The sequence below is a fragment of the Zonotrichia leucophrys genome, chromosome 1 (genome assembly GCF_028769735.1).
Source record: "Zonotrichia leucophrys gambelii isolate GWCS_2022_RI chromosome 1, RI_Zleu_2.0, whole genome shotgun sequence".
Classification (NCBI taxonomy): Eukaryota; Metazoa; Chordata; class Aves; order Passeriformes; family Passerellidae; genus Zonotrichia; species Zonotrichia leucophrys.
In genome coordinates, this window is record NC_088169.1 from 16,757,378 (window position 1) to 16,858,420 (window position 101,043).

Below are 101,043 nucleotides of genomic sequence, written 5' to 3' on the forward strand. Positions count from 1 at the left end.
GGAGATCTGCCTCATTTGCTGGCAGAGCTTTGTGGTCTGTAGCTGCCTCATCCAGATACTTCCATCTCTTTCTTCCAGGGAACTGGATTATGGGATCTAATCTTCTTGCCGTTGGCAGCAGTGTGTGGAGGTCTCTGAATGAGATTCATGCCTGCACTTCCATCCCTCAGAAGCAGACAACATCTTATCATTTTAGTTGCAAGATCCTCCTTGAAGGGATACCTCCAAGCAGAAGAAATCTCACCACTGTATGCATATGACAAACTATCAATGAACGATGAAAAAAAAAAGCATAATGTAGCAATGCAAAATACTGTTTGATTGAGATTACTGTTGTTTAAAAAAGCCCTGAAAATACCAGCAGGAAGGGTTTATGATTCTGCTCCCTTCTGCATTTTTTTTCTGGTCTTTCATCATGCAACACTTACAGCCTATAATTAAACCAGCTTGCTGCTATTTGCATTTTCATGAAAGGAGCCTCTCCTAACATACCTCTCTTAAATCTCCTATTTGATATCGAGCGAAATTTAATTTCAAGGCTTTACTCTTTGCAGATCATTTAACTCTTAATGGCTTTTCATCCTAAATCTATCTCTGCTTCTGTCTGAGCATATGTGTCTCCCTCCTCATCTCTCTTCCTCATTATTTGTTCACCTTTAAGCCATTCCAGAGCTATTGGAAAGACAGATTGCAAAGACAGAAGCCTGAATTTTGCTATTATGCTCTACAACTCTGGCATAAGTTCCTACACATTCCTATCAGAAATATTTCTGGAACTGAAAATCCAGCAAGGGAAAAAATGAGCTCTAGGCTGCTTATTAGTTAAATAGTTCTGTATGGCACTATTTGCATATGGGAGTCATATTTATGGATTTAGCTGAACAGTCAAAGAATAGTGCTTTGCACAATATTCTTGGAAGTGCTTAACTTAAGGTCATACATAAAACTAAAATACAGTTTATATGCTCAGTTCTAGGTCCTTTGTGTAAGGCATCCCTTAGAAAAGTAATAGTCAGCAGCAAAGCATGTCTAGCAAGTGGAATTTTCTGTTGATTCTCTCATTCCCTTCCCTATCTTTCCTTTTCCTGACAGAAACAGATGGAATTTTATTTTCTCACAATTACTATGAACTGAGACTAACAGCTCTTAAATTAGCAGTGAGGGGGTGGAAAGGTGTGGAAAGCAATAAAAACATGCAAACCCTCTGTAACAGTCTGAACAGTGAAATGTGGAAATAAATCTTGTCAATCAATAAACCATAACTGCCCTGTTGTGTGTGGATTACACCCAATACATGTAATAATTCCTCAATCCTTCATGTAATTTGTGTATATTAAATAATTAAAAAATTATCTTGATTAGACCTTCCAAGCTTCTGTGCAAATGAGGAGGACTGACATTTTATTTACCTGCTGATAAAGTCTGCAAAGGATTTTTTTTCAGCTTGGAAGTTGTTGTTTAAGCATGGAAGCCTTTGACTTTCTGAGAACATTTCCTTTAGGTTCTTCTTTGCCCTTTTAAATCTTATCTTTTTGCTCAGTTTCCTCTCTTCCAAAATTTGGTATTTTCTTTTTGTGACCGTTATCTCATTTTTAAAAATGGTAGTATTTAATCACAAGAGATGCCTCAATGGTTATAAGCTCAATTTAAAACCTACTCCAGTTATAACATGGACATCTTCTGAGAAAGCAGCCACTTGACTTTCTTGTAGGCTGGTTCTGGAGTGGGTCTGGATGTGTGTGGGATCTCAGGATCTGAGTCCTGAGATGCCGAGCCACCGAGACCACCCTTGGGGGGCTCGGGAGTCCTGGAATGTTGCCAGAAGTGTCTGGTGGCAGGACTTTGACCCTACACGGGAGACGACACCTGTATGAGGATAGGAGGACTTCACCGGGGTGAATGGTGAAGGGATTAGTTAATTAGAGGTGAGACACAGGGTTTAGGATTTCTGTACAGGGGGGTTTAGAGAAGTAAGATGGAGGAATTGGGGCGTGTCCTGTCCTTCTTCTTCTTCTTCTTCCCCTCCATCTTCTTTGGTGATGGTGGCACTTTTGGATTGGTTATTACTAAAAGTGCACCGGGCAATAAGAATAAATGGTATTGGGGAAAAATGATAAATATTGTACACGTAACAATGGGTATAAAGATAGGTGGCTGCCCGGAGGGCAGCACAGTGTGCTCATGGCTGACTGCTGAGCAGATCTCTGTCGGGCTGAAAGAACATCTTTTAGATAAACAATTAATAAACATAAAAACCGAAAGAAGAACTGAAGCCTCTTCTCGTCCTTCGATACGCGGGCTGTCCCAAGGCCACTCCGGGCCTTTCCAGGCCCTTCAAACAGACCAGAAAAACCGACAGATGTGCTGCAGGTACTGGCCACAATCTGATTGTCTGTTACATGCTCCAGGAGTCACAAAGACTTCCTGTGCTACAGCCATGTTTAATTTTGAGAAAGAAGACTTTCTAAATTGAACAGCTTAAATCACTTACCCTCTAAGCAGGCTCTATGGAAAGATGAGGAAATGAACATTCAGAGAAGTAGGTGCTGCTGAGATGTCATTTTCTAAACCCTGGCTGAGGTGTGCAGGAGGAAGGCCTGCTGCAATGCTCAGTTTTGTTCCTGATGAGGATCTCCTGGTGGAAAATACACATCACCTGAGCTGGAGTGAGGGCTCTCCTTCAGCACCAACAAGGTGGGGATGTCCTTTCAGGTATAGAAGTAAAGGAAGTAAAGGAAGAAATTCTCTGTGAGGGAAAGAAAACAGCTAAAAGTGAGGTATATTTCAAGCTCAGTTTTGTCTTTGCTACAGAACTAAGATCATGCTGGTCCTGAGTACTGGTTGTGGGCTGCTCTAAGATCAGTAAATTCATTTTGGCTACGAAGGACTTTGCCATACTGACCTGATATTGCTGATATTGACCTGTTAGTTCAAGAACAGGAGGTCACTGCATTCTTGGTAGTGTTTGTATTGACCATAACCCTTTCTAGAATTGATTTCCAGTGCCAGGTGATGAGGATTGCTGCCTCTGGTCTGCAATATGTGTGTCCCTTCTTCTCTGCTCCCACACATACATGATTGAGGCTGCACTGTAAAACAATAGCCCAGAGGCTGTCAGGGATTCCTTCCTATCCCTGAGGAAGCTGAAACACAGAGGTTCCTCCTGGTTACACCCCTGCAGCTTAAGCAGAGTTTCCATGAAGATGACTCTGATGCATGGGATGAAAGATGTTCAGCACACTAAAATTATTCAGCTACATATTTTCTGCCAAGCAGACCCTGAAAGTTCTGGGAGAAATGCCAAAGCAATGCTGGTAGATGAATGCTTCTGAGCCATCATGTCCTTGACTGCAGAAGACAGAAAAGTTCAATCAGGACTTTTTTTAAGGTTACTCTCTCTTTGTTTTGTTTTTCTTTGTATGGACCAGCTAAATACCAGCTAAAAAATGGTATACTCACTTGATGATGCCCTTCTCATGGAAAACCATAAGTTAATATAGCATTTAACAATGCAGCTTCCATAGATTGCACTTTATTTATAGTTACCTCCTACCAGTATCCTACGCATTTTGCTAGGTTTTCCGGGTTTGCATTGTTTTGCTGATTCACTGCATACAGCACACTGAAAATTCTTGGTAATCTTGCAAACACAATCACCCTGATGTAAATTCCTTATACTGTGTGCTCATTTCATGGAAGGTCCAACTTCACTCTCCCTCAGCATATATAGCTGGGAAAGATTTTACTTAAGTCAGATCTAAAATCTCCTTCTTGAACATTTGTTTAACAGGATTCTGCACTGTAGGTTGTTCTGTATTTTAGACTTTTTTACCTGTGCCTAGAGGCAGTGGCTATTGACATTTCTGCCATAGTGGCCCATTCATACAGAACTTTTCTCTGAAATGTGGCTTGGTTAGTTCACTGAACTACTTTTCTTTATCTGCAAAAAAATTCAAAAATTACTGCCATAGGTATATCAATATTTTTAAATTAAATTCTTTGCTTCTGCAAATTTTCATGAGGTTGAAGTGTTTCTAGATAATGATGTATGTTTACTAAGCCTTTTCAGCACCTTAAATCCCTAGTATTATTTAACAATATAAGTATTACTACAGTTCTAGGGCTTTCTTTTCTGTTTAGCACAACCAATATGGAGAAATTTTCATTTTTTGGTCTGACAGTTTTCCAATATTGTAACAGGAAGATATCTTTCTGTTTTACTTCAGTCATACACCAATTGATGTTTCGGATGCTGTCTTTCATGCCTAGTTTTTAGTAATTTTGCTTGTGCCTTCAATGTAACATTCATTTCACATTAGCTTCTTGTACTCTGGAGGGATTTTGTAGTGATGTAGAAAAATAGTCTAGAAGCTTTTAAAGAAAGATTGTAAAAAATTAATTTTTTAAAATGCAATTTTTAAGCATTTTCTTATTTTTGACTCCTGTGAGAAATAAAGTAGCCAAATCCAGTATATACTAAAATAATAAGCATTTTTATTCTGTAATATATTGCTATGTGAACAGAGGGAAGAAAGAGCTGAGCACATAAGTGTTCAGGAGGTTCCGGATACATAAGGGTCAGTCAGCCTGTAGCAATAAATGTCCCATTTAATCTGCACAGTGCTGGATTTAAAGGCATGGTTAAGAATTCTGGATTACAAAGGATATGAACAGCTCTGAACAGGTATATCTTTGTCTGGGGTTTGGAGATTTATTTGATTATGCTGCATATGGTCATATGTTCATGGCAACAGGGATGTGCAAAGAGCCTCTGTAAACCAGAAGAGACACAAATACTCCTGTAATCAATGACTGGTGTAATTAGCTTTCTTACCAGTGGAAATAGCCAACAAAGTTCCAAGGAAGTCATGAAGCATCTCAATAAATATAATAAAAGTATCAATATGTACAAAAATCTACTGTAGCACATAAACTTCAAATGCAGCTAAAGATAAATAAAAAGAAAAATAAAACAAAACCACATATAAAGGTATCTTTTTCTTTTTGGGCTTAGAATGAAGGTAGACTAAAGGTGGTGTCATCCAGACCTGTAGCACCACGCATGCCAGAAATAACATTATGTGGAAGTTGTTCAGAGCAATGTAATTCAGATTCAGTGTTATTTTAGGCAATGTTAACATAGTCCTGACTCACAAGAGAGAGAAAACTAATTTGGTCTGGATCCCATTATTCTCCCTGTGAATATATCTTAGTTGAAATATTTTTATTTATCAAATTCAGTATCTGATTTTCAGAAGCTACTTTACTGTCAGATTTACAGATTTGCAGTCCTAGTTTGCCTCCTATTTTTATCAAAACTAGGGCTTTGGAGGGGCTAAGCTAAAGCTGGGGGGCTTTCCAAAGTTGCAAAACAAAAACAACTGTTCCTTTTTTTTTCTGTTCAGTCTGCTGCTTTTTCCATGTGCTGGAGCACTGACCATCTACGAGAGCTTGTAGCCCAATCTTTGGATTTGTCTTTACCTTCTTGTTTCCTGCAAAACTACTTTGCCTTTTTGAAGTAAGGCAGTTTTATGTCCTATTGCTATATTTTCTTTAGATCATTGTTTCCTAAAGTTATTGAAGCCCTGAAAATGCCCACAAGGATAGATTTCATTAAAGGGAAGTACATGGGTTTAATTGTAACTAAAAAAAGAGAATTTGACCATTCTTTTCTCATCTCTATGCAGTAGTCATTTCTCCAAATGCCTTGGGCATCCTGAAATGTCAGTTTGTTCAACTTGACTCAACAAAGACTTCTAAGGCACTGTTTTGCAAATGATGTTTTATTAGTGAGTTGGCATCAAGAATCATAAAATTTAAAGGTTCCCAGCTTTGTGTATTAAAATCAACTGAATTTACAGGTTCTTCAGTCGTGAAAATTTCCTATTTTCAAAAGGAGTTTCCTATGATCAGGATTGGATAGAGTAGTGATAGAGATGGATGGGGATAGTGCAATGGCATTTCTGTTTTCTCTTCCCAAGATCTCAGAAGCACTATTTGGGTGTTACAGCTCTCTCCTTGTCCTTCAACATCCCTACATTGGATCAGAAAAGTCAACCAGACAAATCACAACCATTTGCTATTCCATGGTGAGCACTTTGAGCTGGAGGCATAAAATACCTCAAAGTGTTCATGGCTCTGGTCAACAAGAAAAATTGGTTATAGTCCCCATGGCTTCTAGGGCTTAATGTCCTGGCACGATTCCAGCATGTGTGGGATTTTACAAATGTATTTAAGGAACAGCTTTCAGTCAAAGGTTATGAAGTAAGAGGTTCCTGTAACTTCTCTGCTGCCATGGTGTGTCTGAACAGAGCATCACCACAGCCAGCTGGCCACAGCCAAGAGAGGCAGATGGAATGGATATAGCAATTCTGTCATGAAATGCAGTGATGAACACAGATCAGGGGCATAGAAGGCCCTATTCTGCACATGGAACCAGGCCATTTTGTAAATTAAAAACAAATAAAAAGTTGTGATTTTCTAATCTTCAAATTATTTAGGTGATCATGCACATTCACTAATTATCACATGACTGGTTGTAGGGCACTAGGATGAAGTAGAGAGGTTTAAAAGTAACAATATGTTAAAATAATAATCTGTCTTTTAAATAATAATAAATAATCTTTATGTTAAATAATAATTTTTTCAAAATAAAAAATAACTAGGGTTTTTCCTTGTTGCTAAGTAATTGTAAGCAGGACATTAGTAACTTGCTGTTTGTTTGCAATAGTAGTCTGATAGAAAAATAACTTTAAGATAAAGCTCAACTAAGAGAATACAAAAACCTCCCAAAACCAATCCTTAAGTACTCTGTCCATACAATGGTATGACATTAGCTAAATAATCCATGTCCTCCCAGTGCTTTACCTCAACCTGTTCTTCACTTGTCACAGGCAGTAAAACAGGTCTTTGTCTTGTGCAAATAAAAAGACATTTGAGCATTTCTAAGTAAAACTTTGAGAGAAAAAATATTTGCTTAAGACAAACAACTGTTTCATGACAGACCTATTTTGGGTGAAAAGAATGTAAAAATCTTAGCAATGTGTCTCTGGTGTATAAATAAATGCCCTGTAATTGTCTTTGCTAAAAGTGGAGGTAATGGTGTTGAAACAATGGACTCCATTGAAAAAATGAAATCCTGTAAAGTGATAAATGTGTAAGGTCAGCAGAACTATTTGAAGGTAAATCACTTTTTTTTCCTTAGCTTCTGACATCTTTAATCTGAGAAAGAAGATGTCCAGAAGTTAACTCTGTGTGTTCCACAGAGGTAGGAAAAGACCTATAACAGGTATAGGATCACACCTGCCACTTCACTTACAGGAACCCCTCCATTACCCTGCCTCTTCCCTGGACTAGACAATTCCTAGCACAAAAATCTCCAGACTGTGTTCAGACATGCTCAACTCCTGCTCAGACTGTTTTACACAGATTGCTGGCAAGACTGATGAGGCTGATGCATTTCTGGCCAGCCTGTGGCCAAGGGGCTAATGCTTCACATTCCTCCTGGGGTCCTTTAAACAGGTAATGGGCAAAACTCCACCTGTATACACAAAGAATTGCCATATCAGTGGGCCCAAATCATGCTTGGAAGTTCCATCTGGAGAGAAGAGGGCAGCCCAGAAGGTAGTGACAGTTAAGGGGTGCTTTGACTACTTGTACAGCTCACACAGATTTGCCATAGCAGGCAAAAATGGCCAGCATCCTTCAATGGGCTGCACACATCAGGTAAATCACCAGGAGTGGAGCAGATTTAGCACTGCAGAAACTAGTACCTTATTTCATACCAGTTTACACAATGTGCTCATGTCACACTTTCTCCATTTCTCAGTTTCCATTTTACCTTCCATCCATTCCTAATTCGGATCTCTTGCAGCTCCCTCCAGTTTTAGATGTACTTTACATATTGTTATATTGTGTGTGTGTATATATATATATGTCTTATATTGTGTGTATATATAGCTGGTACGTACATATCTATACAGCACTGCTGCTGTCCCAGACAGCAGCAGTATCCTGCTGTAAAGAATTCTCTCAAGGAGAGGAGAATGCACTTAAGTCAGCAGCTCAAGGATCCTTATTGCATGAGTAGAAACAATGTGTTTGTGATAGGAGCATCAACCTCTGCACTAGCGACTGGCTGCAAGCATAGAGGGTTTAGTTTGAGAGGGTTTTGACTCTGTGCTCATATCCTCTTTTCTTTGAAGGCATGAGAATTTTTCCATTAGAGCCTACTTTGTGGAGTTACTTTGGGAATAACCTCACAAGAAGCTGAACAACAATAAATGTATAAACATTAGAGTAAAGAAAAAGCTTTTAATGCCAAGTGTTTAAGAACTTACATCCCTGGCAAAAAAAAAAAGAACTACTAGAATAAAAAACCATTATGTTCTGATAATTCCCATATTTGATGTCTTACTTCTTATGCAATGCATTTTCTTTACATCTCTGGTGTTTCCATTAGAAACATGATTCTTCTTCCCTGTGTCCTGCTCAGCTGGTATTTTGGTCATGACAGATTTTCATTTTTAAGAACAAAGGAATTTTTGGAAAGGAAACAGAGATTTATGAAGTCCCATTATTTTTCTCTGAAACTGACAACATAAATGATTGTATAAAAAGTACAAGCAATTGTTACAAGCAAAAAAAAAAGAGTTTTCTGTCTTACCCTCAGCATCTGTCAGCTACAAAAGCAAAACCCAAAGGGATGCTCTCTATTTAAAATTATCTCTATTATTATCATCATAAGACAGTCAGAAGTACTTTAACCTTTACAGTTCTATCTCTTTGTGATATCCTGTTAGCTGTTGGTAACAGCAATGTTATATTGTGTTAAGGAGTTTCACAGGTTTTTCTATTTTAGCTCATCACATTTTCTGACATTCAAGTTAAGTGCACATTCTTATGTTTGTCTGTGAGTTTACATTATTTCTATTTTTCTTTTTTGAAAGTATTTATTTATTGCCCTTCACTCATGTCTACATTAAACAGCCCCATATATAGTCTCTCCTTGCATAAAAGTCTCAAGAGAATTTCTAATTTGTTTCATCATCCATTTTTGTAATAATTTTGTTTGCATTTTTTGAGATGGAGAGAACAAAATAAAACACAATAGAAAATATAACTCTGATTTAAATAGTGCTTGAATATTATAAGAATTATTTTCAGTGTTGTTTACAGACACCTTTCTTGATAAAGATCCTTCTATGCAGATGCTTCCTAAGTGTGGCCTTAGGATTTGCCTTAGGGACCATGAGCATCTTTGACCCTTTGTTGTGGTTGAGGCAGAGAAAGTATTCCTAACAAGTTCCTGAGAAGTATCTCTTTGTCTGCCTGAGTGTGTATTATTTCAGCAGTTCCATGATTTATTTTAAAACTCTCTGAATGTACTGTTTAACCTGAGGACTTGTCCTTCACCTCATCCTTGTTTCAACAACTCTCCCTCTGATTCCTCAACCTACAATCTGGAGGTAGAACAGAAATGGTGTATAGGGCTTTTCTGGCATTTTCTTGCTGTTTCTACCCTCTTCTTTTATCTTCATATTTTTAATAAAGAACATTTATATACTTTTTCAAAAAAGTAACATATACAAAAATGCTGTTAAAATTGAAAGCTAACAAAGAGTTGAAATGCTTCATTTTTTCACCTAAAGATTGAAAGCTGAAGGTAAGGTGGTATTTCTATGAGAAAGGAAAAGTACATTATTTTTGTATCTTTGTATAAAATATTTCAACTGCCATAACATCATTTATTAGACTAAAAACCTATGTATTTGTTCTAAATAGTTAAAGGTAATGTTTTGACACAGAGAAAATAAAATCCCATTAGCTCTATTTAGTGTTGATCTGGGGTCATCTATTATTAGGACAGGGATGGGTGACAGGAGATGACCACTCTTTCCTTGCAGAAAGGCAAAGACAGAGGTGTTAGCAGCTGCTGCTCGTGGCCTTTGTCCGACCCCCTTTCTCTGGCCACCGGCCCCCCTCTCCCTCCCTTAACACTCTCCAGCAGCAAGGCTCCTCCTGGGGTCTTCTGCACTTGGTGGAAAGCTGAGAAAAGTTGTGCTTGGCAGAGACCCCTGCATACTACCAGTGCTCATGTTGCTCTGAAGGTGGATGTTGAGGGGAAGAAGCATCTATTCTTAATAAAGCCAAGTACACTCTGCCATAAATAAATGAAGAAATAAATTATTAGAAGCTGAATAAATGAAATAGCAATTTAAGTACCTATTTAAACCAAGGTATTCTGTTCACAAGGAATAGTGTTTTAAGGAAAGCAGAAGTCGCTGGCATTTGTGAGCTTGCAAGCTGAGAGCTGCAAGAAAACTGCCTCTGTCATCATTTGAAAACATAATGCTGACAGATCCCTGACTTGGCAGTAGCACTAAACAGGATTAACCACTCTGGCATCTCAGGTTTCATTGCACTGAAATGGAAATAAGTGCTGTTCACACAAAGCATGGCATTTGTCATATTATTCATGCCTGTGGTGGCCTCTCAGGGAGTACATGGTTGGTCACATCAAGCCAAACAATGCATGACTTGAAATTAAACTTTCAAGAATGTTTTAATGGTGTTTTTATTAGTTAATTCTTCTTTTGGTTTTAGTGTACTAATTGAAAGAGATAGCAACCTGGCTCAAACATCCTGATACTCTTGGCTTCAAAGAAAGCACCTTTATGGTTTGATTCTTATGCAGCACATTCATTTAGCAGTTAGCCCTTTGCCCACGCATGGCACTCCCTGTCACCTCCATTTCTCCCAGGGCACGCTCAGCACAGGGTGTAGCCCAAGCAAGGATTTACACACCCATCACTCAGAGAGCTGATTCATTTGATTGTGGATTTGAGATCCTGTTCCAAGCAGGGCAGTGGCTCCAGCAGGTCACAGCTGCCACCCTGCCCCAAAGGCAGCCCAAGTGGTGGCCAGCCAGTGCTAAATCCAGCTGATAGCCCACTCCCTCCTCTCACTAGCCAGCTGGGCTCCACCTTGCTGCCCTGCTTGCTCCTGGCCTCCTCCTGCCTGCCCCACCATCCACAGAGCCAAGGGGCACAGCATGGGCTGGCAGCATGCGCTGGCAGGGAGCTGACAGCAGTAACTGGCAAATCCATGGCAGAAGTGCTTGGTTCAGTAGCATCACAGAAACTGGACTGGATTTGGAAGTTGTGGCACCATGGGGTCCAGAGGCTACATTTGAGAGAAACCCCTGCCTTATGTGTATCTGTATGCCTCTGCCAGGTTACCTAAAAATATTGGGAGACAACAATGCATTTGCCTAAATGTTTCATTTTCTCAAACTTTCTCACAGCCAGAAGAGCTGGAATTTTTTTTTGTGCGGGACTGAGTGGGGCAGTGATGTCCCCAGACAGCTGGATAAGCCCCAGCAGCAGGGAGATGGCAGGCTTTGCAGCAGCTGCTGAATTCACGGGTAGGGATTATTAGCACTTCATCTTGTTTGCTCTCACTCTTAGTGATGAGGGTGCTCTATTTTAATTGAATTTCCTTTCTACTTTCAAAGAGCATCCAAAGGAGAAATGTCAGCACATTAAAGGAGACTTTGCTTTTGTTTGCCAAAATATGAACCTGGAGCCAGAATAGTTCCTCTCTGGTAATTATAAAAGCTCAAACATTTATTACTCTCCTGTTGGATGACACTTGTAGTACACCTTGGAGAAATTAATTCTTACCTAGGCATCCAGAGAAATCAATGGCATTAAGATAAAACTTATGCTACCTTCTATGCTGTTCTGTGGAGTGTGCCAACTGAATGACAATAATTAATCATTAATTTTTACTATTGCAAAATAAATTGGAATTTGAGTCAAGTGCATTGCAAAAATATTTGATGACATATCAGGATTGGTGGCAGAATGTTTATTAGAGCTTTTGCATTTGGACCTCTAATACAAATCACTGACCTGGGTTATTATGACCCAGAAGTAACAGTTTTGTTCCCTAGTGCTGTTGCTTTATTTGAAATCCCATGTTTAAATCTATTTCATAAAATGCTTTCTCCTTTTTTATTAATTTCTTTAAGCCTAGCTGGGAAGATTCCTACTACATTTACACAAGTAGTTTGGATTCACTGAAATTGTCTCCAGTAGAGGGATTCTTTTTCTGCCTTTCCTGGATTAAAAAAACCAAACCACAATACAAGGTTGGTATTTTAACTCTCAAAATGAGATAGCTAGAACTAGAAGTACTGAAAACATTGGATTTGCATAATTTTAATTCAAACACAATGCAATTTATATCAAAGCAAAGAAAGGGTCAAATGAGGTATTTAGAAATACTGAAACAAATAATTTCCATGTAAAAACTGGTTTTACTTTGTCAGTTTATGAACATGTTCAGGATTCTTATATTTCAGCTATAGAAAAAAACCTACTGCTTAAAATTTTGTCTTTTTTGGTATTACAAATCTATTACATGGTTTTGCCCACAAGATTTTGGGAGTAAACATTTTTTTCTTGTTGTTTGTCATTGTGCAGGAAGCACTCACTTAAAATAATACAGAAAAAAAAATCTGTTTTCCCTTGCTGGGGCAATTTTAATCACTATTCATTCAGTGGCAAAAGATTAGCCATAGTTTAGGTCTCTCTTACAGGAAATTGGTTTCTCACTGCTTTTCCTTTAAAAATCAATTTTTAACTAACACAGTCAAATATTTTAACAAGTTGTGTGGTGAATATTCCATTCCCACTTATTTCTGTGAACTTCTTGTACCTCAGAGAAGTTATTTTCAGGTTTGCAGCTATGCAAATGAAAGTAACATTACTCCTTTTCTTTCGGGGCTACCAGTTCGTACATGCATGTCTAAACACCTCATGTATATACTGTAATATTATAGCATTAAATGAAACTGCTTTAGAAGGCCTGAATGTTTTTACTTACTCTAGTCACAGTGAGCGTTCTTTACACTTGTCATCTGAAATTATTCCCGCTCTTAATCTACACAGTTTAAAAATTGTGAAGGAGGTGATGGCATTTTCTATAAGCCAGCAGAAAAGGAAAAGAAACATTAAAGAAGATGTTATTAAAAGCATATGTCATTGTCACACTTCAGGCCCTGAAGGACTTCTGAGGCTGTTCTGGAAAAGGCAAACTTCGTTCTTGAGAAAGAACAAAATGTTAATTTGCTGTAGGATAAAAATCTACAGTATCTGTTGAATTCACACAACTGAATGCTAAGGCAGACCTCTTTAGGTCTAAATTGCAGCTTTCTTCAGCTAGCGAAAGTGTATATCCTCTCAGATATCTTTGATACACTTAGTCACATAATCATATTGTGACAGCTTGAAAGGAGGAGGACTCAGAAAATAGAAAAGCAGTTTAAAATTCTTATAGAAATAATTTATTTTTGGAAGACAGTGGCATGCATTTTGCAGAAACAATAAAATCCCTTCTCTGAGGAAGCTGATATTTTCAGTGGCCTTCAAGAAAGCTTACATTCATTGAATCATGTTGTTATCAGGTACCATGGAAGGTGGCTGAGTCCACTCTCTGCCTGAGGGCCAATCTGCCCGTGCCAGTTCTGAACGGTGGCGCAAGCTCTTCTCATAAAGTCTGAGGTTGGTGGCTGCACAAACACCCAGCCAATCTTCTTGCTATCCTTATAATTTTTATTTTTTAATCTTGCTTTGTTTTAAACCTTGATCCATCCACTATGGAACTGGAAAGTGAATTAATCCTTTTATCTTTACAGCACTTGCATATATCAGTACTGCAAAGATATGTATGTTTCTCCTCCTTTTACTTTCTCCCTTCAACGTAAATTCCACGTTGTGGGTTTTTTTAAAAATTTTCTTCTAAGTAATGTTTATAGATACCTGATAATTCAGATTGTTTTTTCTGCTCTTTCTATGAGCCACATATTTACTGAACCAAACAGATCATGGCTACTAAGTTTTCCTAGGGCCATGTAAATAAGGGTGTTTCACAAAGAGTCCATCCTTTTTCTGTATTGTTTTATGTGGTTTAACTTTCTCATTGCAGCTCTGTGACATTATCCCTTTTTCATAGATTGTGATTCACATAAAAACAGAACTTTTTTTGGGTTTTTGGTCACATAATTGCAGCTTTTTTCCCTGCAGAACACCCAGTAGTTCCGCCTTTCCTGTTTGTATAGCTGATCGCACCTGCTGCCACCCAGTAGCAGGCACTTATCCCCGTTGAATAGAACCCTCCTTTTCCCAAACCAAACCACTAGTGTGCGAAAATCCTTCTAAACCCAACATCTGTCCTCCAGCATTCGAAGGACTCTCAGTTTGGTATAATCTCTAGTAATGTAAACATGTTTTCTGAACCATCACTGAGTTCATTAACATCCTTCTGATAACGAGCCGCTTGTATGAGCTCCCTAAATAACTTCTTCTACATTGTTTTCCTTGCTTGCTGGAAGAATATCATATGAAACCATGTCAAAAATCTTACTAAAGTGACATTCAACATGACCTTCAATGTTTCTCCTCTGCTGATGATCCCTCTTACTTTGTTGCAGGAGAGATTAGATTTGACATCTTTTGTTCTTGACAAAGCTGTGTTGGCTGTTACTTGTTGTGTTACAACTGCTTAAAGATAGCTTGTTTACTTGCTCCAGTATCTTTGCTGTGTACTGAGGTCAAACAGATTGGTATGTAATAACTCACTCTTTCTTTCTTTCTTTCTTTCTTTCTTTCTTTCTTTCTTTCTTTCTTTCTTTCTTTCTTTCTTTCTTTCTTTCTTTCTTTCTTTCTTTCTTTCTTTCTTTCTTTCTTTCTTTCTTTCTTTTCTTCTTTCTTTCTTTCTTTCTCTCTTTCTCTCTTTCTTTCTTTCCTTCTTTCTTTCTTTCTTTCTTTCTTTCTTTCTTTCTTTCTTTCTTTCTTTCTTTCTTTCTTTCTTTCTTTCTTTCTTTCTTTCTTTCTTTCTTTCTTTCTTTCTTTCTTTCTTTCTTTCTTTCTTTCTTTCTTTCTTTCTTTCTTTCTTTCTTTCTGTCTCTCTCTCTCTCTCAACAATACAGTTTCTCCCCTTCTGTCCTGTAATATTCATTCACTCTAAATTATCAATGATAACCATTAGTTTTCATCATGCAGCCCTTTAAATTCAGGTGATGGAAAAGCAGCAAATTGTGTTTGAATAATTTTTCACTTGGTTCTTTGATTGTCAAATTTGAAATGTCTTTTTTCCCAATTATCAATAATGCCTGAGAGATATATATATATATGTATAAAAGCAAAAATTAGATACAAAAATATTAAAAAGCTTGACTTTCCCAGTGTTGTCTATTAAAAACTTACCAGTTCTGCCTGATAGGGGCATAATCATTTGCTTGATTCTTTTCCATGCCTGGTAGCATACTTAAAATTATTTCATGTTACCCCAAATGTCCCTTACTAGTTGTGTCTCATTTTCTGCTGCCTTTTCTTACTTTATCCCTGCATGATCAGGCTATGCTTTTGTAGCTCCTCCAAGTAATCTGACCCAAATTCTCTTTTCTGGAGCTTCATTCCTATCTGAGAAATGCTCAGGAGGAGCTTGTGACAGCCAGGCATATTTTACTCTGCCGGGTGCATTTTCTTCATGGAGAGTTCATTTACTTATACTCCTAGTGTTATTTCTTTGGGGAAGTGCCAGTTCTTAAACTTCTTTTTTTTTGCCTGCATCAACTTCCCAGAACATCATGTTGGATTTTAACTTGTAGGAGTTCACTTGTAGGAGTTCATGGGAACCCGCCTCCATATAATGTATTTTTTGGTGTCTTTTGATGTTTTTGCTTTCTTCTAAAATCACAGAATCTCCCTGCAAAAAACTGTGAAGCCATACATTTATATATGTATACATATACAGACATATGTACACATACATATGTACACATACATACTTATATGTACATACAGATGAATGTGTTATCTCCCTCTTTGTGAAGAACACTGAGAACTTTAAAAAAATGACTGCTTTTTTCTGACCCAAGTATTTCAGTCAAGTACCTACAAAAGAAAATGAAAGATGATGGGCGAGTCACCAGAAAACAAGGTCATCATTCTACTGGAAAATAGAAGCAGTCAGGATTTCTTCTTCCTTTTCCAATAATCCTGTAAAGAATTTTTTTGTTTTACATCAGCTATAGCTTGGAGGTGAAGGACACATGTGAAGGCATTATAAATCCATTCCTGGATTAGAAGAAGGAGTTAAAAGTTTTCTTCTATTCTGCTCTTTTCATTGATGATGTATCTTGTAGACATTTATTCTTATGACTATTGTTTATTCTGCTTCATCACATCAGGGATCTAAGAAGCAGGATTATTGTTGGCTGGGCTTCCTGATTTCAGCCTCCAGGGACAATTACGAGCTGGTATAGGACTGCACCAGTTCATGTTGTTCTGCAACAACAGCTGTAGAAACCGAGATACGGTGTCCCACTGCCTCCCAGGGAACAGATCCCTCAGATGTTGTATCTAGCACTGGCTTGGCTTTAAAGAATAGCTTTAAAATATGTTTTCATTTCCTCTGTGTCTCACAGGGACTTATTCTTTGACACTTGGCATGTTTTTGTGTCCATCATTACAATGAACATAATCTCTCATTTTCCTGCAAAAGTCCAATATTACAAAAAGGGGAAAATATTTCGAATTAAAAGCAGCATTCATCTGCATTGGTGATGAGCATAACACATTTCACTATAAAGGCTTTCTGTAAGCGTCTTTCAGTATTTCTTACTCTTGTGTATTTTAATTACTTGGATTAGCATATTTTTACTTCTTTCTTTAATGTTGTCTTAATATTAAATATTTATAATTATGTCAAGGACTCATTTTCCTTGTTTCTAAAGATCCATTTACTGCTTATGAGAGTGCTTAAAATAGTTAGTAATAACTTGCAGTATATGCAGGATACTAAAGCGGGCTGTATTAATTTCATTGTCATACAGAAGAGTGTGAGGAGGGTTGGGTAAATATTTGGGGTTTCTTTTCTGTGGTTTGGTTTTTTTTTTCATTAAAAGAACTCATAGAATCTCACTCTGATGACTTTTGCATAACTTCGCATTTAAAATTTCACTTCCAAGTGATGTTGAACACCGAAGATGAAAATTGGGCACAAACTCCTCTGGATGCCGGTAGCATTTAAAGTATGATTTTTTACCAGCTATGCTTATGCCTACTCGCCTCTTGGGGTCTGAATTAAAACACCCAAAGCTTATAAAATCGGAATGCATGCTCCCAAAAAGCCAAGGAAAAGCTCTTCCCATTATACAGTACTTATAAGCTTAGATGTCTGTAAAATAATTATGCGATATTTCCCAAGTGGCTATGCACCGATTATAACATTCATTATTACCCGTTATAAGCGGTGATATATAATTATATTCCGTGATCACTCTTGCACGTTCAATGCAGGGCACGATTCACCACGTGTACGCTGGCGGTGCCGGCACCACCGCGCCGCAGCTGCCGCGCTCGGCACCGGCCGCCTCAGTTTCCCTCAGAGCCTCCGCCGCCTCAGGCTCCCCTCAGAGTCCCCGCCGCCTCAGCTTCCCTCAGAGCCCCCGCCGCCTCAGACTTCCCTCAGAGCCCCCGCCCGCCTCAGACTTCCCTCAGAGCCCCCGCCCGCCTCAGACTTCCCTCAGAGCCCCTGCCGCCCCAGCTTCCCTCAGAGCCCCTGCCGCCTCAGTTTCCCCTCAGAGCCCCTGCCACCGATCCCTCACCCCTTCTCCAGGCGTTCACTGCTCACACCCGTGTCTCCTACAAAAACACCTGCCAAGGGCTCCTTTCACCCCTCGCAAGGGGCTCCCGTTCCCCGGGCGCAGCAGCCCCCGCCAACCCCTCCCGCCGCAGGTCCGGGCACAGCGCGGGATTCTGACGGCGCGGGGATGCCGGGTGTGAGGGGATGCCGGGCGTGCGGGGATGCCAGGGGGTTGCGGGGATGGCGGCCATGAGGAGATGCAGGCGGGGATGGCGGGCAGTGCGGGGATTGGGGATTCCGGCCGTCAGGGGATGCCGGTGTCTCGGGATGCCCGCGGGTCGCGCAGCCCCGAGCGGAGCCGCCCCCGCCGCGGCGGGCGGAAGGGGGACGGCGGGGGGAGAGGCCCCGCGCCCCCGGTGCCGCTGCCGGGCATGCGCGGTGCCCCCGGAACATGGCGGCGGCGTGAGGCGGGCGGCGGCAGGAGCTGCTTGACAGGACGCCGCGGACCCGCGTCCCGCCCGCCCGGTGAGTGGCGGCCGCGGCGTTTCCCGCTCCCCGCGGTGGCGGGCAGGGGGAGGGAGAAGCGGAGAGAGAAAGGGAAGCGAGGCGGACGTCGCGCCCCCTCCTAGGGCTCGCGCCGCAGCCTCCGCCCGCCGTGGCCGCCGGGCGCCCCGGTCCCGGGTTCCCCTCCTCGGCAACAACATTGCGCTGGAGGCGGCACCGGGTCTGACCGGGGCTGCCCCATGCCCCAGCGCCGCTCCCCTCCTTCTGCGGGCTGAACTAAGAGTGCGGCGGGTCCTGCCGACCCCGCCCGCGGGGACCCGCGGGTGGCCGAGTCCGAGCGCAGCTGCAAGGGTGAGAGGAGCGAGCGGCTCTGTCTGCCGGCGCTAACAGCGTGCCTCTCTCTGTCCGGGGGTGGCCGCGACTCCCGGTAGCAGCAGCTCCGGTGGGCAAGGGCGGCACGGGAGGTCCCCGAGCCGCCGGTGCCTCCGGGACGAACAGCGGGGCCGGCGGCGTTTGACAGGAGCCCGAGCAGGACACGCCTCCCCTGGCCGGGGCGGCCCCGCTGCCTCCCCCGCGGTGGCGGCGGGGGCTCCCCGTCTTCCCGGTGGGGGCTGCGCCCGATCGTCCCTGCCCGACCGCCGAGGCTGCGAGGGACTGGGGAACGGGCGTGGACCAGAACAGCCGGGTTCCTGTTAAAAATCATTGAATTCCGATCGCTCGCTTGTGTTGGGTAAGGCGGCTGGGGGTGCCGCTTGAGGACTGCGCGGTGCCAGACGTGGCCTGTTGTGGGGCACTTGTCGGGTTGCGATGCACTGCGGCACTGTTCCCGTTTGCTTTACAGTTAAACTGCGTGTGTGGCATATATTGATTGTCGACTTAGAGAGGGTATCTTGCACGGGGAGTCATAATTTTTGATGGTTCAAAGAAAGTAGTTCAAGTATGGAAAGTTCTATTGCCGTATTGTGTGTCATTGTTCTCGTTAGCTAGGCTCACCTACAAACACGTTACAGTGCTGTAGTGTGTATCAATATTCAAGTTGGATTTTATGCTGAATTATTCTTTAGGTGTGAAAGCATGCTTTAACTGTTAATAAAATTTAAAGTTGAAGTCTTTTCCTGCAGTAATTTGCTGTTTCTCACTGATGAGTTAGACTATAAGAGATAGCAAAAAATAATTCTAAGACCTAAAAAGTTTAATGAAAATGGGAAATACTGATATTTTATTGGGTTCTGGTAATGTAAACTTTTCTTGTGACTCATGCATATCCTAACTAACGTAGACAAGGTGATTAAAATTTAAAAAACATAGATTCTGTAGATATGACAGTAGGTTTTCAGAGCATGCTGTGTCTGACTTGTAAACAGCTCTTCAAGTTTGGTTTTGAATTTTTTATAATACAGACTAACAATCTTAAACCTTTGGATTTTAAGATCATTCCTGCTTGACCTTACACTTTGGAAGCGGCAGAGCAAAGCAGTTGGTGAGGCAGTCGTGCAGGGTCAGTAATGACTGCAGCCCTGGTGCAGATGGGAGCGGTGCTGCAGGGAGGTGTTTGCTGTGTTACCCTTGGGGTTTGGGCTGTCCCGTTAACGTTACAGAGCAAATAGGGGAGGGAATGCATTGTGCTCTACCAGCTCTCCACGGGCCACCATCCCGTGCTGCTCAGGCCACAGCAACCCACAGCTCATGTGAGCCTTTGCACTTACAGTGTGTCCACAGAAACTCTTTGTACAGCCAGGCTGTGCTTTGGGGGCAGGGGCAGCTGATTTTCTCCCTTAGGGTACCATAAAATGTAAGTACTATTTAAGGATGATATTGCTTGATCTGATGTAAAGAAGTGCATTGGAGACCCTTCTGTTAGCATTTATTTGGGAAGTTGTGCAGTGATGCAAGTGGGAAGCTGCAGGAAACAGTGCATGGTGAAACAGAGGTTGAGACCGGGAAGTGTTTAGATGGCTTTTAACTTTAACATGGTCTGGTATTGAATGTGAAAATAGAGTTTACTAATTTTGTTTGAAACTCAGTTGATGGAGTCGATGCTCTGTTTTTCTATTTGATGTAAATAAGTAGCAGTATTTGTGTGATATCTTTCAAGTTGCTTGGTATTTTATATTCTTGTGGTAATGTTCAGATTCAGCGAAAACAAATGTTGGCTTTTCATGATGTACTGTAGTAAAAGCATAAATGCTTTCACAACAATTAGAGGCCATGTAGATATGAGATCATAACTAGATTGTTCTCAACATTCAGACATATGTAAGTCTTGATGTAGGAATTTTAGGAAACAAGTAATGGCAGTAGTTTAACATGTTTTTCTCTTGACTTTGTGTGTTCTACATTAAATGTACAGATGCTTTTTCCCCCTTTGCTGTGAGTGCTGTTGTTGTGACCAGACAGTGTGCTCGTAAGGCAGCGGCATTGTTTTCTGAATAGCTGCTCGAGTTCAAAAGAGGCATTTTGCTAGTGTGAAATTTTTACTACTGGGAAAGTTTTGATTCCATTACCTGTCTAAAATTTGTGCTAAAGTGCAGCTTTACTTGAGAGAATGTGAGGAAACACTAAGCAAACAAAGCTGCTTGTGCCTGTGGCATAGGTGTCTATTTCTGTTTTCTTGATATTCCAGTGGGATCGTGAGTTGTGAGTGAGTCCTGTTTACTCCCTTTGCTGAGTGAATGTGCAGGGACAAATGAAGTCTTCAGCAATTGTCCACTGCCACTAAACAGTGTCACTAACAGGAAATGACATTTGTCATTAACTGTTCAGGACACTGCAGCTGGCTTTCTTATTTGTCTGGATACATCTGCCTCAAACAAGAGTGAGTGAAATACATAGGTATTCTTTTCATGTTTTAAGGAAATCTTTAGAAATACCATTTGACAGTCTATTGTGATATTTTTAAGTGTAAATATAGAAGAAATTACAGGTAGGGACTGGGACACTGCTTCAAGGAGTCTAGACAAGGGAGGTTGTTAACTAATTTTGTGAGCTCCACATCTACAGGGAATTTAAAGTTCTGTTCATTCCCATTTGAAAGAAATAGCCTTAGGCACCCAGCCTTAGTGCTGATTGCTTTTTTCAGAGATTAAAATCTTAAATGTAAAGGACTATACCGTTTGTATTCTTGAAAGTGTAAGACATGCAACATAAATTGCTCAGAATGAGATTTTTCTGGCGTGTGGGAAGGGCCAGAAAAGCCCATATAAAATTGTCAAAGTGTAATAGAGCAGTGGGTAAATAAGGAGCAATGGAAATGTTAAATTTAAAGTTCCAGAACATTTGTGAATAAATACAATTTGATGAATAATCCTTTTTTACTGTGATTTGTGCTTTTGGTATATGAGGGTGCTTTTCCTAGAAAATTTGTACATCTTCTTTGGAGATTTCTTGTAAGGTCCAACTGCTCTATAATTAAGTGTTAGGAAGCTTTAATATTAGTTATATGCAGTTAAGTTTATTTTTGCATTGTAATGATGACTGATCACGTGTGTGTAAGCAGCTTTCCCTTACAGTGTCCATGTGGAGGGGCAATTAATTTGTTTGAGGTAAAGTCACTGAGAAGTGAGGCAGTTGAGTACTTAAGTGAACTGTAGGGCTTTTTAAGAGTATGCTTCTTTGTACTTTTTTTGTACCCTCATGCACCTGCTGGCTGGCTTGCTGTGTGTGGGCAGTGAGGGCTGAGGGTGTGCCCCCAGCTCCTGCTGCAGTGCTGGCCGTGGAGCAGCAATGCTGCCTCGCTCCTGGGAGCAGCAAAGATCATTTGGTGAGTCCCCTGCTCAGTCCAGGTGTGTTTCTGTAAACTGAGCACATTGCCAAAAACTTGTGTTCTGTATCTGTGATCTCTTCAAGTAGGTTGCTGTCATTTGGGATGGGAAGGGTGGCTTCAGGTACCTGAGCCAACAGTGAGCAGGCTCCCCTTTTATCTGTGGCAGATCTCTACACAAAGAGTGAGTGGTGCATAAATGGTGCTGACCATCAGAGGTGCTTTTATCTCGTCCTTATTAGTCCCCCTGCTTGGTCAGTAATGGTGTGGGTCTGGAGGAAGGTCAGGAGCTGCCTCATAACCATTCAGGAAGCAGCAGCTGTCTCTGTTACCCAAGTTATAACATTTATTTATTTGGGCTTGCTCTGATAGTTTCTTTTGTATACAATGGACATTTGGCATAAGTGCACACAATGAAGCCATTTGTAAAGGGTCTGTAATGTGTTACACCCTTAGCACTGTGTGTCTGCAGGGATGTGCTGGGGACGTGCCCTTAGCAGCTCTCTGCCCAAGATCCCTGTCAGAAAAAGTAAGAGCTTTAGTTTCTATGTCTTTTGGATAGGAACAAAAATTCATTATTTTCTTATCTTGGATCTAAATGAAGTACGGATTTCTTCTTTGTGATGTTAAGTTCCATGTCTCTTTTGTTTCAGCAGTCTTCTTTCAAGACTGGTTCATACTTCAACCACAGTGCTTGCTTTCTGGGCAGTGGTTGAGCAGTTTGGATCCGAGCTGCTGCAATACTGATGCTGTGCTTGTCGTGATTCTTATGTGTGCTCTCTTCCTGCTCTTCTGAATTTCTTGCAGAGCCTAATATCAAAGTATTTCTGAAATACTACACCTTTAGCAGAATTTTAGTGCTCTTTCATGTGTTATAGCAGGGTGATAGCCTTTCTGCTTCTCAGGTAGGATACTGTTTAGATATCCTATGTCCAGACTAATCCTAAAGTACATTTTCTTTTGTGGCTTTTTAAGAATAATGTTGTATCCAGTTTAAGCATGAGCAGTGTTTTGGACTGATTACTGTTTGTTGGTTTTTTTTAACCCATAAGTGGTTTATAGTCTTAATATTTGTATGTTGTCATCTAAACCCAAGTAAAATATTGTATTAAAGGTAGATGTGCTGTTTAGATAATTTTATTCTTGGCCTTCCACTTCACAAATCAGGTCAAATTCTATTTAAGATACCGAGGGAATTCCATCATTTTCCTTTCCATCAATTTTCATAAAAGGGATGAACTTTGATGGAAATCTAAGTCAGTTGTCTTCTCAAGGTAACACGAGACTCCTTTTAGCAGGGCGAAGAGGAGGTTGAGCCTTTCATCCTCTACCATACATTAGTGCAGGGAGCAGCTGAAGTTTATAAAGCCTGTAAGAGAGTAGCACCATTTTAATGAGGTGCATGCCTAAAATGGAGCATGTACCATTATTTATGTACTGTGTGGAATCTAGCAGAGATTAATACAGGCAGGTTCAGTGGAAGGAGTGCAGTTTGTGGGGCACTTTTAAAAGCCCACTTAAAAAGGGCAGTTTGTAAAAGTGAGTCTTGTGCATGGAGGAATGTGAAAGGGTATCAGAGCTGCTAAATTTGGTGGAACTCTTTATTGTCACTAATGTCTGTCAGGGGCTCAGAGATTAAAAGGGCTGCTGCATGTTTGATGGCACTTCCCCTACCAAATCTCTTGTGTGTGCACCCTGCACTGGAGCACTGTAAAGAGGCAGACAATGTTTCTTTGGGAAGGTCAGATGATATGAACTGGTTTTAATCCCAAAATAAGCAGTGTTATGGTTAGATGGAAAACTCTGAATATGGTTTGTAATTATTTTTCAGCTTGTAGGAAAATACTGTGTAGTCTGAATATTTCTAGTTCTCAATGGTGTAAGCCCTAAGTGGAGGAAAGAGGGGGGATTGCCTTCAGAAAGGGGCAAGAAGGGGAGATATTCTGCCACTGTCCTGGGCCTGAGCCACATACAACCAGTGACAGATGTGCTGCCACGCTGAGGAAGAGGTGGAGGAGATTGCCCTGTTGTGGCTTGCTTCACCTCTGTGTTGTTTTTTTTAATACAATTGGAAAGTTGTCATAGAAAGTGGGAAGAAAGATACAGATTTGCTGCAAAATTTCCTGATGCTTTTAGTCTTTAGTTGTCTTCTGTGTTTGAAGAGTGAAGCAAATAGTACAGCCAAGTATTTGCAGCTGTCTAGTCCTTTGAGCGTTTAGGAGTTGTTATGTCTTTTATGACCTGTTAGTGCTTTGTTAGCTGCAGAAATGTCTAGCAGCACTGAATGGTCCTTTGGAATGGCATTTGGTGTGATTCTTGGGGTTGTCCTGTCCAGGGACAGGAGTTGGACCTTGATGATCCTTGTGGGTCCATTTCACCTCACAATATTCTGTGATTCAGTAATCATGTTTGTTCAATAGATGGACAAATATTTTTGGTGGCATTTGCACGAAGATCCCGTGTGTGAGGGGACTTTTGAGTTGGGGAGATAGCACAGCTATGAGCACCAGCAACAGGTGAGTCCAGTGTGTGTGCCTGGAAACTGCAAGCAGCTCTCTGGGTTTTTTTTCTGCAGAAGCATTGTCTCAACAGAGGAGCTATCAGGAAATTGCTGGAGGGTTGTTTAGTTCTGGTTGGTTTGGTTTTATTCCCTAACTGGATACCAGTGTGTGGGATCAGTGTAGTTATTCCATTCCATGAGCCAGGCTACACCATGGAGTGTTGCAGCAGCAGAAAAATGAGTTGAGGCAAATTGTGTCTTTGTTAATATATAGTGGCAGGGAGTCCCAGTCAGCATTATGTTGTTTGGATTCTCAAGAGGGAGACAGAAACAGGTATTTTATGCACTAGAAGAGGATAATAGCAGAAGTGTGTTGCTGCTGTGTTAAGTAGAAGCGAGAGGAGAGAAATGCTTTGTTCTGAAGCTTCACCTGGGGTGCTGACAGCAGTCAGATCCTGTGCAGAAATGTCCCAAGGCTCTTCTCCATGCCTTCCATGAAAAAAAAAATTGTGTATGCTATTTGACTTCTGTATAAAAAAAATTGTGTATGCTATTTGACTTCTGTATATTTCTTCATCAGACTAAGAGTAGATGTGTTTATCTGGATACTCCGTTGTAAATAAAAAATCTGGACTTAGGGGATGAATTTGCTGGCTGTGTGCTGTGTGGACAGAGCTCTGTTGGATCATAGCTGAACCAAGCTTTTACAGTCCTTTTCCAGTGTGAAGGCAGTGTAGAAGGGAGGAAGCCAAAGTTGCCTAAAAGGGTAAAAAATTCCCTTTCTGCCATTGGGCCTCTGTTTGTCTTTTTCTCCCTAGTTCCATTATGCATTGCACACTCTGACTGCTGCTGGTGCTGTTGCTTCTTGTCTGCTGAAGACAAGTGCAGAAAAGCTGTGTAGAGTTCTTTAGCACTTGCTAGGTTTGCAGCAGCAATTTCTTTTCTCCTTTGCCTGCTGTATTTACAGTGTGCTAAAAGTAAGCTCAGTGCCTTGCAGAAGGAATAGTTTGAGACCTCTCTTCTGTAAGGGAGGCTGAGCTGAAGACAGGAGATGTATCTGAGTGTAGAGACAATTTCATGCAGGTATGTAGCTCTTAGTGCTAATCACACAGATTTGGCTGGGTTTTTTTCCACAATTTAATTAGTTTACTTTATGAAAAAAAAAATTGAGTTAGGTATTTTAACAAAGCCAGGTTGAATAATGATGATGAATGTTTTCAGGAAGAGGACTCCAGGCTTGAAGGGGGAAGTAGAAAATAGCACAGAGGTTTCAGTGTGCTGAGTTCACCAAAATGCTTAAACAAATTGTCAAAATCTTGTGCTACTGTAAATATGTACTAATAAACTACTAAAACTGGCAGGTTTGTTTAAGATAGAAACGTAAGTTATGTTTTAAAATTTATTTTAATAAATAAAATTTCTATTTATTTTAATATAGTGTTAAAATACCCTTTCATGTGGGAAGATTGGCATTTTAGGAATATTTAAAGCTGTTAATGGCCAGCCGCTTTGCTGAACTGCTGACTTCACACATACCGTTTCCTTTTTCAGGTTTTTACAACCCCACATCTTCTGACTTTTAAAGCAGGATGGGGAGGGAGGGAAGGAGGAGAAAAGCTTTTTCATTTTTTCTTGGTAGCCATAGAGCAGCTCTAAACTGCAATTTTAAAAATTACTGTCAATTTAGTAAATGTTGTATCTGCATGACATTAATTGTTTCTGTTGTGCATTAATACAAGCTGTGCTGATTAATTTGGAGACCTTACTTCTCTCATGTTCTCATGTATAAGTAGTATTTCTTGTTTCAGGATTTTTTGGGACAAATCTTTGGTCTAGACCATGTTAATGTTTCTTTTTAAAATATGCAATTCTTTACTCTGCTGAATAACACACTTAATAGTGTTTGAGAGCTTAGAGGGAGTTTTGCATTCTTGAAATGTATGACTTACTGTAATTGCAGTTGCTCATATTCTAAAGCAGGTCGTAAACTTACCTGGAGAGAGAGCAGAACATTTACAGGCAATATTTTACTGCTGACAGCTTAAAAGTTTGTTTATGCTAATCACTTCATAAATAGTGAGCAGTACACCACTGCTGACTTACCGAGCAGTTTTGCAAGTGCAGAGAATTTCTGCTTGATGTTAAAGAAAATGACATTACAAAAATATATTTGTAAAGCACTAAGTACCCACTGGCTTTCTTTAACAACTTAAAAAATACTCAAGCTTAGTTGTTGTAATGATATATATGGCTAGTTAATATTTGCTGGGTTGAAAGCCTGTGAATTTCATTAAAGTCTATCTGTCTAGCTTTGCTTTTAGTGACTAGAGGAGGTATTCAGATATATCACTTTATTGGAAGTTGAGCTGTATGAAAATGTAGAAGTTTAATTTCCTTTCCTTGAAAGAATTTAACTTTTTTGGTTGCTTTTTTTTAAATACAAAGAATGTGTACTAAAATGGATTCCAACTCGGATCAAATTTCTTGTCAGAACACTGACTGATTATGTATTTGTGTGCATAAATGAAAGAATACCTGATTTTTAATGTTTGGTTCAAAGTAATAAATGTGTAATGCTAAATAATACTGAGTTTATAAATAGGAGGATTTTGTTACATTTTCTGAAGTTGTGATAGATTTGTGCAATTTTTTCTTCCTTTAGCCTTTGAGACCTTACTTTTCCATAATGATGCACAGTGTGCACTGAGAGGTAAACTAACTATCTTTATTACAGAAATAAGGAAGTTTGCTGTTGTGTCTTCAGGTATACTGGATGAGTCTATATGCTGGGCAGTTTGCTGGAAATGATTTTTAAGTATTGCAAATTTTATTTAATACTGTATATTATTTTAAAAATCCTTTTAAGTTTTACTCTGCTTGTTTGCCTCTTTTCAGCCCCTTAAAGACTTTTAGAAATGGTATGAAGCAGGGTTTTATTTAAGAGACAACAGATGAGTAGACAGATGATTAGGTTTAAGGAAAAGATGTTCCAGATTCATGAAGGATGGCTTTGAAGTAATGCAGTTGGGTCACACTGGTTTGGGAGGTGACTGGAGCCTGCAGGTGCTCGTTCCCCGTGTGTGGAGCCCGGAGTGGGGGCTGTGGCTGCTGGGCTGTGTCTGTGGGGAGGCTGCACATGGGGAGGGCTTTCCTTTCCTTGGGGGCTCTGCAGCGCTGGCAGTGGCAGACAGCAGGGAGGAGAGGAGCAGGGTCTCCTGCTCCTGATGTCTCATGTGGTTCTAAATGTAATAGTGCATGAATGCTAATGGGGACAGCAAATGTAAGACTTGTACAAATGACAGCATTGGCAGGGGAGGTATTTCTTAGCTTACACTGTACCTATTTTCTGTCTATAACTGGTTTTGCTGTTCGAACTGTGTGTTATTCTTTTTCACCCTTGCATATGGAATTTTAATCTTGAAGCATTTGTAGAATAAAAAAGGGGCAAATACAACCCCTCGTTCACATTAAGCCTGAAAAATGTCTGCCTTTATTTCAAGCTAAAACTGAGAACTTCATTGGTGCTTCCAAGTGGCTGTTTTGTTAGATTCCTCCCCAGTGCAGTGTATCTGTGTAAAAGAATAGTCTCAGTGCTTATCCAGCAGAGATTGCCCATTGATGACTGTCCCACCCATGAAGATGCCAATGGTGAGGTCTAAGTTACTGCATTTGTACCACTGGTAGGGTCAAAAAAGCTAATGGGCTCTAAAATTGCTGGCTCTTGTCCTGCCTTAGATGTAGAGTCATTGAGAAAAAAACCCGAATCTTCTTTATGCAGGCTGAACCCACAGTCTCCCTTTGCATAGGCTTCTTTTAAATGTTACATTTATCTCCATAGTTCTGTTGTGTGTTTTTATGAGCAGGCATGCTGTCAAGATAAACCAGCACTGGGAAGCCCTAGATATGCAAACATTTTTTTTCAGGACATTTGGCTTACTTGGATGCCTGGCAAACAGAAGGATAATGGAGATGCATGGCAGGCAAAAGAAGGAACAATTTTGACATTTGCTGTAGAATGCTTCCTTCTTGGAAATGCAGCAATGCATGCCCTTTGAATAATTCTTCCAAAATAGAAAGAGAAAAGTGAGGCAGGAAAAATGTTTTCCACCCTGTTTTTTGACACCTGGTATTATGTACTAGCAATACAGAAAGGTAAAGACTTAGGCTTGTCTACTAATATAATGCTTTCTGACAAAGGGCTTGCACAGTGGGAGGTGCCTAGTACAAGTGATTTGGGGATTAACAATAAAAACTTCTGTAAGGAATTAAAGGCAGATAAATGCTTTCTGTCAGATTTTTTTAAAAGGAATTCAAGTAAGGGATGCAAATCAGATAAGACTAAAACTCAGTTTACAGGATGAATTGAGATGTAAGGGATGTAAATAATACATTTCAGGAGTATGGATATCCTTTGAGTGCTCTTTGGATTGAAGATATTTTGATGATTAATCCAATAGTATCCTAGGTTTGTGGATTTTTTTCCCCTATTGCTTTTTCCTTAATTTGCAGCAAATGGTTTCTCACTGGATTCTGTACTGACAGTCCTTTAAATACTTTGTTCATTTTCTGTCTGTGACTGACAACCTCTGTGCTCATCTCAGTCTTTATAACTTTGGTTTTCATTCTGTTGTTTTGTGCACTCTAATGCCTTTGCATTTCAGCCTTGCCATTGCATTTCTTTGTTTGTTCATATATTCCTGACCTTGTTTTGTTTCATTTTTCCCTTTATTTCTAGAAGGTGCTCTATTAATTTCTTAGCCCCATCTTTCTTACTCAGCTTGCTTGCCAAGGCACGTGTACAAGAATCTTGAGATGTGTCCTTGCTGTGTAATTTTACCAGAATGTGCCTGGAGGTGTTTTCCCTGTGTTTGCTGGTGGTTTTCTTCTTTTCTGTGTTGGGTGTGCTGTGGGTTGAGCCAGGCTGGGGACGGTGAGTGTGACACAAGGGACTCTGCCTTGGTTAGCAAAGGACACAACTGCCTTGCTTAGGGTTTGCCACTTAAGTATGTGAGGTGATGCAAAATAGTTCCTACATCTGCCCCTGCAGAAGAAGTTGCACTTTGTTTCAGGTTGACCCTGCCCTGTGTTTGAGGTAATTGGTTTAAAGTTTGCTGTGGTTCAGCAACATGTAGTGGTTGTTAGATAGGGGCTCAGAAATGCTGTTCTTGAATGTTTTCTGTGACAAACAGTACAATCAATGGGCTAATTTAATAGCAGCTTTAAATTGAATCCTTAGGTGTAACTGAGTTCTAAGTAGCACCTCTTCGAAACAGTAATATATTGTGTTCCTGCAGTGGGATTTGCCTCATTTCAAACAGCTCTTTCAGAACTTTCAGTTGTCTTATATTTTTAACAGGCTGGTGGGCATGCTGTAAAACAGCCTATCTGGTACAACACAAGCTAATGAAAAGCTGGAATCCTTTTTATGTTCTCACAGACGCTCCGGTTGTGCTAAACTTGATGACTATCACTGCAGGGTTGGAATCTTTATTACTGCACCAAGTGCAATCTGGTACTTGGAACAAAAAGATAAAAACCATTCGCTGTTCTAAAGTAATCTGTAAAAACAGTTACTTTGACTCTGCATCACCTTCCCTGATTTATTACTTGCAGTGGAAAAGCTTTGAATTTTTGGGGGAGTCTGGGAAAGTATAAAGTATTTCAAATTTATTTGATGGCTTAAAAGGATTTCTATTCTTAATCTTGATGATCACTTATGCTATGAATGCTATTGTGTAGCAAAACCTGCTTATTTTATGGTGGTACTCAAGTTTTATTTATAACTCCTTTCAAGTCTCAGTCTTGAGTTTTTGTAATAACTGTCCAACATGTTCACAGAAACACACACGTGAAATAAACTCATCAGTCACTGGCATTTAAAAAACCTTTTAATTAGCTTTAGCCATGTTCTTGCACTGTATAAAGTTTTCATCATCCAGTCCATCATCATAGTGCTTTGAAGTTTCAGAAAAGGATCACAGTTTCAGGAAAATACTCAGCTGTATGATACTTCTCTCTTTATATGTGATATATGAGTATTTTAATTTTTTTCTTTTTGCATGTGAGCAGAAGAGTCAAGAAATTCCAAATAGATAACCTGCTTTTCAACTGTTACTTCTTTTATGTCACAATGGAAAGATGTAGCTTCTAAAAATGTTACCTTTGACAAAATTATTCATGGCAGGAGTATGCACATATTTAAATTCAAAAAACTCCTCAAGTTTTCAGTGATGTCAGCTTTAAACCTCATGGAAGTTGCTTGAAAGGAAATTATCCAAGAACATAATTCAGAAATTTGAATGTATTTACCCATTTTTACTTGAAAAGTTAATGGAGAAGGATAATAAACTTGCTGGCTTTGTTGCTTTAAGGCTAGATGCTAGAAATGAGTTTGACTTGAACACAGTCTAAGTTCAAAATACTAGATGCTGGAGTAGAAAATCACAGTTAACACACACAAAAAAGAAAGCTTGTTTTTGCTGTTTTACACTAGTTTAACCAATCTGTCCCTTCCAGTTTCCAAACCCTACAAGAATGTGGCTCAGTGCTTTTATCTGCAGTTAGCATTTCCCTAACACTTCTCTGTGTGCTGTTACAAGTCTGTTACAAATCATAGGGCTGGGCTATCACTGAGCACTGGGGCCTTGTACAGATTTTTCACATTAGTGTTTTCTTCCCTCTTCAGCTATAGTTGTGCAACATAATGTGTTTTACCCAGAGGTATTGAAGTTGGTGATTGTTTAACTCTGTGCAAGTGAGGCAGGTTGAGTAGGTTATGTATGAAGAGTCTTCCATTTTTCAGTAATATTTCTTGGGGATGGAAAGGAATAAAGCACATTTTATATCTTTCTTTGTTTTAGAAATCCACAGAAAATGCAAATCATTAGAGAATGAACTGTCTAAAACAAGGAAATGAAAGTTTGCATTTGGTATTTTTGCTACTTTTAACTATTGTTTCCACACTACTCTCCTACAGATAATTTGTTAAATACTTGCAATTTAAAACCAGCAAGATAATTATATACCATACAAAAAAAATCATCCTTTCCAAAAAAAGAAAACCCAAATGCCAACAACAACCTCCCCCCCTAACTTGTTGTATTATTGCTCCACAGGAAACTGTTGTGCTGAAAGGAAGAATTAACTGGTCTTTCAACTTCAGCCTTTTTATTGTGAGAGGGGAGATCACAGAAGTGTTACCATGGGGAGAACAGCAGCGAAAGGTAAGGCCTGGTAGCTTTAATCCAAGAGGAAAGAAAGTGGGGAACCTGTTAAATTCTCTTTTTGGATCTGGTGGAATACAACATGACAATTTGCCATACTGTTAGTTTATGATATCTTCTGAATACAGGTAAGTTCAAACTTCACATTGTTTTGGAATACATATGCTGAATTTGGCTGTCTTGAGTTCCACAAGTTTAATGAAAAGAATTCTGTCCTGTGACAGCCTTGAAATCATTACTGCACTCTGAAATTGAGGAATGTGTCTAGATGTGCTATTAAATAAAATGTAGGGCTTTATTCTGGAGTTGCCTATAATTTAGCAGGACAATAACTAAGTAGTACAAAGAATCAAATTTTATCACAATGAATGGCATTAGCAACTGTCTTTGAAGATAAAATGAACATTTTAAAAGAAATTCATCCACAAGTACACGGTGTACCACAAAGGTGTGATTTCTGCTGTGTCATGTTTGCAGATGTTAATTGTGAGCTCAGAGCTAAAATAGAGAGTGAGACTTAAGAAGAAACAAGAGTGTTTGGGCTGATGAAACAAAAAAAAAATATGAAGAGCAAAAGATTCACTCTCTGAAACCATGTTGTGGCTGCATTGGAAGCTTCCAGATTGGTAGTCGTCCTCCATAAAAGGCTGCTAGCACTTTTGTACTTTCCTTGAGCTTACCACCTTCACCCCAAGCTGCTTTATGTGCTTGTGTGTTCCCTTGGTAAATAATTGTCTTTTGCTGGAACAGATTTTCAGTAATGGCAGGAGTCATCCATTTAATTGTTGCACCAGGAGTTTATGGAGGAAGTCTGACCCCTTCTCTTGTAGGTTTTCTGCATGGCTGTTGTCTAAATATAGGCAAAGAGACTGTCTGTTCCAAGTAGATAAGGTAAGAATCCCGCTAGGGAAGCACAAAAAGAAAGGAGAGGAGAAATGTTCATATTCACTCTGTCTGGATATCCTCAACTGTGTGCACTGAGGCTTGGGGAAAGGTGCTCACAAGCCTGTGTAGTGGGGAGTGAGAAGAAGGCCCCTTCCTGAGCAATGGTAAGTCTTGGGCTTGTTTCAGTAAACTTCATTTCAGGGTGAGTAACTGCATGGCATGGGAAGAGCAAAAGTTTTTGTCACCCAAAGGTATTTCACATACATCAGGAAAAGACAAGGGGCTTGTTTGAGAGGAGTGGTATCCTGCCATGTTCCGAAGACCCAGAAGAGTTGAAGACATCAAGATGGCTGAGGGATAGCTGCAGGAGGCTTGAAAGCATGACTGTGAACTTCACTTTCCCCACACTGCACAACGAGCAAATAACAAGTCTTAGAAGACAGGACATGCATGTAGCCCACTATTCTGGGATGAAAATTATTGCTGTTAAAAGACATGATGTTTGCCATCCCTACATAAAACAATCATCTAGTTTGCTGAAAGGTTAAATCTTCTAGAAAGAAGTTGCAAGGTTTTAAAGCTTCTCAGGCAAGAAACAGGAGTTCAGTATGGGAGCTTTTAAGAGCAAGTACACATTGGTCACCAGGATTATCTTTGCCCAGAGCTTTCTCTTGCCTTCTCTGATTATTTTTTTTATTTGGTATTCACAAGTCAGTCAGGATAGCTTTGTCCTTTTTTTTCCCCTTTGTCTCTAATTTCTTAAGTGATAGATGTGGTTGCTCTTGCCTGTCTTCTGTTGAGTAATCTTATCAGCAAAATTCTGTGGTTACAGATAGGGTGGGAGTAATGTAAACACATGGAGTTTTGAATCAGTAAGCAGAAAGCACTATGTTAAATAATCTTACTCTAATCTTGGCTTGTATCTAAACCTTTAGCTTATGAAGTGCACTCTAGAAAAGAAATTGTTGGTGAACAATAGAATATGTTGCTTTTAAAATTTTAATGTATGCTGTACTCTTATCTTGCTGCTCTAAAAGAAGGAAATTTTTCATAGGGTATATAGGCTAAATATGTATAGATACATAGCAAATATATAAATACTATGTACTTATCTGTAATACTTTATTTTCAAAACTTTTTTTTGAAATAGTTATCCTGTTCTTCACTGTTCTTTTAGAGAACTTAGTAGCATTTGATTAAGTCCATTTGATAAAGCAAAATTTCATTCTAGCTCTTGTTTTGGCCAATGATCTAACACATACTGTGTTTTACATTGAGAAACAAACTGAAACTTCTCCCTTTAGAAATGGACAGGGGAAGATAGATGATGAATTAAGTAGACCTATTTTTTTTGTTACCATGAGCTTCAAGACTGTAGGACTAATAAGTCTCTTCTGTCTCCAACATAAAATAGAGTTCCTATTTTCAAGTTCCTATTTTCAATTTTTCAGGTTTCAAGGAATTAGCCATTGAATGTGGCTAGGAGCTGAATGTGCAACGGAATGAAAAGAAAATACTCTTTGTACATGTACATTTATTTAGTGGTACATATTATGCCATTCATTGCCTCATTTTTTGAGGTTTGACTTCAAAGTTTGACCAAGCTGAGGATCATGTGCAGAGAGAATCATCTTCTTTTCCACCCAGTGATTTGAATAATAGCCTTCTGTCTAAATTTTTTTCTGTGACCTTTGGAAACTAAATTTATTAAAATAGAGAATATTAAAATTTCAAATATAGATTGGCATGCATTAAAAAACTCCATGTGTTTATAAAAGATTTAATATTTAGAAAATTGGTTTTTAATAAAATATTACTTTCTTTATAGTTTTTTTGAAAATAAACCATAATTTTTTATCCAGCCTAACTGCCAACATTGGAAAAAACACACCTGAACAAGGCTGGAAAGTATAGACTGTGAATAGTGACTGTGAAATACAGACTGGGGAAAGTTTTCTGGGGTGGCAGTAGATAGATACAGGGTTTCTGATGTGGAAACAGTTTGGAAATTCTTCCTGTTAGTAGCTGTGCATCTGTTTAGACTAAACACTCCAGCTTTGTAATGGTATTCCCAGCTTCCCACTGATGAAGGTTGGAATGCATAAAAGGAAGGAGATCCTTTGAAAGCAATCTTGCTTTTATTCAGCCTTATTCTTGGATGCTTCTGCATATGCTGGGTGAGATTTATTTGTGCATTTTAAAGAGGAGATTTCCTACCATCAGAAACAAGTGGTAGTGACAGTGCTTTGTGTTTCCTGTGAATGAAAATGCCTCCACCTCAAATGAAATAGTTGTTTAAAATGCTATTGAGAAATCTACTTATTAATATAATAATCTCTTCTTGTAGTTTTCTAATGACTGATAAGAAAAATACATTGCTGAGAGTGTTTTGTTTCAACTTTCATATTTGCTGTGATATTTTTGAAAGAGGCACTAAAGCTGGCTGGTATAGGGAATAAATAATTCATGTAGTGATTGTCAGCAAGATCACATGTGGTGTCCAGGCTGCAGTTTTTCACATTCTTTCACCTGTTCTTGATGTCTCTCATCATGAAAAGCTGTCATCTTGTTTTTAATCTGACACTGTTTGGTAGATACTCTTTCATGACTCTCTCCTTTCAAGCTCTGGGTGTTTGCAGGAAGCAGTTATTAGTTCTCTTCTTTCAGTGGAGCTCCACATAAGAGACTTATTGATTTCCTTTTTGGACATAGTCAGATTGGGAAGTTACTTGTTCTGCAAGCTGACAGCCTGATGTCTGCCTTAGTACCATGACTGTTTGTGGGAAATACTGACTAAGGTTATAGAATGTGGCAAAAAGTCCTGCCAGTAGAAAATTATCTGGATTCAGCTCAAGCCCAAAGAAGCTGGATGAAATATATTTTCATAGGATGTAGGCTGGAGAAGGTGAACATTAGCCTTGCATCTTTTCAGTGTTACTGAACTAGTTTTAGCATTATCCCTTCTGAGATTCCCTCAGGTAGTTGTAGGGTATCCACTTATATGGGTTAAAGCCCTACTGCTGAGGAGATACTGGGGTTAGAGTTCTGTAGGCCCTGTCCCAAATAATTTCAGCAGTTCCAACTGAAGTTGATCTTCATTAGCATTTTTTTCAGGGATCCATGTAATAGAAAATTTTCCAAAGCAAACTTCTTCCAAAAGAAAGAGCATGTAAGTCAAGAAAGAAGATAAGGGCAAGATGCAAACATAGCATTTTTTTTCTTTTTCAAAGGACTTGGAGTTCTGCCTGTGTCTGCTTTAGGAGAAAAGGGTGGTATTTTTGCAGTGTATTTTGAGCAGTTATGTAAGCTGTGCATTGATTTTGTAGGACTGTGAAGTCTGGATTATTCTTGGAAGGTGTTATGGTCCTGAGTACACTCATAGGCTTTAATGACCCTGACTCCCCTGGGGCCTCCACCTGCCCTGCCCAGGACCCCATGTCAGCCCCTGCCCCAGTGGTGCTGCAGCAGGGCCAGTCTCCAGATCACCACAGCCCTGGCCCCATGCCCCATGCCAGCCTGTCTCCTGGGATGGCCCCCAGTGCTGGGGTTGCCCCCAGGAGCTCCTGGACAGGGTGATGGGGTGGCTCTGGATGCTGAGACCCTGCCTGTCCACCCCCAAGGGTGCCCTGGCCATTGTTGTGCTCTGACCAAGCAGCATCACATCCTGCCGAGCACAGGGCCATGTGGATGGCTTAGCCTCTCCTCGCTGAATAGTAGGGCAGGATTTTGGGTCTGGTGGCAGAGGCTTGTCATGACTCAGCTCTTGCATTATGTGGCAATTTCCTGATAATGAAAGATGTGAGATGGAAGTGCTGAACACCACACGTTGCTTGTCAGTATGTTTCATGAAATGCTTCACTTACAGAAAAGGAACACTGTTAGGGCTTAGTCTTTTCTGCAGAACAACTCGTTTTATTTCAAGTGTTTCTGTCACCAAATGCTTCACATTCTAGGTCAGGAGTGCTTTGTTTTCAAGAGCAAGCCAATCAGTAGCTGTAGACTTAAAAGCAAGTGAATACAGCTACTAATAATTGACTACTAATGCAATCTTCAGTAAAAGTGAGCCTTCCATTCACCTGTACCAGTCCAGGCTCAGTGGGATAACCCAAGGTGTGAGCTAGGCACAAGCCTAACTAGAGGAGCAGCCCCATTCCCAGTAGTGAGGCATTTGCAGACCAAGAGAGTTATTCTCCTATGCAGATCTTGGTAAAAACAAAAAAGATTTTTAGATCTGAGAATGTGCTTGCATTTTTGTTGTGAGGTCAATATTGTGTTTGAATTGCACTCAAGTCCAGGAGTGTCAAAAGCAGGTCACCAAACAATGTATTTTAAAAGGAATGAGTGGAACTGTCTCTCTCAGTCTTCTGCATTATAGCTGCCCAGCTCTCCTGCATCTCTCATGCTTGCTGAAATCCATCAAAAATGAAATATGGCAGACCCCTGAGTGTGTGCCAAGATTAATGACAGAGAAGGTAGATTCTTCTGAGTGATTCTTTAAAATAACTGATGAGTGCTGAGATAGCTGCTTTGAGTATTTGAGAATTTTATACTGAGAATATTGAGTATTAAAGAATCTCAATATAGGATGAAATCTTTAACTCAGAAATATGGTTTTAGGATGGGTTTGGTTTTTTTACTTGTTTCTTAGTTCACAGTGATCTGTCTATAACCAGATGTATAAAGATATACAGGATCTCAAATTTTGTGTAGGTTGAAGTAAAACTGTTTAAAAATAGGACAGCATTGCTGTCTGTGGAGTTGATATTCTATATTCTGCAACTAGATTTATTCTAACAATTGATATAAAGTAGTCAAAAGCTCTGCTTTTTCATGCTGTACTTTTCAATATACTTTGAAGGGAAAATAGTGTGGTGATTAAATTTACATACCTTTTTGATTATGTACTGAAATGAATAAAATAAAGTCAACATGATATTCTGTATTGTTTGAAAGCATTCTGTGCTATGCTGCACATAGTTATGATGTGAATATTACATTTATTATGTAATGGAATCTTGTCTTTTAGATTCAAAGAATATTAGAAAAGAGAAAGATGGAAAGAATCAGCAGGCAAACAACCCATCTTTAAAAAGTGGTAGGTATTGCAGCTGTCAGGTTCTTAGTTAAGGAGCTCTAAAACAAAAAGTGTCTGTTTGGATTGCACTATTTTCTGACTTCTTTTCCTTTTTGGAATCTCTTGGGTTATTATGGTGGGTAGTTAAAACATACCTTTGCTTTTGTCTATTAGGAAAGTATGTTTTGATATAGAAAGTGATGGTTGAAGCTGCTTGAGTTGAACCTGCTAGTTTTACTGGCCAAATAAGAACTCTTTGTATGTATAAACAAAGATGCTGTGTAAACTTTATTATTTTTAAACTGTTACAGAGTTGTTTGTTCTTCTCCTCATTTATTTCTCAGTCTCATGTGTTTTCTGCTGCAGTTACCTTCTATTTCCTTAATGTGTTTCCTGGTGCCAAAAGAAGGATTTTCAGTTTAATAGTCTTGAGTTTTTGGGATTGCAAACTGGATTAAATTGCCTGGGATTCTACTTTTACTTTAAATAATTGATGTGCCAGCAGAATTTGTGGGTTTTTTTTTAGAGAACAGTGGAAAAGTACACACTTACCAGAAATGATCCAGATTTTTGGCTAACTTAGCCTCTCCTGTGCACAGCAGGTGCCATATGGCAGTGTACACATGAGATTGCTGTCAGGGTAGCTTCTGTGGTGGGCTGCAGTGAGACAACAGCAACATCCTTCAATATGCTTTGCATGTTGTTTGTTTGAATTTGGACAGTAAGAAATGTCATGAGTAGTATTGACTAAAGTACAAAATCTTTTCAGGAGTTCTTGAAAAAATGACGCTGAATTATTTAAACTCTACTCTGCTCGCCTTTCTGTGCTTTCTGACTCCTGGTAGATGATCTGGTTCTTCTTGGCTGCCAGTGGAGACAAGTAGCATAGTCAGTGATCAAACATGCCAGGATACTGACACATTGGCTGGATAATTGAGGTAGTGACTTTGCATAAAAGATACAATACCACTCATATGCAGCCTTCAGCTGTTACATTTGCCAGAGCAAATTTTTTAATTTTTTGGGATTTTGGCCATCACAGAATGGGTGAGGTTGGAAGCAACCACTGGAAGTCATCTTGGTCCAACCTGCTGCTCAAGCAGGATTCCCTAGAGCACATTACTTGGGATTGTGTCCAGAAAACTTAAGAGTATCTCCAGAGGAGGAGAATCCACAACCTGTACAGGCAGCCTGTCATCTTTATTTGTCCCTGCTACTTTGAACTAGAAAAGGAAGCATATTTGTCTTTTTCCTTCTTCTGCAGTGTAAAAGGAGCTCCAGTCAAACTGGACTCTGTGTCTGTTTTGAATAATGTTGTCTGACATGACAGAGTGCTGTAGCCACCCCTCACCAGCAAAGTGCTCTTCATATGTGGATAAGATAACAATATTTCATGAGTCACTGGAAAATGTCCCTGCCTCCTCCTGCAGCTGAGAGCAAGGTGTTGAAAAAGCTTTGTGGAGAAGCAATGCTAAGCAGACAAGTCTTGTTCTGTGTTCTGGGCTTGGTCTGTGCTGTTAGCCTAGTGTCTGGGAACTGAACTGCCTCATGAAATCTAGGCTCAGCTTTGTCAGACAGAGAGGAGTTTCTTGTAAGATCTCTGATTTTCTACAGATGAAATAATTTTTATTCTGTGTTGTTGCTTGTTGGTGGCAAAGGAACAGAAGGAGCCTCTTGATGCTAGATGAAGACACCATACAATGCTTTGGGTTAGCAGCTAGGAAGTCTCCAGAGTTTCCAGAGCAATGTGCGATAGGAAAAGTCAAAGAGGAGATAGAGAGGTGTGAGAAGAACGGGTTAAAAAAAAAATAGACTGAAGCGAGTAGAGAAAGATCTGAGGAGGAGGAAAATTTTAATTGAAGGATCACAACATATAGAAAGAGGTACAAGGTATAAAACGGAATATGAAATACCTTACACATAAACTGCTGCATTTTCAAGAGTATGTGAACAAAAATTATAAGGAAATCCCATCTTTGAAGAAGAACGATGATGAGATGAAGACTAGAAAAGAGGCATCTCCATGTCCCAAGTCTCAGATGGGTGCCAAGGGAACCTAGGGGTGATCTAAGAAGACACGTGTTCAATCTGCCCAAACAGTGTTTAGGCTATGGTGATACTGTATTATATTAACCTGAAAAAAACCAGGACCTTAAATGCTACCAATCTGCAAGTGACAACTTATAGTTTACATTGTCAATTAAAATTTTGTAAAACTTTTGACTGTCACTAAACTGAAGAATTACGTATGGTGAAAAAAGATAGGGAGCACTTCAACAAACCAGGCATTCGCTTATTCATGACAGCAGATGTGACACCTCCAGGGGTGCTGAGGCAGGGGACTGATGTCACAAGGAGGCTTCTCACTTCTCTTGGAGAACTTGTAGTGATTGAGGAAGTTTCACCATGGCTGGAAAAGGTCAAATAGTGCACACTGTCAAGAAGGATGAGATGGGAGCACCTGGGGAATTACAGGCTGGCCTGCCCAATCTAAGTCTTCAGGAAGACTATGAAGAAAATATTTCTGGAAACCATTTCCAAGCAAATAAAGGACAGCAATGAGGTTAGGAACAGAGGAGGTAGATTTGTCAAGTGTGTGAACTGTGCATGAGTGATTGCCTTTTGTGCTTAGTTACTCTGGAAACAAGGAAAAGCAATGGATGTTGTTCGTGTCTACTTTAGCAGAGGTTTCTGTACAGTTTCTGTAGCGTCCTTTCAGCCAAACTGGTGAGATGTGGTTTGGATATATGGATGAAAAACTGTCAAGCTGTGCAAGGACCACTTGTCAGAGGGTAGCTAGTGGCATTTCTTAGAGGTCAGTATTTGGGCTGATGCTGTTTAAGGCCTTACTGTCAGATGGGGACGATTGTACAGAACACACTGCCAGAGCAGTTTGTGGGTAACATCCGATGGGGAGGAGTAGGCAGTAGGCTGGAAGGCAGGACTGCCTTCAGATGGACTTGCCGGTGCTCGGGAAATGGAATGGCAGGACCGGTGAATGCACAGTCCTCGGCCGCGGGCACAGCGGAGCCCTGAGGCAGCCCGGGCGGGCAGGAATCAGCGGGAGAGGCCCCGAGCCCTGAGGCAGCCCGGGCGGGCAGGAACCAGCGGGAGAGCCCCTGAGCCCGCGGGCACAGCGGAGCGTGGGTCAGCAGCGAGCTCGTGTGGCCAAAGAGCTCCACTGCAAAGGGATCCTGCCGGAAGAGGCGTTCGCTGCTGCGGGGAATTTGGGAGGCTCTCTCTGGAGAGCTGTGCTCAGTTTTGAGCTGTGCAGTACAAGGAAGGCACTGCTGTACTGAAGTAGGCTGGCTTGAATTCCTGCAAAAAAAATGAAGGAGCCAGAACGCAAAAAACTGGTACTGAAACCAGGAGAAATGATTTTTTTTCAGCTAAAAGAAAAGAAAGCTTATGGTCTCGAGAGGATCATGGAAAGGGGACAGAACCAGGCTTCTGTCAGAGCCACTGTGGAAGGAAAAGTGACAAATACTGGCTGAAACATAAGAAATTCCTCCTTGATGAGGAAATCTTCACACTGAGTCTGATGGAACCCTGAAGAAGCAGGAAGCTGAGCTGGAGACCTCCTGAGGTCCCTTCTAGCTTGAGTAAATTTGGGATTGGCAGGTTTGACAAGAAGTGATAGGGTATTGATACAGCATTGAAGAGAGCATCAGGGGTCATTGACCCATGGGTCAGTGCCAGTAATGCAGGCAACTGTGAGATGGACTCAGTCCCTCCATTTTTAAATTAGTCAGGCTTTTTGCCATTGCTGCTTCTTTTGAATCACTATTTAAGAGCCTCCCTCCTACACAGGTTTTAAACTAATAGTTTTTTTCATTTACAAAAGGCTCTAGTTACCTTCTGGTTTGGGTTTTGTTTCGTTCCATTTCCAGTATATGCTGGTTTGCTCTTCAGCATAAAATTTTCTTTTTCTCTCTAGTTTTCACTTTCCTGGTGGGTTTTTAAAGTTGTGGTTGTTGCATAACAGTCTTTTCTTAAGCTGTTTTATTCAGCCTGCAGATTTGAGTGTGAAGAGAAATGCACATTAAATTATTTAGTATGAGCTAATTTTCTTAAGGATTTCTAGGTGTCAGAAGCTGCATATTTTCAGGGTCTTGAGAATCAGAAATATGTATAACACAATTGCTTCTTTACCTGTGTACACTAAGAAAACAGAGAAGCTTTCATGTAGATATTTTTCAATGTGCTTATCTTTCTGGAGATGCGTCTTACATGTTGCAAACATACATGTGTCTCCTGATTCTATAACTGCAGTAATTAAATGGTAATTAGCACCACCTCTGAGAGCTTGGCTCTAATTTAATACAGTGTATCTTCACAGGTGGAGAGCTTCTAATTTTAACTCCAGGACATTTCTGCTTGCTGCAAGAGCTCTTGATAGCCAGGATTTAAAGCAAAGAGCTAGGCAATGTTGTTTTGCTCTTGGCTTTATCTGTAGCTGTCTGTTTACCTTCTCTGTCTTTCTAGTAAATGTTCTGTTACCTTTTCTGTCTTTCTAGTAAATATTCTGTTACCTTCTGTGTCTTTCTAGTAAATGTCCCCTTGAAAAAAACAAAACTGTTTCTTTCTCTGTCACCCTGTTTTTGGTCACCCCATGAAATCTACCATCCTGTTATTAAGATTCAGATCATTTGGGAAATGTTACTGTATAATTTTTTGGAGGAAGTGAATGACTGTCCCGGTAAATGCAGTGTCACTGAAGTGTCTGTAACTGTACAGTCCTTAACACAATGAGGCTATGCATGACTACAGCTTTTACATCATGTTAGATCTGAGGCAGCTGGGACACAGCTAATATTTTCTTTTGACTAGATTTAATTATGTAGAATTAGGTACTTTACTAAGGTAAACTCTGGGGTTTTTTTGATTTTTTTTTTTTTTTTTTTTAATCAGAAGGCAACCTGAAGTGGCAACTTTATTATTGGAGTCCAAGAAGAATTTTTATAAGATAAAACCTTGCTATCAGTTCATAGTATTTAATTTTTGCACCCTCCTTGGCTTGTTAATGAAAAGAGCAACAAATCTGGGGGCTGCTTTCTGGGGAATGTTCTGAAGAGCTATTTCTGCCTTCCTGAAATACAAATATATGCTTAAGTTAATGTATCCTGCCTTTCGTAAGGAATACAAAATCAGTTTTACTGTATAAATGTGTGAATAAAATTTTCATTCCAAAATAGGTTGAATTCCAAGATGATGTGTAAAACTGTCTTTGTTACCAGCCTGCATATATTCCAGAGCACCAAATTAACAGCTTTTGATATGTTACTGACTTCTCACATTGCTGACAAGCACATGGCATCTGCAGTGGCAAGGACAAAGGACTTGTACACTTCTGAGTCTGTTTGACCAAAAGCCAGGACCTCAGCAGGCTGAGGGGATGGTTCCCTTTTGCTTGAGGCACTCGATAATGTCAGCTGAATGCTGTCCTACTGCAGGAAGACTCTGGGTTTGAGCCACCACACATCCTTCAGAGAAGGTGTCTGCAAGTGCTGGAAAATGCTGCCATTTTCAGATTGTTTCTTTGCTTCTCCTCTCTCCTGAAAACTGCAGACCTGTATTTAAGTGTCTGTGCCCAGTGGTGTTTTTGGAAGAATTACTGGCACACCTGGAGCAAGCTCTCCATCATCCCCAAGGATTTTGCATTAGGCCTTGTGAGTGGCTGTTGCTGAGCCACTGGGTGGCATCACTGCATCATTTTGGGTTCATCAGTGCTTTATTCTTCAGGAACATCAGAAAGATGCCAGCTGCCCAAACAAGAAAAATAAGTAAACAGCTCACTCAGATAATTTTGTAACAAAAATATTAGCTGTGACATTGTACCTTTTCCACTTTAGATTAAAATAATTAATATGCTTGCTTGTATCTTTGATGTTAAGTACTTCGTAGTTTCCCATTCATGCAAAACTGGTAACACTAATTAAATCAAATGCAGAATCCACTTGCCCATACACATAAACAGTGACACTACTAACACTGGAAAAAATACCATGATTTTGTTACTTAACATTGTCATAATGTTTACCTATCTATGCCATATTACATGATATTCTACAAAATGAAACCTTTATGTGACTTCAGGTAAAAAGAGACAAAGATGCAGTTGGAAGGCTGTGCTGTCTTCTTGCTTTCTAGTGGATAATGTTCATGACATATATTTCAACAGTATCCCTGTGTCTGTGTTTTTCAATGGATATCATCTCAGTACTCATATGAGGTTATCCTATCAACCCTGCTGTTAGGGGGACTATAATATAGCAGGCTAATGTGATTCATATAAGAATACTTGGGAGGTCCTTCTGCAGAGAATTCAGTCTAGATATTCCTAGATAATTTTGCACGTGGAGCACAAGAAAAAAAAAGGAAGTTTTATATTGATTTTGCCTATTGTGTGTTCACCCCTGTAAATTAACATTATTTTTGAAGCTCCTTCAAGGTCTGTATGTATTTCAAAGGTAGAGTTTTCATTTGAGAATGATTCTGCTCTTGAAAAAAAATGTATTCTACAAGATAGTTGGGTTTTCTGTCCCTTTCTTTCGTCAAATTTTCACTTAATGTAAATTCTTTTTTTTTTTTTTGTAAGTGTGTATATGTATTTTTTTTATCTTGTGTCTTCCAGAACAGTTTAATTGGGATGATTATCTGAAAGAAACTGAATCAGTAGCTGCCCCTCTGCATTGTTTCAGACAGGTATGCCAGATACTATTTTGCAAGTGTGTGTCTATTGTATGCCTGCTACAGGGTGATCCTAGAAAAACTTTTACATTTAGACTGCTTGCAGACTTCCCATTTGACTGCTTTTGATCTGTAGTTATCAGTAGCTTACAGTTTTGGCAGTTACTAGCTACGGAAGTTTTTTCATTCTTGGTTTCTGCCTCAAGCCAAATTTTGAGGGTTTCATTAAAATTGTTTCTTTGAACTCTGTTTTCCTTTAAAAAAAAAGACTAGCTAATGAAAACAGATAGCCTTGTCAGTGTTTAAAAACGTTTTCTACTTTTTGATATTTGTGCTAGCAGAGCTTTAGTGAGATCAAACATATTGGTTGGTCAAGGCTTTGCTCGACATCAGAAAGCTGCCATGTCCAATCAAGCAAAAATTCGTTAGTCAGTTAGTCACACTTTTTGTCACAAATTATTAGCTGTTAATTTTGTACCTTTCATGAGTGCTTTCACTTAGGGAACAGATAATATAAAACAAACAAACAGTGGATATATAAATAATAAAATGCTTGCTGTATCTTTGATGTTAATGTACTTCGTATTATTATTGCAAAACTGGTAACACTAAATTTTCATGCGAATCCCTTGGCCACAACAACAGTGACCCCTATAAAACTCAAAAAGTCCTGATTTGTGACTACAAATAAGCAAAATTACACTTCCATATTACATGAAATTCTATCAAATTAAACCTTACAGGACATTCAGGAAAAAGGACAAAGCAGTTGGAAAGTGTGATCTCCTTTCAAGAGGATCAATTTTCATGACACAATTCCACGTATCCCATCTATACATCTCAAACGTTATTCAATGAATCACTCAGACTCAAGAGGTTACCACAACTTTAGTTTAGGGGACATAATATAAGCAGGTAAGTGATTCATATAGATCTTGGGAGGTCCTTCTGCAGAAATCAACTAATACCTGGATATTTTGCACTGTGGAGCACGCACGGGAAATTTTAATGATTTTGCCATTGTGGTCACCCCTTAATACCATTTTGCAAGCTCTTCAAGGTTGTAGATGCTTTTGTTCAGTATTTCATGAGAACTGATTCTGCTCTCAAAAAAAATGTTCTCATTTTGGTTTTCTGTCCCCCTATTTTTCCAAACTTCACTTAAGGAATGTCCTTCTACATTTTCTCTGTGTGTTATATGATTTCTTTACTGCTTCTCCAGAACAGTTGTAATTGGAATGATTCCTGGAAAGAAAATGAACATAGGCCCCTCCAATATTTCATGCCAGTATCCAATACTATCTTCAATTTTCTATGGAGCAAGCTCTGGGTTCATCCTAAATAAACTCCCTTCTATTCAGCTTGCAGACTTCGCATTTTTGCAGGCTTCCAATCGTAGTTGTAAGAACAGGTTAAAGTTTTCAGTCAGTCTTGTTGGCATATTGGTTTCCTACGCTGCCATTGAGGGTTTCTAATTGTTCTGAACCGTCTTCCCTTAGAAAGAAGGGGGGGGGCTGATGGAAAAGATGAGCCTTGTCGTGTCACGACTGTCACTCTTGGCACCAACTCTTAGTTCCATTTAAGATTAACAAATCTTTGTCAGGCGTGCCTTCCATTTGGACCTTCCTTTCCCAATGTCTAGCATAAGATTCGGGGTAGTAGATTGACACACTTTTTCCGGGTTCTAAAAGAAGAAGTAGTGGTCTCTTTCTAACGTGCTTCTTGTATTAGCGGAAGAGTGTCAAATTAAAAAACAACAAGGATTTGGGAATACAAAGAAAATACTGCTTATGTATGAAGGGTGTTTAGCTGTACCATTTTCCTACCCCTTCCTCAAACCTTGAAATTTCCCTCCGATGGTTTAGATGATTTGTAGATGATTTAAATATCATCTTTGCAATCTAGTGACTCAAGTTGTAGCCCAGTTGAGCCTGAGGATCGTCTTAGGCATCTCTGTGTATCCCTAAGCTGGTTTTTCTAGTCTGGTAATATGATTTGTAAGTTATAGGTTCTTTGGTCTGTGTGCCTGCTGTGTAGGAATAGTTGCTAAGGAATTGGATTGTTCAGGTTCATAGAAGTGTAATAGGTGTGACAGGCAGTGCATGTCTAGTTGAGTGGCTTGGGCATGTTCTGAAATTGTTTTCTAGGGTCTGTTGGTGGTCTGATTGTACTGTAAGTGATACTGGCCTCCAGTGGGGACCCAAATAAAAAGCAGCACGAATTGGATGTCTGAGAAGGAGAGGAACCATCACTCAGTGAGTCTGAAGCAGTTGCAGGAATGGAGAATTAGGAGAGAGAAACACAGGTGGTAGCATTTCCTCATGCTAGATCTTGAATCTCAGCTTGCTCTTTGCAGATGAGGATGAAGGGCAAAGAGCCCCTCTCATGCTGCTTTCAGTGAGAGGTGGCTAAAAACACTGCCATCCATAGCTCTGAGTGGAGCTGCAGAAATTAATTTCACAGTATGTGTTTTTCACAAGGCAGACACCTCAGACTCCTCCTGGGTAGAGGCAGAGGGTGGTGTGTTGTCCCTGGATCTTTCTGAAGTTAATGCCACACTCACAGACCATAAACCTCCATGACCAGAGTCTGTGCTCCCAAGAAGTGTAACTACTGCACAAAGCTGCTCAAAAGCCTTTCCATGTGCCTTTCTTACATCTTCCTCTCCCCTAGTAATGCTCAAGAAGTCTGAACTGAGCAACCAATGCCTTGAATAGAGGTGCTTAGGTGAAATGCATTGACAGAGATAAATCCATGTGACCTGGATTGCTTAACTACTGTGTGAGTTGAAAAGAAGAGCTTTAATTTATGTGCACAGCAAATTTCAAAACAATTTGCATATGCAGATTTTCATTTTTTCTAAGAGTCGATCTTTAGGTAGAAAGTGACATGCAGTGGTGATAGGTCAGAGCTAGATCCTCTCACTACATAATGTTTGCAGATTTTAGAACCTAAAGTGCTTGTGCTTTCCCTATGACTAATTTGACTTTTATTGGGTTACACATGAATTGTGCATGTCATTCTTACTCTGTGTAATGCAAAGAAATACACTGCTGTGGCTAGCCAGAAAATAAAGTGCAGTGAGAAAATTAATTTGACAGTTACATCCAAAATTTGTGACCTGTGGGAATTTTAAAAGTTTAACTTTTGTAGTAATTAAAAATTACCTGGGGAACAATAAATTAAAGCCTCTACCATAAATTAAGACACAGACAGATAATGGAAATTGATTGAAGTATTTATCTTAATTTAGGAGGTATTTTATCTGTTGCTTTAAGTTGTTTTTAATAACTACTTAAAATTTCAATGCACTTCATATTCCTTTTTCTTGCCCTAAAACTTTTTCCCAAGCAGTTGAAAATTTTCATTGTAAAAGCTCAATCCCTTGTGGTTTCAGCAGAACTTAAAGGAAAGCTCTTACTGATTGAGGTTTTGTAATTTTATTTAAAGACAAGCTAGCATGGAGGACTTACCTTTTTAGTAGAATGAGTTGTTGGTATTTCAACAAGCTCACCTTTTCCACAAACAAAGAAACAAACTCCCCACTTTCTCAATGTCTGTTGCTTTTCCTGCTTGTACAAAATAACAGCTTGCCAGGCCATATCCTGAAATTGAATTGCCCTTTAAATTTAATGTGCTCGGGTTCCCCTTGCAGCCAGCCTGCTGTCTGAGTTCAACACTGGCAGATGCTCACTGAATTCTGCTCACCTCTTTGGCTTTTGGGCTCAGGCTCCTCCAGGGCTCCTGCTGTTGATCTAGGGTGTGTTAGAAATAGTGCACCTGCACAATATAGCAAGTACAGCAAGATGTATTTTAGGCATTTAAATGTGGTGGAGAAAAAATATCGCTAACACTTGTTGCAGGAGCAGATTTCTCCTGTCTTTTCCTGTGCCCACAGACAGGCAAGTGCACTTTGTCTGCCTGCTGTGGGATCCCCACGTGGCCTGGTCAGGCAGGCACAAGGGGACAGAGGAGTCCTGGGAGTGTGAGTGCCCATGGTTTTGGGTATTTAACGTGCCTCCTGTATTAGAAGTCAGACTGTGTTAGTCTGGATAGGGTAGCTGAGTTTAAATGTCGTGGGGAAGCCTGCTTACAGTAAACAGCTTTGTACTGAAGAGTTGCAGAAAAGAGTTTCCAGGGTGATAGAGAATAGTCATCATCTCCTAAGAGAAATTTCAGTGCTTTACTTATTTACATTGTTGAAAAGGTACTGAAAAAGGATCAGTTGTAGCTTTTGGTTTTATTTACTAAAGTGCAAAAATAAGTTAAATTATAATGTTGGCCAAAAATTCCATTAATAAAATTTAGGCTGGAAATGAGGAGACAAGTAAAGAGAATAGTGAGAGTCATTCCATCCCAGTGAGTGTTCATACAAAGTTTTAAATATCATTACATGTCATTTGCCTGCAATATGACAGAAGGCAAGTAATCAGACTGCAGTCCAGTCAATCTCTGCCTGTAGTGTGTTGATGCATGAGTAAAAAATACCCTCTTTTGTTCATCTTTAGCATGTGACAAAAAGTTCTTCTTAACAACCAAATTGCATTTGTCAAATTTCTTTTCCCTGTGCTAATTAAATTGGCATTGCATTGTATGTTTGTGATTGTATTCAGTTTTCTGCAAATAAGCACAAGCTACAGTTTTTGTCTTAGCACGGAAGTTTTATGCATCTTTAGGACTGTTTTCTTTCTTAAAAATGTTAACACTAACTCCTTTTTCTGTCTGATTTCTTTGTAATGTAAGCTTTTTATTTTATACAGAAGGGTCCAAATTTTGTTTAGATTTACGAAGTATTAAAATGAGGGTAATTATTTCTTTTGTATTGGAAGTTAATAAACCTTGTGGTTGGGATTTTCTTTTGCATGTGTCTGTTGGTTTGTGTTTTGGCTTTTTGGGCTTTTTTGAGTTGAATGTCATGTTTCCTAATGTCTTTGTATTCCATTCATTTTGCTCTTGTGTTCATATCTTTTATAAAGATTCCCTTGTTACCCTACTTAGCATCCTTATATTTTTAGAAATCAATCATGCTTATGCAGTTGGTAGGTTATCCAGCTGCCTTTTCTGACTTGCTGCTAGACACTCAAAAGTTTAAAAGCTTCTTCATATTTATCATTTTTATGCTAAGTTTGGGGGAAATAAAGCTACCTATTGATCTGGCTGGTAAATTCAGCAGTATTAACAACTACAAGAAAAAGTCCTTTACCTTTTATTGTAGTCTAGAATTCCACCTACGAACGATTTCAAAGTCGGCATGAAGCTGGAAGCGCGCGATCCTCGCAACGTCACCTCGGTTTGTATCGCCACGGTCATTGGGATCACTGGTGCCAGGCTAAGGCTGCGCCTCGATGGGAGTGACAACAAAAACGATTTCTGGAGGCTCGTGGATTCCTCAGACATACAGCCCATTGGGACCTGTGAAAAGAAAGGGGGCATGCTCCAGCCTCCACTTGGTAAGTAACAAAGCTGCTGAACAAAAGTGTGTGGAGTATTTCTTTCAGAAAGTCAAATTTACCCTTTCATCTTGGCAAATTCAATGGTATGAACGGCTCACCAAACCATTATTTAATTGAAAAAGAGGTAAGTAGACTAATTCTGGTGAAGTGAATTGTGGCTTTTTCTTATTTTTTCGTTTTTCTGGCATAAAAATGAGCAGTTTTGTTTGTTGTTAGTTTTTCTTAATAGGCCCTTAATATTAAATGTGCCCATTCTGTAAATGTTCCCTCACACACCGCCTGCCTTGTGTGTGTGTATACAGTGTTTTGTTGCATGATACCATGCATGCTCCTTTTGGGTGCCCTTGGAAAGAACTGGAGAAAGCCAAACTGGCCCTTTACTCTTCATCAGTGCATCCAAGCAGCTCACAAGAGGGCACTGGCTACTGCAGGCCTGGGAAGCTTCAGCAGGGCTGCTGAAAGCACACCCCTGCAGGGCAGTCAGAATGTTTTTTTGAGCACCAAGCAAATTGATTTGTGTTCTAGGACAGGCAGCATAAGGTGGGTTAGTGCAGAATTGCAACATTCTGCTCTGAATTTTTACTCTGAGGTAGTAAAAGCAGCACTCCAGAGCTCTAGCAAACTGCAGGCTTGGACTGCCTGAAATTCTTATTGCCTCAGATCAATATATGTTCAGGAATGTCAGATCAGTGTGTCATGGCTGGTTTGTGAGCACAGCAAATGCTTGTGAACAAAGTATAGCTTTCTTAGGTTTAGAAATATCATGCAGAACTCCTTTTGCCTTCCATGAGCAATATGAGTGACAACATTGTATTTCCCCAAACTGAGAAATAGTGCTTGGGTTTAGACTTACTGAGGAAGTTTATTAAATTGGGAATTCTACAAAGCAATTCCTTTTTACCTGGTGAATGGTCAGAGGTAACCTTAACTAAACTGCTAGAGGTAGTAAAAATGTGACATTGCCTTTCTTTGCTGTGATTAACTTGTATGTTTAGATCTACATTCTTATACCATATTTGTCAATAGCTTAAATTTCTATGTATGGAAATATTTAAAGATTTCACTATGATCTGCAAATAGTTTTGCTTTTAAAAAAAGAGGAAGAATAAGGACCAAAATTTACATGAACACTCTCTCCCCTTTTATCTTACTATATTCTGTGACTTTTAGAAGGTGCAAGAAATAATAAAAGTAATAAAGTGTAAAATAAATAACGACCTGTATACAGAAATTGGTTGCTGCTACTTTTCCATCTTGTGCTTATGAACCTGCTTCTGGTTTGGTGCCATCAGTAATTCTCAGAGAATTCTTATTGGAGATTTAGTGAGGATGGGTATGCTTTCTCTCAGTAGCCTCTCAAAAAGCTTGTCATCCTGCTTTGGAAGCAACTTCCAGTTTTTCTGTTTGAAAGATGAAAAGTATAATTTCACTACAATATGAATCTTGATTTGCTTGTGGAGAGACAGACACAGGAACAGTTGACATAGCCATTAAGACACTTCACATAGATTATAAGGGCAGATTTTTGTGCCATTGTGGTCCTTCAGGAGCACAAGAAAATTAATGCAACCACTGCCAGTCTAGAAAAATATTATCTATAATAGATACCATTTGTGCCAGAAGGGCTTTTTTTTCCCTTTCTTTCAATGAATATTTAGAGGTTTTGGTTGAAGACACTAGAAATTTCTGACATCAGGGAAAAATTGGGGTTTTTTCTTTTTTTCTAAGAAATTTCTCAGTTTAACCTCTCTGAAGTTCTTGATATAACCTTCTAGAAAGAATGAAGTGATACCAGAATAAAAAAATGGAAGAATATGGTGGTTCCTTCAGCTGCAAACATGTACAGTGTTAAAAAACACAGCTTCAGGAACACAGCAGTTTCTAAAATGTGTTTCTAAGCCAGAGTGATGAATGGAACAACGCTGGTTATGTGTGATGGGGGCAGTGGATTGGTTAAGAGGAGAACCTTTCCATGGCCATCAGTAGCAAGGTTGATGCCTTCTCCTCAGATACAGCTTCTTACTCTGATGTGGTCAGGCTGCCTGCAGTGCAGTTCCTAACAAGCAGCTGTTTCCCTGTGTTCAGGCATGAAAGTTTACCTGCCCTCTGAACAATTGCTGATTATTCAGAAAAGAATGTGAGTGCCACTATTTTGGCCCTCCTGCCCTAGATTTTTCCAGAGATAGGCTGAATTCCAGCAATCAAACATTCAGGCATACCTAGATAAATTTTTGAAAAAGCCTTTTTGGCAGTTTTACAGCATCCTGTTCCTGGGTAAAGCTGGGAGCTAATTGGGTGTATAATTACCTCCTGTTAGACATTTCACCAACACATTTTTTTTCCTTAGTAGTAGGGAACCTTCTGGATACTAATGTTCCACTCCTATCATAATAACTAACTAAAGTAGTCCCTCCTACCTGATTTTTACATGGCTTTAATTATGCATGTTACATAAGGGTTTTGAGAAAGTGATTATTGCAGCAAAGTGTTCCTGTTCCAGCCTCTGTTTTCCATAGCTTTTCCATAGCTTTTTGTTGTTGAGAGTTTAATTTTCTGAGCAAATTACGTTGCAGATAACATTTTCTCTGGTTTTGCCAGGACAACTTAAAGGCCAAATGAAGTGAATTGAAACTGTTGTTTAGTTGTCACTCCTCTGTCTTGCTTGTATATATTTTCTGAACTACTGAGTTGGGAATGTGGTGTTTCAGTAACCACACGTGTTCAGGTTTTATGAAGACTCTGGTATGAAACCAGTCCTGACAATCAGCTCAGTGGTCCCTGAATTATGACACCATTTATCATATAGGAGCTCTGCATTAATTTAGGTGTTGAATAGGTAGTTCTGGCTTGAAAACTGTTTATTCTACTGAAGATAGCTTAAAGCTATGAGCTCAAGAACCACTACAGCATATAATCTAATTTTAAATAAGTGAATTATTTAACTGATCAAGAATTGCAGATATGGTCCACCTTTCTAGTTACAGATTTTTAGGACAATTCTTGAAGATCAGTTGTGAGGGAACTCATGAGCTCTTGGCAGATTATGGTACTATTTGCTTTGTGGAAAAAATTCCGATTTGCTGTATTGTGTCTGTTTTTCTGCAGAACTGTTCCAGACATCTAACTGCTAAAGAAGCAGAAAAAAATGTCCAGTATGTCTGTTATCTTACTCATTACTGTAAAACATTCATTTGGAAAGCAAAGAAAGCAAAAAGATTTTTTGTTTGCTTTGCTTTATCTTTTAACTGTAAAGTGGATGATTGTGAGGGAGGATTATCTGGAATAAGAAGGTTTTCAGCCAAATCTTTGTTCTGTTTGAGCAAGGTAGTTAATCTAAAAAATTTTGATTGTTGTTTATGATTTTTATTCACTTGTTAATGAAGAAAAATGAAATAGAAAGACCATCTGGTTTATGTTTTTCAATATGATACATGATTTATTACAGGGTTTTTTTTTGTTCACTCTTAGGTATGCTTTGTTTTTATGGCTACTTATGTATTTCTTTTAATGAGAGAGAGAGAGAAAAACCAATTGCACTGTTTTTTGTCTGCAGTTTGGTGAAACAATAACAAGATTCTCAAAAATAAAAAAGTATCTTCTCAATAAATGAGCTAGAACCTGAAGAGGAAGCTTGTGCCAGGGAAGTTCCACTGCATCAGAGACTCTGGGACAACCTAATGGTCTCCTGTACTAGGACTTGCATATCATTGAATCTTAGAAATGAATCTCTAATGCCTGACGTTATGATGAGTGGTTTTCCAGGCAAGTCACTCCGAATGGAAATGAATTGCGCAGCTTTCTGCAGTGACAGTGACCGTTTTCATTTCTTCTTAGCTGCTTCTGTTTTGGCCAAGCCTGAAAAAGAGGGAACGGGGCATTAGTGAAACAGACTTTTTCTCCTATTGTGCTTTACAAACTGAAAGTAGGGCTGTTTGTTTGGTTTTTTGTTTGTCCTCAGGGTTCCAGATGAATGCATCCTCTTGGCCAATGTTTCTCTTAAGAACTCTCAATGGAGCTGAAATGGCACCTGCAGCATTCTTTAAAAAGGTAAGAAGAAAGGCTTTTCTAGTAAACAGCTTCATATCAATTGGTCCATGGTTACATTTTTTAATGAGGATGCTAAGATATTACCCTGTTGTCTGCAGCAAAGACAGGGAAGGCAAGACTATTATTTAAAATTACTTTGAACTGGATTGACATGCTATGGAACTAGACAGAAAGGAATCTGCTTCTAGTCCTTAGAGAGGGCCATTTCTTTTCCTGAGCTGAGACTTCAAAGTATGGTGTGTTATTTAGAAAAATCGTGTTTGCTCATTTTTTGTCTCATGGATTTTAGATAAAATGCATATCACATTTCTTAACAGCACTGTAGTTGTGTGAATGTGCACTGGAGTAAAAAAAATTAATGGGGAATGAGACCCATTGGAATACAGTAGTGCTTGGAAAGGTTTTGTTAAACATTTTCATTGGGCACACACTCATCATTTAAAATGCAGTGAGAAAGTAGTTGAAAATAGCAGAAAAAGCCATTCAGTTCTTTAAACATGACTCTTGAGTAAGTTACTTTGAAATATGGAAAATTATATAAAAATAACAGTAATATTAAAATGGCTTGGCTCAGTTTTTTGTTGAGGAGATAAAACCCTGTTGTCATAGTGAGTGTGTTCTTTTTGGATACTGAGAGTGATACTGAGAAGTACGTCAGCAAATCCAACAGTTGGGTTTAGGCCTGCAATCACATCATTTGCTCTTAACTTCATATAATTATAATTTTTTTTAGATAAGATAATATAAATTTTCTGAGGCATGATGAGCCATGCTTCTCTGTGCTAGCCTGCAGCACATCTGAGATGGGCTTGGATAATAAGGTTCTTGAGGCTGAGGTGGTAATTTGTGTTCTGTCAGATCACAACTCCTGCTGTGGAGGTACACCTACACCAGTCACATTCACTTGATTTTTGTTTTTCTTTTGTCCACTTGGAATTGGTCTAAGGCCAAGTGAGTTAACAGAGGCCTATAAATAATGTCCAATGCTAATGAATTTTTCATGGATTAATTGAGAGGTAAAGCTTTTACCAGACAGTTATCAGTCCCCAGAAATATCCGTGCTCTGCAAACCACTTCTTTATTAGCATGTAATAATTTCATTTTAGTGTCTTGGCTGTCTTGCTGCCCAGACATAATGTATTGTTTGCAACCTATTGCTTATGTAAATACTTTTATCAGAGTGTTTCTGTCATGGAGAATTTTGCTAATTATCCCAGCTGTGTTTTGGGGGAATAGAATGAAGATTTTTGTTGTGCAGAAGAGCAAAGGCAAATTTAAAATTCCACTGAGTTTCCTTGAATATGTTTCTATAGCTTCCTGAGAGTGGTGACTGTAAATAGTAAGAATGTTGGGGGAAAAAAAGGGGCTGTTACTTAGTTTTGGGGTTTTTTTCAAGAGGTCATAGAAATACAAATATTCTACCTTGTTTATTTTTGTAGGAGCCACCAAAACCTGTGCCAAACTGCTTTAAAGTTGGAATGAAACTAGAAGCTATAGATAGGAAGAACCCATACCTGATTTGCCCAGCAACCATTGGAGATGTTAAAGGAGATGAAGTTTTTGTTACATTTGATGGTTGGAGAGGAGCATTTGACTATTGGTGCAGGTGTGATTCTCGAGATATTTTCCCAGTCGGATGGTGTAGCTTGACAGGAGATGCATTACAACCACCAGGGAACAATGGTAAGATGACTAATAATATTGCTTAATTGTTTTTCTCCTCAATTACAGCAGAATTTTAAAAACCAGCTGGCTGTATGCAGATAAGACTGAAGATTTGATTTGTGAGTAGCAGATGAGGATGAAATGTTGTTTTCTTTATGCAGCTTAAAGCTAATAGAAATTGCTGGGAAACAGTTTTTACCCGTTTGTAGCATCTCTGGGAACATGTTTTATTTCATACTGTCAGGAGGGCTTCTGATGACCTCTAATTTTTATGTGCTTATAAAGAATCTTGAACTAGATTTGCTGTTTGTATTATTGATAGATACATGCTCCTGTTTAGTGATACTAATATATTGGCTGCTGCAGCACTTTATGTTATGCTAAGTAAAGTAAAGTAGTGTTTACTTCTTTGATGATTGCAGGTCTAAATGATATATTTAATATTTCTTCCTTCATACTCACAAAATTCTGTCTTGCAGCTGCCTATTCTGAATGCTTTGTCATCCTCTTGCCTTTAGGGATGTTTTTTGATCAGGTGATAGTGTCTCTTTAACTAATGGCTGCTTTATAATGAATAACTCTCTACCTTAGAAAGAAGGGAAATAGCATGAAGAGGGATGTCCCTCAGTATAGTCCCTTTGCTACTATGGGACTGCTTGTCAGGTTTCTGTAGTGTAGGGCTTTTCTGTAAAATTGTTTGAGCTTTTCTATCCTCATCTCATAAAAAAAATGTCAGGAAGAGAGGTTTGAAGGAGGGGAATAATATTTTAATTAATTTCTTTATTAACCAGAATGATTTGTTTGCAGTGAGACTTTTCATAGCTGGTGTTAGATGAGTAAGGAACAAATAGATTGGTGTCACAGAACTCTCATGTGGAAGTAGGAAAGGAACAGAAGCAAGAAGGCAAGAATTAGTAATGTTTCCTGGCCTTTTCATCCCTGTTATTTTTCTCAGTCTTTTGCTAGCAGATCAAGAACTGTGTGGAAAATCTAGCTGGAATTAGCTAATGGCATCTCTGCATCCTTGCTCTCACCTGTCTGAAGTTGCTGCCAGGGGTCATAGTACCTGGAATCGTGTTTAGTCCATTCTGGCAGATTTCAGCAGAGGAGTAACTCTGTGTAGCTGTACTGCCCAAAATGATGTGCAGTGAGAGAGAAGGGGAAAGGCAGGTGAGGATGATGGACATTGGATCAGAAGTCATCTAATAGGTACCACACTGACCTTAGTCTTAATGTTTCTGTGCTCCCAATCTCTAAAGTGTCTTTCTCAGCTTCTTCAGAAGGTTGACCTTGTCTTGGGAGATCATGAACGAGGTGTGTTATTACACTTAAGCTAGTTATTTCTTTACTGTAGGGGTGACTGTGCACTGGAACAGATTGCCCAGAGAAGTTGTGGAGTCTCCCTCCCTGGAGATATTCCAGAGCTGTCTGGACACAGCCCTGTGCTCTGGGATGACCTTGCTTGAGCAGGGAGGCTGGACCAGGTGACCCCTGTGGTCCCTTCCAACCTGGCCCATTCTGTGATACACAAGAGGGGCTGTGTAAATAAGTGGCATAGAAGTTTAAAACATATTTTTGTGACAGTTTAGATTACTGAGTCCAATTTCATCTTCTGGAAAGAATATTGCTAAATTGTTTAGTCTACTCCAATTTCACACTGGAAAGCCAGTGATATTTTCAGGTAAGACATCCAGAATTTTTTCTTGCCTGACTAGTCTTGATAGAGCTCAAGGTTGTTTGACAATGAGTAAAGCTGGTTATGTAATCCAGTTCTTCAGGTAATAAGCCAAACAAAATTCAGACTTGAAATACCTATCCAGTTAGGATACTATTGCTTTGTAATGAGAAACAAAAACACTCCAGGCATTAATAAAATCTGAAGCAGGGTTCTTACAGACTTGTAGTTAAAATTGACAATTTTGGACATGTAATAGAAACTGAGTGCAGAGAGGCGCAGGCTGGAGTGGTTTTTATTTTTGTTTCCAAAAGTGAGGCCAAAGTTAACTGCAGTTTTATTGAAATTGTGTATTCATTTTTCCAGCATTCTGAGCATAAATAGTTATTTCTATTTTGCTTTGTGTTGTTATTTTTATTTATTTTATGTTTGTATGTGTTATACACACTTGTTGAATTTACATATCTGGATGAAATATTTTTTGCCCTTAGTTTTTTCACTGTTATTTGATTGCTATGGAGCCACTAAAGAACTGCAATGACAGTCCTTTATTAAGATTTAAATAATAGCTTCAAGGAGAGTACAATCAAGTTGTTTAAATTCAGAAATATGATGATGTTGTCAGGATTCTTCATTACATCATACTAACATTAATTATTCCTGTTAAGGGAGAAAATATTACAGGTACTACATTGTAGGAATTTCCTTGGAGTATTGAAATGTTATTTTGGTCTGGACCTTTTTCCTGCTGGTTACCTCAGTATTTCTGGCTTGAATTTCTGCAATAAAAAGTGAAAATAATTGATTTAAGAGTGGCTTGAATTCCAGAGTGAATATGAAAAGTATTCTTGATTTTTGTAAAGCTGAAAGCACTTAAATGTGTTAAATCACTACTTAGAGGGCTGAAAAAGAATGCCTCAGATTTTAGTAAACATGCAAAGCCAATATCCTGCAGTCTTAGTATGAAAGAGAAAAACAATGCTTTAAATTTCATTCATACCTTGGACAACAATTTCTTGCCATGAGATGTATTTTGGGGTCTCATTTAACCTTTTGAAAGAGAGATTAAATGCAGTAAGGGAGACAGTATGCAAATTAGAGAAGATTGTGTTTCAGCTGTCTGCTGTCTTTGCCTTTTAGGATGCCCAGAGAGAATGTAGGGAACTCTGCCATGGGAGGTGTTTAAAAGCAGGCTTCTAGAATGTGGCTTATTCAGGCCAGATTATGTGTTATTTTTACTCTTTGCAACTGTATCTTCTGTACCTCTCATTGGTATTGGCTCATGAAGTAAGATAAAAGATAATACAGAGATGTTAGGTGAAAAGTTGTTTTGGACCAGCTGTTGATAGCCTTCAGGCCCTAATATTTGTGTTTTGTCTTTGGTCCTTATCAGAAGGTGTGACTTCAGTGGACCTGGCTGCATGTCAGGATATGTGCACAGTGGTATGCAATGTACCATTCAATATTTATGCTATCATTGTAGTTTGTGTCATTAGAAATGTCTCCAATAGTACTAATTGGTCATGTATGGTTTGCCTTCAGTGCTGGGTGTTGGCTTGGCCCGCTGCCTCAAGGTTGGTATTTTAAGGATGCAGTAGATTGTTTTCTCTGTGTCACTTGGACATTTAAATGTCTTTTAGAGAAGATTAAAAAACACAACCAGTGTTGTGAAAAGTACCTGATGAAAGAGATTGACACTGGTCTGTGCTGGACCATCGAAGGACCATCTGCTCTTGAAGGTTTCCTCCAGCACTGGCTGAAAGCAGATGTCTGAAGAAAATTATAAGCACATAGGAGACAGGTTTGCTCAAGTGTTCCTCGTGTCTGTCCATCTGCAGCCATGGTCCTTCCAAGCCCAGAATAATGCTTTTATGCTGATTGCTTTCTCAGGTACTCAGCATAAAAGGGGAGGAACTTGATCTAACCTGTTCTGTTATATACTGGAGCCATCTGAACTTTTAGCACCTACAACATCCTTTTTAGCACCTAAAGCATAAGATATTCTCTACTTGAGTATATTTTTTGTGGAAAAGGAAAAATTCCTTTTCCTTGCTGGTAGTTTCATTTGTTGTCCTTGGTTTCTTGTACTGAAACAAGTTCTTGTACTTCCAGTACTTGTACAAGAAGATTTTGGTGTTGTTCAGGAGTCAGTTTTATTCCTCTGATCACCCTTGTTCTTCTGTACTGTTTCCTTTTCACTTACAGCATTTTTGAGCCACTGGATCCAGAAGTGCACAATATATGGAAATTTAGTGACATAGTGGTGCTTTCTGTTTTCTGTTCCTTCCATGATTATTCATTAATTGATATTTGGGATTTTTGGACATATACTGATATTGTGTGCTTCCTTGGAGTGAGTATGAATGCAAAATAAATTCAGTCTTGTCGTTTTAGTGTTACCTTCTGCATTTGTTCATTATAAAATTTGGTCATCTCTTGGGTCCATGTAACTTATGCTTTTGATATACTTTAAGAAGGATTTTAAAGTTTTATATCTTCTGCATGGTTTTTTATTCACTTTTTCTAGGCCAAATGTATTGTACTTTTCTATTTAACCACAATAGATTGTAATTTTTACTTTACTCTGTTGAATAATAGAAATCTGTTACTAAACCCAAGAATATTCTTGATATTCATGTATTGCTTTGTAGCTTGTTGAGGCTTATGATTGAAGTAAGCAGCAGGTGACTGGAGATTGTCAGAACAATTTCTATTTGCTGTTTCTGTATAAATTTATTTTACTGTTTAGTTATTACATGTAAATGGCAGTTACTTAGGCAGCCCACCTTTTTATTTATAATAGAAGTAAAACCTTTTTCATAAAAGAGGGAAAACAAAAGAACAACTGGGGACAAGCCATGTGGGAAACAATAAGTAGTTTCCCCTGCAAAGATTGATTTCAGTATTAAGAATTATCTATCATTTAGATGTGAACAGAAAGAAGGGGATCAGTTACCACATATTCATGATCCCCCCAGCCTTATGAAGCTGGATTTTTGAAGGATAAAGGTGATGCAAAGAACTCAAAAAGTTGGAACTGCTCTCTGTGCTCTAAAAATTTGGGAGGCCAAAGGAAGATGATAAAATAAATTTCAAAAACCAACCAAAACCACGATACAGTGTAGGTTTTACCATTAGTCATATTCTTTCTTTCACTCTCCTGTCTCCCTCTCTTCCACTCTATGTCCCATCATTGCTTTTTTCCTAATTTAGTGCATTTATTGGCAGTGAGAGCAATCTTCTTTCATTATGCTAATCAGCATGTTGATGTTAAAGGTCTCCTTCTAAAACTGTTTGCAGCAAAAGAGCAGTACAAATTCAAGCAGAGATTTAAAAATATCTTATTTGTCTGTTTTATGATTTCTTAGTTTTATTTCATTTTCAGTCATTTTCTCAATGTTTACTTTGTGCAGATTTTACTGAGCCAGACTAGAGATGGTCTCTGTTGTTGATGAAATTATGTGAAAATAAGCTCTGTTATGTTTTCAGTTGAGTTGTGCACAAATGTGCAACATCAGTACAAACCTAAGGATTTGCCCTGTTTGCAGATGAAACAAAAGAAGCGTTGAAACTTTATACAGAGCTATAGTAAGATGTGCAAATACTCTGATGTTTAAAAAATCAGATAAGCATGGTAAATAAGTTTCATTAAAGAAAAAAAAAGTGAAGTGGTAAAATTTCATACTGCTGGAGGTTTTATTTTCCTGTCAGTGCAGCCAGCTTCTCTTCATGAGCAGATCACAGTAGTTAAGTCAGGCACACACAGTAAGCAGATTTATGCTGTCTTCAGAATTGTACATGAAAAACTCCTCAGTGCTTCAGGCTAAAACCTGATTTGCCACATTCTCTCAAATGTTAAGCTTTTTTTATTTGGTATTAATGTTTCTTGACATCTTGCAGCAAGGCTTGGATAGTGCTGCCACAGGGCACTAATCACTTAAGAAAGAATAAAGGTTTTGCCTTTCCCAGAGATGTGACCTTATTGTAAGTCTGGATTCCCTGTCATCTTACCATGTTTATTTATAAGGTAATTGTAATTTTCTTGTAAATTGGAAGTACTCCAACACATGTATTTTTGACTGCTGCGTGGACTTTTTATATTCTCTTGTTTGAGTCTTATGGACGCTGCAGGTATCTCAGTATAGTCTAAACAGAAAGTTGTACTACTGTACAGACCTCCCACCTGCAGCTTGAGTAATAAAACACCCTATTCCTGTGGGGACCAAGCAGTAAAGGGTTACTAACCCAGGTGTGCCAAGCCACAGCCATGGTTGTGGTGCCCTACTAGTGGATGTGATTGAGTTTTTTCCAGATCTGTGTTAGTAGCTATAAGCAATGTCCAGAGTATCAGTGCTGTCATTCACAAGCTGAGACAAAACAAATTGTTGCATTGTACTGTCCCTGCTCTGTGTCTCTTTTTTCTTCCCTGGAAGCTTGTTGCATTGTATTCTGTCATTTTGGGCCTACCTTTCATCCTGTTTATGCTGTTTGGGGAAAAATAATGGCAAAACCAGGGCAGAATCAGTAATGATGGGATCAAAAGTCAGGTTGTTAAATTTGTACCTAATTTGTAGAGCTGGGCTTTGCTGGGCTTATTGACAGATTCATCACCAGCACATCTAAGTTCATTCAGGTAACTCAAGTTGATGCTGTTTTGATAGTTTGAGTTACCTTGTTGCTCTCTTCCTTGTCTTCCTTCCTTCCAAATTATCAACAAAGTATAGGAGTTTTTTTGTAGGGGTTTGTCTGGTTTAGGTTTTTTTGCTAGTGTGGTTGCAGTGACAATTCTTGTTGAAGGATGAGACCAGAAGCTGGCTTTTCACAGTTCTTGGTTTCTGGGGACTAACTGAAAAGATCTTCCAGGAGTCTTCCTTCTGTTTTGCCTGTAACCCCACAAGTCCCACATACTCTCTGCCCCATCTTAGCTCATAGAATTTGATTTTTTTGGAAGTGATGAGTATGATCTTGGTTAGTAGTGGGTTTTGATGGATCTTGAATATTTTCAGTGGTGGCTTCTAGGGGCTGGCTTGCCTGCCTCTTGAAAGTGTGGCAGACTGGGCATGGGGGTGAAGGACTGAGGGACTGCAGGTGCTGCAGTGCTGCCTGGGGAGGTCACTGGGAGAGGAATGCTTTTTTTTCTTTCATCTGTTTCTGTCTTACATTGCTTGGGAGTCTCCATTTTGCCTTTCAGTCCTGTGTAAGGTAGGCTAAAAATTTTCACAAAGACAGAGACTTCTTATTTCTTTTGTTATATTGGTAACAGAAACTAAAATCTAGAAAGAAGAAAGTTTCAAGCTGTAGTGTCCATGTCTTGCCAAGGTGGATGTTGTAAGTTTCCAAGTGTGATGTTGCTTTTTAGATAGCAGAATATTGACTTATACCTGATTTTGTATCATAGCTACATATCAATTAGTATCTCACAACTACCTCATGACCAGTCATCCAAACACAGATAGGAAGAGGTGGAATGTATTACAGATAGTTATGCTTTTGTATGGCTCTGTTGTTCAATTGAGACATAAGGACATAAATTTTTATAATCCTTGGCAGTAAGCTGTTTTGAAAAAATTGCTAATCTTTTCCACTTCCTTTGCCAGTTGTCAAAACTATCATGATAATAACTGACTGTATTAAAGAAGGTTAGTTTTATAGTTAAAACTCCAGGCTAGAACTCAGCAGATATGTTTCCATTACTTCTCCTGTGGAATGCTCACATGGATTTAGGGTAAGTTGCTAAACCTCTTTGCCTCTTTTTTTTTTGTCTGTACGTGACAGAAGGACCAATTTTCTTTTATATTCTCAGAAAAACATTGGGTTTATATATTAGCAGGGCATAGGAACAATACTACAGTACAAATAGAATAATTTATCTCTTGAAAGAAAATCTGATTTAAAAAGTGAGCTACTTTTTTTTACTGGCCTAATTGGCACCTTCACCTCAGGTGGCAATTCTGTGTTCACAGAATGCACAGCAGTGAGCCCCTACCTTCCTTTGTGTAATTTCCCATCAGTTGTTTGAAGTCTTGTCTTGTAGTTTCTGTTCTGTGGCACTAACCGAATGGGAGATTTATAATGTTTAAATATTACAAATCTGAACCTTTTTTTTCCCCTGCTTTCCATAAAAACATGGAGTGAAACTGTCACTGCTGATTATTTGAGGGAATTTTACTAATTAGAATTGCATGAGAATTCAGGCTTTTGAGCTGTCATCTGTTCCATCCCCTTCCCAAGTACTGGAGGTTTCAGTAGGTTCAGATTTCACAGTTGTCTTAAATATGTTACTTATTCTGGCAAGAGATCTTGATGATAACATTCTGGGGTCAATCTTGCAGTTCTACCTGTGTGTGGGAAATTTTTCTGTTTCTGCAAGCAGAATTTGGCCCTTATGTGAGGTGTAACCTTTTGGGTCCTTATCATGCAAATGGGCTCAGTTGATTGCAGTGGATCTGCTTGTTTCAGCGAGGGACTGAGTTGTGGCCGTGCATCTCCAGGTTGTGAGTTCCAAAATACAGGATTTGAGGTTTCTGTTATATTAAATGCAAAGTTCCCAGGTGTTGGGATTCTCACAGAACCGTTTGAGGGAGGAAAGAAAGAATGTTTTGAAAGAGAAGTATTTGGAAGCATGAAAGCTGTGAGCTGCATGAAGGGCTAGGTACCTATAGCCCACACAAATGTGGCAGTATCACTGGAGCTCTGTGAACTCTGGAAGTGCTGCTTAGTTGCTGACATTTCTATGGTAAAGTGTATCTGTGTAGTGTGACCTCTGTTCTTCAGTTATTCAGGGTGTCTGTAGAGGTTTTGGCTCTAAACAAGATATTTGGGAAGGAAAGACATGCAATGCATCCCATTCCTGAAACTGGAATGGCGGATATTTCTGTAGATGAGCAACATGACACAAATGCTTGATTTTGCTTGTGCAAATGAGAGAGCCTTTGTGATGCAAAGCAGCATCCTCAAAAGGCAAATGTGCTTTTTTGGTTGTAAATATCCCGGCTAAATACTGCAGTAATTGCAAGCAGAGCTTGGCATTTTTCCTCTCTATTCTCTTCATCGTTATATTTTAACAAGTTCTCATGAGACTATTAAAGTGTCTTAGTTTTTGGAACATGTGGCCTAGTGGGGATAACTCTGTCTACAGATGCAGTGGGTTGGCTGCTTGATTTTGCATGTCTTTTCATTTCCCCCAGATCCTGTGACCCAGTGTAACCTTTGGTCTGCCTCTGAAGGCCGGGGTGAGGGAAGTATGAGCAGGTGACTGATGATCACTGTCAGTACAGCCTGCAGACAATATGGGAATTACTTTAGCAGTCTCCCACTCCCTTGTGCTCCCCCCATCCTCTCTTAAATCAACAAATGCAAATAGCAGCTTCCTCATTTGCTGCTATCTCTGGGATGCTGCCCAGGCAGCATGGGCTTTGTTGCAGTCCTGCCTATTAAAAAAAAAACAGCTTCAGCCCTAGGCAGAAGGAAAAATACCAAGTGGGACCTGATTCCCCCCATCCCCTTAATGGTTAATGCTGCTCATATTTGGTCCTTTGGCATATGCAGGTAGGAAGATGCTGAGATAAGGTAGTGCTTGATGTGTGTGGTTCAAGAGGGCAGCAGGAAGTGGCTGGAGCTGTTTGCATTGTTACTCTTTGTCTGGTAAATGTCCTTCTGGAAGGGAGTAGGGATTGCCCAGTGTCCAAAACTCATACCTGTGCTCCTAGAACCTGTTGACTTGAAAGTAGTGTGTATTTAACAACAGCTATGTCTTTACTGTGGGAGACTAGAAATGCATTTGCTGGATTTCACCATAGGCAGAAGCACAAAGAATTTGTTAAACAACATTTCTTTCCGAGGTCATGATTGTTTTGTTCTATGCATAGTTGTGTGGCCCAAATAAATCAAATAGCTGCATTCATATTGCTTTAAGTATAATATGTAGTATTGCATTGTACAGCATACAGTTGATATTGTTTTGCTTTCCAGACACACAGCTTAACGTGAGTTGCCATTCAGCAGTTCAGGAACATAAGAGTAATGCTGTGCCAGCATTTGGTTAAAATTCTGTTCATCTTACTTTGTCATCGCATATGAAAAGATGTTTTGGCATACATAAATAAAAGGAAAGTGGTCACTTTGTACATCCAGAAGGTGGTCCTTCTCAGATACCTCAGGATATCAGGTCTGCATTTGATGTATTAGGATTGCAACCAGCCATAATGAAGAGATTTCTTCTGAAGTGCCATTAGGGAATATTAGATTAGTAACTGAATCAAGCAAATAGCAATGTATGTAAATGCTCCTACTGCTTTAGAAATGTGTGTCAGTAGTACTTGTATTTTATAAGAAATCTGTGTGCAGTGTGTATTTAATCTTAGTGAATTTGAAAATAGTGACATTTTCTATTGCAAATACTTAATAACAGTTAACTCCTGAATAAAGATACAGGGTTAAAGGAACAGTTGTAAAGCAAGGTGCTGGAAATGTTAAGTTGAATATGATTCATAGAGCTTGACATTAAAATTGTTACTCAATCTTTAAATATTTTATTTTCTCAATCTCTTATTTCAAAAGTATCTTTATGTTTTATTTTTTGTTTTACTTGCTTACCAGAAAGCTTCAACATACAAATATTTTCAGGGAAGAAGGTTCCAATTTCACAAAAATCCAGAATTAACAGCCCCCTATGCTCCATTTCCAGTATGAATTAGTGCTTTGAGTCAGGTACTGATAGCCTACACAGTCAAAGCCTGCTTTAACTCTAACTTGCAATACTTCTCTAACTTATGTCACATTAAGTTTATGGTTTTTAAGGCTGGGTGAATCACATGAATTTCATGATCAGCAAGATGCAAAAGGCTGTGATAGGGGCAGTCTGACACTAGAAAGCTGTCTGATTTTAGTGTAAAGGTTTCAAATTACTTCAAATATGTTGTGTGTTTCTTTCCCATACCTCTCAGCAAAGGTGGTTTGATGTCAAAAAATTCCCCTGTTTCATCTTCTACTTACCTGTCCTGCAATTTCTACATCTGCCTTGCCTGCCAGCAGTTGGGCCAACAGAATGGAGTATTTGTCAGCCACAGGGGCTTAATATTTGCTTTTTGTTGGCCACAGGTGCTGCTGTAGCAGGTTCATTGAGGGTATATCCTCATGTTCTGTTTGGCATCCTTTTGGTGCTCTAATCTGTCCTTTGGGAAGGGAATTGTTAAAATAAAACCATCATTATTTGAGAGGAGAGTGAGTTGGGTGGAAAAGACCTGTTCACTAGGAAGTTTTAATGTAATGAAATCTGGTTACATCTTAGAGCGTCACACAAGATTATAATGCTATCACAGCATCTGCATATTGGAACATATCCAAGTGGATATCTGTTGGGATCCCATATTGAATTGGAGAGATTAACCCATCTCATGGGAGAAAACCACTTCAGTGTTAAGAATGAAGAAAAATGATACTTTATGTTTGAGTTTTGGAATTCTGTCTTCAAAATGGCACCAGGCAGAAAAATCTGGGTATGGTTATGTGAGCTTAACTTTCTAAACCAGCATCTCAGACAAATACTCATTAAAGACATTTTGCCTGTCATCAGTTTCTTCTTGTCACTGGGATGATTTTCTTTGCTGCTCAAAGTTGTTTTGTAGCTCCCTAGAAGTAGTTTGCATGTCTTGTAGTTGTGGAAGCTGCTCTTAGTGGAAAAGGGATGTATTGTAAGCTGTATAATTTGTGAAGTATTTTTGAAGGCCTTCTTGATGAATGGCACTTTATAAATACTGTAATTAAATTATGGGAAGCATTTATAAGGTGAGTGGATTAATTCTTGGGGTTTTTTCCCAATTTTTATTTGAATGTTTTTCTCTTAGGAAAGTCCCTGTAAAAGAATGGGTACAAAGAGTTCTGTCTTTGGCGTCAATGAAGTTCTGTAGTTTCATGCCAACTACTTAAGTTCAAAGTAAAAAGTATATTCATTTTACAATGTAAATTGTGTAGTACACTTTTATTTTTTTAAGCCTTTGTTAGAAAAGTTGCTTTCCATTGTTCATTTTGAGGTTTTCCCCCCCTTCCCTTTTGTTTTTGTTTTTCCTCAGTTTCCATTACAAAGAGCAGTGCAAAAATCCAATCTTCCCCTTCCAAAGTGACCCGGCGTTCAATGCAGTCTCCACAGAAATCTGCTCCAGTTCCAGCGCAGCGGGGCAGGAAACCAGGTCGGGGCAAACCCCCTGGACAGTCTGCAGTTCCCAAGAAGGGCAGGTCTCCTAAAAATATCCCCCTGACAAAAAGCACCTCTCATACTGAAAATCTTAAAACAAGGAAAAAAAGTTTAAAACCTGGAAAAAAGGTTAGTCCTTATCTACTACTTTATTTTATATTGCAGAATTTTGCAGTGAGATTTTTTTATTATTATCACTTAATTTTCTATCTTCTCTTCAGCCTTCAGGGCTTTACTATTTTCAGCAACTGATTGCAAGAAAAAGTTTAGAATAGCTCTTCTGGAATATTTTAGTATAAAATCCTGTGGATTATTTTATTCCCAAACAAGATTACTGTTGTATTTATGGGTGAGTAATCGGTGTTGAAAAATGCTATTCTGAAGTAGAGAAACAGGGAAGCATTTAAGCTTTTTAGTTTGGGTTAGTTTGTTACTGAACCATATATATAGCTTGCATTTTTTGTTTTTTTTTTTTTTTTTCAGGTTTAGAAATACAGAATTAAAAACAGTGGGGACTTTATTGTGTAATTTAAGCTTTTTAAGCATACAGCTGGATTTGCCAAATGTACCTTGTGGATACTCCCTAATCCTGGAGCTTCTACTAGCATGAAGCAGGAAGCTTCTTTTTCTCCAGATGTGGGCCTAATTCTGTCCTGGTCTGAAAGGCATGATGCCTTTCTCCCTGCCCAGCTGAGTCAGACCTGCAGGGTTGGCAGCTGCCTCCAGCTTCAGCTCTGCTGGAGCTCTGCTCAGGCACACACTGCAGCTCTGCTCAGGCACACACTGCAGCTCTCTGCTCAGGCACACACTGCAGCTCTGCTCAGGCACACACTGCAGCTCTGCTCAGGCACACACTGCAGCTCTCTGCTCAGGCACACACTGCAGCTCTGCTCAGGCACACAGCTCTGCTCTGGCACACACTGCAGCTCTGCTCAGGCACACACTGCAGCTCTGCTCAGGCACACACTGCAGCTCTCTGCTCAGGCACACAGCTCTGCTCAGGCACACACTGCAGCTCTGCTCAGGCACACACTGCAGCTCTCTGCTCAGGCACACAGCTCTGCTCAGGCACACACTGCAGCTCTGCTCAGGCACACACTGCAGCTCTGCTCAGGCACACACTGGAGCTCTGTGCTCAGGCACACACTGCAGCTCTGCTCAGGCACACACTGCAGCTCTGCTCAGGCACACAGCTCTGCTCAGGCACACACTGCAGCTCTCTGCTCAGGTGCACACTGGAACTGCTGTCCCCTCACCCCACTGCCACTGCCAGCAACACTGGCAGATTAACAATCTCCAAGTGAGCCAGTTCAGGGAGCTCAGCTGGTAGACAGCTAGCACAGCATCCATCCCTCCTACTTCCTTCTTTGTCTGCTCCAGCCCAAAAAAAGCACAAATGCTACAGCTGTTGCAAGGAAGAATAGGATCACAGCAGGGCAGACTTAGGGCAATTTGAATTGCCATGGAAGTGCAGTCTATTTTCTGAGGCTTGCTCAGGCACAGCAGGCTGTCCAAGAAGAGTAGCAATCCTGCAATGTCTTTCCTCAGGCAGTTTGAGTCTCTCCTTGTGCTCCTTCCTGCTTTGCATTAGCACTAGTGAGGAGGTGGGGGGCAGTGCTTTTTCCTGGTGTTTTTTTGGGGTTTTTTTTGTGTTCATTCCCCTTTCCTCCAAACAAGAATCTAAGAGTAGAAGTCTTGGGGCTTTTCTCCTCCAGTTTATAACACTGTGGGCTGTGGGATCTGTTCCTAATGATGCTTGGGAAGAGGTGGAATAATGGCAAGGGGGGGATTCTCCTTTCCAGTGACTGTGCTGATCTGTGTGAAGTGCTAGTGAAGTAACATTACTAGAGCATAGCTGGAAGCTCTAGTATGAAACTGGAAGCAGCACTTCATTGAAATGATGATCACAAGGTAAAAAAATATTTTGGGGACCATAAATTGAAAGCTGAGCACTCTTCTCTGCTGCCTGCCCCTTGCAGTCAGACATCCAAACTGATGGAATTGGTCTCCAGTTTTGTTTCTCTCTTATTTGGTGTATAAAAATGCACAGTGACAGGGATTAAAGAGGAGAAAGGAGCTCCTATCCAGGCTTAGCTGGTGGGTGGGGTGCTCTTTGTAAGTCTGGACAGGGCTTTAAAGGACACCATTGAACACAGGACTGTCATACCTTAAGGTCTTACTGAGGTGTTGCAGGATGTGCACTTGCATGTAAGGATTTTGTCCTTTAGCTCTCATTAAAAAGAAATGGAGAGGCTTTGTCTATGTTTTGAAGCAGTAGATGGAGGCACCTTGCCTTTAGAAGAGGCCCTGCCCTGAAAGTGTCTGCTTGGAGCATTTGACACCTGGTTTGTGTGAAGTGCTTGCAGGTACTGTTTGGGGAATGGGTGTTAGTGCTGACATACCCTGTGCTGAGGCAGCAAGTCTGAGGTACCTCTATGCACTCCTGATTTCATTTGTGGGACCAGGCAACAGAGAGGTTTTGCAAAATCTAGGTTTGATACATCTAACTTGAGATTTTTACTTTGTTAACTTTAGCATTAAAAACTTGAAAAATTAGCTCCTTTTGAGAACTCACAGAAGGCTGTTATTGCTTTGGTAAGTGGTTAAATTGCCAAGATGTTAGACATATGTGCAAACTTTTCTTTGGACTGTTACACCTGTTAGCATAAGGGTAAAGAGAGGAAATGGGGCTTTGTGGGAGTTCTGCAGACAGGGTGTGTCTGACATGAAGTGCAGCCATACAGCCTGTACACCTCACAGAATGTATGCAAATATGCAAGTGGTGTGTGCCTAGAGGCTTGAAAGTGGTTTTTTTTCTTCCATCCACCCATCCCCCCCCACACTGATGCAAAAAAAAAAATCCCTCTCCAGATGTTGCACTAAATGGTTGTGCTTCAAGTGTGAGCTGGCTGTTTGGTGTTTTTAGGGACATGGGTATATGCCTGTCTCTCTGCAGAGTTGTTTGAATTTCTTTGCCCTTTTAGGTTTGTTATGTTGCAGTATTTATCATTTTGCAGATACTAACTTTTATTATACAGCTAGAAATGTTGAGCTGTTGCATCATTTTCCTCCTTTATTTAAATTTTTTCTAAGCTCTGTAAGTATGAGATGCATGTTGGATTTTGTTTTTCATTTGTTTCTCACAGCTTGTACTGTATGTTTTTACTCTTCCATAATAAAGAAGGAACCTCTGTACATCTCTTTTTTTATTATATTTTAAAAGTGCACTTTGCATAACAATGCAAAGAATTCCTTTCAGAATTTCTTGAGAAAACCTCTTGGTCTGAGTGTGGCTACCAGCCCTAAATTCAACTCCACAAAAAAGAGGTTTTGAGCATGAGGGTGTTGTCCTGGTGGTATGAGCTGTGAGCCCTGCTCTCTGCAGGCAGACAGAGCTGGTGCCCTCCCAGCTGCCAGGGGCCAGCCAGACAAAGCCAGTGTGCCCAGCCCTGCTGGGATTGTGGCCTGTCTCATGAAACAACACTGCCCATCATGGGGGGCTGCAAAATGAGAGCCTCAGCTGAGCAAGCATAATGTGCTATATTCCCTTCAGAGGGAGAAGGTAGGAAACAGCCAGCTAGTCTCACCATGTGTGCATTGGTGTGGAGAGTGGATGGTTCCTCTTAGTTTAGTGTTTGTATTTTGTTTTCATTCCTGTATTTTCCCCCATTTCCCTCATCTTTTCCCTCAATTTGACCAATATCAATACAAAAAATGGGTATTTTTTTAGCATGGTAAAAGAAAACTGCCCCACTGCAAGAATCCCTGCTAGAGGGGGCCTTGAGGAATATTGCACTTCAGATCAAAACCTCAGTCTTCCCAAGTGCATTTTCTTTCTCAGTATTAAGGATGGAGATTTTTCTGTCACCCAGTGTTAAGATAAATGCTCAGTTCCTGACAAGTACATCACTGCTTGGTTCTGTGCTACCTCATTCACCAGGCAGTGCCAAGCCTGGGCAGTCTATTCCTTATGTTCATGGTGATTCCACCCAGTGCCACATTGTCAAGTACTTTCCCCAGCCAAACCTATCTTCTCTGGAATGTAAGTGGCACAGAATTTTTTTAAAGTGCCCTGGATTTCAGAAGAAAGTTTATTTCTTCTTTCTAAGTGTTGTGAAGAAGTTAAACACTGCTTCTTTTAGGAAGGTGTATATTCTGATTGCTTTCTACATGGTTTTCAATACATTACTTGAAAAATAGGGTGCTTCTACCAGTGTAGAGAATGAATACTGCTAAATGGAAGAGGGCTTAGCCTTCCTTAGCTGCAGTTTTACTTCAATATATATCAGTTTTAATGGTAAATGCTTACCACATTGCCAAAGTCTCTGCTGCATTCAGCAGTGTCAAGACCTTGGGTGATCTCTTACATTCCTAATTTTTGCTAGGTAAGAGAGTCAAAAAGTAATCTGTTCTCATGTAGGAATAAGTGGTGAAGGGAAAAGTGGTAAACTCCAGTTTATTATTTCTTATATTTCGATGTATTTTTATAGCATGTCAAAACACATCACCGATCTCCTCTGTGGTGACAGTGACAGGACCTGAGGGAATGGCCTGAAGCTGTGTCAGGAGAGGGTTAGGTTGGATATCAGGGAAAGGTTCTTCACCCAGAGAGTGGTTGGGCACTGGAACAGGCTCCCCAGGGAAGTGGGCACAACACCAGGCCTGACAGAGCTTGAGAAGTGTTTGGATGCTCTCAGCACAAGGTGACTCTTAGGGTGTCCTGAGCAGGGCCAGGAGTTGACTCAATGCTCCTTTTGGGTCCCTTCCAACTCAGGATATTCTGTGATTCTGTGATATGTCTTCCATGTGCACATTTCTAAACCCAGTCCAAATCAAATTACAACAAAATCCTCTTTTCCTCAGGTGGAGAAGAACTAATGCACATGGACTAATCTGTAAATTGCTGTGCTCTGAACTCTGGTTATCTGTTGTATGATAAGCTGCAAAGAAGTTTGGTTTGGGAAAGGAAAGGGTGTTGGCAGCCAGCATGACTGGATTGTAACTGCAGGCTGGTTTGATATCTTGCATGAAGCACCTGAAAATTCCTGGAAGTGGTTACTTGAGAATTTCAACCCCTTTGAAACAAGCTGAGGAAAAATACAGGTGCATTGTAATGCTGATGCCTAGATGTGAGTTAGGTTTTTAATGGCAGTACATACACAGCCCAGCTAACTTACCTGAGCTGTGATAAACCCAGCTGGAAGGGCATGGACAGGAAAATACCCCGAAATATCTCTTCCTAAGGTTTTTAGAAGAGTCATGAAGTAGTATATAAATTCTTTCTTTTCCCACTTTTTAGGCAAAGGTGGGTTCTTTTCTAAGTCATTTGTCTTCCACTGCCTTACTAAAGTAGCTGTAACTGCAAACTGACAGTTTCTGGTCTTCCTTTCCTGAACTTTCCCTTCTCTGCTGTGTGTGGTACTTTTCTAATAAGGAATCACACACATTCATTAAGATGGTAACTGATAGCAGGAAGGTTGTGCAGACTCCTTAAAAAACATTAAATATTTTGACTCTGGGTTTTTTTTTTTTTTTTCTCTTAACAGAAAAAAACCTTGCCTGAACAACTGACTCCTACATCTCTTTCTCCTCAGTCATCTCCTGAGGGGGAAAATGGAACTGCACAGACACTTAAAGATGGAATCAGTTTGTCTGGTGCAACTGCAGCAGTTATATCCACAGGTAAAAAACAAAGAAGTGTGTGAAATGGCTTCCATGTCAAGCAGTTTCATTTTCATGAAGAATGTGCCGCAAACTAACTTATTACTGTAAATCATTATCCAGCTGCCTTGTTTTTGAAAGATATTTGTAGAAGCCAGAGTTACTTTTCAGAACTGGTATTTTGATGCCCACATTATAGCAATCAGTGCTGGGGCACAGGGACTTTGATAGATCTGCTAGACCTGGCAGTTTGTTCCTGTGTGAAGAAGGAAACTGTACAGTTCTTTGATGTCTGTCCTACTCCTTAATGTATGAAATGGGAATAGATGTAGCTAAAAGCCCATATGATATTCTGATCCCATGCAAGCTGTACTGTAATGTTACAAAATGGAGATTTTATCTTTATATAACCTTACGTGAAAGGAACCAACTCTGTTAAAACCCAGTAATGGCAATCAGAAGAAATACATTCCTCTTTCCTCATGTTTGATGTTTTTTTAGCCTCTAAATGTAATGAAATGTGTCTTGAAAAGGATTGGCAGAAAAGAAATAAGCCAGTAGATGAACTAACCCATTGAGGAACTGGTAACCCTATAGTGAAACAATTCATATATTGTCAGCCAAAATCTCAGAATTTTATAAAAACTCCATAAATTGCCATCATTTTGCTTGTGGTGCTTTCTTACATTCAAAATCTGTTTTTACAATAGAAGTTGTCAGGCTCTTCTCATGCCCAGTTTCAGTCAGGGATGAGTGGAAAACAAGTACCTTTTTCCTAGGAAAATAAACCTTTTGCAAGGCAGTTGTTGCTGAGCCCAGACAGAAAATGCCATACTATTACTCTTGGTTTGTAGCTTTGATTATTTGTACAAATAGATTTCCTTCAGTTTGTAGATATCAGAGAGTAAACAGATATGCACGAAGACATTACATCATTAAAACTCTTGTAGAAATACTTTATTTATGCTTAGAGTTTTTATCTAAAATCAAATTAAAGTTCAGAAAATATGTCACTTCTTTGTGTGATAGAATGTTTAGATTGCTCAATCACCACAGAGGCACATATTTTCATTAAGTTGTAATAATGTCTTGGGTGCATTCATGGTCATGTGGCAGCTAGGATGAACAAGAAAAAAAAATTATCATTTACATGTTTCCCATGTTCTTCTGCCTTGGCAATTGTTTTGGAAGTCAGTTTCACATTGTCTCTTTAAAAAGTAGTTACAAAAGTACTATATGATTGTTTGTGCTACACTTTAAATGACCTTAGTGTTTGTAAAGAAGTGTTTATTTAGCAGACAAGCTACATTGCAGTGTGGAAATCCTGTGAGTGGTTCAAGGCTTCTGAAGCTACAGGCCTTTGGTAGCCACTCTGTGTGATGTGTATGTTAGTGCCAGTGGGTGCTGCAGAATCAGCATCAGTGGCAGGTATATAACACAGGGTTCTCTTTGGTGCAGCTTCTCAAATAGGAAACAAATTAGGCAGTAACTTGGTAAGGCCTGCTTTGTAGAATTGTGACTTGGTAGTTTGGAGTACGTGCCAGTAATTTGTATTTTACTGGAACTAGTGTATGAGCAGAGATTAGTCAAAACACAAGCACACATCATGCCAGCTTTGTTACATTAGTGAGGTAGGAGAGGGCTTCAGAAAGCAGGAAAAAAGTGAGTTTAGAATTCAGTCAGGAGAACCTTGGTAGAAGAGCACTTTCTGCATGCTCTGAAAAATTGAGTTGGCCAGTATAACTTTTCTGCAGGATTAAAACTAAAATGACAATTTGCAGTTCTAACTTGAAACCGTGTCTTGGTTCCTTGGCAGTAACTATGGCTTGTACCTTTTCAGTGTGTGTGTATGTGAACAAACATGGAAATTCTGGGCCTCACCTGGATAAGAAGAAGGTTCAGCAGCTTCCAGACCATTTTGGACCAGGTCCTGTAAATGTGGTCCTTCAGCAGGCTGTACAGGCTTGTGTGGATTGTGCCTATCAAGCCAAAACAGTCTTTGGATTTCTGAAATCTGGCCATCACGGAGGGGAAATGATAACTGGTATGTGAAGATGCTCTGTTTCTTTGTTTCTTTACTTGTTGAACTTGAGGTGGGGCAGAAGAACTGAAGCAGTTGCTATGAATTTATATCACTTTTGTAGTTGTGTAAACACAGGTGTGAACATTGATGATGTATGATTCATCTTACTCTGAGTTCAGAGTGATTTGAATAATTCTTTAAATTTAAATTAAAATATAGCAATAGTAGTGTTTAAATTACAAATGCACAATACATTTAGTTTCTTACACTTAAGCAGAGCTTGGCTACCTCATTTAGCAGCTGTAGCCAAACATTTATCAAGTAAACTCACTACAAGTGAGATAAGCAGCTTTATTAGTTCAAGTCATTCGCATAATCTTATCCATGCACGACATTGGTGATCTTAAACCAAGTGGGTGACAAGTCTCAAACTAATCTGTTTAGCTTCCAGGCAAGTGATTCCACATGTTAAAGTTGCTGCTGCTTCCCTTGCCCCATTCCCCAGAACTGCAGCAGTATCTCAGGTCACTCTTCATCCACCTATGTCACCTGTTATGGAATAGGTTTATTTCTATTACATATTGATGGCAGGTTTGTAGGTAAATTATCTCTGTGTCTCAATCTGAATAGCTGCTGCTTGACATTTTTGCCTTCTAGACTAGGAAATATTCTGTGTATAACAGTTAGCACATCAATTCATAAATCCATCAGTGATGGTAAAAGATCTGGCATTACTTTAATCTCTTTACATTAAACCAGATGTGAAAGATGATTAGTGGAATAGAGAATCAGTTAAGTACTCATAAAGATGTTGCTGTCTAACTGGATTTAAAGAGCAGCACCCCAACCTGTGTGTGGCAGAACTACAGTGAGCCTTGTTCAGGATCCCCCTGAGTTTGGGCACAAAATGGATGCTGCTTCTCTGCTGTGTAGTAGAGGTTTAATGGTGTCATATATATGTGGTTTTGAAACTGGTACTGCTTTATTTTTTCAATATATATGAACATTTCTTATATTATTAATACCTTGTTGTACCTGTTTCAGACAAGTCAGTTTTCTGGAGTAAAATGCCCTGAGATGTTCATTGCCAGTATTCTCTTGGTGATTGTTTATCAACAAAGGCCAAATCCCAGGCCAGTGGCATCTCTGGGCTGTGACTGAGTAACTGAAAATAGTAATTTCAAACAGGAGAGAGAAATTTCAGATTCCTTATGTAGCTGTGGCTTGTTTGCATTCAAAACTTCTGTACAGAAAGGATTTACTGTTGTGCACCTGGCTTCACCCCAAGGCCTATATTGTGGATTTGAGGAACCTGGTGATGTGGACTGCTCTGGAGTCCTGGTCTGGCTGATAGTAAAGCCACAAGCTCCCAGTGGGTTTCTAATGTTCTTGAGCTCTTGCTTCTCCTTGACTTGTCAAACAGGTAGCTGAGAAGTGGCTGAGCAAACACTCTTTGTCATTTTATCAAAAAATTGTGTGTGATAAGTTTTGTGAAGCATAAAATATGACTTGGATTAATGTAGCACATTACATCTAGCTGTGCACATGAATAGTAAGGAAGAAGAGGGAAGCAGCAGTATAATAAACTAAGGAAATACAGTTGTAGCCTTTTTGTTTTAAAGTGGGTTTGGAGAGTGGCTTGTTCAGAATTTGATTGGGGTTTTTTTTAAACTGCCAAGAAAAAAAATGTTGTGGCAGAGAATAAGCAAAGGAATATAAGTCTTTTGTGAATTGATGCTTTTATAGAAAGTATTATACCTTCCATAGGAAGAAACTGTGTGCTGATGAGACCATGGATAAAATAATCTTGCTAGAATACATGGAATAATTAGTGGGTTCTTTTGGTTCAGCTACCAAGGAAAATAATTGTTTTGAATAACATTAAATTTAGGATTTTTCCATCTTTTCTTTCTCAAACAAAAGCACAAACTATTTTATTTTTGCTTAATGCATAAGCTTTCAATTCAGGCAAATAAAACAGAAAGGAAATGAAAGGCTTGATTAGCAAGCCCACTAATGGTGTTGGTGTCAGCCCCTTTTTTCTCTCTGTAGCACAGAGACTATGGTGTTTGGTGGGATGAAAAAGATTGAGGCTCAGATAAATTTTCTCAAGCAGCAAATTAAAATCGGACTCTAGGATGAATGTCATCATTATCAGAAAAACACATTTCTCTGATTGTTTTGTTCTCAGTCTTTTTCCCAGCTTGAACCTGGTATGTGAAACATACTTAAAGAATGGAAAGTGAAGAAATGAGTACCACACTTCATCCTGAGGGCTGGGGTTGCACATGCAGGCTCCAGTCCCTGTTTATAAATCGTTAATATTGAGGTTATTGCACCTCAGAGATGCTCCTTTTTATTTTTCCCCCTAGCATTTATCTGGGAAGTAAGATGCTTATGTTAATTCCAAACAGAGTAGACATTTGAGCCTGTGGATCTGGATCCCACACCCTTGGTTGAAGTTTGTATGGGTGCCCTCAGGTGTTCAGAGTCTGGGGGAGCTGTGTTGCACTGAATGTTATTTGTGGATTTTTCTCATTAAATATTTTGCTGGGGCAGTCACAACTCCTCAGCTGTTTCTAGCTTTATCCTCTTGACAACTCCTGAGTAACATTGTTCTTTTCAATGTTTTTTTTCAAAATGAGAAATTAAGGGGTATAGATAGAATAAGTTATTTCCCCAAAGGCTGTATAGGCAGATCCATGAGGCTATTATAGAACATTTTAAATTTCTACTGTAGCTGACTACTACCTTGCAGTTAATTTGTCAGGAGGTCAAGCTATGGTAGGACTCACAGCCCATTTGCTCTCCAGACCTGGTTAGATTCCAAACAAAAATTTGCCTTTGGAGACTCCTTCCCCAAACAGGATGTAGAGGACCTTGTGTCTGAGCTACATGAGGGACTGTTAACCATTAGCATTTCATTTGGACATTGGTGCCTGGAAAAAACCTAATAGGCCATGGAAACACTTCAGTCTTGTAGTACTGACTCTTAAACTTCAAGCACTTGCACGTCAGTCTGCCATGAAAGCAGGTGGGAGAGGCAGCACGTTGTTGTTGGTGCTGACTGGTTAACTCACATTAACTAATCAGAAGCTTCCTTACATCAACAGTGTAAGTAATTGACATTCAGATTTCCTAAAGAAGCCTAAAATATGCTAGACTTAGGCATTTTCCTTGATTTTGTGTATATTATCTGTCTCTTTTGTAACACAATATGGAAATATTCCTGAATTCAGATCTGCGAGTTAAGGAGTAAAGGCTTTCAGGCTTTTTTGTTTTTTTGGGTTTTTTTTAAGCATCTGCCACCAACAAAATGTGATCCTTTAAAGCTCTGCTTATCATTTGGAAACTTATGTTAACAACAGAAAGCTGCATGACAGGCTGAAAACCAAAAAGACAAATTGATGCATAAAGCTGGTGTTTATTGCCACTTCTTTTCAGCCCTAAGCTTAAGTTGCAAGTTTGTTCCTGCTTTGTTCTAAAGTCTTCCTAATCTCAAGTAACTAAAGTTTCAGCTGATGTAATGGCAATTATTTATCCATGTATCTGGAGTATTGATTCTTTTCCAAACCTTACTAATTTTCACAAGAAAGAAACATATCCTCAGCTGCCACACTGTTTGAGGACAAGGAAAGAGATCAACAAGGAAAAGATACAGGCACATGTCCAGGCTCTTTGTAATCACTCAGTTTAAAAGACAGCAGATCCATTTGTGGCTGCTGTGGTATCTCTGCCACCTAACTCCTGTTGAAATAAATGGGTGCTTGACCACTGTAGTGTTGACAGCAGGATAGATTTCTCTAGGGATAAAATAGCAAATGGCAAAACAATTTCTGAGTCAGAATTTCAATGGTAATGGATGCCAGCACCTTACCACAAGTATTCTCCATTCAGTTGGAAACTGAGGAAAAAAATAATAAAATTGTTTGTTTCATTTCTTTAGGGGATTTTTTGGCTTTTGGTTTTGGTTTTTTTTTTTTACTAACTGTTTGGGCTTTTTGTTGATTTTTTTTTTTTTAGTATTGTGGGGTCTTTTTTTTAGTAAGTATTGTAAAGGGTCTTCCTTGTGCTATCTCCTGTAAATAGGTGGTGGAGAGCTTGCTGCTTTAAAGGTGATGGAAATTACACATAAAGTTTCAGTGGTGAGGGAGTAGTTGTAAGTTTTATTATACAGGTGTGAATCCAAAATTATTTTAAAATAAGTTCCCACAGAGCAAATTTAAATTGACGTGGATCCCATGGAAGGTGAGCTCAGTCCTTTGGATAGAAATTTTTTAAACTATCAGAATGTTTGTTTACTCCTCTCATGTCTTGCATGGTTTAAATCAAGTCTGGATGTCTTTTCCTTTAAGTTAATGATGGTGTTTTACTATACTTCATGATGCTTGGGGGGTGTTTGACATAATCTTCTTATTCACAGCTTCCTTTGATGGGGAAAAGCATGCCATCAATCTTCCTTCTGTAAACAGTGCATCGTTTGTCCTGCGCTTCTTGGAGAAGCTGTGCCACAGTCTGCAGTGTGATAATCTCTTCAGCAGCCAGCCCTTCAGCCCTTACATGGGATGTGCCCACAGTCCTATGGAGTATGATAGGAATAAGCCAGGTACTGTTAATCACTTGTTATTTTCAAGTGCTGATATTTCTGAGAAATGTGGGGACTTTAGGAAATGCAACTTTTTAGTCTTTCTGTGACATGAATTGTTTAAAATTTATACACTTCAGTTCTTAGTGAATTAGTTCCAGTGTGGAAGTGCTTTCACAGTAATGAATAGGTCATACCACATGTGCAGAAATAATTTTGTTCAGCAAAGTTCTCCTTGTAGGCAAGCCAGAAAACATATGTACTTTACCAGTGTGATACTGCTAAAAAGACAAGCTCAAAACTTCACATTTCATTTGTTAAATTTATGTTCAGCTCATAAACTGAATTTACCAAAAGATGCTTGCTGTCTGGAAGAAGGCACTTCCCCTGAAAGGGAGTTCAACACAAGTACAAAGTCTTTTCTTTCTCTTTTTACCTTACTTAGGAGTGGCTGAAAGATTTTTACATTCTACTACTATGTACAGTCCAGTGATCTAGTAGAAAAACTTGTGAAATTGTGTGCTCGTGAAAATTTTGTGTGAATCCAATACCTTTGCTGCACCAGGAATGCAGAGTAAATGGGAGATGCAGTTACTTGCCCAAGATCTCCCAACAGGTCGTTTGTAGGACCTGGTATTACAAGTCCCAGGTGAAGCCAGGAGTCACAGCTGAGATAGCTTTGTTCTCAAGACAATTTCACAAGATTTATATTGGGAACGAATCTTCCTCAGAGCTCTTTGATAGCTGAGTCTGTGTTCTGGGTACTACTGTAGAATTTTTTTCCTCTTTCCAATGCAGAAATTATGTTTATAATTCTATCTATTCTATGAAAGTTCTTAGTTTTAACTGATCAGGAAGGTAGACAGGGTCAAGGTTATTCAGCTTTGAAATTTTGTATTGAAGTGACTGAGTCTATGTGACACAAGAAATGGAACTCTAACCTGGTGAATGGCTGATGTCTGTCAGCTTCTGTCTCTGGACTTAGCCCATGAGCAGCTTTATGCTAGAGTAACAAGTAGTGACTTTTCCTCTTCACAGCCAAAGAAGAAATACCTGAGAACAGGAGTGCTAAGCGATACCCTCAGGACTCTCCACCATATACTGCTCCTCTTTCCCCTAAGCTTCCCAGAAATGATGCTCATCCATCTGAAGGTAATTACATTATGTCAGAATTATATATGAGGATTATTTATGGGTTCAGTATTTCCAGTCAAAAAGGACTGAGTACAACATATGTATCTGGTTTGTCTCTAGCCTTTGACAGGTCTGGGTGGAAGTATGTTAATTATTGATCACTGGCACTTTGCACTTAAAGAAGATCTACTGCAAGTTCCAGCAGTGCTTCTCCTCAACCCACAGCCTTTTCTGTGAAGGGGCTCAGGCAAACGGGTGACAGATGAAGCCTCCTGCTCCATGTAGGGCTACTGAGCAGAAAACCAATTGCCTTGAAATGGGTTAGGAGATAAATTGGAAGCAGCTCTTAACTCCAGGCTGGGTTCATTAAGTGAGTAAGGGTGCAGCTAGATGATACAATTCAGCTGAGTTTATGTCTAGTTAGCTGCCAGTGGAAGCTGTGCTGCTCCTGCTTTCCTTGCCTCCTTGTCCCTGCGCAGAGTCCTAGCCCACCCCCTGCTCTTTTTCCCTGGCTGGGTAGTGAGCTGAAGCAGTGACCAAAAGGACAGAAAACATTCTGGTGAAATCTTGTTTTACTTCTCTGGAGTGACTCTCTGTGGACTTGGATGAGCACAGGAAGGATTGAGTGGAAGGCAGCCATGGCCAGGGGGGCAGTGTGGCCCCCCTATGACAGCTCACTCTTAGGCTGGTGTAGTTCACAGATGAAATAACACTTCTTCCTGTGCTGCAGCTCAGCTGCAGCAACTGAGCACATGTCTAGTCCTAGTCTGCCTCAGATGTGAAGTAAAGCATCTAGGTTTAAATATCAGTGAGAGAGACACAGTGAAATGGTTGAGTATTTGCTATTTAACTGGTTAAGACATGGTAAGTTGATGATACTGACTTATCCCATCTGATACATACTTTCCTTGCAGTAAGATACTTGCACATCATTTCCAAGGGCTTTTTTGAAGTATAATGGGGATTAGTAATTTTTTCCTCCTTTTTTTCTTTCTTTTTGTTTGTGACCTTGAAATGATTTTGTATCTATTGGCATGAGCAGAGGCAGGATATCTCTTTTGTGCATATTAAAAAGCCATAAGACTACAGTTAAAGCAGAAAAGGATGTAAAATTAAAATGTTCCAAATGATAACTTATTTAAAATTACATGTCTTATTATTTTGTATATATATAACATATTCACATCTTGATATTTCCTGTAGCTGTTATTATACACAGTTCTGCATTGATTATTGACTTCCGTGTCTTCACAAAAGACGTTCTGGTTTAATTCCAGAGATACATTATATATCTGAGTTATATTTTTGGTATTAACATAAGTGTGGAGCACTTAATAATGCTCAAATGAAGTTGTTTCATTTGGAGCAAAACAAATGCTTAAGCAGAGCTGCAGTATCTTGTGAGAAATCTTACTCAAGTAAACATGAGTACACATTCTGCTTTTTATTCCTTGTTTGCTAGCAGATCTTCTACAGATGGAGTCAGGGTACCCTTTAAAATATTTTTTAAGATCACTAGTTCATTTTAAAATGCAGTTACTTGAATAAAAAGTAATTAAAGCAAGTGTTTTTCCATAGTTTCAGAGGTTTGAATTTGTACTCTGTGTATTTTAACAGGCAAAGTGTTCTCTAGCATTGTGTGTTTCCCATTAGGACAATGTCCTCTGCTGAAAATCTGGAGGCAATTTTGTAGCGGTCAGTCATGGGTTGGTTAACAAGAAAGATCTGCCCCTAAAAAGTTCTGGTTCCATTGAGACACAGTTGTCTTAAAATAGTTGTTTTGAAATATCATTTGAAGGCAAAATGGAGTAATTGTGGGAAAGTCTTTCAAACAGCTCGTTTTCCTTCTGATCTGCTCAGGGATGTGCTTTGCAGGTTTTGCTGCCTTTCTTGCTCACTAACAGTTTCTTTTTAAAGTTACGAAAGATAAAGAAGGAGGGAGTGGGGAATAACTCAGACTCCCTTCCCCTGAAAACAGTGTGTTCCTACTACTGTGTCCAATTACATCATTTTGTTATGTGTGAGACAGAACAACTGGCTTCTAATTCCCAGAAGAGCCTCAAGAAAACAAAACATCCAGTTCCTGCTAGGGCTTCAGTGCCTAAACAGTCTGCTGTCTTCCCACATTTGAAACTGAAGGCCTCTTACTGGCCTTTCATTATTCTGCCCAGAGGTCAGGCATGCTGCAGTGGAACCTCCCATCTCCTTCCATAGCCCTGGGATTTATTCACAGCTGCTCAAAATGCCGAGGTAGGCGAACTGAGTCACTCCATGGATTGCAATGCTCCATTTCCTAGATGCCAGTTTGGCTGCACTTTGTTTGTAGAGAAGCTGGCTGGATTGGAAAGTGGATTGGATACTACAGCTACTGAACAGAAAACTTCACCTAAAAAGTGAGGGAAATATGCCACCTTTTCCACCTTGTATATATGAGTTTAGAATTCACAGTAAGGTAAATTCAAATGCTGATATCTTGGAGGAAAAAAGCAGAATTGATCTTTCCCAAACCTGGTATTTCCTTCAGGATATATGACATCAGAGAGAAATCTGGGATATACCTGGAATGAATACAATTAAGTTCTTTTGCAATACAGTAATTTTAAAATATTTTTTTTCTACAGAAATCTTGACAAAGATAATCTAAACCAATTATTAAGAAACCCAAAAAACCAACCTATATTTGGATTCCTGCTAGTTTACCATCAAAACTTAAAAAATGTTTTTTTTTATTGTGTTACATGGAATTGGCTGGTACATGCTTTAATACTCCAGTTGAAACTCTCTGCTGGGGAATGTTGCTTCCATTGTTCCATCTTACCTTTCAAGATTTCTGAAATCTGAATGCACAGATTCAGTCAATTAAACCTTATGCTCCTTTCTACAGCTTTGCTGTAACAGTTTAAGGTATCACCTCTGCCTTTTGGCTGTGAACTGAGATGTGGTTTCATTGTCTACCAGCTCTAATTTTCCCTTGGTTGGCAACCTTTTAATTTTATGGTGTTCATCATTGACTCCATCTCTTAAAGTCTCTCTGAAATTCTATGGAATTATACCTTTTGTTTTTAATCTTGGTAAGTTACTGTAAGTACTTCTGAGAAATATGAAGTCTTTTGTTTTCTTGTTTGTTTTCTTTAAATACCTCAGTAGCTTCTTCTTTGCTTTTGTGATTTGGGTCTGACAAACTAGAAAGTTTTGCAGCGGTTATTTTGAAAGTTACTTGTATGAAAGAGAAGGACTTGTATCCATAAAAGCTTTTTTATTCCATAACTGTCAAATTTAGTAAAAGATGTCACATCACCTTGCAGATAAGGTGTCCAGGAAGGCTGGACAGGAAGATGCAGGAGCAGGCTGTCCTCCCATGCTGAAGGATAAGCTTGCACAGAAGAAGACTGTCCTGGCTGAACAGAAAAGTTTGGCTGGAACTCAGGGAAAAAAAGGACTTTGGAAGAAGCGGCATGAAAACCAAAAGGACTACAAAGATGATATTAGGTTATTTGGGGCAAAAATTAGAAAGGTTAAAGCCCAAATAGAACTTAATGTGACTACTGCCATAAAAGACAGGAAAATTTTTGTCTCATTTTTCTCAGCAGTTAGGGAGGGCTAAGGAGAATCTCAAGCCTTTATTGGATGTGGGGAGTGGGGAAAAAAGTGATGAAATTTTAGGAAGGCTGTTTGAAGTACTTTATGCCTTGTTTTCCTCTGGCTTCAGTACTAAGATCTGTTGTTCTCCATGCATCCTGAGCTGGAAGGTAGGGATGGGAAGCAGACTGAAGCCCCCAGAATCCAAGGGAAAATGGTCACCACTTGTGCACAAGTCTCTAGGACCATATAGAATCTGCCCAGGAGTATTGAGGGAGCTGATGGAAGTGCTCACCTCCGTTCACTCACCTTACTGTGCTCTACAGTTGTGTGCAAGGAGGTTACTGGGAGGCAGGAATTCAAATCTTCTCCCAGCTAACACTTCTCCCAAGCGATAGGACAAGAGGCCTCAAGTTGCACACGAAGAAGTTCAAATTGGGTGTTAGGAAAAGTTTCTTCACTAAAGTCTTGACAAGCATTGGAACAGGCTGCCCAGGGTTGAGTCACCATCCCTGGGAGTATTTAAAAGACAAGTGGCTTAGTGGTGAACACAGTGGTCCTGGGTTAACAATGGTCATCGTGGCTTTTTCCAGCCAAAAGGATTCTGTGGTTCCATTCTGTGATTCTGTGGTCTTGCCTTACTGAATTCACTAAGCAGGGAGCTGGCCCTCTGAGAGCCTTTAACTCCCTTTCAGGGTTATGGAGTATGAAAGTCAAAATACACATAATAGTTCTTCACTGTACTACACTTGAAACAGGATTCAGAAAGAGAACCTGAGAGAAAAACCTCAAGCAAGAGGTTCAGAAGAGAACCTCAAGCAAGTTGAAAGCATGCTTGAGAAGGTCACTGGGTTCTTTAGAAAAATGCTCTTCCTTTGATTTTAATATTTGCTCAATAAATTCTTGAAAGTTTTCATATAAGAAGAGTAGTAAAAAGGCTTATTTCAGGAGCTTCTTTTGCAGAACATACCAGTTCTTATTCCAAAGAATATGCTGCCTCACTAGCATATGTTTTATAACTTCAGTAGAGTTATTTTCAAGATGGTAGTGTGGGGCTTACACTTCTGTGAACCTGTTAGCTATATTTTTCCAGCTCTTAACTCTCCTGCCAAAGCAGCATTTGTTTCATACAGATTTGTACATCGTGCTTCCAAGTTCTTTCTTGTGCTAGATACTGGTCTGATGCAAACAGAGGGGAGTATCTATGATTGCTAGAGAATGGAGTGGTGTTGCTGTTGATTTGGGGATTTTTCCCTCACACAGCATGCTTCTCTCAAACAGACCTGAATTGGGCTGAATGGGAGTGGAATTTTCAGTAATCAAGCAAACCTGGCTCCTGTCTCATGGCCCAGGGAAAGGGGACATGCTGAACTCCATTCAAGTGGCTGAGAATCAGTATTGACAGACTTTAAAAAGTTCACAAGTCTTCTGAGTGGATGTTGTTTTTGTTTTATTCACTGAAAAGACATAAGAACTAGAATATTGTTATACTCCCCCCACCCCCCCTGCCCCGAGACTTCACTATTTTTATTTTACTTGCTCTGTGGGTTCTGGGTTCAGTAATTTACCTGAATCTTTAGCTTTCCAGAGTCTGCAGTTAGAGACCTTGAAACCCTGCCCTATGCAAAGAACTGTGTGTAGATAAGGCAGGATGGTCAAAACGTGTTACATTAGTGTGCCATACCAGGCACTCCCAGCCTTCTGTGGCTTTGTCTGTAACCTCTTCCTTTTTCAATAATGGCACCTCTGTCTGAACCTGTGGGGTGCATAGATATTAATTGTCCATTTGTTTTCTTTATGAAGTTGGTAACTCCCTCTGCTGTTTAGAACTTACTAAACAATAGTTAGTTAACATGAGGGAGTTTTTTGCATTAATAATGTCTTGCATAAGAAATGCTACATAATATTAATGGTTGGCTTTTTAATGATATGTTTAAAAAGCAATGAAAATTCTTTACTAAAATTATTTATGTATCAGTATTTACAGCAGACAATTTTATTTTAAAAAAAATTCCTCTGTCATTTCCCTGCTCATAGCTTTCAGTAAGTACAACTGAAATGATTAGTGGAAGAATGTCTCAAACCTGACATATTAAATCTTTTGCTACAAAAATAATGTTTGAAAATACAATAGGAGCCCAATGATTAGTTGAGGAAAAGGGGCAAACATTCAGTCTCAGTGATTGTCTCACAAGAGATTTGTTAACAGGATTACAATTGGTCAGTAGCTTCAAGAGAACATAGCTAGGCCTTAAGTAACAAAGGTGTAATGTCCATCACTTTCAACATATTGGTGCTTGCTTTTTGTGTAGCAGAAACATTGCCTATAGAGGAAAACAGCACTTCCAAAGAGCACCGATTTTCTGAGGATTCTATGGATTCTGCACTTAATTCTGTAAATCCATCAAACCCAGCCTGTCGGAATTCCACGGAGTACCGGCCTTCAGGAAATGCTGCATTTTACAGAAACTCCCATCAGCCAGCAACTGCTACCTCAAATTCAGCCCCGGTCCTGCGCAGGCTGTCCCTGAGCTCGGCCGGGAGCAGTGGTTACTATGAAGTCAGCAGGAATCGGATACACAGGCGGATTGAAGGTATGCTGCTACACAGAACCTTCCAGAGCATATCACTGCTTCAATTAACAGGCAAAGTTATGAATAAAGAAGGTCTTTGCCATTGGAGAGCTTGCATATGGAGTGAAATGTGCTGTTGCCAAGCATGTCAGGCTTGCTAACGTAACTGCAAATACAGAACTTAAGCCTTTTAGTATTAATAGTGTAGTGCTGCAAGCCAGGCAAGGTCTTGGCTGCTGCAGCTTCTTCTTGCTGCTGTGATGGACCCTGCAGCAAGCCAGAGCAGACAGGGATAGCTACATGCAGCTCACTTCCTAAGCATCTTATCAAATATTGCCATGTTGCTGAAATACAGGGATAGAGTTTCCTGCTGTCTCTCCCTCTGTCTGCACAGCTTCACTTGCCTTTGCCTCATTCCCAGTTAATAGTATCTTGGGACCCAGGAGCCAAGTACAAGTAAAATAAAGCCCTCTAGGTATGTCACAGTGCTCATTTGTGCTGCTGTAAATATTTGCAGTTATAGGAGTCATTTAAAGACAAAAGGAACAGTTCAATATTATTAGAAGGGAAATAAAGCATCTTTTCATTTTAATATATTGCAAACAGTGCATAATAAATGCCATAAGGTAATATTAAAGTGTCTTATGTGAAATGAAATGTGTTATCCCTGTACAAACTAGTGATACTTCTTCCTTTCACAATATTTTTGTATTAAAAGCTGCAAGTTCCACAACTGGACCAGATTTGAATTCACTAAAAAGGGAACCTTCAAGAATATTGAATAAGGATCCTTCCACTTGGTCAATAGAGGAAGTAGTGCGTTTTGTGAAAGAAGCTGATCCACGGGCACTGGCTCCACATGCAGAACTCTTCAGGAGACATGTATGATGCTTGTCCATTCTGTTCTAGTAGATTGTATCATGTTAATCTCTTAAAGTACAACTTTCATGTCTATCAGTCTGTTTGCAGGTGGAGTAGACTCTCCTGATATATTGGAGAGAGGTGGAAAATTACTTTTCTACCTGAAACGAAACCCCTCCTGCAGTATATTTTTTTCTGTCTTTCAGTCTTGCTAGACTAACATAAATAGCCACCTCTTTCCAGTGTATGTGGAATAATGCCAACCTGGAAGTGCCCAAGTTCTAAAAGCCAACATCCCTGGTGCTTCTAGAGACGATGGCATTCTCATGTATGGTGCAGGGCATTCAGTCCCCCTGTTTTAGACACTGAATCTTCTAGAGCAGAGGTGATGTTACCCATTGTTAGCTAGGCACTTAATCATTGATGCTAACATCCAGAGAACTGAAATACTTCATTAATCTGTTTGAGAAAACAATGTGGAGGGTTTCATAGGTCTGACTAGATGTTATCTTTAGAGACAGAAACTGTTATCAGTTTGTGGTAGGTTTGATCTCCCCTATTTCTTCTTGCTGCGCCTTTCTGTGGTAGGCTGCTCAGTAAAGAGCTGCTTTCTTATTTTATTGCGTATATGGCCCTCCAAAAATAGATTTGCTTTGTCTTTAGTAGTATTTCACCTATGTTCTGCTCCAGCTCCTCCTAACAGTTTAATCTCTGAGTAAGCTGGATTGAAATGAAAAATCAAAATAACTTCTGATGTAGATTCCTGTCTTATATTTTATTCTTAGTTGTATAACAATGGTAAATGTCACTTGTTTTGTCAGGTTTATGTTTAAAAAAGCAGGACAGAGTGTTTCTCTTTATGGTGCTTTATGGAACTAATTGCCTGTCTGTGGTATGTAATGATACTAAGAGCTTAGGACTGTCATATTTCAGCAGCAATTCTCAGTCAGACAGTTGAAATCTGACTAGGTTGTCCTTGGTCTTGATCCTGACAATCTCTTTGGTTCAACATGGAAATAGATCTGTCTAATTTCCCATATTTAGATGGTCTCTGGCCCTTTCCTCCATGTGACCATTTGCACACGCATGCCAAAATCCTCCCACAGCTGTTTTCAAGGTTCAGTGCAAGGCCTCAGTGCTTGGATCATTTAATCTCTAACTGCACAGACCTTCCTTTGCAGCTTCTTTTTATTTTTTCCCTTGACCCATTCACATTTTTCCTGGTGGGAAGCCCTGATTCTGAGGGCTGTTTGGTCAGTTTTATTTACTATTATTTTCTTTCTTTAACATCTCAAATACTTAATCACACATTAAAAAATACTAAAACTAATTAAATTTCAGTGGTCCTCTGTAAATTCAAACTTGCTCTTTTATATACAGTAGATATATTTGTACTACAGTATAAACAACTGTAATGTACTTTCCTGTTTTACTGTGCAGCTTGTTGAAGTAGTTGTCTGTTGTGTTTATTCTCTTCCTTCTGCAGGAAATTGATGGGAAAGCACTACTCTTACTGAGGAGTGATATGATAATGAAATATATGGGACTGAAGCTGGGGCCTGCCCTGAAGTTGTGCTACCACATTGAACGACTTAAACAAGGGAAGTTCTAGCCAGGGGAGTGCCACAAACATGAGTTGGGGTCGCACCAAGCTCTCAGGTTCACAGCCATCGCCTTCACTTGAAACGCTTTTGCTGATACAAACCTTTATTTTTTGAAAGTGGCCTCAAATTGTAAAAGAGACATTCAGGATAAAGTGGGGGGAGGGATTTGTATTACATTCTAGTATTTTTGCAAACTCTTTCACAGAAAGTTGGCATGGAAGGACAGTTGATCGTACTGGGTGTGGGCAGGTCTGGTAACAGCACTCTCCGAATCCTGTAAGTGTTCTGAGTTACAGGCTTCAGCCAATGTGTTCATATCCAGAACCAAAACAGCTGAATCCCAAAGGGAAATAATAAATTAAACCAGCATCAGGTGTTAATATTTTTTACGGGGATGGCTGTAAACTTTTATATTGGAAGAAAATCTTAAAATAGAAGATTTCATCTCTGTAGTGAATATTCTGGTCTTTCAGAAGAGAGGAAGGGTAATGGAGGAGAGGGCTTAATACAAGTATAAGCTTTTATAAAGTGTGATTATCAGTCCTTTGGGAAGTTATGAGGACAAATGTATCATATATTGTCAGTTTAGGCAGGCAGTAAATATTTCTGTTTCATGGAAGGTCATATTGGCTGTATAAACAGCCATTTCTGAGACAGACTGATTTCACTGGAACAATGCATCCACATATTAAACATTCCATCTTTTTGCTAAGTTTGGCATGGATGTGTTCATGCTTTTTATATGTACATGTGTATGTGTCAGGGAAATACGTACTATATAAAAATATACATACACACTGTACGTATTTTTTCAGTTTTTAATGTGTACTTTGCACTGTGCCAGAGAGAACTGTACAATTTCTTTGGGTTTTTTTACCAGTAAATTTAGTTGTGTATTACTTTCATTAGCACCTGTTTAATTTGTTCTTGGAGTCAGAAGGTGACAAACAATCAAAAGGTATTTTTATTCATACAGGCAAGATCCCTGTACTATGCAATACTCCTGGTTATTCATCCCTTAACTCTGAGCCATATATTCTGATATATATTTGGAAAGACACATTTGGTTCCAATGTTTTGGGTTTATATTTCCTATGAGGAAGTGCTACTATGTAACTGATAAACCTTTTTTTTGGGTAAAATTGGTGCTGTTTGTATAAGCTGCAAGAATGAGTGGTGATAATAAAACAGTTTGTTGTCACTGCCAGTTGTAAAATACATCAGGGACAAGAAAATATACTTTCTGTTTAGGAAATTGAATGTACTGTATGTAATAGTCAAGTGATAAAACTGTTTGTTAGGGAAGGTGTAGTCCTAAAGTGGTAGGATTTATTATATTTCCTAATGCCTTTTTATATGAAAACATATAGTATAAATGTATTTTTTACAAATTCCTTTTTTGAAAATGACTTTCTTTACCCATAGACTGATACTCATCAGATTTCAGCAAGGTACTGCTAGAAAACAGTGAATTTTGTGACTCACAATTCCAAGTATTTTGTTATTTTAAGTGACTGCAATGCAATTTCAATTCAGAAAGTCATTTGGGCCCTGAGAATTGTTTTTGTTATTACATCATTAGACATTTGACACTAAAGTTTATCTGTACCTATTTGTTTTGCATATCTTTTGTGGTGCATGTATGCTTAGATGATACAATACAGGCATGCTCTTTATACTAAAAAAAGTCAGAGCACTGATTGAAGAAACAGAGTATTTTCTCTTGGTGTTAGAAAAATTCTGGCTTCACTTTCATATGGTTACACCAAGAATTATGTATTAATGAAAACATCATTCCCCACGTGTTCAGTATATTGTTTATACATATATATAATTGTATACTACTTCTTCTATGCCTTATTATGCTGAATTTGGGTACTTCAGCATAAAAAGATCCCATTCAATTTAAGTGGACGTAATTGACTGAAAACAATATTCATTTTTTACATTGCCCTTGGCATAAGAAAAACAAAGATGTTTGAATTTTCTGTTTGGTCTTTTGTACATGGCACTATTGTGGGTATAAATATTTGTTCAAGGCTTTCTGTGTGCCCATGTGCACAAAGATAACTGTGATGTTGCTGTACCAGAATTTCTCCGTGTGCTGTTGCGTGAGTTTCGAGCATTCAGAGTCTTACAACAGAATATATTTTTTATTCTTTATTTTCAGTGGGATGTTCTTATCTAGCAAGAAAAATAAAATAGTTTGTTCCTTGTTGTAACTGTCTGTTCTGGTTGATGCTGTGTGGATGGGTGAGTGCTCTCTGCGTAGGCAAGGGTGGCTGTCTGATCTGGCATTTGGCTGTTCTTGACAGTTCATGGAAACATCTGATATGAGGTGGTTTTAATGAAAAGGGTAAGATCATTCCAACCTTGTTCATCTGAAGCAATTAATGTTTGAATTTGGGTTGTTCTGTGCTTTCAAAGTAAGAACTTATCTAGTTATTCAACTGTATTGTTTTGTATATCTCATTATCCAACTTAAAGCTTATAGAATTCTCATATAACCACTGAGGGAAAGAGGCTGATAAAAAATGTTTGTGCTGTGTTCAGATAAAGATATGAAGTATTTTAAGTCAAAGCAGTTAATGGCAGTAAGTTTGAACTGTGTAGACTTTAAGCTTTCTTATTTCTGTGATACAGAAGTCTCTTGTTCCAGTGACTGTTATCAGCAATCAGCCAGTGCCTGAGAAGGAACTTGGATTGGGTTAATGGTAACCTCACAACTGTCACTGGCAGTTGATGAAAATTGCAAGTTGGCAGTACCAGTAGTCCAGAGGCATTTTGCATCTGATCTCTTTCAGAGCATACTTAGTATCTTTTTGGTGTTTATTTGATATACAAGACAATGTGATTTAGTCTCTTTGTTTCTCCAATTGCTTTTCTACCAACATGGATTCATCTGTTTATCTGCTTCTGTAACTTTTGGTCATCTTGGAAGACAGTGCCATAACTCCTCAGTGCATCATGGGACTATTGGAAATTAAAATACTGCTGCCTGGGTGGACTAGCAGCTCTAAAAATTATTTTTGCAGAACACCTATGGAACAGTGGAATTGAAGAAGGCTGGAGGGTAGGGTGTGGCAGCATACATATTGTAGGACTTTTTCACACATATGTAGGAATGACAGTGAAAGACAGCAATATCGTGTTACCAGTGTTGGCTTGAAGGATGGAGTGTCTTCCCCTTTTTTGTTGCTTTGGATAAAGACACACCATTTTTTATTTCAGGTGGTAGACACAGGCACAAAGAAGTTCATCTCATTACTCATTATACTGGTAGAAGCTCTTCCTCTGCAGTCAGGGATATGATTTGCAAAAAGTGGTGTTTACCATCTCTGTAGCTCTGACAGTTTTATGTGAGTCTGTGGATGTGATTATGTAAGCCCTGAACATGATACAAAAATTTGAAATTTGAGTATCTCCACTATTTTTGTAGAGGAAAAATGAGCCCTGGGTGGGGATGACTAAAATCTTGAACTTTGACCTGATCAGATAAAAGTTTCTTTGTGCTTGTCTGTCCTTTAATTTAAGCCGAAATTCAGAGAATTGAAATATGGGTACACTGAGGCAAAGCTGGTATTCAGTAATTCAGCCATGTTCTGTGTAATGAGGTCCCCCTCCTCATTCAGCAGCAGGCTCCAAGTTTTCCACAGTCTTCTTTTGTTAGTTATAGAATGTTGTCTATTTTAATGCAGGATCATGTAGAGAAACACATTTTAAAAGGGAATGATAGCAGTATTTTTTTTTCTTTGATTGACCAGCTAGTTACATAATAGAGTAAAATGAATGAAGAGGTGTGAACCTCTTCTAAGTAATGAGTGTCCTCATCTTTTTGTTGCTCTTTCTGCCAAGTTGAGACTGTGTAGAGTTACACTGGCTTGGCTTGAAGAGGAAAAAAGAAAAAAAGAGAGACCTCCTTAAGATCAATTTCAAAGGTCATCTATTCCTCTCTATCGTTATTGCATGTAAAACCGTGGGAGTGAGTAAAAAGTGCTCATTTGGAACTGCCTAAGAGTGATGCAGGGAGGCAGAAGCTGATTTCATGTCCATTTTAGTGGTGAAATGATTGCTGCTTTTTTTCAAGCCTTGATTATAATCTTTCTCTCTGTAAAGCTTCCTAACTAGCCCATAATCCTGGGATTGTGTTCCCCAACTGTCAGTGTTCCTGTTGTTTCAAAGGTCATGCAGAGCCATTTTGAGACTTGTTAAAATCTGAAGAGTCTGTTGTAAACTCAGTGTTGTGAGTCTGCAACTGTATACATAACATTTTATATATATTTTTAGTGTGAAAACTGCAGAGATAAGGCTGGGGATTATTTAATGGTGAAGTATTTTGCTGCTTTGTTCTCTGATGGTTTGTTCTAAATAAATCCTCATTATTGTGGCTGTGGTAGATGACAGGAGTCCTGTGAGTACTTAAAATATGCCATTACAGTGATCCAGCAGGCTTTTAAATTCCTCACTTACATAATCATCCATCCCTGTCGTAGCAGATAATTTTGATAAGCTGTAATTTGTCCCATTTTAATCAGAATTAGCTTCTATCAGCTCCAGAATCTCCCAGTCCTGCTGTACATGCTGAGGAGTCCTGCACAAGCTGTTTCTCCTCATAGCTTTATGGACCACTGCTAGTTTTATTTCAGCTTTCATTAACTGCAGGGGAATTGTTTAGTGCTGATAGCAAAGGCTGCACATCTCTACTTCTTTTCTTTTTAAAATACACAAAGGCATTTTCATCCACAGAGATTCAATTTCCAGCTTCCGAAATCCAAGGCCTTTGAGGACAAACAGCACAAGCAAGCAGATGCCAGCACAAGGGGAAGGGGAGATTGCATCCCATGTTGTCTGAACAGACAAGTGTGAACAGATGTACAGCTTGAAGCTGGCAGAAACCCTCTCTGCCAATGGTTCCTTTCTAGTTGTGACAGCTGGAAGAAAATGAATATGCCACAAAAGTACCATGACAATTGCCATTACCCTGTGTTGGCTGTCCCAGCTCTGAGGTCCAGATCTGGACAGACAGACTCATCTACCCTTCCAGGCGGATGCTGAGGCAATTGGGAAGGCAGTGGGGAAAAACATGTAATGAATGGTGGTACACCTTAGAAAGTCTGGTGTTCAAATGCAAGAGGTCATGATTTTGCTGATTTTTTCCCCTTTCTTATATTTAATTCTTTTTAGTAGTTATGGAGGCACTCTGTTTCCCCAAGCAATTGGGCTAATGCTGTCTAGATTTCCAAGAGTGAGGTTTTCAAACAGGTCTGAACTCTTCCACAACTTCCATCTCTCCATACTAGTGCTGCAGAATATATTTCCTCTTATTAAAGACCCTTTTGAGGGAAGGATCTTCCCATGTGCTTTTTAACCCTGCATGTCATGAAAAGTAAGGGAAGGAGTCTGCAGCTTTTGCTTGCTTTATCTCTGATGTACCAGTGATTGCTACTGATTTCAGCCCTTGCCTGGGGATGGGCATGGAACTTACTCTGTTATGAACAGATGCCTCCCACCTGCACAGTGTTACTCAAGGTGTGATCTACAAAGTGCTTTTCTTTTTTAAGTCCCTGTGCTTATATGAGCAAAATTGTGGGGAGGGAGAAATTAATAAATAAATGCTCAGATTTAGTCTAACCTTGGTTTATGCTTGTACTTTAGGGGTGAGGTGGAACATAATTGCCAATAATTGTTATATTGGAACATAATTATTTATTAGGTTCAGTGGGTAATGGGACAGTGGGCAGGTTTTGTTGGCTGGTTGGTTTTAGTTTGGTGTGGGTTTTTTTTGTTTGTGGGGTTTTATTGTTTGTCTTGTGTTTTTTTTAGTTTGTTTTTTGTTTTTTTTTTTTTTTTACCTGACTGCTATCAGCTGTTCATTTGTTTTCAAGAGGGCAGCTCAGCAAAAGGGAGCATATTACTTTCATACATCTTTGCATTCACTGTAATGTATTAATTGTAATTGCCTGGGTGGTGTTTGGCTACAGGAAATCAACAGGTTGGGGAAAGTTGAAATGTTTTGAAAGAAAACAGAAATGCAAGGCTGGGATGAGTGATAGGGTTTGCTTGCAATAAACATAGGAAGGAAAATACATGAAGAATGAAGTAATGGAAAATTAGGAAGGAGAAAACCAGGTGGATATATCAAGATAAACTGTTTCAGATTCACAGATGACTTGTGTCTTTGACCGTTCATGTTATGGTGGGATTTTTAAGGGGAAAGTTAGGAATAAACATTTTGAACCATGTCAGGGATGTGAAGTCTTATCTTGACATACTTTTACCTGAAAACAAGGGATGAATCCTTGTCATTCCCAACCCAGTTTTTGGGACATGCACTCTCTGTCCTTAAATTGTTTCTTAGATGCTGCTAACAATTCACTATTGGTATGACTTCTTTTAAAGCCAGAACAGTTGAGGGGCCAAAACCTGGGAACATAGGCTTGGGTTTGACTTAATATAAGTTCATTTCTTGACATCACAGTTGTCCAGACTCTTTCTGAATTTAGTCCATGGGATTTGAGGGTATGAGTGATCTGACCAAATACCAACATCTGCTTTAAGAGACTTCTTGACTCTACTTGTTTTATTAGCCAGTTTCTATCATGGGAGACTCAATACTCCTTTCAACTTTAGCACATGACCTAATTCCCCACCTAAAGTTCTCTTCATTGCTAGTAAGCTGGAACAACCCTCTTACTCAAGTCCTTCATTGGAAGACATTGGCATTGAGAAGCAAATGTTCAGGTGCACATTACAGTAACCAAGCATGTTGGCCAGGTGCCATGTTCTACCACACAAGAGGTCTGGCTTTAAAGTCCAGTTGTTCAGAATATCTAACCAAAATTCTATCCACAGAGAATATTTTTGCTTTCTTAGATCTTTGTTGTTGCACAGAATGCTGTGGCAAAAAGCAGACAGCAAGCACTTAAATATTCTGTGGGTGTCTTTAAACCCCACTCTGATTCCCATGTACACAAATATAGGTGATTCTAGGTGAGTGTGGCATATGCATCACTGGGCTGTAAGATTGAGTGTGGTGGCTTTGTGCCATCATGGCTGAGCTGTGGAGGGTCTCTGAAGGGCAGGTACATGCTCTCTTACACTGGATTGTGCTCTGTGGGCCAACTTTCAAAATACTTATTTTGAAACATTTGTTTAAAAAAAAAATCAAAAATCTACTTGTTACCTTTATAACTTTGAATGCAGGTAAGGTTGGGTTTGGGGTTTTTTTCCTTCATAAGCAAGAAATTACTTGTGTATCAGAAACCTCAAAAATCAATAGCTTTCCCATGCTTATTGGTGGCACTTCTAGGGGTTTTCTTTGGGTACAAAGGCTCCACAAAGAAGCACCTCCTTGTTTCGTGTCCAGTGGCCTGTCCTTGGTCTGTGAGATGCCAGTCTGGGACAAATAATTGCCTAACTTTGTTCCTAAGCAAAGAAAGATGGGAACTCTGTTGATGAGGATGTGGTGGGAAGGATGACATTGAAGCAATGCAAAAAATGTGACAGTTTTGAAACAGCTGTGGCCTAAGGAACATTAGTAATCCCAGGAGCAAGGGGGGGACACGGGGTGATGCAGGGATGCAATGTCTGTTACCAGCGTTTCACTGGAAACATACTTCCAAACAGTGAAAAAATGATGTTCCACTTGGAAAAAAGTAGAAATAGCCCTTCCTTCCAGATACTTGATTAGATTGTACCCCGCTGTTTGCTCTTTTAATTTTCATATCTTAGCTTGGAACAATCCTAATAATTTCAGTACTGAGATGTTATGGTATCATTCTAAGAGAGCTTGGGGTATATGGGCACAAAGCAGTACTAAATATTTTAGTGATTAGTAATATTTTTACTCAAACATGAAAAAATGTTTCAGATGGTTCAACAACAAAACAGATTTTCCTAACAGGATTGCAATACCATGATTTTAACGACTGTGGAAAATAGGCTTTCCACACTAAAATTAGGGGATTTGCTTGTGTGTGTCAGACTGCCCCAGAGTACTCTGAATTGAAAACTTCAGCATTAGGGATATGTAGTATAGTCTAAGAGAAATACAACTTTAAATAGGAGGAGGAGGAAGCATTGGGGAAAAAAAAGTGAAAGGTGAGTGAAAAAAGCAAATTCCACAAATTAACATTATTAATGTCACTGTGTCAGGCTGTCTGCCTTTGGGAAGGCAGGAACAGACCCCAGAGGAAAACAAGGTCCTTGACTGAGCCCTTCAACATGTTTTTATAAACTTGAGCACAAAAACAAACTAAAACATCTGGCACCAGGATATTATGCAATGTTGTTTTATGCTGTTTTCATTGTCTAATATTCTTCATGAGAACTGTTAACAAGTCACTTACTGTTGTCGGATCACAGTCCCAAGTTGCCTCTGTGCAAGTGAAGGGGCACAGACTTCTCTGATTCATTCCCTTCCATGCTCAGTTTCCCCTGAAACCTTTCATGTGCATGTGAAGCTGATTCTTGAGCCCCTATGGGTCAAACCTCTGCAGAGATGCACAAGGTTGTGTAATCATCCCAGTGCTCTGGGAGGCCTGAGCAGAAAATGGGGAGAAGTGGTTTAAAAAGTGAGCAGTGATCGTGAGACATCGTGGCATATCAGTTTTATAGCAGATAGGAATGTGGGTGGTAGCAAAATTTAGGTCACACACGTTCCCTCAGGCATGGGAAAGACAAAACCAGCTACCTTTGCTCTTCTGCTTTTCCTCACATTTCTGCTGGGATGGTTTTGCTGCCCCTTGTCCCCTGCTGTCAGGGCAGGAGGAGCAGGAGGTTGCACTGCCTTGTGTGTTCTGCATGTGTGGTTTGATACATGGTCTCCCCCAGCCGTCACTTTTTGGCTGCCTTCAGCCCAACACAGCATTGCCCTTTCTGGGCTCAGTGCCTGCCTTTCTCCCTGCTCTCACCCAGTGGCCTGAGCTGTGTCTTTGAAGCTCACACCCTCTTTTCTCTCTCTGTCAGCAGCTCACAGCCAAAGGCCATCGTTTGGCTTCTCCCTCCCATTCTCTCTCTGGCTGCTTGCTAACTTCAATAAAGGTGCAGCACTAACAGGCTTGGATCTTCTCTCAGCTTCCATTGCCTGCTTTCCTCTCCCTCTTTCCACCTTTTCCTTGCACTTACAGTTGTCTGTGCCTTACCTGACTGTTTGGTGTCCTCCCAGCCTAGAAACTGCCCATTCCAGGTAAGCTCCCTGTCTGAGAAGCTGCTCATTCTTCTTTTGGATTAATTTATTTTGCTAACAGCTAACTCCATGTGTGGAAGCCTTAGGTATGCACCCCTGGTCCTGAAGCTGTGTTTCAGGCAGCACTGGGGAAAGGCTGTCCCTGTGTAGGAAAGCTGGTGGATCTGAGCACTCCTGCCCCCAAGGCCGCCCTGTCCCACGGCCTTCATCTGAGATGTGCAGCCCTTCTGCCTGCCTTTCTGGATTCCTGCAAAGCCCCTGCCTGACGGGGAAGAGAGCAGAGGGAAAGGTAACATGACCCTGCAACCTTCTACCCTCTCACTCACTCCCTAATAACCCCCACACCCCAAGTCCAAGTCACACGGAAACTGAAGCCAACAAGGGGTGCCCCTGAGGGCACAGCTCCTCTCTCCCTTTTTTACCTCTTGCATACACTCATCACTGTAAAATGTCTTCCTCCTACCATTACAGCTTAATGACTTTCCCTTCAACTTCTGTAGAGGTATTAATGTCTCCATTAACAGCCACCAGAAATGGAAGCTCCATATATCATGAGTGCAGCTCCATGTCTTTCTCCTCGTACAGAAGTTTCAGCAGCAGTTAAAATGTAGCCCTGTAGAAAATTAATGGCCCAATATACAAAATCTGTAATTGCTGCTAGAGGCGAGGAGGTGAAAGTGCTCAATCTTGGTGTAATTAAGTACTTTGTTCTATGGCCACTTCTCCCCCGTGCTGATGGGATGTAGGACTTGAGCTTCCCACACGAGGGTGGTGGGAGGCAAGTGGTCCCTACTGAGCATCATTTGCCCAACAGAGTTCAGCAGCAGGAGAGGTGCCAGTGTGGGGCTCCTCTTCCCATGGCACAGCCTTGAAGCCTGGGGTTGCATGAAATGGCAGCAGGGTAAGGGGTGCCAGCTGTCCTAAGCCTTCCTGGGAAGATGCTATTGAGAATATTCCCCCTGCAGTTTGAGCAGTGGAAAAACCAGGCAGTGGAGTGGGTGAGCCCCTTTTGCTCTGCTTATCCATTTCTAGAGGAGTGGCTCCAGCCTGTGTCACAGGCTCTAGGGATGTTGGTGGCAACCAGCAGTGCCAGGGAGCCTGCCCATCCTGGCCCTGTAAAGTCAGGGAGGCTCTCCTGGGGTGGCAGAGAGGGATGCTGGGATAATTGGAGCCTGCTCTGGTTTTCCTCAGCCCTGCTTCAAAAGGAAAAGGGTTGCAGTTGCCTCCAAGGGGCAAGATGCAGCCACATGGCTGCTGGTCTGGTCTACTGTTACAACCAGCACCAGTTGGCTTTAAACTCAATTTGTTGTCCCCAGGCATTGGGTGTTTCGACAGTGCTTGTATGGGTTTATAATGTCATAAAGCTGATTTAGCCTAATTTGTTGTCAGGGTTTCTGGAGCCTGTGGTCAAATTCAGTTAAACCAGACCTCTCTGTGTGCAGAGTGGGCTGGGAGGCACCCTCAGCACTGATGCTCCCAGTAAATGCCTCTGAAGGAAAGGAGGGAAAAGCTGAGCACCTGCAGCCAGTGCCACCACCGAGCTCTGCCTGTCCCAGCTATCCTGTGGCCAGCAGGAGGGCAGCAGTGGGTGGATGCCCTCTCTGCCTGCTGAGGATGCTGTGGGGAATGACACACACAAGGACAGCAAGGACTGGGGCAGTTGGTGCAGCAGATGCCACCACCAGTGTGAAACACTTCTTGTAAGAAAATAAATGAAATTTCTTTTGAACTTGCTTCTGTCAACTGCGAAATAAAAATGACAGCAGCCAATTCAGTGACCGCCTTATTTTACTGTGGTATAGCCCTGGGGAAAATTCACATTATCAGAAGGTTTTTTGACACTCTAGAATGGGCAGGCTGAAATAGAAGTGGACAGTGACAACTGGGATGGCCATCCCAAGGGACATTGAAATCCTCAGCTTCTGCACTGCAATAAACAGATGACATATTTCATTAGCAGTTTCTTGGAAGGAGAAAAACAAAGTAGCTGAGTATTTTCAATTAGAAAAGATATTTTTAAAAAATACAGTCAGATGACTAAACATTAATGAATCTATCAACACTTTACCCTCTTCTGAACATTGTCAGTTCTGCCACCTCAGGGAAAAATAAAAGGCTTTAAAATACTTAAAAAGCAAGAGTTTGACAGAACTGATGCTATGCCTATGTGAAAGTCTTCCATTTCTGTTTTAAGCAAGTGATCCTTCAGCCAAGGAAACATAAGAAAGAAACATAATGCCCTTCCTAACCCCATAGTGCAGATTCATTTTCCAAATACTGGTGTCTGCTGCTATCAAAACTTGCAGCAGATTTTGCCATGACACTGGTGCCTATGGGTGTGGGTAGACTTGAGACACTGAAGCTTCTCCTTTGAGCAACTTCTCATTGTGTGAACAACTGCAAAAACCTTCCCAGAGCTGTCCAGGAGGAGTCTTAGAAATAGGCTGGTGGCAGCTAGGCAAAGGCAGGCATAGTTAGTGTGAGACAGCATCCAGCTGATGGCTTTACAATGG

At 39.7% G+C, this 101,043-nt stretch overlaps 1 protein-coding gene across 6 annotated transcripts; it reads left to right on the top strand.

Annotated features, from left to right (window-relative positions):
• Positions 1 to 18,125: 18,125 nt before the first annotated feature.
• SCML2 (Scm polycomb group protein like 2) lies at positions 18,126 to 91,559 on the top strand. 6 transcript variants are annotated; one of them, XM_064707816.1, is made up of 15 exons: positions 18,126 to 18,180; positions 31,535 to 31,642; positions 37,554 to 37,622; positions 44,236 to 44,306; positions 49,507 to 49,741; positions 53,703 to 53,791; positions 55,231 to 55,474; positions 67,202 to 67,452; positions 72,870 to 73,005; positions 74,825 to 75,028; positions 79,431 to 79,613; positions 80,631 to 80,744; positions 86,618 to 86,899; positions 87,597 to 87,760; positions 89,226 to 91,559. In XM_064707816.1, exons 2-15 carry the CDS (start codon positions 31,621 to 31,623, stop codon positions 89,349 to 89,351), a joined length of 2,190 nt encoding a protein of 729 aa, XP_064563886.1. In that variant the 5' UTR covers positions 18,126 to 18,180; positions 31,535 to 31,620; the 3' UTR covers positions 89,352 to 91,559. The 6 variants fall into 6 exon arrangements, with proteins under 6 accessions (XP_064563886.1, XP_064563919.1, XP_064563911.1 ...); XM_064707841.1 differs by lacking the exon at positions 18,126 to 18,180 and adding an exon at positions 18,340 to 18,510 and having other exon boundaries at positions 86,621 to 86,899; XM_064707806.1 differs by lacking the exon at positions 18,126 to 18,180 and adding an exon at positions 18,341 to 18,510.
• The last annotated feature ends 9,484 nt before the right edge of the window (positions 91,560 to 101,043 follow it).

Coding starts and splice junctions, on each gene's coding strand:
- SCML2 (XM_064707816.1), top strand. CDS start 31,621: ATGGGGAGAACAGCAGCGAAAG. Junction 67,453..72,869: donor GTTTAAAACCTGGAAAAAAG/GTTAGTCCTTAT, acceptor TTCTCTTAACAG/AAAAAAACCTTGCCTGAACA. Junction 73,006..74,824: donor TGCAGCAGTTATATCCACAG/GTAAAAAACAAA, acceptor GTACCTTTTCAG/TGTGTGTGTATGTGAACAAA.